Source organism: Eumetopias jubatus, unplaced genomic scaffold (assembly GCF_037043125.1).
Source record: "Eumetopias jubatus isolate StellerSeaLion01/CBP00866 unplaced genomic scaffold, mEumJub1_p1.0 scaffold_6, whole genome shotgun sequence".
Taxonomy (NCBI): Eukaryota; Metazoa; Chordata; class Mammalia; order Carnivora; family Otariidae; genus Eumetopias; species Eumetopias jubatus.
The window spans coordinates 121458004-121598451 of record NW_028274812.1 but is presented as its reverse complement, the minus strand read 5'-3'; the positions used below and the strand labels follow the sequence as shown (position 1 = coordinate 121598451).

Genomic DNA, 140448 nt, shown 5'->3' with positions numbered 1-140448 from the left:
TAATACCCATCACCAGGCTAACCCATTCTCCCACCCCTCTCCCCTCTAGAACCCTCAGTTTGTTTTTCAGTGTCCATAGTCTCTCATGGTTCGTCTCCCCCTCCGATTCCCCCCCTTCATTCTTCCCTTCCTGCTATCTTCTTCTTCTTCCTTTTTTTTTTTAACATATAATGTATAATTTGCTTCAGAGGTACAGGTCTGTGATTCAACAGTCTTGCACAATTCACAGTGCTCACCATAGCACATACCCTCCCCAATGTCTATCACCCAGCCACCCCATCCCTCCCAACCCCCACCACTCCAGCAACCTTCAGTTTGTTTCCTGAGATTAAGAATTCCTCATATCAGTGAGGTCATATGATACATGTCTTTCTCTGATTGACTTATTTCACTCAGCATAACACCTTCCAGTTCCATCCATGTCATTGCAAATGGCAAGATTTCATTCTTTTTGATGGCTGCATAATATTCCATTATATATATATATATATATATATATATATATACACACCACATCTTCTTTATCCATTCATCAGAACAGACACATTCTTAAGGGGACTAGGAAGCACAACACACAACAACTGCTCCTCTCTGAAAGTCTGAAAGCTATCTCCACTAATCGGCTCTGGAGGGAGATGAACGTAAATAATTCTGAGAACACTTCCCTTCTCTCATTATTGGAAATCAAATACTTATCTCTGGAATAGTTTTTTTAAAGTCAGATTGGGGGAGGAGGCCTTCACTTACATTTCCTTCTTGCATTACCTATCCTTGAGACAGACAGAAAGAGAGAGAGAAAGGGAGAGAGAGAAGGTAAATGGAAAGCCACAATCTAGTGTTCTGCTCTATTGTGTCAAGTACAATTTGATCTGGTATTTCTGAAGAGTATTTAAATATGCAGATCCATTGACCCCAGATAGCACTTCTGAAAAATAATCTTAAGGAGAAAGTCACTAGACTTGTAAAACTATTGTGTGAGGGTGTACAGGGGAATGCTGTACATACCAGCCCCCTAAACTCCCTAATTTCCTTTTGTGGAAACTGACTTTCTTTATTTTTCTTCTCCTTCTTTTTTGAAGATTTATTTTATTTGAGAGAGTGAGAGTGAGCTTGAGTGGGGGGGAGGGGCAGAGAGAGAGAGAGAATCTCAAGCAGACTCTGCACTGGGCATGGAGCCCGACTCGGGGCTTGATCTCATGACCCTGAGATCAGACCTGAGCTGAAACCAAGAGTTGGATTCTTAACCAACTGTACCACCCAGGCACCCTGGAAATTGACTTTCTTTCACCTCTCACTAGCAATCATGTTTGTCTTGTTTGCTGAGGTATCCCTGGACCTGGAAGACTGCATGGTATATGGTAGGTGTTCAGTTAATACTTGTTGAATCAAATGAATAACACTGAAAAAATTGGCTGCAATCTCAATGTCCAAAAAGAGAGAATCTGTTTTCCCAGCATTTAGCACAGAGCAGGAACACTGATGTAAGCCAGAAGGTCAAGCATAAGATCTTGGAATCCTTTCTAGAATGAAGGAGAGCAGCTCAGAGAAATGACTGAGCCTCCACTTGAGGCAAGAGCCCGTCTGAGCTTCTCTGTAGAATGGAAAGCATGCTCATGGGATAGCATGGGCTCTTAAGGTCATAGGTATCCACTGTATTAGTTTTGGTGTCAAACTTTTGCATTAGTGCAAATCCAGTCATTAGCGGGCTTACCTGGGCTTAAAGAGTTTAGGCTGAAGAATTTTAAGTAATAAGAAATCAAGAGGTTTTGACTCGCTAAAGGTTTGTTTCATACAGATGGTGCTGTCTTGATTCCTTTCTCAAAAGCATCCTTTGCCCCATTGTTGGGCTTGTGAGATCTTTTTGTCTTGTTCCAACCTCACATTAGGGCTTAAAAAAAGAGAGAATATAAATCAAGTAGGTTATAGTTATGAATCAGTGTGGTCCTTGTAATGATGATACAAAATTAGATATATTAACAAGAATTGTCAACCTATACTGTTGGGTAAAAAAGTCTGTTGTAAGACAGTATCTATACTATATCATTTTTATAAAACCCTACCATCTATTTATCTTTCTATGCACGTACATATCTGTGTGCCTATCTCTCTAACTACTTAGAGCGAGGGCAAGAGAAAAGTTCAAGAGATGTTAAGATTGCTTATCTTTAGGTGAAGAAATGGAGATAATTCTTACTTTTTTCTTTACATTTCATATACATATATACTATTTCAGTAATTAGCATATGTCATTTTTATCTTTAGAAAAAAAACTCCACTTGTTTCATTTTTTCCTCTCTTCCCCTATGATCCTCTGCCTTGTTTCTCAAATTCCACATATCCGTGAGATCATATGATTGTCTTTCTCTGATTTACTTATTTCGCTTAGCAAAACTCTAGTTTTATTTTAAGAAACACACATTCATGTGCGCACACACACAGACTAAGGTTTATCATATTCTTGAAATTCAAATTCAGGTAGGCCATTTGATCACTCAGTTGAATCATCTGTCTTGGAATGACTGAGCTGGAACATTTCCATGTGAAGTTGTATTTTTTTAGGGTAAATCCACAACAAAATTAGGAAGGTACAGACATTTCCCACATACCTCTTCCCTACCCCACCATCAACATTCCCCACCAGATTGGTCCATATGTTACAATCAACTGACACGTCATGATCATCCAAAGTCTGTAGTTCACAGTAGAGTTCTTTTTTGGTGTTGTACATTCTATGGGTTTGGACAAATGTATAATGGCATGTACCCTTCATTACAATATCATAGAGTATCTTCACTGCTTTCTGTGCTCTGCCTATTCATTTCCCCCCCACCCCTGCAACTACTGATCTTTTTATTGTTGGAGTTACATCTTTTTAAAGTCAAAATTTTTCTTTAGTATTGCTTCTCTCTCTCTGGAATTTGGATTTACAGAAAACTTGGTTTCAATCCTGGCTCTACTACTGGCTGTGTGGCTTGGAGCAAATTACTAAACCTCTCAGAGCGTATGTGTCCTTTTCTATAACACAGACACATAAAATCTCTCCGGCAGTGATGAATCAATGTGTACAGAGTGCTTATGGTAATTCTGGGGAATGTGTGTATGTGTGTGTGTGTGTGTGTGCACACGTATGTGTATGCATGTGTTGTATGTTTTGTATGTTAATGTATATGTGCATACATTTGTGCATGTCTCTACAGGCAATTTGTGTGTGCAGCTGTGTGTATACGTGTGTGTGCATGTATTATGTGTGCATGTTGTGTGTATGTACACATGTTTGTGTATGCATGTATATTGTCCTCGGTTTACTTCCACCATATATTTCCGATGTGATTTACTATTAGTGTAAACAGGAGGTGTTGATAAGATTCGGATGTTAAAGGATATGGAAATGTAGAAGAGCTGCCAGAAGACCCCATTCTGCTTCCCCTCTCCTCTCAGCCAGCACACCTACCCTCAGTTGTCCACCTCTTCGCCCTTCTCTCTCCCTGCCTGCATCTGGCAGGGCTGAGGCAGAGCTGCTCACTGGAACAAAAGAGGGGTCAGAGTGAGGAGAAGTTGCCCAGGGCAGCTGAGACTCCACTGTTGATTTGTCAAATTCCCAAAGGTACTTTCTGCCAAGTATGGTTTACTGACTCATCACATCAGTCTCCTTTTATGTTATTAAGCTCCAAACAGAGTACTTTGTTTCTAATTCATCATCACACAAAACTCAAAAAACCTAAGAGATAGAATTCCACCCCTTGGCATCTCAACTACCCTAGAGGAAAAAAAAAATCAAACAGCCAGTGAGTCCCTGGTCTCAGATAAAACAAAATATTTTAATTCTGGCTAATTTCTTCTTATTCCCAAGAGGGGTTTTATGCACCAAATGCTGGGTGGGAAGAGCTCTTTATTTTTGTTTTTTTTTTCATATTTGTTTTCTTTTAGTCTCTGCCTCTATGAGAACTTTATTCACCAATGTTAAGAATAACATAGTAGATTCAAAATTCTGGAGCTGAACTGGCAAAATATAACTAGAGTGCATAACATTGGGGGTCACGCCACAAAAATGATGGTGCAATTTGTTGTTAAGTAGACAATGTACTTTATTAAATGCCTTTATTATGAACCTTCCAACAGTTCCTGCAGCTTCCTAGGAATTTATGCTGTATAAGTTATCACCATTTGCTTCTTTTCTGTTGCTAAAATTTCACAACCAGATTGAATTGAGATCTCAACCAGGAAACAAGAATTCTGTACTCTTCTTTTCTTGTCCAGTGCAACCTACTGAATAATATTTTAGGAGATTCTAGAGTTTTCCCAAATGGTAAAAAAAAAAATGATGTTTCACAAATGAGTTCATATTTTAAACATACATAAAATTTAGACAAACAGAACCCTAATACAAAGACACGTAGTACAAATCAAAGGGAGGGTTTCCATCATGCAACATTTGGTTTTAAACATGTACCCTGATGATAAGTGAAAATTCAGTGAAGTTTAACCCCAGGATTCTCAACCTCAGCACCACTGACATTGTAGTAATTCTGTGTGATGGGGGCTGTCCTGTGAATTGCAGGTTGTTTAGCAGCATCACTGGCCTCTTTCTATCAGATGCCAGTATCAGCCCCCATCTCAGCCGTGACCATCAAAAATGCCTCCAGAGTGGTGTAGAACCACTGGTCCAATCCACCAGTGATCAGCCCTTAACTCCAATAAAAAGCAAACCAGGCTATTCAATAAAAATGAAAGAACCACCAATACATGTTATACCATGGAGGAATCTCAAAAACTATATGCTAGGTGAAGGAAGCCAGACACAAAAGACTGCACACTCTAGGATCCCATTTATGTGAAATATCTTGCGAATGCAAATCTACAGAGACAGAATGTAGTTTAGTAGCTGTCAGTGTTGTGGGTGAGAATGAGTTAACTGCAAATGGTCATGAGGGATCTTACTGGGATAACAAAAGTGTTCTGAATCTGGATTATGGTGATGGCTGCACAACTTGGTAGGTGTACTAAAAATAATTGAATTGCTTCTCTGAAGAAACAAACTGAGGGTTCCAGAGGGGAGAGGGGTGGGGGGATGGGTTAGCCTGGTGATGGGTATTAAAGAGGGCCCATACTGAATGGAGCACTGGGTGTTATATGCAAACAATGAATCATGGAACACTACATCAAAAACTAATGATGTAATGTATGGTGATTAACATAACATAATAAAATAAATAAATAAAATCATTGAATTGCATACTTTAGATGGGTGAATTTATGGTATGTAAATTTGACCTCAATAAAGCTGGTTTAAAAAAAACATGAAAAAATAGGATAAAATGTATTGCAGAAGAGAAAACATGAGGAAAACCCAATTCCATAGATTTTCTTTAACTATGGGAAGTAGTCTCCTAAAAACAGAGAGATCAGATTCCCCACATTCTATCAACCCAAATGACCGTTAGAGCAAGCCACAATATTTTTGCCGGCCAGACAGCTGCAACGTCTGTTAGCACCTGATGCAACTCAACGGGCTGTTTAATTAGTTCTGGTGTGTATCTTTCTATGGAAAATAATGTGTATGCATGGTCACCCATGTTCAACATGGCAAGGAAGAAGACAGGGTGATTATTAGGGTTTTGTCTTATAAGACATTCTATGTTTTCTGTTAGCATATAAAATAATTCACATTCATGATGAAACATGCCTAGTGTGACATGATATGTGAAGTGGAAAAGGTCTGAAACCACCCAGAATCTCCCTGTTGCCCACTCAAACCTCTGCCACAATAAAAAAAAAAAAAATCTCTTCTTTGGTGTGCATTAAATGACAGCTGTTGTTGCTATTCAAAGAAATTCTGGGGACTCTCTTATTGTAAAAGGGACAGCACATGTCTTCTTGGAGAAGGTCCAGCTGCTGTTTAAATTATCTACTGTACAAAATATGCACTCTTTGCTTAGAGGCCTAGTCATTTTCAGGGGGTTCATGACCTGTCTGGGGTTGTTAGCAAAGGGAGTGGGGGAACCTTCCCTGTCAAGTTAAAAATATTAACTTGGCCAAATATACAACCCTAAGTGAGGCAGCACTTGAAATTTCTAGAATCTTCAGCTCTGGTGGAGCTAAGAAAAGAGCAAAATGGGTTAGAAATTGGGCCTTCTGGGTAAGTTATCCCAAGACTTAAATCTGGCAAAGTTTTTGCATAAAGGAATGTATTGATAATAAATTCATCCTCCCCACCCATCCCCCCCATTCAGCTAGAAACTGTGGGATCGTGAAAGGGAAGAGATAATTTCAATAATTTAAATTTCCCCCAAAGGCCACACACACAAAAGATACTTTTTTCTTTTAACAACTCGACATGTGCTATGTTACAGAACATTACAATTCAGAGAAATTCTGCCCCTATATTCAGGGCTAGTAAATTAAGGACCAGAGAAATCATACACAACCTGAGCAAGAAGGCAGCCAGGAAGGCCATACGTCCAACCATGATGCCTGCCAACATTTCAAGAAAAGTATTTGAAACAGTAAATAATTCTGATTAGGCCCAATTTGCAAACTGGAGGCTGAGAGCAGGAAGGATGCTGATTTACCTGATTAAATCCCACCAATTTCCTAGAAAATGTCATGTAGAATATTCTCTTTGATTTTTTTCTGATCAACTATGATAACAGGCACTGAAAGATTATCAAGACAAGAGTATTTGTCCCATGCATAGTCTGTGAAATGTACACACCATTTTGCTGAGCAAGATTCAGGTAACAAACACATTTTAAAAATAAGCATCTCCTAAAATATGGAACTAAGGAAAAGGTGACATTGCTAGAGAAGATCCAAAAATTTATTTTTCACCTTAATTGTTACTTTTTTCTTTGTTAATAAATAAATATAAGCATCAGAAGTAATTTTGAAAAGTTTTCTTTCCATGTATTGACAGTTGTCATGCTCCATAATCAGGTCAAAAAGCATGTTGTTTGGACAAAATAAAATCCTTGTTACCTAAGTGGTGTAAGTTAGGCTATTTTCTGAAATACTAAGTTTTCTTTTACTTCTAAAGAAAATAATAGTATTCTGTTTTTTAACCTTAGAGTTTTAAACTTATAAAAACCAAAGTGCGGGGGTATTATTTCAACATCTTGACTATGTTTACTGTAGCTAAGAAAGTCAGAGATATATTCACCATTATACTTAATCGTTGTTTTAAATATTTAATCATTGTCTCTCAAAATGGTTGTCATAACTACTTTTCAGTTACCCCATTGCTTCTTTTCCTACTCAAACTTTTCTTTGGGAAAAGTTGATTCTTTTCTACGGACATCAGAGAGTTTTGGGGGGTTTTGGGTTTTATTTTGTTTTTCTTTTTGTTTTTGTTTTTGTTTTAGAAAAGCTTTAGGGCAAAACAATTTTTACCTCTGGGCAAGAGGATATTGACTTTCTGGTCTTTTTCTTTTTTAAGTTTTATTTATTTATTTGAGAGAGAGAGAGAATGCATGAGTTTGGGGAGGGGCAGAGGGAGAAGGAGAGAATCCTCAAGCAGACTCCCTGCCGAGCATGGATCCCAATGTGGGCCTGGATCCCTGGACCCAGAGATCATGACCTGAGCTGAAACCAAGAGTCAGATACTTAACCAACTGAGCCACCCAGGTGCCCCAACTCTATGGTCTTAATGGTATATTAACTTACAGTTGATGATTTGGTATTAAACTGAATAGCTGTCCACGGTCCAGAATTGTATTTCTTAAGAAGTGTAACTACACATTTGACCTAACTATAGAGGGTGAGCATCCCTTCACTCCCCCTCATAGAGTCCGAGGAGCACATGGGTATGGATACTCCTTCTGTGTGAGCACCTGCTCCTGCACAACCCTTCCTGACTTAGATCAAATTCCGTTTGTTCAGTTCTTGGGCCACCTCCCCTCACTCCCTCTCCTGTACAGCTTCTGCCTTGTTCCTTGCTTCTTTCCTGCACTTTTGTCTTTCTTAGTTCTTCTAGCTTGGTTTTTCTTCACTTTTCCAGCAGTGTTCCCAGACAGACCCCATCTCTATCTGCTGCCCCTCCTAATCTAGATGCCACCCACTGGTTTCTCCAGACTTCTTCAGTGGATCCCACAAAACCAATTCAGATCTATAAGCCTCAAGGACAAGATCAGATTACAGTCCTTGAGGAAAGGAATTCTCCTGCGTAAATATATCATGTAAAGACAACATTCCCTCATAGTCTAGTTAACTGTGGCCTCTTTTGCTATTCATTTCTGCTTCATTAATTCATAAATCAATCCATTGAGAACCAACTATGTCATATGATAAAGTTGCCTCAATCTTTGTTTCTAAATTATTTTGGCAGGTTATCTTTGTGTTTTGCTCAGATGAAGAGTTCATTGTCCATTGGTTCCAACGTGGTGTAGTGCAAAGAGCACTGGACTAAGAGTCAGAACTGAGTTCCATCTAGATCTGGATCTGCTAGTTAGCCCCTAAATATGGATGCTAGTAATCCCATAGGTTTGTTGGGAAAATGAATTAATATATGCGAAAGTGCTTTATAGATGGAAAACATAAAGCATCATAAAATTGACCAAATAAAAGTAATTTTCAGAATTTTAGACTTCTTTTATTTGGGTGGGGGGCAAATTTTCATAATCTCAGAAAGAAGCTGTTGGACAGAAAATTGAGAGTCTAAACTTTTCCTCAAGAAACCTGAAGAAAAGATGTTGTAAACTAAAACATATATACCTGGATACTGTTTGTGTACAGCAGTGTACTAATGGCACTTCAGATCTGAATCAGGAGCCTTCCTGGGGACCCTGGCCGTCAGTGTGTTGGCTTAGGGCTCATCACTCACGTTATTTGATGTTAGCTCACGTCTTTTCTAGAGAGGTGGGATTCCAGTAACAGATGCTGTGTATCTCTAAAAGTTGCTTTAAATAGCTGTTTTAACTGGTACCGTGAACTTTGTTCAGAGCTAGTTTCAGAGCAAACAATCAGCATCAAACTCTTCTGAGAAATGAGTGTAAATTGTGAAAAAGGCAGTGAATGAAGAAATCCAGGAAACAGAACAAGGCTATCAGATAGTAACTGCATGGATTTGAGTGAAAGGTGACAAGGTCAATGATATTCTAAGAAATATGTAATAATTTAAAAATCAAAGCCACAAGAAGATATGTGAAGCCAGCAAAGTATGGATGGGCTCTGGTTGGGGCTGCAGAAGCAATTCACAGAAGGAGACCCTGGATAGGCCTTTCCTCTGCACCCAAAGGCAGTCTTCAACCCTCTTGAGTGGATATGTGGGCTCAGCTGGGCAGGGGTCTAACCCACTGCTGCATGCATGGTGGGGCTGCCAAGAATTTGGATTGTTTGACTTAAAACACAGAAAAAGAAAATGAATATGTTAGCCTCTTATTTGCTTAAAAAGCAAAATAAAACAAGATTAGGATGCTAGTGGAAAGGCCTTCATAATAAATTTTAAGAGGCTAAGATTGAATTCTCAAACATTTGATTTTATTATTATTTCTTTAAAGAAAGGCTCAGAAACAAATGATGTCAGCATGTAGGGAAGATCATGAAGCTCCAGGTGCTAAACCAGGTCCTATCTACTCCACAGAGCGCTATTTCCTGCAATTCCCGAAGTGCTAACTGTATGGAGACAAAGAAGGTCCCAAGTATATTTCTAAAAATTGGGTTGGTGGGCAGGAAGGACTCAGTGAACAGAGGGGCTTTTTACTTACTGGTTGATTGCTTGGCCAGCACATAAGAGATGGCAAACATGTGGTTCCAAGGAGGCACACTGGTAAGGAAACAGGAGAAAAGTTGCAGGAGTAATAGCACAGAGTTTGGTGTCCTGGAGTTCTGGGGCTGGAGGGCAGAGAGGGGAGCCAGGGGACTCTTGGTGGGGGGGTGTCCTGTAGCCATGCTTGCTGGCCCAAGCGGTGCAGCAACCACCTAAATAGAGCAAGGCCAGAAGAGGTCCTGACAACAGGCAAGGCTGGGAGGAACAGAGAAAACCACAGGACCGGTGATTTGACAAGAGTTCATGGTAGAACGGAATGTGAGCACCTACTGTACACCAGGCCCTGCCCTCAAGAAGCTAAAGGTCCGTTGTCAGAGGCTTATACTTCTACATTAGAGAAATGGACTTAGTGATTTTCAGCACCGAGGAAGGACATGATTTATGACTGGGAGTCATCAAAACTTCAAATATATTTAAATATTTCATTAGTTCCCATCATCAAACAGAGGTATACTGTGGGAGCGCCTGGATGGCTCCGTCAGCTGCCTCCAGCTCAGGTCATGATCTCAGGGTCCTAGGATCAAGCCTGTGTCAGGTTCTCTGCTTGGCAGGGAGTCTCCTTCTCTCTCTGCCTCTGTCCCTCCCCGCCGGCTTGTGCTCTCTCTCTCTCTCTCTTTCAAATCAATAAATAAAATCTTAAAAAAAAAAGGTGTACTGTGATTTTGCAGAAGTAGTCTTAATAAATTATATGTACACGGAATTATTTTATATCTGACTCTATGAAATGTATTAGGGGAGATGGTAATTTAAAGACACACTAACGGGAATTCTTCGACAAAGAGAAAAGGGGAAACTTCAGCCTCCACTGACCTCTTGTGAAATGCAGAATTTCTTACAATGAGCCTCTTAATGGAAGGAATACCCATAGGAGAACAGAACACAGGGAAAATAAAGCAGCTTTCTTACCCAGTGTTCTCAAAAATAACCAAAGTAACCTTTAATTATCTTTGAAGAAAGAACCAGAAAAAATGAAAGAAACATGTGAAAAGCTGGAGAATTTTCATCATCTTTTCACTGCTGTCTCTACAGAGAAAATAAAATGGAAACAGCCAAATCTTAGGTGTTAGGGAATGTGATAAAACCAAATTAGAATAGGGGGAGAGGACACCCACTGACACAGGCTGTAGTGAAATCATACAGGTTTTCAGGGCCTCCAATATTGCTTAGGGAGAGAGGACTGATACAGAATGAAGAAAGTGAAGCACATAAAAATGTGTTTTGCTTTTCATGAAGGACCTTGTGAACATAGAAGCATACTTACGCATTTAACACCTGATCCTCTCTGTTACAATCCGTAAGGACATGGAATGAAACAAGAATAATAAGGGACACTTTACACATGATGTAAAAATGTTCTTTTATTGAATTTTATATTGGTTATCATGTCAATAAACAAAAACAAAAATATCACAGTAAAAAGGAAAAAGCCATGTATGAATACTTTTTAATTACAATAATGTGTATGTTGAAAAATGGGGGAAACATATACCTAGATGTTGGTCTGTCACATTAATGAATAATTACAATTTGTTTTTTGAGCCTTCTGCAAATTTGTCAACGATTTTGTCAAAACAGAACTTCTCTTTATGTCAGATTTGTCAATTGACCTTCACTCTTCATTGATCATAGAACACTTGCTTTATTTTAATTTTGAAAAATTTCTTTCATGTGGAGCAACAGATATACAAGTAGTTAGGAAAGGTGTTAAACAAAAGGATAAGATTGGAAGAGATGCGAAAAAAAAAATCCCATTTCACATCAAATTCCATAAATAGCATGTCTGTGTTTCTTTGGAACCAATTCTGGTGGTTTTCTAATATGTCTACAATCAAAAAATTGTAAAGCCAAGTAAACATTCAAGTGGTCACTCAGAATGCCAGACTGAAGGGACTGCATATAAGATCCTTGGGTATTTCAAATCTACTCTGCAAGTGTAGAAATGTCATTATCACAGAGTTTGGATTCTAGATCATTCTGAATTTACTGGAAAAGAAAAAAACAAACAAACAAACAAAACCCTCAAACAATAGGCCAGCTGATTCCCTATGTCCCAGTCCTGCCCATAAACTGGGAGTTCTCCACATTCACTTCCTTATAGAACATGTTGTTAATAAAGGATATAATAAAAACATGGACATTTTAAGCTTATGCATACATTATTAAAACTCTACAATGGACACAGCCATTGTTTAGACTTAGAACTTAGATCAACAGGGGTCCTGGGTGACTCAGTCAGTTAAGCCTCAGACTCTTGGTTTCAGCTCAGGTCATGATCTCGGGGTTATGGGATTGAGCCCCGAGTCAGGCTCTGTGCTCAGTGGGTAGTCTGCTTGTCCCTTTCCCTCTACCCCTTTCCCTGTTCTCTCTCTCTCAAATAAATGAATAAGATCTTTAAAAAAAAAAGAACGTAGACCAACAAAATGATTTTTTGGGGGGGGGAGATATATTTTATCACTGGAATAGTTTAAGACTGTTGGCTCTGGCTGGTAATAAAAGAGATTATCTTTTAGTTACTTGTTATTAAAATTTGTTTTTATTTATTTTAAATTTTTTAATTTTATTTTATTATGTTATGTCACCATACGATACATCATTAGGTTTTTTTTTAAAGATTTTATTTATTTATTTGAGAGAGAGAGAATGAGAGATAGAGAGCACGAGAGGGAAAAGGGTCAGAGGGAGAAGCAGACTCCCTGCCAAGCAGGGAGCCCGATGCGGGACTCGATCCCGGGACTCCAGGATCATGACCTGAGCCGAAGGCAGTCGCTTAACCAACTGTGCCACCAAGGCACCCACATCATTAGTTTTTGATGTGGTGATCCACGCTTCATTGTTCTCATAGAACACCCAGTGCTCCCTGCAGAACGTGCATGGATTGATACCCATCACCAGGCTAACCCATCCCCCCACGCTCCTCCGGTCTAGAACCCTCAGTTTGTTTCTCCGAGTCCAGAGTCTCTCATGGTTCGTCTCCCCCTCCGATTCCCCCCCTTCATTTTTCCCTTCCTTCTCCTAATGAATACACAACATTTGCATCAACACGGATGGGACTGGAGGAGATTATGCTGAGTGAAATAAGTGAAGCAGAGAAAGTCAACTATCATATGGTTTCACTTATTTGTGGAACATAAGGAACAGCATGGAGGACATCAAAATTTGTTTTAATAGATGCTCTATAGTCAATGTGTCTCTACAACTCCTGTACCAGTAATGGAAAGGTCCTGCTGCATCTCTGGTGGCTGCGGAGGCTGCAATCATTGTGAGGAGGGACAGTTGGAATCCCCTAACTCCTCGTCTTGCTTTCATGCTTCGTTGACACCCAACTCTAATCTGAGAACTGGGAGACAGGAGTGAGAGGCGGACAGGAGGACAGAGAGGAGGACGAGGGGGGGAGAGAGGAGAGGAGGGAAGAAAAGGAGGGGAGAGGGCTTCTAGTTGCCAGAGACACCCAAATGACCAAGCCACATTGGAGGCTCCAACACTGGAGTTTGGGTGAAGTACTCTGGGCAGCCCTGCTGTGTGAAACACTGGGAAGAAGTACCTCTGCAAGGTTGCACTTTAGCACCAGGTGTCCCTGGAGAGTGTCAGGCTGTCCTTCCCTGCAAGCATGGTAAGCGTCCCTGAGCTCTGGCCTCGGAGGGCTGCCTTGCCTGGCAGCTCAGGCCATTCTTCTGGGGCAACAAGTCATGCCTGCCCCCAGGCTCCTCTGGTGGAGAGGAGGTGGGACTGTCTTGTAGCCTGATAGCCCCACTGCCCCATCAGCCTCCTACCCTCCTGTCACCAATAATCTTTTGTACCCCTAACTCTGTTTCTGCTTCTGGAGAAAGCAAACCAGCACTGCTTGTCACTACTTCAAGATGGTCATTATCTATGTTGCCTCACTTGGTAGATTCATCTTTGGAGAGGTCCCATGGGCCATCCAGTCCAGGCTCTGATCCTATTCCCCTCCTAATTGCTCTACCTTCCTGCCTTCAGCCCATCCTGAGGGACCCAAATCAATCCAAGGCCCTCCCATGGCTGCCCACAGTTTACAGGGCAGGACAAGATTAGCCATTCAACTTTCCAACCCTCGCCTCCCTAACAGTCACCTTCTCCCAGACAGGTCCTGGACTTCCAAGTACACCGTGTTCACTCTTGTCTGTGCCTTTACTGGCATGTCACCCTCTTCCCAGGATGCCCTTGACTCTTCTTCCAAGTTTTCCATCCCCAGCAGGGCACTCTCCATGGCGCATCTGTGGTCCTCTTGGCCTGCATTCATGCTTCTGTGCTCAGCATTTGTCCGCAGAATATTTGGGAGTGACTATCTTCTCTCTCCAACTCAAAATCTGAAGACAAGGCTGCCCTGCCTAATTTCTCCTCTCCCTCATGGCAGTCTGCACAGTGCTAGCTCTATAAGCATCTCATGACATAGCTTTCCCAGTGGGCTGCGGGCACTGTAGCATGATTGAGGCACTGCAAACTATCCTCCCCCGCTCTTCATGGGCTTTGGTACAGGGTGTGGGGGCCTCTCACATGGGCACAGTCTGTAGCAGAGGTTCAGATGCCACGGCTGATGGCCTTAATGTCAGAGGGTGTCATTTCTCCAGAGAGGCCAGAGGAAAGCACAGATCAGCAGGGGCACACTGGCAGGCATGGATGCTTCTGAACGCTTTCTAAAGATGAAAGCAGTGAGTCACAGGCCAAGCTCCAGATAGCACACTTCAGGACAAAGTGTGTAGGAGAACCCATGCTCCCCACTCAGACCTACTTTTAGTATCAGCTTGTTGACACTCAGATACTTCTTGGAAGCTTGTGGCACTTCCTTCATCCTATCACTGTGTCTCCGCCCTACCCAAGGCTGAGCTCCAGGGCTGCCTGTTGTATGGCAATCACCCTGTTCTGTCCCCCCATGGCCATGGCATGCAGAATCCTCTGTTGGCCAGCTTCCCATTAGGTTCAGGGAGATAAAACAGGAGGTCACCAGATGGGAAACTTCTACTCTGCTTCCTCCCAGCCTCCCATACTTCTTAAAGACCTGCCCTGCTCAGGTCCTACTGGGCACCCCTGCATGGCTCACTTCTTACTTGGCTCTATTAACTCCATCTCCCAGCCCTGGCCCTCAGCCCCAGGGGTTGGAAGGAGGTCCTGTCAGTCTCTGGTTCCTTTGACATCCACTGTTGCTGACATCCACTGTTGATGAGTGTCTCCATTTGAGTTATTTGACTTGAGTGACAGCAAATCCCTGAGCTTCTTGCAAAAACCTCACTGAGGTTCCTCTATTTGCATAATGATGGCACATCAAAGACAGAATACCATCTGCTTAAAGAACCAGGCACTAGCCCTCTTCCCCCTTCCTGTACACACATGGGCCATTCTGTATTCTTGCAAAGGGCCTCCTGGGGCCCCAGGACATCTCAGTACTCTGTCTGCTACTCTGGGCGAAATCAGAAATGCCTAGTCAGAGGTTTGTGTGGCAGCCATAGTGTACACACAATGGGTAGACTTTGATGGAAAGAAAAAAGAAATGCCTTTCTCGTGTGCCTATTTAACTATATACTTACCTATCTTCCACCTTAATCTCCCCACTAGGCCTCTAATCTAACATAAACCCACCTTCAGAAAAAATCTTGAACAGAAATGCACATGACTGTTAGCATTTTATTAGCTTAGCCCTCCCAGGGGTAGTGCACCTGAGTCAGACTGCTTGGATTCCAATCCTCACTTGGCCACTTTCTGGCCCTGAGACTGGGCAATGCTCACGTTCTCTAGAACTTGGTTTCTCCCATAGTGAAATCTATCCCATGAGATTGTTGTCAGAAGAGATTTCAAGAAAAAGTCTCAATGCCAGCTTCTCTCCCACATTAAGTGCTGAATAACTGTTGACCATCACGAGGTTGATTGTCTTGTTATCTAGATGGGAGGTCTTCATGATTAGAAAGGCCTTTCTAGACACATAAAATGGCTACCCAGGAAGGCTGGGAGGCTACCTCTGCCGACATCACCGTGCCATGACACAGGGTGCCCTCTAGCACTGCTCATCCCTTCTAGGGAGCTTCTTTACCCCAGTCTTAGAAGAAGTTCCCCACATGAGTGGGTTGCCTCCTCTGGGACTTCCCCAAGGTATTCCAGAGAACCAGGATGAAAATGGACCTCAGTCAGGCCTGTCTGGCATGTGACTATCTTGTCTGCCTGGTCACCAGTCCAGGATCTTGGCCTCTCATCTCCCCCAACCTGCTCTATCAGGACCTGTGCCTTCCTGCTTGTGGAAGGTGGAAGATGACAGGTAGAGGCTCTGGCAAAGCAGAGAATAGGCCTCTCTGCTGTGGGACAGTGAATATCAAGGCATGAAATGGGTTTTAGCTCACATCTGCAATATACCTCTGGGATGCACCGATTTGGGGAGATTCATGAAGGCTTCTGCAAACAGTCTAGAAATGGTCCTCTCCTTTCACACCTTCTTGCCTTTCTCTGTCACCACGTCAGTGAGAAAATCCAAAGGAGAATCCAAACATCTAACCCCTGGCACATGACAAGCTTCTCTAGGGATTCCCATTCTGAGGAAGCTCAGCGCCACTTGGGTCTCTTGCCTTGAAGGGCACACCCTTTGCAAAGCAGAAGGTGACATTTCTTTAGTGCACATGTAGAAGGCTTTTGATTTTTATTTTCCAAAAAGGCTCCATATCAGTGCCTTGGGGAAACCCACAGCCAACCAACAAAAGGCAAACCTGCTCACCAGAAAGTATGGTTCCTGTTTGTGCTGGTTTGGCCACTTCTGGTGAAGGGCACAAGAGGCTGAGGGCAAAGCACTTGATAATGAACAGACGTGAAGGGGGAGAGAGGGACCAACACCATGTCAATGGCAATGTTCCATTCATATATTTGCTTGCCACTGATGTGTGTCCTAGAGGACTGAGAAGCTAAGTAGAAAGGCCACTGTAATTCGGCCTTCTTGGGTCAAGTTGGACAAATAGGCAAATGGTGTGATCAGCACTATTTCCAAAAACTACATTATTCCTAGAAGGGGTTGTTAACCCCACAAAAATCAAAGTTTTATTTTTTTACCCCTGGCTCCTATCTAGTTTTCTTTTCTTTCTCCTTTCTTTTTCTTTCTTTCTTTCTCTTTCTTTTTCTTTCAAGATTTTATTTATTTATTTGACAGAGAGAGAGAGACAGCGACAGAGGGAACACAGGGGGAGTGGGAGAGGGGGAAGCAGGCTTCCCGCTGAGGGGCTCAATCCCAGGGTCCTGGGATCATGACCTGAGCAGAAGGCAGATGCTTAACCATCTGAGCCACCCAGGCACCCCCTATCTAGTTTTCTTAAGTAGGCCTTTGAATAAAAGATGTGCTCAGGTACAATCCCATCCAATACATCTCCTAACCCCACCTCTAAACAGTCAACATCACACTCAGAATGTTGAACTGCCTAGTAATTTCAGTCACCTGCTAAAATAGCTCTTTTGACACCAGACTCTAATAACTGAACTAGAAACTTCAGGAAAATTAACTGCAAATTACTAACTCTTGATCAACAGTTTGCATAGATATCCAGAGCCAAAATAAACCTAAACTCGCAGATGTTCAAATACATACTGGCAATTCTTTCCCCCGATGGAAAGAGACACAGGCACAGCACTTGCAACCTTTAGTCAGATGCTTATTAGGTGGTTAAGCCTCAGCTACAAAATAGATACTAATTTTGATTACTAATTTTGGTACTGGCTGAACTAATTACGTCCTGTTACTGCAGTGACAGGTCTCAAGATCTATAGCGCGGATAGAAAAACAAGAGTAAAGTGTCAAGATCTCTCTGCATGATGAAATGTGGCCACTGCATTACATGCATCCAAGTGCATGAGCCTAAGGCCTAAGGAGACCCTACTAAATCCAAGAAGGGAAAAACTGACATGCTCAAGCCTCCGGTGACAAGTCAAAGGCACCATTTTTTTTTTTTCTTCTTCTCCTTCTTCTCAGTTTCTCCCCTTCTCTGGGCAATAAAAAGGGAAGGGAAGAAGAACTTCCCTCTGAAGTCTTGGTGATTTCTTGTTAAGTACATATATAAATATAAGCATGTTGAAAGCACATTCTTAATAAAATTATTAATAACTTAGGGTCAGGATGGGAGGAGTCATCTAGTGTGGGATCACAGGGTTTTGATTTTTAGTATGTTCCCTATTTTTATGACTAGATACTGGTATGCAGAGCAGCCCTTTGTGACTGGCTCTGGTCGTGTAACATGGGCTTTGACATTTCCCTGGTTGCCCCAGGTACCTGCCATCTAAGGTACCCAAGCTCGAGGTACCCTTAATGTTGCACACGTGACTCCCTTGAAAGCTAAGAATTTCTCTAAAACAAAACTAAAAAATATAAGACCCAGGTGTATGTGCACACACACACACAAACACACACACACATACGCACACAAATCACCAGATTTTCTAAGTTGTCTCTATGCATGAGTAACACAAAACAGCGCCAGAAGTTGGAAGTGGGGTTCCCTACTGTGACAGAAACTAGAAAGAACAAGCACCCAATAAATAAGAAAAAAAGCCACTAGTGGGAACCCATCCTCACAGAAAAGCATAAATGCTATTGAAGACACATGAGGATACCCAAGGTTAATGAAGGTGCTCTAAAAAAGGTGATTTAAGTCAAAGATCACCTTTGTACATAAACAGGATGGTCTGCTAGACCCTGGAAAGGTGACTTCAGGGAGCAAAGCAGGATCCTGGTAGAAATACCACTTATGTATGTTATGGGAATAGCAATCTGATTATGGGGCATATCAGATCAGTATTATCCCCTGCCCCTGCCAAGGCTCTTAGCTCCATGTCCATCTCACAGGACAATGCCTAATGACTAATTTGGCTTCCTCCAAAATCCTGATAATGAAAGAGAGATAGCCTAGGGAATAAAATTGGTTTTCATAAAGATACTTTTTTATCTTTCACAATAAATTATAAAATTGGACATCTGAATTCCACATTGTCATGAGTCTAGTTCCTGGGAGTCTGTCCTGGGTGCACAGATAAACTTGAGGACCTAATCTGCAGAGCTGGGATGATTGCCCTTGGGGGCCCTAGGTCTGGCAGTACCCTTAAATCTAACTTTGACATTTCAGAGCCCATACACTACCATCAAAGGAAAGGAGGATGTTGATACAAAGAACCATTGTGTTGGAAGCAAGATTCCAGAGTGTCAAGGCCACAAAACCCATAGTCCCCCACATTCAATGCAGTACCAAGAGCATTTGCTTCTCCCTTCCCAACCTCCCTCAAGCCCAAATCTATTTGCCTCCTTGGCCCCTCTTCTTCTCCACCACCATGACCCTGTTCAGGGCATCATCTTCAATCACCTGGATGATCGTAACAGCTGCCCCCGACCGGCCTCCAATGTGGACCCTCCATTATCCACCTACACACCAACCAACCATGGTACCTGCTTACCCTAGCAAGTTCAGCGAGCCCCCACCCCTACTCATTACATCCGCATAATGGCATGCATGCTTCCTATGAGGCTCTAAGCTCAGGAATCAGCCCTGTGGGAAGCTGGCAGGGCACGACCTCTGAGCTTGATTAGCTCCAAGGGCTAGTATAAGAAGTAAACCAGTTACTGTATACTAAGATATGGTACTATACAGATACTAAGCAATGGTATCAACCTGGCTGACTGGGCCCTTGCTTGTGTGTGCAGCTTTGTCTGTATCACTTACCATCATGCCCACCCCTTGGTTCTTGCTCTAGTCACACAGAGTGACCTGGGGTCACCCCAGTGCACTGTGCTTCCTCATGCCACCAAGTTAACACACATGCTGAGTCTCTGCCTGGACCCCCCTTCCTCCAGCTATCCCCAACTAATTCTAGCACTTAAGCTTGAAGTTTCAAATTAGGTATCACTTTTTCCAAGATGCCTTCCCTGAACACTGCCTTCCTCACCCCACTGGAATGGTGTTTCTCTTCCCCTTCCCCACACATAGCACCAGGAGCACCTATACTAGTCCCTATGACCCACTCTGTAATTGCCAATTTTCCTAACTGCCAACTCCACTGATGGGGCCCCAAACTCCCCAGGGAGACAGGGGTGTGGAAGCAACCAAATAGAGGTTCTGGCTTCTGCAGCCATACACCTTTGCTGCAGGGGTGTTGGTTCTCCCTTGGCCCTTATTAGAGCCTCACAAACTTCTAAGTTCAAAGCACAGGGGCAGCTCAGCTCCTCCCTCTCTTAACCCACTGATTCGGGATCAAAAGTTCAAAATTCAGGCAAATCAGAGCTAACATTTTCTGTTTTTGGTTTATTGTTTGGCCTCTTTGAGCCTCGAATGAATAAAATAATACCCTCTGTGGATTTATAAAGCTTTGCAGTGATAGTTTGTAACCCACAGAACACCAGACAATTAGAGGATTATTGTTGGTGCCAGATCTGGTCCTATAGCAAGAAGAGGGGACAGGAAAGGATGTTAGCCTGAGGGATGGGTGACTCCTGGATTGGGTCCATCACCAGAAAACCTTTTTTCCTAATTCTGCTGCCTCGTGTCCTACACACAGCATGGAGGTCTTCCTGAGGCTCTATGCTATGTCTTGGCCACTGTTCCCGAGTTTTCCACAGAGACAAGGCTCTGGCACATCCTCACAAGTGGGAAGTGGAGACATCTCAGGGCTTTTAGGGCTGGCACATGAGAATACTCAGAGGTTCCTCAAAACTGGATTACCTGTGCTACATCCAGGCAGGCTTGCTGAGTCAGAATAAGCATTTTAATGACTGAAACTGATCAGTGCATATCATCCCACACCCGGCAGGGGCTGCCACCAGTACAAAGCGTCCTCTTCATTCCAGCCCCTTCCCTGAGCCCTTGTCAGGAGCTTCCAGGCATTAGAAGCAGAAACTCAGAACATAGGTGAAGCCTGCCACCTACAGTTAAAGGGTCCACGTATATTAGCTCCTGTATCCACCTGCCCTTACTTCAGGCCCAAATTACCCTTGGAGGGAAACGTTAAATCTCCTTCTTCCTCCCCTGGATTTAGACAAGGAAAATTGAGGAAACTGACTTAAATTGCTCTGTGGTTCTTCAAATTAAAAGCTGAATATGGAATCAGAGTAAACTGCATTCAACAATGTGCAGCAAATGTTCATGGAACACCTGGGCTGCACACCCTTGTGATAAATGCAGTAATTCCAGAGGTGCCATGTGCAAGAGAACTATGACTCCAATTTCTGGGTTTCTTTCTGTTCACGCTGAGGATCAATTTTTCTCTCATGGTGAAATTAATTCACTTCTCCTAAGTGCCCTCTGTACTACCTTCTGGAGGACAGAGTGGCCTCTGCAATTAAACCAGCAATTACTACTATAGGAGCAGGCTCCGATCCTGCTTCACAACCCTCCTAGGCAGGAACATGTATGACATCCACACCTCAGCTAAGGAAGAGTGCACTGCACGTGGAGTTCAATGCTCAGTGGCCCTTTCTTAACAAAAATGTGTAGCTTTTGGTAAAGTCCACCATGGAGAACACAAACCATGGGTAGAGCACACAGCAAGTATTTCCCAAGCTGGGGAATTTAAGAACACATGAGTAGAGTTTACACAGCACAATTCTCATGAAAAGCAATCATGATTACTAAACAGTTACCAAAACAGTGCAGCAGGGCTCTTGAGATTGCTTTATAAACCCAAAGTTAAGGTTAAAGAAATTGCTGTAGCAGTGGCATTAAGGTAAAAATATTTTCTCTTGCTGAAGAATATCTTTAGTTCTCAACATAGAAAATCATTACACATGTATTCAGTTTAAAATGAAAACCAAATTTACAAATCATTTCTGGATACTTAAAAATAAACTCTAGGTTGCTTTTCTTTTTGGCAGCACCAGCCTAAACTCTGTGACTTTGTGGTATTTCAGAAACTTCGGGTACCTTACAGTCTTCTGAGAAAGGCCCAGTACTTCAGAATTCCTGCAGTGGCTGTGGAGAAAGAACATTACTGGAAACAAAAATTAAAACAACATTTCAAGACCTACAGGAATACAGATGTTCATAAATGTACACACATTTCAGCATTTCAGCTGATATCCTACATACTTTTTCTGTGAGTATATTCACATTTCTTTTTGGTTCAAGGAAAAAAATGTACTTTATAGACAAATTGTTTCAGCTGTAGGTAGAAAATTCCATGGCCATGCTTCTCTTTCCTGGTGTATATCTGGGGCCTGTGTGGGTGTGTAGAGTTTTCGCTGGTCCCCAAAGCAGCTCACCTGTGACATTACCCTTTATATGCACAGGAAAGTTGCTCTTCTTAGTCAGGGGCTCTGTTGGTGGTGGAATTTGGAGAAACTGGGCTGCAATATCTTTATAGGAAGAGGCCAAGTATACTTTTTCATTCTTGTGGCTTTGTGTGCTTAAACAATTTGAGCTGGTATAAAAGACTGGACCACGAAATTGCTCACAGAATTCCAGGATCCTGCTGCCCCACACTGCAAACTGCAGACGCTCTCCAGGCCTGCTGGGCTTGGCCTGAATGTGGAATTTTACCCACCAGAAGCATTACTGGAGCTCAAGTCAGAAATTTTAAATAGCTCAATGATACTGATGCCTTTGCCCTCTGGCTTCAAAAGCAATCACGACCAAACATTTTCAACTATGACCTGATTACAATAACAAAAATACCTTTTCAAAAAACATTTAATGAGGTAGCTGAGATCACATTATCAAATCCACAGCATACACGAAGGGTGCTTAATAAGTGCACAGGCATTTTAAAATGTATTTTTAAATGCAAACTTGCTACAGTGCCTAATAAATGCTCTTTCTTCCCAATTCCTGAAGATGCATGCAGATGTTGCAAAGAGGCCCTTGCAGAGTTGTAACAGCAAGAGAACAAGAGGTTGAGAGTAAATGAAGCTGGACAGGAGGAGAAAGGAAGGGGCTCTGGGCATATAGCTTGGGCTGAGGGGGTTGTGCTCCCCATGGAACTGAAATAGAGTCAGTGCCACTGAGAACACACACCAAGAACTCAGGGGCATGATAGGCTGAGAAGAGGGTCTTGACTTGAGGTGGTAGGAACCACAGCCTGGGGCACTTTCATTAAGATCGAGGCAATGCTCAGAGCACACCCCCACACACCTTTGAGGGCCCCGGCGAACCACCCTCAGGAGGGAGTCTGGCCTCCTGCTGCCCTCACCATGACCACTCTGGGTTCCGTCTGCTCCCAGCCATAGGCTGCTTTATGCTGAGCAGCTTTTAAGATGTTAACTTCAAATGATTTCCATGTGGAGTCTTGGACAAAAGGAAAGGTGGTGATACCAAGCCTGGAAGCATGGATTTTGTGACTGTTCCAGCAATATGAACATTTAGAGTTCACACATCCACACACATGGGCACACACGCACACTCGCCTGCACACAGGTGCACGCATGAGTCGGTGTGGGGCAGCCAAGCAGACTCCCCAAGCTCAGGCAGGGCAGGAGTAGGCAGGATGAAGGGGCCTGGGGCAGGGCTGGTGGATTCATGGAGAAGGAGCCTGGATCCACCTTTGCCACCCTCCCTTTCCTGTCCTCCACGGGGGCAGCCAGCACACCAGGGCACCTGGCAGAAATACACTGAAGACAAGGGATGGACAGGCAGGCACCAGATCACTCAGTTATTAGGTCTCCGTCGTATAGTTGCTGTAGGCCAAAGGAGGCAGGGTCTGAAAGTTGCTCCACCGCCTTGTACCAGGCTGGGACTCCACACGCCCTTGCTCTTTATATTTACCCAGAATGTTTTTGGCTTCTTCCGCATCCCGCAAAGGGCTCTCTCCATATTCTTCCTTCAGCCACTGCCGGTACTGGAGAAGTTGAAAAAAAACCAAAATGTCACACACACACCTGCATCTACATAGATTTCACCTGTTACTTAATGTTACAGATTTTGCCACATATAACCAAGGAATAAATGGGCATTGGGCAATCATAGATCTGTGGTTGGCCAGCCAGTGTCCAGCAAGAGAAATAACTGTTTCTTCCAGGTTTTAGCCTGAGGACATGAAAGCAAGCCAAACCAAGAAAATGGCACTTGGCCCAAAGGGAAATAAACAGACGTTAATATGGGGTCTGAAGATGGTAAAAGATAATGTCCTACAGCTGCAGCTGGTGAACAAGGGACCAGTGATGACTTTGATTGGGATGCAAGTGGGGCATTCTTGTCCTCTGTGGGCCTTTCAAACTCCAACCTCCCTGATTCTAGGTGTGCACAGGAAGACTGAGGCATCTTCCCAGAGGCTGCTGCTCACATCACCAAAGTCCCCTGAGCACGGTTACCTGGTGGACTTCATGCTTCTCAAACTCCTGGAGCTGTCTCTGGAAGCCCAGGTTGGGGTTGGCACAGGACCTCCCTGCACGTACAGTGTGCAGGGCATCCTCCCAGCCAAAGTCGGTGACGGTCATGATGTATGCGATCACCAGAGTCACACTCCTGGAGACGCCGGCCAGGCTGCAAGGGCCAAAAGAACCCACAGGGGCAAGGGTTTTCAGTCCATGAGTCTATCTCCTGATTCATCAAGAGCAGGGGATTCTGTGGATCTCATTTTAGAGTCTCCTGCCTTGGATTATGAGTGGACAGCAAGCCAGTATGAAATTACTCAGAAACATAGGCGCTTCTACTTTATTACACTAGAATCTCAGGTATCAGTATATGTGTGAGCCTCATTTTTTTTTTTTTTTTACAGATTTTCTACTGGCTATGGCTTTGGACGCCAGTTTTATGATTCTCTATGCTCCTGAGCCCTTCTTCAGATAGTCCCCATTTCCTCGGACAGAAAAAATAACTAACTAAAGCACATAAAGGGAACTTGAAGGGTCTGGGATCCATGCAATAAATCTATTTACAACCCACAGCAGTTTAGAAGGCTTCATGGTTTTTTGTTTTGTTTTTTTAAGTCTGGTTTTCTTAGATAAATGAAGGCTAGATCTATAACTGAAAGCCCATTAAATACAGAAGCTCTTATGAAACAGTTTGTGTTCTTGAAATAACTGAGCAGAGCACAATAGAGGGCACATTCCATGTGCTCTGGGATGTGGGGGTCAATAACGGTTAATTATATGTAGCAGGCTGAGTAAGGGGACCAATTTTAAATGCATATGCAAATTAAGGTGTCACAGAAGGCTGTGCTGCGTCAGATTTAGAGTGTTCTAGCAACGGTTTAAGATGGGGAAGTTTAGCAAATTTCTCATTTTTAGAAAGGCCTATATTCAGATTTATATAACCGTATAGAAATACAAATTTGTATAGAAATACAAATTCCTAGAGTATCAGGGCTACACATATTCAAATGATGATGATAATAATAATAATAATAATAATAAAAGACAACCATTCTCAAGTAGTGGCTCTTCCTTAGGCTTTTATATCAGAAATACTGAGAGAGCTTTTAAAAAATACATCCTCTTTGGCAGCAAACCTGGAGATTCTAATTCACCAGAAGCCATAGAGGCCCAGGCACAGGATTACAGAACTCCCCGTATATGGCTCCAACTGCACCCCCCAAGATTCTTTAAAGCAAATGTAGACGAACATTATAAAATCTACAATTTGGTACATGTCTTACTCTTTTTAAAAGTAAAAAAAACCATAAATCACATAATTTCAAGAACTGCATAAAACAACCAAACATCATTTTTTTCTAAAGCAATCAAACTACTGTCCCTGCTTTCCTGATATCGGTTACAGGCCCTTAGAACAGATTAGTTTTCATGAATGGCTCTTCTGGGTATCCTGCACTGGATCTCCTCTGTCACCAACATCAGCAGCAACACAGCTCAGGAGACATCACTTTACATTTCCAAAGAGCTTTCACTGAAATAGCAACTTCTTTGGGGAAACTCAAAAGACTGTTAAGTTTTGGTTTTTTTTTTTTTTAATGTATTTCACAACATAATATTGTCTTTTTAAAAAAATCTGAGTAGAGTTGACATATAATGTTAATTTCAGGTGTACAACATAGTGATACTACAAGTTTTACATTAGGCTGTGCTCACCATAAGTGTAACTGCCGTCTGTCACCGTACAACACAATTATACCATTGACTGTATTCCCTGTGCTGTGCCTTTTATTCCCATGACTTTTTCATTCCATAACTGGAAGCCTACCTCTCCCACTACCCTTCATCCATTCTGCCCATTCTCTCACTCCCTCCCCTCTGGCATCCATCAGTTTGTCCTCTGTACTTATAGGTCTGGTTCTGCCTTTTGGTTTTTTGGTTTTTTTTCATGTGTTTTGTTTTTCAGGTTCCATATAGAAGTGAAATCATATGGTATTTGCTTTCTCTGATGTATTTCACTTAGCATAATACCTTTTGATCTCTCCATGTTGCTGTAAATGGCAAGATCTTAACTTTTTTTTTTTTTTTTTGCGGCTGAGTAATACTCAATATGGAGTCTTATTCAATATAGAGAGGGAACATGCTCGGCTTGCACTTTAATGAACAGCAGAGTTCTGGCTCCAGAATGTTGGCTGCTGGTTCCTTTAACATATTAGTTATGTGATGAGTATGACTACTGATGGTAATGAGTATTTCACAATGTATATAATTGTCAAATCACTATATTGTACACCTGAAACTAATGCCAACTATATTTCACTTAAAAATAAAATAAAAATTTAAAAAAATAAAATATGAGAGCTAACATTCCCCGAGAGCTTACCATGTGCCAGGTACAGTGCTAAGAACTTTATGTGCATTGTCCTTGGGTTATGTGTATTATAACAGCTTTTTTTTTTTTGCAGGGTGTACTTATGTATATGTATTCGTATCCATATGAAGTATAGCTGAACACAGGTGGAGAGCTGTATATAAACTGTTTAATTCTAAGATCCTACTCAGATCTTTTCAAAGCAAAGTACTAAGCTAAACACACACAAAAGCCCCCATCTGCAAATGGAGAAGAAATGGTCATTCTGGTGTTACACTAATGCAAAGCTAAACACCACATATGTGATCAAAACTCTCCAGAAAGAAACAGTGTTTTGAAAGGGCACTGAGGTTTCAGGGATGAGCCCACAAAATCTGTACCCTCCACAGGAGGCTATTCCAAGGCAATAATAGACATGGGCTAGAAAAGAGGCTCCTGTGGTTCCGTAGCCTTGACAGTCCCTACAGAAATCCTAACTGTGAAAATGAAAATCCTAAGTGAAAATGAAAAAAAAAAAAAAATCATAGGGTTCTCTTTCATCAAAAACAAACGATGACTAACAAATGGCAGGGGTCAGATGGGGTGTGTATTCAAGATTCAGAGGGCAGACAGAACTATTAGGAGTTGAAATAATCACACACAGAAAAACCCTTGAGAGAAATCAGGCTGAGTAGAAATACTAAGCTATGATTCGGCAGAGGCATACATACCAGTGTACAAGACAGCCCTCACCCCTGAGTCGGCACTCGTGAATGAATTTAATACTTTCTTTGAAATGTCTTGTCCTGTGGGGGGAGAAAAAAGAGAGAAGTGACATCTCTCTACTTTACTCAACACATGATGAAAAGAAAAATCCGCTTGAGGTTTCTTGAAAAGGTCTCAGAGTCCCACAGCTTCAAAACCCTGGTCACACTGTCTGAGGCTGGAGCTGGCTCAGCTTTAGAATCTGTCACACACAATGCTGAGGCCTGGGGAGGGCTGCCCATCTTCTGGGATTTTCAGAATTTCTCTGCAAGGAATCCCTGAAACACAGCATTGCCATTGACTGGTATGTGTGTGGGGGGTGGTTTCTGCCTAGCCCAGGGGTCGTTTGGGGTCCCTGAATATTCAGGAGCATACTAGTGACCCCACACTGACAATCCACACACCATCTGTGCACATTCAGAGCCATTCAGGTGAAGAAGGTGCCCATATCATGCAGGCTCCCTAGTGCTAAGAGGTAGTTTACTTTTGATGATCTGAAAAACCTAATAATATTGTCCCATATTGGTCTCCCTTGACTTTGGTACATCCTGTCGGCATGTCATCAAGAGGGCTGTGGGGAAAGGAAAAATATAGCTTCAATCCCTGCTCAGCCACTTACTGGCTGTGTGACTTTGGGAGAGCCACTTAGTTTCCCTTAACTTCATTTATAAAGTGGAAATAATGTCTTATGGGGTGGAATGAGGTGATATATGCCAATATGCTTTGCAAACTCTAAAATCCTTTGTGACAATGAAACCATGATCCTTACTTCTTCTGACCATTAGCCTTTTTAACACCCTTTCTCCTGCACGTATGTACCAGCATCATTTAGAGCATGTTCTGGACTGGCTGGTGGGTTAACTATAAATACTCCAAGACGACCTACAGAGTACATGCTTTTTGAGGTCTTTTACCTTTGATTGACTTACAGAGCAGCAAAACATCTAAAGTTGCCCATGGAATCAATTCATCCTCTTTAAAACACCAACTGAGTACTATTTACTGGAACTCTGCAAAGCTGCAGGAGATTCAGGGAAGAATGAGATGTAGTTTCCAACCACACAAGCTAGGTCTATCATTTCATGAAGGATGACAGGATAAATGAACGTAATAATGAGAAATTCAGGTATGGCATAACAAACTCAGCCAGGTATTAAATACAGAAGAAACTCAGTAACCTAAGTACAGGTGCCCAGCTAGATTAAGATGGAGAGACAATACAGAAACTACATGTGCATGCATACACGTACATATTCCATGACCAACCATAAGGCGTGATGAAAAGTCCTAGGGATCGAACCCAAGGACTCCAGACTCTTACCTAAAATCTGTAACTACCAGAACATTGCAAGACATGCTTTTGCTAACTTTCCCAGACACAAATGCTCCCAGACATAAACTTATAAAATGACTCTGGGCATTGAAACTATACTCACAAACACTGGCTTGGTATAAAGCAAGCAAGATAAGATTCCTGCTATAATTCCTGAAATCTGAAGTATCAGTACTGGAAAGAGATGCCCAGAAAGGATTGTAAGGCAGAAGCCCATGGAAGCCAGGCAGTGAAGCCGAGTGCACAGAGGGGTGAAGAGATGGGGGGTGGGGGGGCACTGTGATGTGACTGGCAGAAGCCTGGCCCACCGTAGGTGGGAGAGAAGGCTCGGTGCTATTGGAGCTTCCTGTCTCTCAAGCAAAAACAGTCTGCAGTGAAGTCTTCTGATTTTGAAGTATTGAAACTGTGGCAGGCATCTTGAGTTGCGCTGATTTTGTTGGGGCAGCAAAGTTTGTCAGAATTGCCCCCCTTCCCTCTGATTCCAGCCATGGAGAAGTAAAGAAAAGGTTGTGAGGTGGGGACTTCTGGAAAAGTTTTCCCTTCCTAATGAAAGGAAAGTCATCTACCTCTGTGCCAGGTTTCCTGCTAGCGTCACACTTATAGCTGCATCAGGGACCCTGTAACCACAGGTGATAAAGCCCCTCGGGTGAAGAGGCAGCAGGATGGAAAGGGAGACCTCAAGGGACTGATGCCCAGGCCTGGGAGCACCCACCACCAGGTTTCTTAGTCAAGGCTTTAAGTAAATTTCTCTGTAACTTAAAACATTATCAATCAGATACTCTGCTACTTTAGTCAAATATGATCCACCTGATAACAGCAACCACTTCAACAATTTTAAAAACACTGAGCTAAGTGGCACCTGAGTGGCCCAGTTGGTTAAGCCTCCGACTCTTGATCTCAGCTCAGGTCTTGATCTCAGGGTCGTGAGCTTAATCCCCACATTGGGCTCTACACCCCAGTGTGGAGCCTACTAAAAAAAATAATAATAATAAAATAAAAAACAAAAGAAAGCAAAAACATTGGGCCAACTCATCTGGCCTAGGAGTGGTTACAGGCTGCCTGTCTGCCATCTGCTTCGTGGGGCAGCCTGACCTCCTGTGTTGGCCACTGCACATGGCAGACATGCCAGAGGGTAGGGTGGGTCTGACTATAGATCCCAGGACCAGGCTGCCCAGAACTCAGACCTCATCCCTGACTGCAGTCTAGCAGTGGCTAGAGGGTACACGTTTGTCCACTAGGTCAGCCGCGCCGGGGCATCCAAAGGTTCGGAGAGTCCTCTCCACGCCTGCAGCCCATGCTCGTGCCTGTCCTTTATAGGTCTCTTTCTAGTCAAGCAGAGCTGCATCTGTGACAAGACGGGCAGGGAAGAGCACAGCAACCAGAAAAGGAAAAACAAATCTAAAAATGAATGACAATTGCCTGAGTAGTGAACAAACCACAGACTGCTCCAGAACACACTGCAAAGGCCCAAGTGACATGAGAGTTAACAGTGCCCCTCTGAGTGGGCAGGACTTAATGTTTTAGGGGAACACGGTCAGTGCTGTGGAGCTCACCAGGATTTTGCAAAATGACAACAAATGAATGCCTTTGCTGAAACCTGCGAGTGGGAACGTCTCCTTCGATCTGGCTTTTATACCTGCATGCACCAAACCACATGCACAATGAAACCTGGGGCTCAAACACTGTCCGGTGTGTCTGGGTTCAAAAGTCAGTCCTGCCTGTCCTCAGAATAAGAGAGTGGGGTGGGAGTGGGGTCGGCAGGGCAACATTGCGGACCTGCCAGAGCCCAGAGGGAGTGTATGAAAGAGCTAAGGGGCCAAGGAAGTCATGAGGAGGTGCCCCCACTTTGCTCCCGGCCAGCCCTTTCCTCTTTCAGCTCTAACTGTGCCAACCTTAAGTCTAGGACAAACCCACAGATGGCTCCTGTCCACCACCATGCTGGGGCAAGGGCTGTGGAACCCCAGGGCAGGCATCTGTGTGGGGACAGCTCACAGCCCAGCCCAGGAGTGTAAATGATGCCACTGAAGGGATGGCTCAAAGCCCCACCACAAAACCTGACTCATAAACACAGTTGGGCACGAGGCCACACCAAGTAGACATTCCTAGAAATGCTTTTTCCAAGTAAAGCCAGGAGGCAGGCACATTTACTAGTGCTTTGGTGTGTTGCAGGGACTGTGGGTTATTTCCAGGGAAGCTGATGACATAAACCCTAGCGCTGGCCATTAAACTCCCTCCTCCACAGCAGGAAATACCCAAGACTCTGGCTCCTGTTGCCCAATTCTCTGATGTGAAGCAGAAGCGAGCATCTAAGCACCATCCCACCACAGGCTGTTTCAATGAACACAGGTTCCCTATTCTTGCTCTTCGTTTTGTACCTTCACTTCCATACAAAGACATGTGAGTAAGTTCTGTTGGAGGAAAGCCAGAGGGGCTCATCCACCTACGGGCATCACAAACTTACCTCATAGTGCTTGCTGCTGCCAGCAATCTGAAGAAAACACCTTGGGGAGGGCAGAGGGGTGCTTCAGAGGAGACCCATCAAATAGCCCTGCAGCTGCCACTGTCCCCCTTCCTCAGTCTGAGCTGGCCGTCCTCCTTGAAGAGCCTCCTCCCCTCCCTGGCCGGAAGCCAAGAGACAGGACCAGCAAAGTTTCCCTGACCTTCGGAGAGTGCACAGAAAGGATGGTGGATGGGAGCTAGCAAAACTACACCACATGATGCTCATTTTTTGAGGCCGAACAACTAGTTCTTATTCCAAGACTGCAAGATTTGGAGGCTGTGATCCCCACTGCGGGATCAGAGGCAGCCCTCTCCTGCTGAGGACTCTGCTTATCTGAGCAGTAGCCTAAGGGATCTGGCCACTTACCTTAAGTGGTAGCTGGGCATACTCCAAAGTCAGCAGTATCAGACCAGGCTGTACTGACAGGAGACCCAGGATGCTTCTCCTTCCCATATACATATACATGTCTGTACATATGTGTATATGTGTGCACACGTGTGCATGTATGTTGTATATGAAAGCAAAGGAGGAAAAAAACAGGAAAGGCAAGCACTCTTAGATATTCCTCCTAAAAAAGGAATGCTTAAAGAAAAAAAAAAAAAAGCAAAAAGGCAAAAAGCAAGTGGGTGGAATGTTCTATCTGGGCTCTGGAAGGTGGGCTCAGATCAGAAAGCTGTTTCTCCTGGGGCAGAATCGGCAGAGGCTCCCAGGCTGTGTGTGGGCCCCCTCAGCTGGAACACCGGGAAGCTCTCGCCTCAGCCAGAAGCAAGCAGGAAGGAACATTCTCCAGCAGGACAGACACTGGCAGAGCTGGTCTATCAGCACCGGGCACTGAACACACACAACTACTCATACTTATATCAAGGATTTCCCACATTTTGTATTTCCTGCACTTAAACATTTTTTTTTAATGGGGGGGAATTAAAACACACATGTGGTGTGTATTGTGCTTTTCATTTTGCCACATAAGGTCATTTTAAAAACAAAACCCTTTTTACCACCTACTATAACATCATTTCACAAAGAATAGTTGAGAGGAGGACACAGTTTAAGACTAAAAGATAGTTAAGTTCAATAAGTGAAGTCTTATGAAAAATTCAATATTCCTTTTCTGAGTATTTCTCATTCCTATGGCCTGCAAAGTCCTCAGGAGTCATGTGTGAGCATGTGTGCATGTGCACATGAGTGCTCAAGTAAGTATGCATCTGTCTGGAAATAGGACCACAGCACTCCAAGGGCCCACATCATTTTGATCTTGCAAAACTGCTTTTTAATAATTAAAGAAAATTGTTAAGTGAGAGAAAGAAAGAGCTGGATGTACAGAAGACATCAAACTAAAGAAAACATACACAAACAGATAAGGAGGTAGAATAAGGCAAGGAAATTTTACTGATACTTTAAATATAAGCTCACAGTATTGCTAATACCTCTTCTCCCCACAAAAACCTCAAGAAATTGAGAGACCGGCTCGATACTCAAACCACTGAATGTCACAAAGGCTCTATTGTAATGATGCAATGCTACCAACTCCACAGCACAGATCAAACTCTCCTGGACTTGACAGAAGAAGATTAAAAAAAAAAAAAAAAAAAAGTAATTATTCCCTTAACAATGTCTAAATACAAAATACCAATTTAATAAATAGTAAAATAAGAATGAATAAATGAGCTACTATACATCCAGTAATTCACTCTCAAAATACATTAATACTCCTTACTTGGATAGACAGCAAATATAATCTTATTTTTTGGAAATGCTTAGAGTTCATAAAAAACACTTTCACTTATCTAACCCAATACTATAAAAATTGTGTGAGATAGGTATTTTACAGATGAGAGAAATGAGGTTAAAATGACTTGCGTATGAAAGTACAGAAAGAAAGCAAAAGCAAGTATTTCCAAACGCCTGAATTCACTAGCTCGCTCCATATCGGCCAAAGAACATGGAGCATGTGCATTTGATATAAACTCTAGGATGCCTCTAATTGTGACAATTCATGCAAAACACAACAGCCTGGGTCTGTAGGGTAATTATGACTACGAGAACTTGAACTTTCACATTTCCTAACTTTGAAAGGCAAGGTGGTTGGAGGAACTGAGCTAAAATTTTAATGTGTTAATGTTATCTCAACCAGGTTTCTGCATTTTAAGTTCCTGGAAGATCAGAGGGGGAGTTTGTGAGGATTAAAGCCAAGACAGAAAATTGACCTTTCTGGGCAGTTTATGGCCCCTGAATGCCAAGTGAAAGCAGTTAGTTTCAAAAGGTCACAAACCTCTTACTAAGCATAATTGGCAAGAATTCCTGTTGGTATAAAGATTTGTGGGGAGAGATTTAGGATATAAAACTTAAATTATATCCAAAGTTGGAAATAATTTTAAAAAGTCTGTAAGTTTACAACGGGGATACAGTTTTCTAGAATTTATTTTGTCATTAAATATAAGATTTCTCAGGCATCAGTAATTAAAAGTGGCTAGACTAAAGAACTACTAGTTCTACTCGTCTGAGGTACCCAGGGCATATTTTCCAGTGACAGACATGACTTCTCTTGCTTTTGTTAACCAGAGCATTAAGAGTATTTGTCTCCTGACCACCTACATTGGTTGATGGTATAGAAAGTGAAGGTTCACTGCCAACCTATATGTTCCTAATATTTGCTGAGTAATAACCACAGGCTACCTGAAGTGAGATGGATCATATAAACAGAATCAAGTGTTCCACTTGCCAGTGGTTAATAGTCTAATTATATCATGAAAGCATGCTCACTGTTAAAAGGCATGTTATGCTTCCAATAAAACATTCGTAACAGGTAAAGAGAAACTCAAGCTATTTCAGAGGCTGTCTCTTAACATACAAAGTATACTCATATTCCAAACTTAACTCCACAATTTCCATGTAACTTCAGTAGAGCAAGAAATATTTACAAAATCATGGACATTGATGTGCCCAAATCCTTACTTATGCGTAAGACTTGCTATTACTAATGGATTAAAACTAAAAGTTTCCCCAAAGAATCACATGAGTGCCTATGAACTTAACTCCCAACGGGAGTTACGGTTTTGACTTTATTTTCCAACTGAAACAGAGGTTGTATTGCTGTAGGACTTCACTCAAAATAGCAGCAGTGGTGCATCCTCCTCAGGTTCTCTCTGTCATTAGCCTCACACTTGGGTGCTGTAATAACCACCTATTGGAATCCTATCCTACACTTTTACCAAGATGTGAGGAAAGGTCTAAAAAGGCAAATCACACATCTTAACAAGACCTCTGCACATATTTGGATGGGAGAGAACAAATTCAAATCTTACGGGCTAGTCCTCTGGACCCAAGGTGCCTGTGTTTGGGCTGGTTTTGCCAGAAGATCTGAACTGACCCATGAAACACTGCAACTCAGAGAAACATTTTCTGTCACTCTGGCCTTTCCATGTAAGGAAATCTTCCAAATCTTCCACTGAAGTGGCCTCCTGAGCACCGAAACTTGTTATTTCAACTACCTTCTTTTGTAACTCTCAAGATAAATTAACACACCTTGAAGAGAGTAAAAGTATACTCTTATTTTCAAAAGTGCTTAGAGTTCATAGAGAACACTTTCATATATATGCATTTTTCAAATGAGGGAACTGAAGCCCAGATGGGTTTAAATGACTTGTTCAAGGTAGATGCAACTAGTTTTAAAGTTAAGATACCTAACATCAAGGTCTACTGCTTATTTGTTTATGTAGTACAGGGCTGCTCAATGCTCAATCTTCATTTGGTAAGCCAGTCATGGTCCTGGACATCAAACACAGTGCTTGGCTCCTAGCAAAGCTGAAAAGTCCTGGGGGCAATCAAGTGCCTTCTCTGACAACAAATGCCCAGAATGTGTGACAATCGGATTCCTCTGAAGAGTCACTGCCAATCAGGTATTGACAAGTTCAACAGTATGTTAGAATCTCAGTTTGAGATAAGAGCAAAGCAACCGTTCTAAAATAGCCACCAAAACATGGGCAGAAGATTGCTGTGGTCTCCAGAGAAAGGCAGTGGCTCACTTCCTTCCGTATACACCATGCCCTTCCAACCACTTCTGTTTCTTTACACGACTAGTAACCAAGGAAGTTCTCTGCTGCTTCTTCTCCTCCTGGACCCAGGCTACTACTGTTTTCCTAGTGATCCTAGTAAAATCTTTCCTCCACCATCCTCAATCTTAAAGATTGACTTTTTCTGTGAAATACAGAGAGTCAGTGTGAAAACAGGCCTTGCATAGAACATGTCTGTCCCTGCTTCCAATCACCCTTCCTGGTGTAACTCTCTACCACCTGTCCCCTATCCTACACTCCACCACACAATCTTCCCCACATCAGTCCATCTGACTCTAGCCCCATTTTTTTTTCAAACAGGTAGATCTCTCAAAACTATTGCATAATCTGTGATTTCACTGCTCTCCAGCAATGAAACATCAAGATAGGCTGATGTTCCAGTATTCCATGGGACGAAGATAGTAAACTTAAAATTACGTGGTGTGTCATTCCAATATGTAGGATTTGTAGGCAGTAGAGCTTAAGAATCATGAAGGATGAATCCTAATAGGTCTATAGACTCCGAAATTTACAAACACCACCATAGCTTACAACTTTCCTAATAAAATGCAGTAATGTATAATTCTAGCAGGGTTGTTATGTCTGACATGCAATGTAAGCACTAGGCCAGCCTGAGAAGCAGAGGCTGGTGTCTACTGGATGCACTGAATGGCTCAGTACTTTCTGCTCCAGCCTCTCAGCCCGCAAGGTTCAAATCCACGCTTCAGTAAAACTTTACTCCATTTCGTGGTCTTTCTCGGTCACTGCTGGACACCAAACAGTGTGAATGTTAAAGCTGCGACTGCTGTGGGTCTCCAAAGCCCCGTCCCCCATTCTGCCGAAGCCTAACCCCTAACCTAACTCCATACAATTGCTGTGTTCTGGAAATGGTAACAATTATGAATTTCTCTTTATAAGGATATCAATGATGTATTCAGCTGTGAGGAAATAGAGGCCTGAACTTTCCTAAGCCAGAAAGACCTATTCATTCAACTCAAAACAGGTTTTAGAAGTATGCTGTCCTGTTTTGTGGCCACTAGCCACGTGCAGCTGCTGAGCACTTAAAAGGAACCTGGTCCAAACTGAGATGTGCTGTAAGTACAAAAAAAACTACAGATTTTGTAGGATGAAAAACTACAGATTTTGTAGTATGAAAAAAAAAAAAGGATGTAAAAAAATCTCAATTTTGTTTTATATTGGGCACATGTTGAAATGACAGTATTTTGGATATACTGGGTTAAATAAAGCATTATTAAATTATTGTCACCGATTCCTTTTTTACTCTTTTTAATTTGGCTCCTAGAAAATTTAAAATTACCCTCATGGCTTACATTTGTGGTCCATATTCTATTTCTACTGGACAGTGCTATCTTAGACAAAACCCATTAGCTTCTTTAAATCTTTGGGAAGCAAAACCCATTTGCTTCCAGAGAGAGGATAAACATGCTAAAAGTTTAGTTTGAGGCATCCTTTTTAAAAATGAGGCTCTTCTTGTAGACATCCCATCAGTCAGTGTTGTATAGTTGAAGGACTGGCAAACAAACAGCATGCCTCCAGCTACAGTTCTGCCTAACTTGGCCGCACAGACCTCTGTGCTTGGCATCCCATGGCTCTGATGATTTCACGGCCCTTTAGTTATTTGACTTTACTGCCCTTTGTACATTTTTAATATCTCCAAAAAATATAGGAAAAAAAAACAACTTACAGGTTCTGAGACGGTGAATCCGCTGCTGGAATGCACAGGTATTTAACCCCCTGTAGAATAAAAATAGTAAAATAAAATAAAATTAAAATTAAGTAAAAAGATGATACTTAGTGGAGAAAACCAGTTAAAGGAACTATTTACTCAGGTCAAAAAATAAAAAGTAAAAAGGAGAAGTTTTTCACTCATCTTTTGTTGCCAAGGAACCAGGGAAAAACTCTTTAATTAAGGTTCCTGGTTATTTCCGTGACCACACATACAAATATTCATGCTCTGGCTTGCAAACAGCTTGTAGGTTTAGATAGGGTTTATCAAAAAAGTGAAATAATTGAGTGCTTCCCAGTAAGGGTCAACAAGTTTCCAAAACTATCATTTCCAATGCTTGTTTACACATTCAACATTTTTAAAAATCTATTTCACTTAAGATCCTGAGTGGCCAAAAAGGAAGCACTGTTAGTAAAAACCTTAACATGATGACTAAAAATTACAACATTATATTACAGAGTTTTCTATATCAAATTTTAGTAATTGAAAAATCATAATTTCCCTGCTGTATTAAGAGGAACTTTACACATTCAAAATATTTTGATTTATTTTGCTTGCTTTTCAAAAGAGTAAAAGTTTGTGGACCAAACTGTTACATTTTTTAAAAAGAATGGCCCAATTTGAAAAAAAAAAAAGTTCATATAGGTCTCCATAAAAATCTATAAAAAAATGTCTGTGTAAATTCATGCTGTAAAAACTCAGGCTAAATTTAAGTTTTATTATAAACCTGGTTGTTTTGGGACACCTGGGTGGCTCAGTCAGTTAAGTGTCTGATTTCTCAGGTCATGGTCTCAGGGTCCTCAGATTGAGCCCTGCCTTGGGCTCCCTGCTCAGCAGGGAGTCTACTTGTCTCTCTGCCCCTCCCCCTGCTTGTGCTCTATCTCTCGCAAATAAATACATTAATTAATTAGTTAATTAAATCTTTAAAAAAAAACTGGTTGTTTCTTCTTCAGAGGGATTTAATGTACAGTTCCAAAGGTCTTCAATGTCATGTAAAAATAGAAAATCTAGAAATCTCAGCAACCTTTGCAAAAGAATATGGTTCTGTGAGGACTTAGATGAACCATTTTTAAACCCCTCCTCCTTTGATAGCCTAATCTCATAGGATCTTGCCACCATGTCATGGATAATAAAGTAGGGGAAGAAACACATCAACACTGAAAAAATAACCACCTAAGAGGGTAAATGAAGGAGAAATATATAGACTACCACAAGTCCCTCAGCAAATAGTCATAAAATGTCTGCTAGAATTATTTGAATTTTTTGCAGTTGATCATTAAAATTTTATTGTTAATTCATATCATGAGGCTTTTCTATGTTGTATTTACTAATGTACTCTTGTAAGTAACATCTAAATTTGTGGCTGCCCCAAACCCTTCTAGACCTCCACATTTTGATACTTCCCGACATTGTGAATCCTACTTTTCCAATACAGAATCCATGTAACCTATATTTTTCAACCTCCTTTGCTATTAGGGTGTAGACTCAGGACCTGGTTTCATCATATGACACACCTACTTGAGGTGGATTTGGAAACTGGACACGGGACGAGTCAGATGGGTAGAGAGCACCTGCTTGGCAGGTGCAGGTGGCAGTAGAAGCAGGTGGTTCTGGGGGCAGACGTGGCAGCAGATCTCACCAGTTGTGTGATGTGGTCTAAGTATTGTTCCTTTAACTTCAGCTGAAAGCCTGTTTCTCCAGCTCTTCTGAGGAGACCATAAGCTCTCAGCTATCTCTTAACAAGCACCTTCCTGCTTAAACCAGTTTAGAGTGCAATCAGCTGTCTGTCACTAAGACCCAAGAGATGAAATTCCCCTCCCTGCCTCCTAGTATTATGAGAGGTCAGAAAAAAAAAATTCCTGCTAAATTCATATACACATATATTTTTTTTCCAGCTCTGAGTCAATCATTACATCTTCCAACAAAGGCTCTTGAAGATGAGTTTTACCACTGCTTCTCCATGTGAGAATACTTCACATGAGACCAAACAGGCTTGAACATGTTGAGGGTAAAGTTTAGGGATGGGCCAGAAGATGTTTCTCCCTCATTTAACCTTCACTTTGTCATCCCTGATTGCCTCCTGTCTCTGTCCTCATTTCTTCCTGGACAGTGGGCACTGTGCTCTGCTGGAAATATCAAGGCACTTGTCTGAAATTCTAAAGCACCTCCAAACCCAGAGAGGTATTAAAGCAGTGATTTAAAAGGAAGGAAAATGGAAAAGGAAATGATACTGTGAAAATAAGTAATTTCACTACTTCCCTCCATCAAGGCCAAGCAAGCTTATTGGCATAGATACACATACTGATCATTTCATAAATTCGTCATTGGAATGATTCATTTACTTTTTTCTTTTACTCTTAAGTGAGAGTTGGCCATGGATCAGGCCCAGAAGTTTATGAAATTCTTTCCTCCCACACACTTCCTCTAACCTCTTTCAGACCAATCCTTCCAGAAGGATGGGGAGGATTCTAAGGTTTCCACCTTCCCTTCCACTGTGACCATCAGCCTGGGCAACTTCAATCAGTCAAGGATGCTGAGGTGGATCCCCTCTAACATAGGATAAAAATGCTTGCCTGTCACACATGCTGACTGACAGCCATTTAATCCTCACAGGATCTAAAATCAGCCCAGCCCATATGATGGGAGGAAAGAAAAAAAAAATGAAGGAAAGGAAGAAAATGGACAGAAGGGCAGGCCAAATAGCTCCTAGCTTATTAAGAGCATTCGCCATAAATGCCAACGGCAGTGTGACTGGAAAGCACTTCATTTCCTTCAGATGTTCCCTGAGTGGGGTCCCATTCCCCTTTTTGGTGCCTGATGGGAAAAAGAAAAGGCTGCTGGCCCCATAAGGCAGGAGCAAGATGCAGGAAGACAGCAACAGGTAACCCTCCCTCCATGCCCACAGATGATGAGGAGGCCACCACTTTCAGCCATGCTGGGCCCCTCACCCTCACTAGCTGGGATGGGCATGTGGCAGCTATAGCTTCCCATCTGTGAAGCTTCTAAGGAGGAACAAAGTAGCTCTCAGCCACAAGTTTGGGGATCCCCTACTGTTAAGGAAGGACAGAGAAAACATAAAACATAAGATCATGTTCTCTCAAAAGTAGAACAATAACCATAACCTTCCTTGGCACATAGTAACTAAATATCTGTTGAACAAGGTGAAAACCAATTTAACATGAAGATCATGACGATCACACTACAGGAATAGTATGAGGGAAGAAAAATACCATAAAGTGCCCATACCTGGGGACCATAAGAATAAGAGAGCTGAACTTTTAGCCGTGACATAGGAAGGGCACACTGCATGCACATGCTCCAGACACCAGTCTCCTGACTGCCCACACCAATGGGACTGGGTTAAGAATCAGCTCACCGTGATCTACAATAAGAAGGGAACAAACTATGCAAATACAGTAAAGAAAGGAGTCAAAACTGTCAAAAAGGTTCAGCTGCTCACCGCCCAAGAATATCTATTTATCTTGGCTTAGTCATTAACAAAGCATGAAAAGTATCTCTCTTGGAGGCCACAGACAGCAGAACATAAAGTACCTGAAAAAAGTCTTCAGATGCCTGCACATGTGTACAATTCATGGCAGTTAATTACTAATTCAGAAAGCAGCAAGAGTGAGGACAGCATTAAGGACCTCAATGCTACAAGCTGGAGAGACTTAAAATTATCCTAGTATTAATGGATTCCCCCCCAAAAAACCATTCTTTAATATTGAGGTTTGTAGAGACAGAGGTACAGGGCAGGATGTGTTAAGCTAAATTATGGAAAAAATGGCAAATGAAGTAAAAAAGTAACAAATATCTTACTCTAGAACAAAATTCTAGAACAATCTGAAAAATTCATAAGTAATAGGAAATAACAGAGGGGAGGTGGGTATGGGGATGGGTGAAATAGGTGAAGGGGATTAAAAGTGCATTTATCATGATGAGCACTGAGTAATGTACAGAATCCCTGAATCACTATATTGTACACCAAAACTAATATAACACTATATGTTAACAATATTGGAATTAAAAAAAAAATAACAGCAATGTTTCTATTCCTATAGCATTTGCTATGTGATATTTACTCCTACATATTACCTCTAAAACTAAAAAAAAAATAAATAAAATGAAAATTATCTTCTTTGAAATAAAATTATTACATAGGTAAAAATTTAATACTTTCCATGATGTTCCAAAACAGTGATTGGTGGAAAGCCAATTAATATTAAACTTCTGTGGGGCTAGTAAGTGTCAAGTTGCAGATTTTCAATTTAGGCAGCTGGCCCAAGAATACAAAAACCAGTTAAGGGAAAGGGGCTCAGTCTATGCTTTAAGACTGTCTTGATTTCTAGGAGGGACAAAGAAAGAGCAGGAAATTTCTTTTGACTACATGGCATTTTGAATGGCCTAATACATCCTGAGAATGCTATTAATGCTGATACAGTGGGGACCAGACAGAGGAAAAAGGCAAAGAATTAAGAAAAAGCCTCATATTTACACTGACCACATATACACTGAATATTCATAATAACAAGCAACACATCAATTAGTATCACACTGTGGAAAAACATTAGGAAAATACAGGAAAGAAGTTAGACTTCAATGGGATCATCCCAAGAAAGTTTTTGGGATGAAGTTTTTGTGTTAGGTTTTGGAAGAGACAACAGACATCAAATTGAGAAGAAAGTTTAGAAAGTATTCCAGAGATTCTTCTTGAACAAAGTTTAAGGCTTTCTAAGTCCATATTCTCAAAAGTTCTAATATTTTTCTGTTTTCTGTTTCAACAAGCACAGTAACCACCAAAAGTAAGGTTTTTGCCTTTCTTTGGGGCTGAAACTAAAGATTACACTTAAAACGATACATAGGCAAGTACTTGAAAAGCAGGGGCAAGATTCTGATTTCAGGACTAGTAAAGAGATCAAACTCTCGCTTGTTTCAAGTACAATTTCTAAAATTCACTGTTCTTTTCTTTCTGAAACATAAGAGGCTTCCGAAGAACCTAGGTGACATTCTACTTTTCTAAAGAAAAGAAAGATCAAGCCCTTCAGAATCTGTTTTCTCTCTCTCAGGAAAGCTAATAAAACCAGTTACAGAATGTATTTTCTACAAGGGGTTATTCACAACCTAAGAGGTGACATTAAGTAGGAGATGGAGTTCACTAAGAGGCCAGAATCAGGAAATCCATGCGATGGAAAAATCATTTTAGCTGCTAATAAAAACGACCTGATCTTGGATCTTGGTTTCTCATCTTATCCCATCCAAATACCAATACCAATATGGGTGTACAAAGGAGGAGCCCTCTGAAAGAGATGACATTTTTTGACAATCACATTTACAAGGTATCAGGGTGGTACACTGAATTGGACTCTGCAATTCCTACACACGGAACTCTATTAACACTGATCATCTAATGCCCATTAATGAATTGAGCAAAGTAAGTTGGGGACCCCATTTAGACCTAATTCACCAAATTATCAAAAAATCTGACTCCAAGAAAGAAACAAAATTTAAAAAGAATTAAGTTTAGACTGTCCCACACTTGATCAGAAGCGAGACCACAGTTTATACACCACTACAAAAAACAGAAGGCTCTCCCACTTGAGACAAATCACTTTGTACTTTGTGATTGTAGTAAAATATACATAACATAAAATTTGCCACTTTAACCATTTTTAAGTATGCAGTTCAGTGGCATCATGTATGTTCACATTCTTATCACCACCATTCATCTCTAGAACTTTTTCTAGTTTCCAAATGTAAACTCTGTACCCATTAAACACTAACTCCCATTAACCCTGGTAAGCCCCAATTCTACTTTCTGTCTCTATGAATTTGACTACTTCTGCACTTTCATATAAACCTAAAGGCAGGTAACCTGAAAAAATTAGTCTCACCACACTCCTGAAGGTCATAGACCCAAGAGATGGCAACTGCTGACTTGAAATTGCTTTCAGATGTACATGCAAGGTTTGACAGCCTTACTCTGCTTTTAAAGTCACCTCTTCATGGAGTTGTCTTACTCCAGAGAATGCATAGGAAGATCTCCACCTAGGTTGTGTACATGGATGCCAAACCTAAGACCTGGCCCATGGATTTTGATCATTATTTCTCCTCAATTTAAGAATTTTCACATAGCCAATAACACTTTTTAAAGGGAAAAAGTAGAATACGAAGGTATATCTGCAGAAGGATTACATCTGGAAAAACTTATGTACGTCTGTGAACTAAGAACTAGAAGTAAACATAAAAAAAAACAAAAACAGGGCACCTGGGGGGCTCAATCAGTTAAGCGTGTGCCTTTCAGCTCAGGTCATGATCCTGGGGTCCTGGGGTTGAGTCCTGCACCAGGCTCCCTCTCCAGGGGGAGTCTGCTTCTCCTTCTGCCCCTCCTCCCACACGTTCTCTTAATCACTCTCTCTCTCTCTCTCTCTCTCTCTCTCTCTCTCAAATAAATAAAATCTAAAAAACAAAAACAAAAAAACAGGTAAGGTTTAGGGGGTGAGATTCTTGACCATCTCCCTTTTTGTTTGTACCATAACAGAAATCTCACAGGAATACTGTAGAAAATCACCACAGAAGATAAATACAGTCCTTTAGCTGTGCTACATGATATATGTTTTGAGTCTAGGCTATAAACCGAAGATGCATTTTCTTCAGGCACCCATTTGCCACTGATTCTTCCTGCACCAGCTAAATTTAGGAAACACTACTACAAATAACAATTTCCAAGAACTCTGTGGTACTTGATGGGGTGGGGAGGGGTGGGAAGGTCGGAGTGGAGAGACAAGATTTAGCCTTTGGTTTGATTTTGTGAGAAAAAATGCAAATGAGAAACCTCCAACACCTGTTGGCTTCTTTCAGGTTAGTCAAAAAACGACATACATTTGACTTGTCAGATCAACAGATGAGGACCCAAATGCTTATTTTTGCTCAAGCTATTTCAATGAAAGGCTAAAGTGGGCATAGTCAGCACATTGAATTTCCTTGAGCCAACATGGGTGGGTTATGGGAAGGTGGTGAGGGAGATACACACCAGCTCCAATTCACCACTGAAAGCCTCTTCTGTGATTTCAGTTGTGTCTAAGGACCTCTGATATATTCAGTGTGACTCATGAAAACAGGGCCCGTTCCAGCAATCTCTCCAAACCAAGTAATTCTACACTATTACTTAATGAATGTTAATGATAGATGACCATACCAAAAAATTACCATGATTGAAAACTGATGCTTGGAAATCAGGAGAAATCAGCAACAGATACTTCAGGACCATTCTACAGCTACCATGTGTAAAAGATACAAAGGTAAATTTGCCTCAGCTGCTAAAACATATTCAGTGGCTCCCACCTGTCTTCAAAGTAGAGCTCCTCTTCCACTCTTCCAAATCCTTCAGTACTGTCTACAACTTACCTCCTAAGCTCACCTCCCCCAACTCACCATACTCCAGGTACCTGGGCAGCCTGAGAATCTCTCCAAATGTTCTGTACTTTCCTGCCCACTCCTCCCCAGAGTTCCTTCTTCTCCCCAGTGTTTGTTTGTTTCCCCTCTGGAATACCCTTCTGTTTCAGGACTCCTCCCAGGGGCACTTCCTTAGTGGAACCACCCCTGATGTAACCCACCAGCCCTATGCACAGAGCCTTCCCTGACATCATCTCCCTCCGCCTCAGGCTGGCTCCGGCTCCATTCTAAATGCCCTGATACCACACCACATGGCTGGCACACAGACTCCTGGAAGATGCCAACAGAGTTGGCAAAAAGGCCCCTGTTTATTGGGACACAGTCACACCTGTTCATCTATGTATTGTCTACAGCTCCTTTCGTACTACAGGAGAGAGTAGTGTATGTTACAGGAAACTTAGGGCCCACAAAGCTCAAAATATTTACTATCTGTCCCTTGATAAAAAAAAAAAAGAAAAAGAAAAAAGTGTGCTGAGCCCAGTCTAGACAGTGACATTTCAGAGTCATTTTGATGGCTTCAGGTCTGTTTTGCATATCACACGTTTCTTCTACATTTAAATGATATCTGATAGAGCACACCACCTTCTTAGAATCGCAGTATTCTAAATCATTAGTTGTGCTCAGTTCTCTTCCTTACTGCAAAAGAAAGGGACAGAGCAATTTTCCTCGAATATAGGACATTTTTAACAAAGAAATTAGATGGAATATGTGAAACACACTAAGTGCAGCTGGAAGGTGCTCAATAATGGAAAAGGCAAGTTTGCCAGTCATCTCCCCCTTGATGGCATCCTTGGGTTAGGAGCAATACGGCATCGCACAGACAAGGCTGCAGAATGCAGACAGCAGATGACTCACGAGAAGGAGTGGAGAGAGCCACACTCACGCTTATTTGTCTTCCAGACCTGGATGAGCACACCTGCCTGAGTCATCCTCACCTTTTCAGCAAGAAGGTGACTATTTCCCTTCTTAAATGCATCTCCCTACTCAGGAACACAGTATTGTTTCGAACGTCATTTGTCTCCTCTTTTGCAGATTACTAAGCAAATGAGTTCTCAGACTCTCTCACTTACGATAGAATGATAAATTCACCGAAAGGTGAGTTATCAACTTTGTAGATTGCCCCCTGTCTTCAGTCTTGGATGTAATCTGCAGCTTTGAAAAGGCTAAGAAGTTTTTTCTAAAGAGCATTCATAATCCCTCGGGCCTAATATCACCTCCTCTACGTGGGATCAGACCTAGAAATGGTTTCAAGAATGAAACAAACACTGACCCAGAGCAGGGTTCTGCCCTGGAGAACTGGCTAGCTGTACATGGGTAGGGCTAATGCTTATGACATGCAAAGGCTACACATGGTAAGATCAGCACATGAGCCACAGAAGAAGGGCCATGTTGCTCAGAGCAGTGAGAATGAGCCATGGGCTGCGAGGGTAGAGAAGAGTGGAGCAGAGAACAGTAACTCTCCCATTTCTCCTGAACATAAGCACCTATAATGCAGGTAAACGTGGATTATTAGAGATGGCATTAAATTTCTATGTTTCATGGTACATTCATGTACAAAAGGGGTGTCCTAGTTCCCAAACATAATGGGGGGGTGCATTTCCTTGCATATTAAGGATTGGCTGGTCAACATTCCATGGCCTGCCTCTGAAAGGGCAGCACTTCACCAAATCTTCCCTCCCCCACTGCTGCCATTGAAAGCAATTTGATGGTCTATTTTTATTTTGACAGCTGCATCCTCTTGCACTGGGCACAGAAGGAAGTCCCAGGCCACCTTCGTTAGAGCCCGTGTAGGACTCACAAGGAGTGAGTGAGCATTGGCTACCAAGGAGGCCAGAGGTCCCTCCCTCACTGGGGTCAGCAGGACCTCAAGATGACTGGTTGAGACTATTCAACCACAATGCCACCACGCATACAGGAGCAACCTCGGCAAGAGAGGTTTCCATGAGAAAAGGTGGCTAGCCTCAGTTTAAAGGAACATTAAAAAAAAAAATACTAGGAAATGTTATTCTGACTTTGTTAGCTACGAGATCATTTTTGTTCTTTAGGGCATAGTATTGGAGCATTCTATAATGCAGTTTAAATTAATCATTTACAGTAGATTTGGAATTGCCTTCTGCTTGGGTGCTATGGGGCTGGTCTCCTTGACAAGGTATTTCATTAAATAGGGAAAGTCATTTTGGACTAGTTCCACCATTGCTAAGCCCCAACTGGCTTTAAAAACCAGTACACTCTGAAATGATCTCTATACTACTGTGCCTAGGAATAGTTCCCATGACCAGAAGGCTCAATTCAAGGTCTGGGCTCAGCTCTGTTTGTCTGAGATACCTTCTCCATGATCACAGAATATCAGAAAAACTATCTCTTTGAAACCATTTAAAGGATAAAAGGACAACCCAAAGGCAGCTTTCCCACATGTTCTTTCCCTTCTTTGGCAGCTGGCTGTGCTTCTCACCAAGGGAATCTTACAGATTGTCTCCCTTTCATTGGGGAAAAATCTGAGAAGCAAACAAGCATGTGTGTATTGGCCCTCCAGAGAAGGAAGCTCTAATTCAGGTTGTAGGTGCATCTACTTCTTTTCCCTCACCAGTGCCGTACACAGGTATGGCTTGACCAGCTCAAACTTTCACCATGCATTTCATTTGTCTTCCCATTAGAAAAGCGGGTAAGAGCTAGTTGAAGATGTCGCTGCTCAGTACTGAATGTTGAAACTCAACATCTGTACTAACTGCGGTGATAACTGAAAGAAGAAATAATTTCTCAATTCAAACCCAGGGTCTGACAGCATCCTCTGCCCCAGCACACACACAGAGGCCTGCAAAACATCTCAGGAGTCAGACCACAGAGAGGGGGGCCCTTCCAAGAGCAGGATAGGCCTGACTCAGCCAGCCCTGAAATGATGATACTAGCGAGGTGCTGCTGCTTTACTCTCGGCCTTTTAAAGTCAGTTTGGATCACTTCCCTTGCAGCTGTGGCGGGCACAAGGTCCACCTGCAGTGCCTACCAGCGAAGAATTATTAGGAGCACCTGAAAATGGCAAATTTGCTTAGACCAGTCTTCAGTAAACCAAGCTACATTTAAATCATTCTTTTTCTTATGGCTAAAAACAACAGCACCTATAGAACCATTATACCCTGCTTTGGGTCTTAACCAACCAACCAACCACTTTTAACTTCTCATTCCAACTCTGACTGCAGACCCAAAGGCCCTTCACCCAAGAAGTCTGAAACCTGTTCAGTCTCCTTGGGCTAGATGTCCTCTGCCATGACCGCCATGATGCTTAGGTTCCTCGACGGTCTGCCAGCCACACGCTGTGTTGTCCTAACCTGGAACCAGAAACATATTTCCCTCAGGATGCTCACTTTGGTTGTTTCTTCCAAACTAAGCTGCTCTTCCCTTTTAAACTCCTTAGCAAAACTGGGTCCCTATTAAAGCTTTCCAGATTTTGCTCCTATGTCACTTACTCTCCTCCTTCTAGTGCTCATAGCACCCAGCACAGTCATGCCTAAGAGCTTCTTGTTAAGGGCCAATGGCCAAAGAACTGCAGAAGTGCATTATATCTGCACCAGAGCTTCTTCTCTCCAACCCCTCTGTGCCCTGGGGTGCCCCTAAAGGGATTTCTGTGCCTGTCTCTTCTAAACACTGGGGCCCATCTTACTTCTCTTTGTATTTTATCCCCAATCCTTGCTACAAGGTAAGTAAACATCTGCTGAATCTGAAGGAATAACTCCTAATTTAGCCAAAAGGAGAACTGAATATGGCCCCACCCTTACCCCCACCATGTTGACCACCTTCTCCACTCTAAAATCAGCCGACTTCCACACATCTTCTATGGCTCCAGGGCTTATTTCCCCCTTCCTGACCAGCCCGGAAGGACTGCTCCTAGCCAAGACATATCTCCCCACTGAACCAAACCATACTAGTCCTGCAAAGCTGCCTAAACACCCCTCTTTACAAATTCTTCCCCAAATTTCCCAGTCCATGAGCGTGAAAATCTTGTATAAATAGAGCTTCTACCCTGTGCTTCAGCATTTATGGGCATTTTACGTAGTTGTATCAATGCATACTATCACTCCAGCTGAAGGACAGATGGGAGACCATGTGCTACATGCTTTTCCTGAGATATTGGTTTGGAGATACCGGGAGATCTTGCCACTGGTATATTTCCCATTGAGGAAAAGGAGGGATGCAAACAAGGCAAGCCCACTTCAGAAACACAGCACTCAGCACACAATGTGCTCAGTACTTGATCACACAGGGGAGTCAGGGCAAGATGGACAAGACGGGGCACTCACCAGGAAATGTTAAAAAAAAAAAAAAAAACCTGGGACTTGACTGAGAGAAAAGTTTAGCAGGAGTGTTTTGTAAAAGTCTTCAGTTATGTGGCGAGGCTGGTTAGTAAGCTTGAATACTAAAGAGAAGGTCCACACCTGAAAAGCAGGGTGTTCTAGAATGCCAGAGAAAAGAAAGGTTAACATAGGTCTCATTCATTTAGAAACAAAAAGCACTGTTTCCTCCCTAGAATCAATGAAGTACTAGAATATTTCAAGTCCATTTTAGTCCATTCATGCTGGAATTCTGGTTTTAGAACTCCATTTGCAAATGAGCTTGTCACAGAAGGGTCAGCAGCCAGATGGAGCTGTCTAATGCACTTGACTGCCCACACACACGGAACTCAAGATACAGCTTGATTCAAGAAAGAACAATTACTAGACAGTTTTCGATACCTACCATAATCATTTCTATTTGAGTCATTTCTATTTAAGTCTGGGGTTGGCTTCAAACAAATTTACCTCAATACATGAAAGCTGCTGCAAGCCTTTGGTATGGTAGGTACCATTGACACTTGGGTGGCATCAAAGAAACTTTCTTAGAGAGGTGAAAACAACTGGGGTTCATTGAAAACAACTGTCAATCTGAAAACAATGGTCAAACAATGATTTGTTTTTAAAGGCCCTGGACCTCAAGAGTGTGATGTTTTTTACAATGTCAATATAATAACTAAAATCATCCACAATGGATACAATGGCCAATCCAAAGAGGAAATCTTGCCCAATGCTTCAAGCTGCATCACTAGGGAATCTATGAATCTTGAGGAAGCACATAAACTCATTTAAGTGAAACAATCAAGTAGAAGATAACTGATACTGAAAATAAAATCTATACAGTTGAAAGGTTTGTCTTGGGCTATCTTCTCCCTTTTAAGATTAAGATGATTGAAATGAATGGTTTATACCACTGATCATGGACGACAAGGATGCAGCATGTCTAATGTCAAACATGCACATATGAATACACAGGGAACACTGTTACCACAGAACCCATTCTGGCCAATCCTGAACATCCAAATGGAATCTACTAATCATTACTACAGACACCAAGAGTACGATCACCCACCTGCCTACCTTCCTTCCCTACCTCTCTTCATTCAAAGAGAAATTATGAAGATACTCCCATTGTGAAAAATAAATAAAAATAAAGACAAAAGTGAAACTCATCCTTCCTACCCACTTCTCCCAACCTATTCCACTTTACCATTCTGAGGAATCTAGTATGGTCCTTCTAGACCCTTATCTGTGCATTTACATGCATATATATGTACCCACAGAAATATATAACTAATATTTAGCTTTACATAAATGGGGTCATATTGTGGATATTATTCTACAACTTGCTTCTTTTGCAGATTGGTTAGCCCGGTGATGGGTATTAAGGCAGGCACGTACTGCATGGAGCACTGGGTGTTATATGAAAACAATGGATCGTGGATCACCACATCAAAAACTAATGATATATTGTATCGTGACTAACATAACATAATAAAATTTTTAAAAAAAGAATTAATGTTTCCCTGTGCATACATACATACCTTCCTCTTCTTTTTGAATTGCTGCAGAGTATTTCTTAATATGGATGTATCCTAATTGAGCACTACCCTTCTGCTGAATGTGTGGGTTGGCTCCAATTTTTTGCCATTACAAACAGAGTTGTAGTGAACATCGTTGCCCATACCTCTGTGGGTGCAAGATGAAATGTGTGGCTTTCATCAATTATCTATCCTCCTAGGGGAAATATGCTATGGGAAATGTGGCCTATAGCTCCTGTGACTTGAAGGTCATGAGCAGGGTGGGCACTTGGGTCCCGAGAGCTGAGGACTGACACGGGCACCAGAGCTGGGGGTGACAGCATGCAAGTCTGCCTGTGTGGCTGCCAAAGGAGGACCACAGGCAATAAGCATCTTCCTCCTGAGCCAGAACACAAGCCCCTGTACCTTGAATGTTCTCTCGGCTTTTCATGATCTGGCTACGAGCTCCTTGAAATCTGAAACAATGCCTCAACCATTTCTGCCTGCACTTCAAGCATGCTGCCTTGGCTGTGGCAAACCTTTCAACTAATCATTCACTGTGTTTTAGATGTACTTTCCTCCTTGTAGGACCAAGCTTCTAATGTAAACCAAAGGTAGCTGAAGGATCCTTAAGAAATCAATCAGAAAGTCACAGAAGTGTCACAGGGGATTCTTGGTTATAACTCAGCAAGAGATAATTCTGAACTAGAGTCCGCAAGAGCTCCATATGACAGTACATCCATATTTGCTAACACTTACTGACAAGTGAGGAACAGAACAAACAACCCACATAAATGAGGCTGCATTTCATTAACCAGATCCTCCGGCTTCACTTACTACTCATGGCTAATAAATCATTCTTGGTGCAGCTCTTCTCTCAATGAGCCACAAATGACCAAAGACATGATTTCTCACTTTGGAATGGAGTTGAAAATGCATGTGGCTCTCAGTTCATCAGTAAGCATCTGCAGAGGGGCCCCTGTGTGCAGACCCAGGCTGAAATCCCGAAGTGGCACCTGCCTGCAGTGGGCCTGACGCCAGCTGAGGAGCTTGGACACAGGCAGTGAAGAGCTGGTTCATCAAAGAGTGGTTAACTAGCCATTCAATAGACTATAGAAGCTGTCAGAGTGCATACAATTCACAACCCAGTTAAGATTACAAACTACACATATTATAGAGAAAAGGGAAGAAGTCCTGAGGTTGGAGGGCACTGGGAGTGTCCTTCTCAGAAGGAGAGCAAGGGCCGAGCTGTGAGGAAGGGTAGGGCTTGGGCAGGCAAGAGGGTGGAAGAAAAAAAACACATAGAAGCATAGTTTGTTAAACTTTAAATGCCACTTAAGACCTTGGTTCTAGTTTGCTTTACACTTGGAAAACCAGCTAAACTTCTGAAGTAGTGAAATGGGGTGGGTCACCAGACAGACATAATAGCAGATGACCAAGGTCTGTCAGGGGACCTCTCAGTCTCCCAGCACCACTGCCCAAGTAGACTGAACATCCCACCTTGGTGAGAGTTTTCTAATAAGTGGGTAATGAAGACAGCAGTACCAACATGTAGATAACAATAAGTATTAGAACCAGAAGACATGCCCAACTATAAACAAAACTAACAAAATTAAATTGGGAGCCTGGGCACCTCAAAAAAACGTCTTTAGCGTTAAAGGAAATATAAAACAGAACCACCAGGAATAAGTGCCTTCTATGACTTTTCTTTGGGAAAAAAAAAAAAAAAAAACTTCGGCGGTTCAAAGTATAAAAGTCCCAACTTAAAATGGAAAGAATACATATCCAAGCTGAACTCAAGCTCAAAAACCTACCTGGTATACACACAATACCCTGGTTTGAATATATGCATATAAACTACTGTTTTTCTATTTAATCCTAAAATACACATCATTTAAAAATTAAAACTATTTGGAGAATTAGTCCAGTGAAGGAATAAGAATACTTTTTAAAGCATTTTTGTTGATAGCAAAAAATAGTTTTGTTTCCTGCAGGTGCTCTGGTTAAATACACAGAATGAAAAATGAAACAAACTCTGAAAATTTTACATTAGAAAGATAGAGTTCTGTTTCTTTTTTCAGGGGAAGGGAGAAATCTTTCATTGCTCAATATTACTTCCTCAGCACCTATAAACAATATGGGGTTCCTGATATGAAAAGGCCCGTCTTTGTGACAGGAGTTTTCACCACCCTACATATCTGGAGCAATCAGTAGGCACTGAAGACACAAGTCACAAATAAGGAAACACCCTAGCAAAAGCAACCAACCCCCCAACCAAGTCCTAAACATAGAAACAGACAAAGGCTTTTCTCCCCTTTAATATTTTAATTATGGGTCTGGACTTAATTCCTATTTGAAATTAATAAATGTGGCAATTAATTTTTTTCCCCTGGCCCTGCCACGTGTCGGAGGTGATGTGAGCACGTCACCAGGTCTGATTCCGCTATGAAGGAACCAGGACAATGCCATCTGCCTTGCTGGGCTCTGAGTTTTTGGAGGATTGAAAGTGATTGGTGTGGCTGTCATGGGGGCAGAGCTCTACCAGAAGTCAGGTCTTGGCACTACCAGCTTCCTCCTGGCTGGACTGCCACTGACCAGATTTTTCAAATTCCCAGTCACTTCCAAAAACCCCATCAAATGCCTCCAGATTCATGTGGCAGAGGGACCTTGTTCTCTGAGCTTCCACAGCCTCTGTTCCTACTTGACTCCTAGCACTGAGGGCCTATCCTGAGTCAGAACTCTTCCTTCACTGGACTTAATTATTAGTAGTATTTATAAAATATCCATAACATATATCTTGTTTATACTCTAAGGGCTTCATTGGGGCAAATACTGGGATTGCTTCACTTCTGTTATCTCCACCACCTGTCCCAGGGCCTGGCATGTAAAAGGAGCTCAACCAATCAGTCAATCAACCAGTCACTCCCTGTCTTCAAAGGGATAAACTGTCTGGACAAGAGACTCAACAGTGTGAGGATGGCATTCACAGCAAACAAAACAAAACAAAAATTTTGCTAATTAATAGTGATGAAGAATAAAATTCTGTGCAGGTGATAGTACGGGAAAACAGGAACTTTCATACACTGCCAATAAGGGCACAAATGGTATAACCCTTTCCAAAGCCGATGTTGCAATACCTACTTGCAGACTCACAAGCATCAGTCATGCAAGGAGAGGACCAAGACAGTAAGGCACTCTGGGGAAATCTCTGGCCTGGGAAAGAAGACCCAGGTTCCTTCCAAGCTACCCGGACCAACTATGGAATTGTGGGCAAGTCCATTTATGTCTCGGAACTTCAGCTTCTTTGTCTACACAGTGATAGAATCAAGGTAAGTGATCCCTGGGACTCTGTTTGGCTGGGATGTCTATGTCAAACACAGAGCAGTAGGAAAGGCCATCAGAGCTCTTCAGAATCTTAGATATTAGTTTAGGGCTGACTCAAGTGAATATAAAGGCCCCCAAGTTTCTACTGTTTCTAAGAATCTTCACTTTGGAAGATCTACTCCTCAGATACTCTTCTGGAGAAACAGGAATTGGGGCTTTGGACCTCCTTCTCTTGGCTTACCACCTTGCCCCATGATTCAAAGGATAAACAAATCTTGTCTCATCCACCAAGGAAGCACCAAATATCACCTGGCTTCACTAGATGACCAGAGGCGAGATGAGGCCCCGCCACTGCAAAGGCCTGAGAACAGTACCTTTAATTCTTGCATTTCTTTCTGCCTATAGGGTTGCTAGAAAGGGTACAAAACCCTGCTAGCACTATGTTGGGAGACCTGTCTAAAAAGTATCCAAATAGTAGAGAATCACATCTAATCTAACTGAAGTCAACCAAGTCACAAGTTCCTTAAAAGTCCCTCCCAAAGTAAAATCAATAAATGCATAATAACTAAAGATGTATTCAGCATATCCATGAGGCTTTTCATGGCAAGTGCACTTTATAGCATTGTCATTGATCAGGTGTTACAGTAGGTTACAAGTCATTATGACCACAGAGGATGCAACAGGTACAAAAACTGCGCAATCTTCCATTCTACAAATACTAGGTTCTCACAACAATCTATACTAAGGCAGCCTCATTTGGTAATAAGATCAGGTTTGGCACCCTTTCCTTGACCACAGTTGCCTTAGCTTACCAGTTATATAAGTATCCCTCTGAACAAGTGCTCACCCCAGAGGCTCACCCTGGACTTTGAGGGATAGCAGACCCCTTTCCTGAGTCCTTAATCTGAATGTCCATGACTGTATTCAGCAGAATATAGTCCCATGGGATGTTAATAGGTAATGTGTTACATAAGGAGGCACACACACAAACTGGTTCCCTGTTTAGAACGATTGATAAATGTGTGTCTTCAATGCAGAACTTGAAAGCTTTTATTCTGTCAATAAATCTGTGAATCTTCTGGAGGAGCTTATGGTGTGCTAAATTCCCTGAACTTCTTTATTTTTTTGAAAAGCATCACATCCCAGGCATACTGTTCAACAGTCTATCCTTTTAGAATCTTCATGAAGCCCTTGACCTATGACCTCTGTTCTAGAAACCACATTGCATAATATGACCCCTCTCTCATTTAGCCTCCATCACAATAAGAGCATACCTAATGATTATGAAAGTGTTGGATACTTGATGCTAAACACCCAGTGCTTTTAAACCCATTCAGATATTTGTTGGAAATGAACCAAAGAAGTACCTACAGTGTAGTGACCAATATATAGTTACATGGCAGCAAGGCTTGAAGAACTCCTGCATGGAATCAGTAGCACTGAAACCCTTCAATTTTAAACAATAACAACCTTGCCGCTCCCAGCCCAGCCCCAGACTAGTGCTGCCCAGAGTAAGTTAGGGGCCATTCAATAAACATGTGTGGAGCTTTGAAGATCTCGGAACATGAAGGAGGTCCCAGCGTCCCTTAGCCTTCCACCTTTTATTAGGGCCCCTTATCAGGGTGGGGTTCAGCTAATGCAGTTGCTTGGCTCTGCACACATTCTGCCCTCTCACCTTCATCCCTGATCTACCTCCCCCTAATGATCAAGGCCAGCATAACACAGAGCTGCTGAAGAATAAAATCCATCCTTCAATTCCCTCCAACTCCAAACATTTTCCCTGACCCATCTCAGGCTGGGAGAGATCGTGACTTCTGGAACTGAATTTAAAATTTAAGACAGAGGGCGCCTGGGTGGCTCAGTCCATTAAGCGTCTGCCTTCAATTCAGGTCATGGTCCCAGAGTCCTGGGATCGATCCCCACGTAGTCCTGGGATCAAGCCCCACATCAGGCTCCCTGCTCAGCAGGGAGCCTCCTTCTCCCTCTCCCTCCACTGCTTCCCCTGCTGTGCTCTCTCCCTCTCTCTATCTCAAATAAATAAATAAAATCCTAAAAAAAGAAATTAAGACAGAAGAGTGCCTTTATGCATAGGCAGAGGGTTAAACAAAGTTCTGAAACTTCTGGGACCCTGGCAAACCTCCTCTATCCCAGTAACTTAATGTGAGCGCATGAGTTCAAATAACTTTTTGTCCCCACTTGTGCAATCAGAGAGGTACTGTTTTAATTTTTTTATAAGAATGTATCCATGAATTATTTGTGAACTCAAAAATGAACAAAATAAGAGGGGTGACATTAAGCTAAATTATGCTATAAAATGATGGTCTAACTCTTAATGAATATGAAATCAAAGAAAAGTACTTATTATCAAGCTGAGGTAATAACAGCATTCAAAGACTATAACAGGATGCCACTAAGTAAAAGCTGTCTCTGAAGAAAAGGCACAGAATTTCACCTTTTTTTTTTTTCAAGGCAGAATTTGTCCTTATAGACTGAAATATGAGGGGATAAAAAAGAATACTGATGAGGGAAACGCAGTTTTCCTACAGAGCTAAGGTTTTTACACCAACAGTGTCTCTTTTTACAGGGTTACAGTCCCACCTACTTTACTTTCTAGCCCTTTGTTTCCCACATGTAACCTGGACACAAATAAAGACTAGAGCTCTTTTAATTTTCTAACACATGAAGGTCTTGCATCTAAACAGAAGTTACAATGTGAACAGATTTAAGGGCCATGTTCATACATGGCAATGTATTCCATTAAATGAAACATAAAGTAGTGAGGCAGGCCTGGAGGGTGAGGGTGGGAAGGACATCTATGTAATTTATTAAAATAAAGGAAACCTCAAGCCTCATCTTGTGATTTAAAGAGGAAGTCAATCATGACCAGTTTGCATTTAACTTATTATCTTGGCCATAGCGTGGCTATATTTTAAATATACTATTGTTGATGGATGAAGAAACGGAGTAACCATTTTCAAAGGAACTGTTAATCTCCAAAAAAATGATGTGCTGTTGTTATTGTTTCCAACAAAATCATGTTGTAACACAAATTATAACACCTTAAAAAAAAAAAAAAAAACAGCCAAAACAACAGAAGGAAGTATGAGTTCACAGATCTGGAGAAGTGAACTGAGGTTTCTTCACCACCTATGGTTCTCTGGTACTATAACATTTAATAGAATCACTTATTATTCCATGTCCTCATTTCTTTTACACTAACTGAAAGCCAGCAGCTCTAATGGCTAAGGAAAATAGATACATTTAAAATAAAAAGTATATTACCTGCTCTTGCATAATATGAATTTAAATGAAAACAGCTTGAACTAGGATTATTTCTTCCAGAACGAGTTACCCCTCCCCTTCCAATACCCCACCCTAAGACAGAAGAACACATATGCATCACAACCACACATGTATTTTTTTTTTCTTAAAAAAGGTAACTTGGGCTCTGTTGAGGCTAATAAACAGAAATAGATTTTACTCCTGGCCAACAGCTCAAACCGTCCATTAGCGTAAAATTTAAGATGCGAAGATGTTTTTGGAATTAGTGTACAGGCAGACACACCCTGTTTACTCAAAAACCTAAACCTTAGCAATAGCTTCTACACAGATAAGTCTCTGTATCAGAAGCCCTGGAAATCTCCAGTGACAATTTATCTTCCATGGTCTTTTGTCTTTAAATGTATATGGTAGATAACCGAGCTTAAATGGAAAAAAAAAAAATCAAGAAATGAGCATCCTGAATTCTTTTGGATTCTAAAACCAAGGATAATATTGAAGGGAATGCAAATGAGTTTTAAATGTCCTTAAAATCTAGAAGTAAATGTAGCAACAGCTTATTCTTTGGCACTGAGTCAAGAAAGCCAAGGAAGCCGAGCTAGCAATGTAGCAGGAAAATAATCAGAGAAAGAATACACTCTTCTGCCATGCCACAGACTGGGCATAGACACAAATATGGCCTCGAAACAAAATTAATACGGCTACAGGTGCACAACATTAAGAGGGGCACACTGGGGTCAGAGAGAATGTGGTTGCCTTCATTAATGTCCTATGCACTCATACATACAAATATATACATATATACATATATACACCTACATACATATATGCAGATAAAGACCCATGCACATAGCTTTCCCTTACCTCCAACAGAGGCCTGGCACTATCATGGACAGACAGAATGTGTGTCACCTTGTTCTTGCTCAATTGCTCTGCATCTCTGGCATCTGTCATAGAAGAAAGAAGATGACCATTTTATTCTTCTCTGCAAGTGAATTATTTGTAAAGTTTAGCCAGGAAAAAATACAAAATGCCTTGCATATTTCCTTCTTGAAACTTCATAATTCACCATACCCAGAATAAATCTAGACCTAGGGAATTTAGGACTATTGCTTTAATGTATTTTGCAGATAACTAAATTTATTTCTGATTGCCAGATTTTTTTGATACAAAGTGGTCACCTAAAACTTGAAATGTATTTAGATTAATAAACACTGTAATCACGATTGTTGCTGTTTAAAGAAAGTGAACCTATGAGCTCATTTTGTAGTTGCCATTTGTTTTTTTTTTTTTTTTTAATTTTTTATTGTTATGTTAATCACCATATATTACATCATTAGTTTTTGGTGCAGTGTTCCATGATTCATTGATTGTTCATAACACCCAGTGCTCCATGCAGAACGTGCCCTCCTCAATACCCATCACCAGGCTAACCCATCCCCCTCCCCCCTCCCCTCTAGAACCCTCAGTTTGTTTTTCAGAGTCCATCATCTCTCATGGTTCGTCTCCCCCTCTGACATACTCCCCTTTTCTTCCTCTCCTGTTATCTTCTTCTTTTTCTTTTTTCTTAAAATATGTTGCGTTATTTGTTTCCGAAGTACAGATCTGTGATTCAACAGTCTTGCACAATTCACAGCGCTCACCATAGCACATACCCTCCCCAATATCTATCACCCAGCCACCCCATCCCTCCCACCCCCAACCACTCCAGTAACACTCAGTTTCTTTCCTGAGATTAAGAATTCCTCATATCAGTGAGGTCATGTGATACATGTCTTTCTCTGATTGACTTATTTCACTCAGCATAACACCCTCCAGTTCCATCCACGTCGTTGCAAATGGCAAGATCTCATTCCTTTTGATGGCTGCATAATATTCCATTGTGTATATATACCACATCTTCTTTATCCATTCATCTGTCGATGGGCATCTTGGCTCTTTCCACAGTTTGGCTATGGTGGACATTGCTGCTATAAACATTGGGGTACACGTACCCCTTCGGGTCCCTACATTTGTATCTTTGTGGTAAATACCCAGTAGTGCAATTGCTGGATCGAACGGTAGCTCTAATTTCAACTGTTTGAGGAATCTCCATACTGTTTTCCAGAGGGGTTGCACCAGCTTGCATTCCCACCAACAGTGTAGGAGGGTTCCCCTTTCTCCACATCCCCGCCAACATCTGTCGTTCCCTGACTTGTTAATTTTAGCCATTCTGACGGGTGTGAGGTGGTATCTCATTGAGGTTTTGATTTGGATTTCCCTGATGCCAAGCGATGTTGAGCACTTTTTCATGTGCCTGTTGGCCATTTGGATGTCTTCTTTGGAGAAATGTCTGTTCATGTCTTCTGCCCATTTCTTGATTGGATTATTTGTTCTTTGGGTGTTGAGTTTGATAAGTTCTTTATAGATTTTGGATACTAGCCCTTTATCTGATATGTCATTTGCGAATATTTTCTCCCATTCTGTCGGTTGTCTTTTGGTTTTGTGGACTGTTTCTTTTGCTGTGCAGAAGCTTTTTATCTTGATGAAATCCCAATAGTTCATTTTTGCCCTGGCTTCCCGTGCCTTTGGCGATGTTTCTAGGAAGAAGTTGCTGCGGCTAAGGTCAAAAAGGTTGCTACCTGTGTTCTCCTTTAGGATTTGGATGGACTCCTGTCTCACGTTTAGGTCTTTCAACCATTTGGAGTCTATTTTTGTGTGTGGTGTAAGGAAATGGTCCAGTTTCATTCTTCTGCATGTGGCTGTCCAATTTTCCCAACACCATTTGTTGAAGAGACTGTCTTTTTGCCATTGGACATTCTTTCCTGCTTTGTCAAAAATAAGTTGACCATAGAGTTGAGGGTCCATTTCTGGGCTCTCAATTCTGTTCCATTGATCTATGTGTCTGTTTTTGTGCCAGTACCATACTGTCTTGATGATGACAGCTTTGTAATAGAGCTGGAAGTCCGGAATTGTGATGCCGCCAGCTTTGCTTTTCTTTTTCAGTATTCCTCTGGCTATTCTGGGTCTCTTCTGGTTCCATACAAATTTTAGGATTATTTGTTCCATTTCTTTGAAAAAAGTGGATGGTATTTTGATGGGGATTGCATTGAATGTGTAGATTGCTCTAGGTAGCATTGACATCTTCACAATGTTGATTCTCCCAATCCATGAGCATGGAACGTTTTTCCATTTCTTTGTGTCTTCTTCAATTTCTTTCCTGAGTATTTTATAGTTTTCTGAGTACAGATCCTTTGCCTCTTTGGTTAGATTTATTCCTAGGTATCTAATGGTTTTGGGTGCAATTGTAAATGGGGTAGATTCCTTGATTTGTCTCTCTTCTGTCTTGTTGTTGGTGTATAGGAATGCCACTGATTTCTGTGCATTGATTTTATATCCCGCTACTTGACTGAATTCCTGTATGAGTTCTAGCAGTTTTGGGGTGGAGTCTTTTGGGTTTTCCACATACAGTATCATATCATCTGCAAAGAGTGAGAGTTTGACTTCCTCTTTGCCGATTTGGATGCCTTTGATTTCTTTTTGTTGTCTGATTGCTGTGGCTAGGACTTCTAATACTATGTTGAATAGCAGTGGTGAGAGTGGACATCCCTGCCGCGTTCCTGACCTTAGGGGAAAAGCTCTCAGCCTTTCCCCATTGAGAATGATATTCGCTGTAGGTTTTTCATAGATGGTTTTTATGATATTGAGGTATGTACCCTCTATCCCTATACTCTGAAGAGTTTTGATCAAGAAAGGATGTTGTACTTTGTCAAATGCTTTTTCTGCATCTATTGAGAGGATCATATGATTCTTGTTCTTTCTTTTGTTAATGTATTGTATCACGTTGATTGATTTGCGGATGTTGAACCAGCCTTGCAGCCCAGGAATAAATCCCACTTGGTCGTGGTGAATAATCCTTTTAATGTACTGTTGGATCCTATTGGCTAGTATTTTGGTGAGAATTTTTGCATCCATGTTCATCAAGGATATTGGTCTGTAATTCTCTTTTTTGATGGGGTCTTTGTCTGGTTTTGGGATCAAGGTAATGCTGGCCTCATAAAATGAGTTTGGAAGTTTCCCTTCCATTTCTATTTTTTGGAACAGTTTCAGGAGAATAGGTATTAATTCTTCTTGAAATGTCTGATAGAATTCCCCTGGGAAGCCATCTGGCCCTGGGCTTTTGTTTCTTGGGAGATTTTTGATGACTGTTTCAATTTCCTTAGTGGTTATAGGTCTGTTCAGGTTTTCTATTTCTTCCTGGTTCAATTTTGGTAGTTGATACATCTCTAGGAATGCACCCATTTCTTCCAGGTTATCTAATTTGTTGGCATAGAGTTGCTCATAATATGTTCTTATAATTGTTTGTATTTCTTTGGTGTTGCTTGTGATCTCTCCTCTTTCATTCATGATTTTGTTGATTTGGGTCATTTCTCTTTTCTTTTTGATCAGTCTGGCCAGGGGTTTATCAATCTTGTTAATTCTTTCAAAGAACCAGCTCCTAGTTTCATTGATCTGTTCTACTGTTCTTTTGGTTTCTAGTTCATTGATTTCTGCTCTGATCTTTATGATTTCTCTTCTCCTGCTGGGTTTAGGCTTTCTTTGCTGTTCTTTCTCCAGCTCCTTTAGGTGTAGGGTTAGGTTGTGTATTTGAGACCTTTCTTGTTTCTTGAGAAAGGCTTGTATTGCTATATACTTTCCTCTCAGGACTGCCTTTGCTGTATCCCAAAGATTTTGAACACTTGTGTTTTCATTTTCATTGGTTTCCATGAATTTTTTTAATTCTTCTTTAATTTCTTGGTTGACCCATTCATTCTTTAGTAGGATGCTCTTTAGCCTCCATGTATTTGAGTTCTTTCCGACTTTCCTCTTGTGGTTGAGTTCTAGTTTCAAAGCATTGTGGTCTGAAAATATGCAGGGAATGATCCCAATCTTTTGGTACCGATTGAGACCTGATTTGTGACCTAGGATGTGATCAATTCTGGAGAATGTTCCATGGGCACTAGAGAAGAATGTGTATTCCGTTGCTTTGGGATGGAATGTTCTGAATATGTCTGTGAAGTCCATTTGGTCCAGTGTGTCATTTAAAGTCTTTATTTCCTTGTTGATCTTTTGCTTAGATGATCTGTCCATTTCAGTCAGGGGGGTGTTAAAGTCCCCCACTATTATTGTATTGTTGTCAATGTGTTTCTTTGCTTTTGTTATTAATTGCCTTATATAATTGGCTGCTCCCATGTTCGGGGCATAGATATTTACAATTGTTAGATCTTCTTGTTGGATAGACCCTTTAAGTAGGATATAGTGTCCTTCCTCATCTCTTATTACAGTCTTTGTTTTAAAATCTAGTTTGTCTGATATAAGGATTGCCACCCCAGCTTTCTTTTGGTGTCCATTAGCATGGTAAATGGTTTTCCACCCCCTCACTTTCAATCTGGGGGTGTCTTTGGGTCTAAAATGAGTCTCTTGCAGACAGCATATTGATGGGTCTTGTTTTTTAATCCAATCTGATAGCCTGTGTCTTTTGATTGGGGCATTTAGCCCATTTACACTCAGGGTAACTATTGAAAGGTATGAATTTAGTGCCATTGTATTACCTGTAAGGTGACTGTTAACTGTCTGTTGTCTGTGTTCGTTTCTGCTCTTTGCTGTTTTTAGGTTCTCTCTTTGCTTAGAGGACCCCTCTCAATATTTCTTGGAGGGCTGGTTTCGTGTTTGCAAATTCCTTTAGTTTTTGTTTGTTCTGGAAGCTTTTTATCTCTCCTTCTATTTTCAATGATAGCCTAGCTGGATATAGTATTCTTGGCTGCATATTTTTCTCGTTTAGTGCTCTGAAGATATCTTGCCAGTCCTTTCTGGCCTGCCAGGTCTCTGTGGATAGGTCTGTTGCCAATCTAATGTTTCTACCATTGTAGGTTACATATCTCTTCTCCCGAGCTGCTTTCAGGATTTTCTCTTTGTCTCTGAGACTCGTAAGTTTTACTATTAGATGTCGGGGTGTTGACCTATTTTTATTGATTTTGAGAGGGGTTCTCTGTGCCTCCTGGATTTTAATGCCTGTTTCCTTCCTCACATTAGGGAAGTTCTCTGCTATAATTTGCTCCAATATAGCTTCTGCCCCTCTCTCTCTCTCTTCTTCTTCTGGGATCCCAATTATTCTAATGTTGTTTCGTCTTATCGTATCACTTATCTCTCGAATTCTGCCCTCGTGATCCTGTAGTTGTTTCTCTCTCTTTTTCTCAGCCTCTTTATTTTCCATCATTTTGTCTTCTATATCGCTGATTCTCTCTTCTGCCTCATTTATCCTAGCATTTAGTGCCCCCATTTTTGATTGCACCTCATCAATAGCCTTTTTGATTTCGATTTGGTTAGATTTTAGTTCTTTTATTTCTCCAGAAAGGGTTTCTCTAATAACTTCCACGCTTTTTTCAAGCCCAGCTAGTATCTTTAAAGTCATGATTCTGAACTCTAGGTCCGACATCGTACTAATGTCCGTATTGAGTAGGTCCCTGGCTGACGGTACTACCTCTTGTTCTTTTTGCTGAGGTGATTTCTTTCGTCTTGTCATTTTGTCCAGAGGAGAATAGATGAATGAGAGAACAAAAGGCTAACAGGTTTACAACGTCCCCAGCAAATATACTGTATACAAATCAGAAAAGACCTGAAACCAGGGGAAAAGAAAGGGAAAGAAAGAAAAAAGAAAGAGAAAAAGAAAAAAAAAAAGAAAAAAAAGATAAAAACAAAAACAAAACAATTCAGAAAAGGCAGAATATGATCAAATATGATCAGGCTAGTGCATAGATCAGTGCCACACACTAGATTTTGGGCGTATTTTGGTCTGTTAGAAAAAAGTGCCTCCTAAAATTTTAAAGGAAGAAAGACATATGTACAAAATAAGGGTTGATACAATGAAGGGGTGGAAGATGACTGTAAAGATGAAAATTATAAAAGATTTTATAAAAGGACTTGGTAAGATAAGTTGTTTGAAAAAAGAAAGAAGATTTAAGGAAAAAAAAAAAAGGAAAAAGGGAGAGAATGTGATCAGGCAGGAGACTAGAACAAAGCCATACACTAGTGGTTTAGGGTATATTTTGATCTGTTAGAAGAAACTGTACCTCAAAATTTTAAAGAGAGAACAACTTATATATATATGCCAAAAACAAGGATAACTACTATGAAGGGATAAAATATGACTCTAAAAATGAAAAAAAAAAAATAAAAAATGTTTTTTTTTTTAAAAAAAGGGATTTATAAGATGTTGGTTGAAAAAGGGAAAAAGAAAAATAAAAAAAGTCAACAAAAATTAACTTTGATGAAATAATGAATCATGGTAAAAAAAAAAAAAAAAAAAAGAAGCCATGAATCTATGTGCAGTATTCCCCTAGCGCTGGAGTTCTCCTATTCTCCTTGATCGATCAACTTGGTCTTGGCTTGCTGGCTGTTTGTGCTGATCTTCTGGGGGAGGGGCCTGTTGCTGTGGTTTCCAAATGTCTTTGCCGGAGGCGGAATTGCCCCGCCCTTGTCGGTCCGGGCTAAGGAAGCTGCTCCAGTTTGCTCTCAGGAGCTTTTGTTCCCTGCAAGCTCTCGGTACAGCTTTGGAGGCCCAGGGCGAAAATGGCGGCCTCCCAGTCTCCGCCCGGAGGAGCCGAGAACTCGGGGCCCCACTCCTCAGTGCGCCCCCAGAGAAAAGCAGTCACTCCCGTGTCCCCGGTCTCCGGCCGCACTCCGTGCTCACCCGGCCTGTGATCGAGCGTTGCTATCTCTGGCACCCGACCCCGCTCGGAGTCTCCAAACCCAGCAGATCCCTGCAGTGCGTTCCCGCACCGCTCCTCCCCGGGAAGGAAGGGGAGTCTCCCCGGATCTGCTGCTTGTTGGGTCCCTGCTGGGGGAGCCGTGCCCCGACTGGGCCGCAGATCACAGTTTGTGGCAACCCAGAGCTGAGAGCCCGCGACTCTGCTCCGTCTCTGCAGCCGGCTTCCCTGCTCTGATACCTGGGAGCTCTGCTGCACTCAGGCACCCCCGGTCTCTCTGTGACCCCAAGGGTCCTGAGACCACACTGTCCTGGGAGGATTCCACCCCCCGCTTAGCCACTGCAGCGACGTCCCTCCACCGAGCCAACTTTTAAAAGGTCCGATTTTGTGCTCCGCGGCTCTAGCACTTGCCAGAAGCGGCCGGCGGAGGCCCCTCCCCCGCCGTCTATCCTCCCGAATATCGCCTCGGATTCACTTCTCCGCACGCCCTACCTTCCAGTAAGTGGTCGCTTCTCTGTTCAGAGAGTTGTTGCTACTCTCCTGTTCGATCTCCTGTTGAGTTCGTAGGTGTTCAGAATGGTTTGATCCCTATTCAGCTGAATTCCTGAGACCAGACAAAATCTAGGTCTCCTACTCCTCCGCCATCTTGCTCCGCCCCCCGCCATTTGTTATTAACGATTAATAATCTAAGTTAAAATCACATACAAAAGACCCACTTACTATGTACCCTGGTGTCAAAGGCAAGGATGGGTTTAAACACAGATTAGACAGTGGTTTATAACATCTACAATTCACTTCAGGGCAAAAGTAAAAATGGAACATTTTCTGGAAATCCCAAACAGAATAAGTTATCAGTGAGCTAATTATCTGCATATGAAACTAAGGAGACACAAAAATTTACATTCCCTTCTAATGCTCCTACCTAATGCTGCATAAGAAAGACTGAATAAATATCAAGTTGAAACCCTTCTGCTAATCTATAAAACAGGGGTCCAGCAAGAAAAGGCTTCCCACATGCCCATGTCCTGAGCTGGGACAAGCTTTTTTAAATGATACAGGGTAAAATGGACTGAGTCAAATATTTACTTAACATGTTTCTAGAGAATATTAATGACATGGGAAAATGCTTAGGATATAATGTTAAGCAGGGTGTAAAAGCAGGTATCAAACTATAAATACAATGTGAACTCAATTTATAAAAACGTAATAAAGACAAACACACATACAGAGGGAAAACTACTATAGGGAATTAGCTCCAACAGTGACAATCTTGAAAAGATGGAATTACAAGTGTTTCAAAATGTTTTAAATAGTTTTTTTGGTATAGTCAACACAAGAGGCTCTGAAAGTTTAACATGCCTATGAACTAAGTTGGGGCTTCAACTTAGTTCAAGGTCTATGGCAAGGCTGAGGAATCTGCAGGATTTTTTTTAAGATTTGTTTGTTTGTTTGTTTGTTTATTGGGGGGGCAAAGGAAGAGAAGCAGACTCTCTGCTTAGCACAGAGCCTAATGATGCTGGGCTAGATCTCATGACCCTAAGAGGAATCTGCAATTTTAAGAAGCCTTGATGATCATGCAGAGACTGAAAAATTTTCCTAAATGGTCTGCAATAAACATGTACCACTTTAAAGTCAGAAAAAAAGTCTTTAAAAGTAACATTAAAATGTTGGTTTTAAGACCTTCTTCGTTGCTCCAACCATCTCAAGCTTCAAATTCAGATGTGCATAGCAGCCATCTATGTCACACATACAGGACTCAATTCCAAACACCCCCCTCTGCTCCACAACTATCACAAGTTTTGGCATCAGTAAGTTTGAATTGAATAGGAACTAGAATCATTTAGGATCCCACTGGCAGCCAGCTTCCACATTCTCACCCAAAGGCAATTTTCCCAATCGCCACCAGCATGTATGTTTTAGCCCAAGTGGAGAAGCAAGATCAAGCTGGAGCTTTCAGCGCTCACAGAAGAGCATGGACGAGGCGGGGCAGCAAATGGTGGAAGGAGGAGGAGCAGCTGGTGGAGTGCTCCAAAGCAGCCTCCTGACACTCTAGGGCAGAATCTTCTGGATTCTGGTCCTGCCCAAGATTTGAATTTTAAAGATTTGTTTAAATAGGGACGCCTTGGTGGCTCAGCCGGTTAAGCGTCTGCCTTCAGTTTAGGTCATGATCCCAGAGTCCTGGGATTGAGCCCCAGGTCAGGCTCTCTGCTGGGCGGGGAGCCCACTTCTCCCTCTGTCTGCCCCTCCCCCTGCTTGTGTGTGCACTCTCTCTCTAACAAATAAATAAATAAGATCTTTTAAAAAAAAAAAGATTTGTTTAAATATACTTTTTCTCTTTTACAAACAGCTTTCTTGAGATAATTTGCATACCATAAATTCACCCTTTTAAAGTGTATGATTCAACGGTTTTTAGTGTATTCAGAGTTGTTTAGTCATCACTGCAATCTAACTTTGAAACATTTTCATCACCTCATAAATACACTTTTATAACACAGATGAAAAATAAACAAAAAAAGTGGTTTGGTAATAAAAGTATACATTTTTGAATACAGAAGACCACTTAACATCACAAATGAGACAACAGACTGTAGGGCTCCAAAGAAAACAGAAGCAACTCTTGGACAATGTTCCTTTTGCTCCGTGCTCCTTTCTATTTTATCATAGTGCTGCCTGTACTGAACGCCACTCTGGGATTACCCTGTCCCATAAGCACAGGCTCTAACTATTTGAGAGTACATAAAGTGCTTAATCGACATTTTTGGATGATAACATTGGACCTCTTATTCTTTAGGACTACCGGTTACTGATGGTTCTGGATGACTGCCTACAACCACGGGCACTGTGGTCATAAGCTGTGAATGCAGTTGTAAGACATGGGATTATCAGCTCATTCACATGCATGTGAACAAGCTGGAAGTTTCATACTAGCTCTCCTTGGGCACAAAATCAAAGGGGCAAAACTTAGCCCTTTGCTGCTCAAACCAGGGTCTGCCAAGCAGCAGCATGGCATTACTTGGGAGCCTAGTGGAAATGCAGACTCCCAGGCCCACTACATATCTACATGATCAGAACCCACATCTGAAAAAGAACCCCAGAAGATTGTGTGCACTGTACACATGGAGCTCTGCAGGGCCTTCAGGGAATGAGCTATGACTGGGTACCAACGGTGCCCGTTCCCCACCATGGCATTTTGATGCCATTTCTAAGCCAGAAAACAACGCACAGCCACTTGCAATCACAAATGCAACACTATCAATGCAACGCTATTAATAAACCAACAGGAAGATTACAAATTAGAATTCACATGGAAAGAAATCAAGAAGAATATACACTGGCCATGGTTATCTTGGGATGTACAGTATGGGGAAGTTTTCACTCTATTTAACATATTTTTATCACATTTGGATTTTTAAAATTTTTATTTTAACTGAAGAGCCTACATTACTTTTATAACCAGGAAAAGAAAAATTAAAAAAAAAACACTATTCATAAAATTCAACTAAATTACATTAATAAGTAAAACAGTCAAACTTTCATTGGTAAAACAGCTAACTATGTTCTTTTTCTCTTTCTGCCAACATCTCCCCTGGCCCCTGGACTCCTGCCCAGTCTTGCTGCCTGCCTCTGCCTACTCTCCTAAGGCCTCAGGTGGCCTTCAGAAGAAGCAAATGTCATTTTTACACAGTGGGAGCAATGAAATGGAAACACCTACCTGATCTTTCTTCTTTGCTGTTGCATGTTCCCTCAGTGGAAGACCCCATCCATCACTGGTAAGACCTTGCTAAGGGAGCAAGTGGATTCCTGGAAGATACTGTCTTCAAAAGGCAAAGTGGCAGCCACATGCTTCCTTAGGAAGAGGAATTAGTGCTCTAGATCTTATATTGATACAGAAGATGTACAGGGGTAACCAGTGCTAAGATGTGGGAAATGCTAGAGTGGCCATGGGAAATAAACTAGTCCAGCAAAGTCAAGCATAATTGCCTCCAAATAAAATTAACAAAAGTATATTGGAAGAAGCACTAGAAAATAATGCCATCAATATAAGCACTCTAGAAAAACATATTTGGAAGGAAAGAACTTCTTTGGTAATGCCTTTCCAGTATCAGAGCACCTGTTATACTGATTTGTGGACTCAAAAGCATGGCCATGCAAGATGAGAGAGAGAGGAAAGAGAAGAAGCAAGGTCTCTAATTCAAAAGGACTTAATTCTCTCTGTTCTGACCTTGAACCCCAAGCCATGTTCTGAGTCACTTCTCAAACAACTTTTGCCTCCCAAGCTGAGAATCTGCTCAGTGGTAGGTAAGTGATTCTGATCTGTTTTGCTGTTATACTTAATCCCACTGTGAAAGTAATTTAATGAATCCTAGAGTTATAAATTATTGTACATAACAATAACTTCTAGAGTTATAAATTAGCTGTTAGTGTGTTCAACCTTTAAGTGAGTACATTTCCAACCTGAGATGGGGGCCAAAATGGGCAGTCCCTACGTGTTCCCTTTTTTTTTTTTTAGATTTTATTTATTTATTTGACAGAGAGAGACACAGCGAGAGAGGGAACACAAGCAGGGGGAGTGGGAGAGGGAGAAGCAGGCTTCCCGCAGAGCAAGGAGCCCGATGCGGGGCTCGATCCCAGGACCCTGGGATCATGACCTGGGCTGAAGGCAGATGCTTAACGACTGAGCCACCCAGATGCCCCTACCTGTTCCCTTTTTTACCAAACATGGGCTCTGACATTTATTGGTGTCAACCTTGGACAAGTTTTTCTGTGCCTCACTTTTCTCACCTTTAATGTGGGAAAATGATAAGAGTACTACCTCAAAGGCTGCTGGAAATACTAAATGAAATAAAATGCTTACAAGAGTGCTCAACTCACATGTAGCAAATGTTATCACTGCCATCACCATTATTATAATCATTGGGACAAGACTGATTAAGTCTCAAGGCTACAGTATGGGCTCCACTCTCCATCACCTCTGAATGTTTCCAAATACGTGCTTACATCAAAGACACCTGAATTCCAGCTCTATTCCACCTCCTAATGCTCACCATTCACCATGCAGCTCTCACAGCAGACCACCAAAGATCACTGTTCAGTAGTTCACCAGGTCAGCCTTATCTAAACAACTGGGGAACCACCACTGGGAACCATGACCATTGTCATCAGCAGACAGAACAAAAGCTCTGAGACCTCAAACATGTCTCTATGTACATCACCAGTACACACATGGGGTGGGAGCTTGTTTCCCACGTTTCTAGAATTTCGTGGACATCTTCAAACAATGAAGGCTTCTTCTGTGAGCTAACATCCATTTTGGGATCTGTCAAGTTATGAGGCAGCAGATAACCCCACTCTCTTGGTCCGGGGTGGAGCTGCTCTTCAAGCTCCCACTCCCACCTTCCCTTCTGGCTTCTGGGCAGAGCCAGCTACAAGTTAAGGCACCTCAACTGAGAGGCTCTCATTAAAAGACCAGGCTCCAGAGTCTGAGTCGGTTTGTGAGTTTTTCTCTAGGTGGAAGAATCACCAGGACCAGGTGTTGGAAAATAGTTTGTGATTCACTGCAAGTTAAAAAAAAAAAAAAAATAAGGGAAGTTGCAGAGTGACATGTAAAGGATCCCCACTGGAAAGAAGGGAGGCAGGGAGGCATGGAGGGAGGGAGGGAAGAGAGACAAAAGAAGAGAAGGGGAGGTGGGAAGGTGGGGGAGGGGAGGAAGGAGACAGGATAAGAGACTATCCAATGATAGGACTGAGACCATGGCCACTAGAACCAAGGCCTGGGTAGCAGTGCCAATCCACACTGTACAAAAATGAAGATCTCTCAGAAAATAATAAATAATAAATTTCCATTAATTTTTCTTTATACATTTTTGTACTGGTTGTTGTGTTGCAGTAGGCACATATTATTTGTAATTGGAAAAGGAAAGAAAATGACTAAATGAGACACCGTGCTAAAGTACATATGACAGCTGGATTCACTTTCCAGGAGCAGTCACAAACCTTTCAGCTTGGTCTTCCACACTTGCTAGCTGATGATGATCAGCACCTCCTGCACAGCATGGCGTGGGTGCTGTCTGAGCATCTAGCTCCCTTCCACAACAGCCTGAAGTAGGTGTGTGGTTCCTATTTCACAGATAGAGAGGGTGAAGAGGGCCTGACAGCGGCTGAGCTGTCACGTGCCAGACACTGAATCGTGTGCATCGGCTACACTGTCTGGTTCATCCTCACCACAACCCCTCTCATGTCCAGGCTGTGGAAAGTCTGAGGGTCACATATGGCACATGGACAGTTGGCGGGGGGGGGGGGGGAAGGGGTGACCAGATTCCAAGGCAGACTGCCTCACAGCTTCTCTTCATGGTAAGACCTGCTCCCCTGTTCCGTTCCTACTCCTCCTGACTCTGAACCACTAAGAACCAAAATGTGCATCCATATCAGACCCCCAGCACATTGCAACAAGTTTCTGGAATGAATGAGTTAATTCACAGGCAACTAGATGGACAGCAACGCTTCCTTCCAGCTTCTTGTCAATTCACTGCACTATTATTCCTTTGCTTTAAATAAGCCTTACACCTAGTAAGTGGTTAATAAATGCTGAATTGATGAGTGAATAAAACATGACCACATACTAATGCCAGAATAACTGAAGACAATAAAAAAAACATTAAGCATCTGAACAAGGAAAGGTAATGGATAGTGTAGAACTCTCTAACAGGCAAAACCCATAGCAAGAATCCAGAAACTGTGAAGGATTCCCATGTCACTGAATACTTTGAAAATAGGTACAGATTTTAGTACAAAGAGTTTTAAAAATGTGCCTTAAAATTGTGCACATGTGAGGGGGGCGGAGCAAGATGGCAGAGGAGTAGGAGACCTGGGTTTCGTCTGGTCTCAGGAATTCAGCTGGCTAGGGATCAAACCATTCTGAACACCCACGAACTCAACGGGAGATAGAATAAAAGAATAGCAACAACTCTCTGAACAGAAAAGCGACGACTTTCTGGAAAGTAGGACATGCGGAGAAGTGAATCCGAGGCAATATTAAGGAGGATAGACGGTGGGGGAGGGGGCCTCCGTAGGCCGCTTCTGGCAAGTGATAGAGCCGCAGAGCACAAAATCGAAACTTTTAGAAGTCGGCTCCGCTGAGGGATGTCACTCCAGTGGCTAAGCGGGGGGTGCAACCCTCACGGGACAGTGCGGTCCCAGGACCCTCGGGGTCACAGAAAGACCCGGGTGCCTGAGTGCAGCAGAGCTCCCAGGTATCGAAGCCGGGAAGCCGGCTGCAGAGATGGAGCCGAGGCGCGGGCTCTCAGCTCGGGGTTGCCATAAACCATGATCCACGGCACAGTGGGGCCACTGCTCCTCCAGCAGGGACCCAACAACCGGCAGATCCGGGGAGACTCCCCTTCCTCCGGGGGGGGGGGGAGGGGCGGGGGCGAGGGACGGCACAGGAGCGCACCGCAGGAATCTGCTGGGTTTGGAGACTCCACACCTGGTCGTGTGCCAGAGATAGAAACACTCGGTCACAGGCTGGGTGAGCACGGACTGCGGCCAGAGACCAGGAGACGGGAGTGATTGACTACTTTTCTCTGGGGGCGCACTGAGGAGCGGGGCCCCGAGTTCTCGGCTCCTCCGGGGCAGAGATTGGGAGGCCGCCGTTTTCACTTTCGTCCTCCATACCTGTACGGAAAGCTTGCAGGGAACAAAAGCTCCGGAGAGCAAAACCGAGCAGATTACTTAGCCCTGACCGGCAAGGGCGGGGCAATTCCGCCTCCGGCAAAGACATTTGGGAACCACGGCAACAGGCCCCTCCCCCAGAAGATCAGCAAGAACAGCCAGCCAAGACCAAGTTTACCGATCAATGAGAACGGGAGAACTCCAGCGCTAAAATACTGCACATAGAATTCATGGCTTTTTTACCATGATTCATTAGGCTTTCAAAGTTAATTTTATTTTAACTTTTTTTTTTAATTTTTCTTTTTCCCTTTTCAACCAACATCTTATCAATCGCTCTTTTTAAAAAAATATTTTTATTTTTCATTTTTAGAGTCATATTCTATCCCTTCATAGTAGTTACCATTATTTTTGGCATATATATATGAGTCGTTTTCTCTTTAAAATTTTGAGATACAGTTTCTTCGAACATATCAAAATATACCCTAAATCTCTAGTGTATGGCTTTTTTCCAGTCTCCTGCCTGACCACATTCTCTCCCCTTTTTTTTCTTTCTTTCTATCCTTTTTTTTAATCCTCTTCTTTATTTTTTCAAACACCTCCCGATCACTTCCTTTTTTAAAATTGTTTTATACTTTTCATCTTTACAATCATATTCCATCCCTTCATCGTATCAATCCTTATTTTGTACATATATGTCTTTCTTTCCTTAAAATTTTAGGAGACACTTTCTTCTCACAGACGAAAATACACCCAAAATCTAGTGTGTGGCACTGATTATGCACCAGCCTGATCATATCTGATCATATTCTGGTTTTTTTGTTTTGTTCTGTTTTTGTTTCTTTTTATCTTTTTCTTTTTTCTCTCTCTTTCTTTTTTCTTTCTTTCCCTTTCTTTTCCCCTGGTTTCAGGTCTTTCTCATTTGTTTACAGCATATTTTCTGGGGATGTTGTTAACCTGTTAGCATTTTGTTCTCTCATTCATCTATTCTCCTCTGGACAAAATGACAAGACGAAAAAAAATCACCTCAACAAAAAGAACGAGGGGTAGAACCATCTGCCAGGGACCTATGCAATATGGACATTACTGCGATGTCGAACCTAGAGTTCAGAATCATGATTTTAAAGATACTAGCTGGGATTGAAAAAAGCATGGAAGTTATTAGAGAAACCCTTTCTGGAGAAATACAAGAACTAAAATCTAACCAAGTCAAAATCAAAAAGGCTATTAATGAGGTGCAATCAAAAAGGGGGCCACTAATGGCTAGAATAAAAGGGAGGCAGAAGAGAAAATCAGCGACATAGAAGACCAAATGATGGAAAATAAAGAAGCTGAAAAAAAGAGAGATAAACAACTACTGGATCACAAGGGCAGAATTCGAGAGATAAGCAATACCATAAGATGAAACAATATTAGAATAATTGGGATCCTAGAAGAAGAAGAAAGAGAGAGAAGGGCAGAAGGTATATTGGAGCAAATTATAACAGAGAACTTCCCTAATGTGGAGAAGGAAACAGGCATCAAAATCCAGGAGGCACAGAGAACCCCTCTCAAAATCAATAAAAATAGGTCAAAACCCCAACATCTAATAGTAAAACTTACGAGTCTCAATGACAAAGAGAAAATCTTGAAAGCAGCTCGGGAGAAGACATATGTAACCTATAATGGTAGAAACATTAGATTTGCAACAGACCTATCCAGAGAGACCTGGCAGGCCAGAAAGGACTGGCATGATATATTCAGAGCACTAAACGAAAAAATATGCACCCAAGAATACTATATCCAGCTACGCTGTCATTGAAAATAGGAGGACAGATAAAAAGCTTCCAGGACAAACAAAAACTAAAGGAATTTACATACATGAAACCAGCCCTACAAGAAATATTGAAAGAGGTCCTCTAAGCAAAGAGAGAGCCTAAGAGCAGCATAGACCAGAAAGGAACACAGACAATATACAGTAACACTCACATTACAGGCAATACAATGGCACTAAATTCATATCTTTCAATAGTTACCCTGAATGTAAATGAGCTAAATGCCCCAATCAAAAGACACAGGCTATCAGATTGGATTAAAAAACAAGACCCATCAATATGCTGTCTACAAGAGACTATTTTTAGACCCAAAGACACCCCACATTGAAAGTGAGGGGGTGGAAAACCATTTACCATGCTAATGGACACCAAAAGAAAGCTGGGGTGGCAATCCTTATATCAGACAAATTAGATTTTAAAACAAAGACTGTAATAAGAGATGAGGAAGGACACTATATCCTACTTACGGGGTCTATCCAACAAGAAGATCTAACAATGGTAAATATCTATGCCCCTAACATGGGAGCAGTCACTTATATAAGGCAATTAATAACAAAAGCAAAGAAACACATTGACAGCAATACAATCATAGTGGGGGACTTTAACACCCCACTGACTGAAATGGACAGATCATCTAAGCAAAAGATCAACAAGGAAATAAAGACTTTAAATGACACACTGGACCAAATGGACTTCACAGACATATTCTGAACATTCCATCCCAAAGCAACGGAATACACATTCTTCTCTAGCGCCCATGGAACATTCTCCAGAATTGATCACATCCTAGGTCACAAATCAGGTCTCAACCGGTACCAAAAGATTGGGATTATTCCCTGCATATTTTCAGACCACAATGCTTTGAAACTAGAACTCAATCACAAAAGGAAAGTCGGAAACAACTCAAATACATGGAGGCTAAAGAGCATCCTACTAAAGAATGAATGGGTCAACCAGGAAATTAAAGAAGAATAAAAAAAAGTCATGCAAACCAATGAAAATGAAACCACAACTGTTCAAAATCTTTGGGATGCAGCAAAGGTAGTCCGGAGAGGAAAGTATATAGCAATACAAGCCTTTCTCAAGAAACAAGAGAGGACTCAAACACACAACCTAACTCTACAACTAAAGGAGCTGGAGAAAAAACAGCAAATGAAGCCTAAACCCACCAGGAGAAGAGAAATAATAAAGATCAGAGCAGAAATCAAAGAAATAGAAACCAAAAGAACAGTAGAACAGATCAACGAAACTAAGAGCTGGTTCTTTGAAAGAATTAACAAGATTGATAAACCCCTGGCCAGACTGATCAAAAAGAAAAGAGAAATGACCCAAATCAACAAAATCATGAATGAAAGAGGAGAGATCACAACCAATGCCAAAGAAATACAAACAATTCTAAGAACATATTATGAGCAACTCTATGCCAGCAAATTAGATAACCTGGAAGAAATAGATGCATTCCGAGAGATGTGTCAACTACCAAAATGGAATCAGGAAGAAACAGAAAACCTGAACAGACCTATAACCATTAAGAAATTGAAGCAGTCACCAAAATCTCCCAACAAACAAAAGCCCAGGGCCAGATGGCTTCCCAGGGGAATTCTACCAAACATTTAAAGAAGAATTAATACCTATTCTGAAACTGTTCCAAAAAATAGAAAAGGAAGGAAAAACTTCCAAACTCATTTTATGAGGCCACCATTACCTTGATCCCCAAACCAAAGACTCCATCAAAAAGGAGAATGACAGACCTTGATGAACATGGATACAAAAATTCTCACCAAAATACTAGCCAATAGGATCCAACAATATATTAAAAGAATTATTCACCAGGACCAAGTGGGATTTATTCCTGGGCTGCAAGGTTGGTTCAACATCCACAAATCAATGAACGTGATACAATATATTAACAAAAGAAAGAACAAGAATCATATGATCCTCTCAATAGATGCAGAAAAAGCATTTGACAAAGTACAGCATCCTTTCTTGATCAAAACTCTTCAGAGTATAGGGATAGAGGGTACATACCTCAATATCATAAAAGCCATCTATGAAAAACCCACCACGAATATCATTGTCAATGGGGAAAAACTGAGAGCTTTCCCCCTAAGGTCAGGAACGCAGCAGGGATGTCCACTATCACCACAGCTATTCAACATAGTATTAGAAGTCCTAGCCTCAGCAATCAGACAACAAAAAGAAATGAAAGGCATCCGAATTAGCAAAGAGGAAGTCAAACTCTCACTCTTTGCTGATGATATGATACTTTATGTGGAAAACCCAAAAGACTCCTCCCCAAAACTGCCAGAACTCATAGAGGAATTCAGTAAAGTGGCAGGCTATAAAATCAATGCACAGAAATCTGGCATTCCTATACACCAACAACAAGACAGAAGAGAGAGAAATCAAGGAGTTGATCCCATTTACAATTGTACCCAAAACCATAAGATTCCTAGGAATAAATCTAACCAAAGAGGCAAAGGATCTGTACTCAGAAAACGATAAAATACTCATGAAGGAAATTGAGGAAGACACAAAGAAATGGAAAAAAGTTCCATGCTCATGGATTGGAAGAACAAACATTGTGAAATTGTCAATAATACCTAGAGCAATCTACACATTCAATGCAATCCCCAACAAAATACCATCCATTTTTTTCAAAGAAATGGAACAAATCATCCTAAAATTTGTATGGAACCAGAAAAGACCCCGAATAGCCAGAGGAATGTTGAAAAAGAAAAGCAAAGCTGGCGGCATCACAATTCCGGACTTCAAGCTCTATTACAAGCTGTCATCATCAAGACAGTATGGTACTGGCCCAAAAACAGACACATAGATCAATGGAACAGAATAGAGAGCCCAGAAATGGATCCTCAACTCTATGGTCAACTAATCTTTGACAAAGCAGGAACGAATGTCCAATGGAAAAAGACCGTCTATTCAACAAATGGTGTTGGGAAAATTGGACAGCCACAGGCAGAAGAATGAAACTGGACCATTTCCTTACACCACACACAAAAATAGACTCTAAATGGTTGAAAGACCTAAATGTGAGATGGGAGTCCATCAAAATCCTAGAGGAGAACACAAGCAGGAACCTCTTCGACCTCCCCCACAGCAACTTCTTCCTAGAAACGTCGCCAAAGGCAAGGGAAGCAAGGGCAAAAATGAACTATTGGGATTTCATCAAGATAAAAAGCTTTTGCACAGCAAAAGAAACAGTCAACAAAACCAAAAGACAACCGACAGAATGGGAGAAAATATTTGCAAATGACATATCAGATAAAGGGCTAGTATCCAAAATCTATAAAGAACTTATCAAACTCAACACCCAAAGAACAAATAATCCAATCAAGAAATGGGCAGAAGACATGAACAGACATTTTCCCAAAGAAGACATCCAAATGGCCAACAGACACATGAAAAAGCGCTCAACATTGCTCGGCATCAGGGATATCCAAATCAAAACCACAATGAGATACCACCTCATACCAGTCAGAATGGCTAAAATTAACAAGTCAGGAAATGACAGATGTTGGCGGGGATGTGGAGAAAGGGGAACCCTCCTACACTGTTGGTGGGAATGCAAGCTGGTGCAACCACTCTGGAAAACAGTATGGAGGTTCCTCAAAAAGTTGAAAATAGAGCTACCATCTGATCCAGCAATTGCACTACTGGGTATTTACCCCAAAGATACAAATGTAGAAACCCGAAGGGGTACGTGTACCCGATGTTTATAGCAGCAATGTCCACAGTAGCCAAACTATGGAAAGAGCCAAGATGTCCATAGACAGATGCATGGATAAAGAAGAGGTGGTATATATACAAATGGAATATTATGCAGCCATCAAAAGGAATGAGATCTTGCCCTTTGCAATGACGTGGATGGAACTGGAGGGTGTTATGCTGAGTGAAATAAATCAATCAGAGAAAGACATGTATCATATGACCTCACTGATATGAGGAATTCTTAATCTCAGGAAACAAACTGAGGGTTGCTGGAGTGGGGGTGGGGTCGGGGGGATGGGGTGGCTGGGTGATAGACATTGGGGAGGGTATGTGCTATGGTGAGCACTGTGAATTGTGCAAGCCTCTTGAATCACAGATGTGTACCTCTGAAACAAATAATGCAATATATGTTAAGAAAAAAAAAAGAAGATAACAGGAGGAGAAGAATGAAGGGGGTAAATCGGAGGGGGAGACGAACCATGAGAGAGGATGGACCCTGAAAAACAAACTGAGGGTTCTAGAGGGGAGTGGGGTGGGGGGATGGGTTAGCCTGGTGATGGGTATTAAAGAGGGCACGTTCTGCGTGGAGCACTGGGTGTTATGCACAAACAATGAATCATGGAACACTACATCAAAACTAATGATGCAATGTATGGTGATTAACATAAGAATAAAAAAATTTTAAGGAAAAAAAATCGTGCACATGTGACCTTCTACAAGAAAGTAACCTACTATGAATAAGGATAAAACTCTCATAAACTGTTGGCAGAAGTACTGAATTTGGTTGGTATGCATTACTTTTAATTTGTAAACACTTTCACGTAGCAATTCTGCTTCTAGGAATTTATCCTAAACTCTGTTCTCAAACATAAAGACCTTCTCCTATCTTAATGAAAGCAGTTAATAACTCCCTAGGTAACCCCAAAACATAGTTGTTCCTTAATGTAGTCCAGTACTACCGCCTACCTACCACAAAGCACTTGCTTTTTCAGAACTACAAAGCTTACTAATTTAAGAACTCTAGTACTATTTTTAAAATGTTCTAGTAGTAATTAGCAGCTGTCAGCTCCCTATGCTCAATTCTCTCTGAGGCCAATTAACAGCACTAGGAGCCAAAGGCGGTTGGGGGAAGAGAAAAGGAGGAAATAAACATTATGCAGAGAAATCAAAAAGATCAGCATCATGCATTTTCTCATTCAATGTGGTTTCTCCTGGTGCATTTTTGTTAATCAGTGGGTATTAGAACCTAAAATTTTCTGGGCTGTTCCTACGTATGTCTTACTAGTTTCTCATATACTATTTTAGCACACTTTACAAATGTATCCCTTTTTTGAGGGTTCTGAGGAGTAAACATAGCATGCTATAGTATTTGTGTTTTTTGTTTTTTGTTTTGTTTTGTTTTTTTGTTTTTTTTTTACCAGTTCAGATTCTTTGGAGGAAGAAAACCTGATACAGATTCACAGCAATATAGACATATAGTGGTGGGATCTGAATGATCTATAAATGATTTGTAGATATAGTCATCATCTGCTTATGAAAAATAGATGCTCCCTTATGTGTATTTTTAGCAATTATCTTAATGGTTAATTTCCTATGACATTAAAGTAATTTAAAATATATTGGGAGGGAGGAGCAAGATGGCAGAGGAGTAGGCCTAATTTTCATCTGGTCCCAGGAATTCAGCTAGATAGGGATCAAAACATTCTGAACACCTACGAACTCAACAGGAGATCAAAGAAAAGAATAGCAGCAACTCTCTGAACAGAAAAGAGACCACATTCTGGAAGGTAGGACATGCGGAGAAGTGAATCCGAGGCAATATTCAGGAAGATGGATGGCAGGGGAGGGGGCCTCTGTCACCCGCTTCTGGCAAGTGATACAGCAGCAGAGCACAAAATCAGAACTTAGAAGTCGGCTCTAGGGTGCCTGGGTGGCTCAGTTGTTAAGCGTCTGCCTTCAGCTCAGGTCATAATCCCAGCATCCTGGGATCAAGCCCCGCATCAGGCTCCTGCTCAGCAGGAAGGCTGCTTCTTCCTCTCCCACTCCCCCTGCTTGTGTTCCCTCTCTCGCTGTCTCTCTGTCAAATAAATAACTAAAATCTTTAAAAAAAAGAAAAGAAGTCGGCTCCACAGAGGGATGTCATTCCAGTGGCTAAGCAGGGGGTAGAACCCTCATTGGGACAGTGTGGTCTCAGGACCCTCAGGGTCACAGAAAGACTGAGGGATGCCTGAGTGCGGCAGAGCTCCCACATATCAAAGGAGGGAAGCCAGCTGCAAAGATGGAGCTGAGTAGCAGGCTCTCAGCTTGGGGTTGCCATAAACTGATCCACAGCACAGTCAGGCCACTGCTCTTTGAGCAGGGACCCAACAAATGGCAGACCCAGGGAGACTCCCCTTCCTCCCCCAGGAGGAGTGGTGCGGGAGGGCACCACAGGGATCTGTTGGGTTTGGATACTCCACATGGGGTCATGAGCCAGAGCTAAAAACGCTCGGTCACAGGCCAGGTGAGCACGGAGTGCAGCCGGAGACCGGGGAGATGGGAGTGACTGACTGCTTTTCTCTGGGGCTCACTGAGGAGTGGGGCCCCGAGTTCTCGGGTCCACCAGGGCAGAGGTTGGGAGGCCACCATTTTCACTCCCATCCTCCAAAGCTGTACCAAAAGCTGTCTTTTTCTCTTTCTTTTTCTTTCGTTTTCTTCTTTTTTTTTTTCTTTCCCTTCTCTTCCCCCAGTTTCAGGTCTTTTCTGATTTGTTTAGCATATATCCTTGTGGGGTCGTTGTTACCCTGTTAGCATTTTGCCCTCTCATTCATCTATTCTCCTCTGGACAAAATGACAAGATGGAAAAAAATCACCTCAAAAAAAAGAACAAGAGGCAGTACCGACTGCCAGGGACCTATAAATATGGACATTAGTAAGATGTTGGAACTAGAGTTCAGAATGATGATTTTAAAGATGCTAGCTGGGCTTGGAAAAAGCATGGAAGATATTAGAGAAACCCTCTCTGTAGAAATAAAATAACTAAAATATAACCAAGTAGAAATCAAAAGGCTATTAATGAGGTGCAATCAAAACTGGAGGCTCTAGGGCGCCTGGGTGGCTCAGTTGGTTGGACAACTGCCTTCGGCTCAGGTCATGATCCTAGAGTCCCAGGACCAAGTCCCACATCGGGCTCCCTGTTCACCAGAGAGTCTGCTTCTCCCTCTGACCCTCCCCCCTCTCATGCTCTCTCTATCTCATTCTCTCGTTCAAATAAATAAATAAATAAATAAATAAATAAAATTCATTAAAAAATGGAAGCTCTAACTGCTAGGATAAATGAGTCAGAAGAGACAATTAGTGATATAGAAAACCAAACGGTGGAAAATAAAGAAGCTGAGAAAAAGAGAGATAAACAACTACTGGTTCCCAAGGGCAGAATTCGAGAGATAAGCGATACCATAAGACGAAACAACATTAGAATAATCGGGATCCCAGAAGAAGAAGAGAGAGAGGGACAGAAGGTATATTGGAGCAAATTACAGCAGAGAACTTCCCTAATTTGGGGAAGGAAACAGGCATCAAAATCCAGGAGGCACAGAGAACCCCCCCTCAAAATCGATAAAAATAGGTCAACACCCCGACATCTTATAGTAAAACTTACGAGTCTCAGAGACAAAGAGAAGATCCTGAAAGCAGCTCGGGACAAGAGATCTGTAAACTACAATGGTAGAAACATTAAATTGGCAACAGACCTATCCACAGAGACCTGGCAGGCCAGAAAGGATTGGCATGATATGTTCAGAGCACTAAATGAGAAAAATATGCAGCCAAGAATACTATATCCACCTAGGCTGTCATTGAAAATAGGAGAGATAAAAACCTTCCAGGACAAACAAAAACTAAAGGAATGTGCAAACACAAAACCAGCCCTACAAGAAATATTGAAGGGAGTCCTCTAAGCCAAGAGAGAGCCCAAAAGTAACATAGACCAGAATGGAACACAGACAATTTACAGTAACAGTCACCTTACAGGCAATACAGTGGCACTAAATTCATATCTTTCAATAGTTACCCTGAATGTAAATGGGCTCAATATCCCAATCAAAAGACACGGAGTATCATATTGGATAAAAAAACAAGACCCATCAATATGCTGTCTGCAAGAGACTCATTTTAGACCCAAAGACACCTCCACATTGAAAGTGAGGGGGTGGAAAACCATTTACCATGCTAATGGATACCAAAAGAAAGCTGGGTGGCAATCCTTATATCAGACAAATTAGATTTCAAACCAAAGACTGTAATAAGAGATGAGGAAGGACACTATATCCTACTTAAAGGGTCTACCCAACAAGATCTAAGAATTGTAAATATCTATGCCCCTAACATGGCAGCAGCCAATTATATAAGGCAATTAATAATAAAAGCAAAGAAACACATCAACAACAATACAATAATAGTAGGGGACTTTAACACCCCCCTGACTGAAATGGACAGATCATCTAAGCAAAAGATCAACAAGGAAATAAAGACTTTAAATGACACACTGGACCAAATGGACTTCACAGATATATTCAGAACATTCCATCCCAAAGCAACGGAATACACATTCTTCTCTAGTGCCCATGGAACATTCTCCAGAACTGATCACATCCTACGTCACAAATCAGGTCTCAGCTAGTACCAAAAGACTGGGATCATTCCCTGTGTATTTTCGGACCACAATGCTTTGAAACTAGAACTCCATCACAAGAGGAAAGTCGGAAAGAACTCAAATGCATGGAGGCTAAAGAGTATCCTACTAAAGAATGAATGGGTCAACCAGGAAATTAGAGAAGAATTTAAAAAATTCATGCAAACCAATGAAAATGAAACCACAACTGTTCAAAATCTTTGGGATGCAGCAAAGGTAGTCCGGAGAGGAAAGTATATAGCAATACAAGCCTTTCTCAAGAAACAAGAGAGGGCTCAAATACACAACATAACCCTACAACTAAAGGAGCTGGAGAAAGAACAGCAAATGAAGCCTAAACCCACCAGGAGAAGAGAAATAATAAAGATCAGAGTAGAAATCAATGAAATAGAAACCAAAAGAATGGTAGAACAGATCAACGAAACTAGGAGCTGGTTCTTTGAAAGAATTAACAAGATTGATAAATCCCTGGCCAGACTGATCAAAAAGAAAAGAGAAATGACCCAAATCAACAAAATCATGAATGAAAGAGGAGAGATCACAACCAATGCCAAAGAAATACAAACAATTCTAAGAACATATTATGAGCAACTATATGCCAGCAAATTAGATTATCTGGAAGAAATGGATGCATTCCTAGAGATGTATGAACTACCAAAATCGAACCAGGAAGAAAGAGAAAACCTGAACAGACCTATAACCACTAAGGAAATTGAAGCAGTCATCAAAAATCTCCCAACAAACAAAAGCCCAGGGCCAGATGGCTTCCCAGGGGAATTCTACCAAACATTTAAAGAAGAATTAATACCTATCCTTCTGAAACTGTTCCAAAAAATAGAAATGGAAGGAAAACTTCCAAACTTGTTTTATGGGGTCACCATTACCTTGATCCCCAAACCAGACAAAGACCCCATCAAAAAGGAGAATTACAGACCAACATCCTTGATGAACATGGATGCAAAAATTCTCACCAAAATACTAGCCAATAGGATCCAACAACATTAAAAAGATTATTCACCATGACCAAGTAGGATTGATCCCTGGGCTGCAAGACTGATTCAACATCTACAAATCAATCAATGTGATACAATATATTAGTAAAAGAAAGACCAAGAACCACAGGATCCTCTCAATAGATGCAGAAAAAGCATTTGACAAAGTACAGCATCCTTTCTTGAGCAAAACTCTTCAGATTACAGGGACAGAGGGTACATACCTCAATATCATAAAAGCCATCTATGAAAAACCCACAGTGAATATCATTCTCAATGGGGAAAAACTGAGAGCTTTCCCCCTAAGGTCAGGAACGCGGCAGGGACGTCCACTATCACCACAGCTATTCAACATAGTATTAGAAGTCCTAGCCACAGCAATCAGACAACAAAAAGAAATAAAAGGCATCCGAATCGGCAAAGGTGAAGTCAAACTCTCACTCCTTGCAGATAATATGATACTTTATGTGGAAAACCCGATACTTTATGTGGAAAACCCAAGAGACTCCACCCCAAAACTGCTAGAACTCATACAGGAATTCAATAATGTGGCAGGATATAAAATCAATGCACAGAAATCAGTGGCATTCCTATACACCAACACCAAGACAGAAGAAAGAGAAATTAAAGAGTTGATCCCATTTACAATTGCATCCAAAACCATAAGATTCCTAGGAATAAATCTAACCAAAGAGGCAAAGAATCTGTACTCAGAAAACTATAAAATACTCATGAAAGAAATTGAGCAAGACACAAAGAAATGGAAAAACATTCCGCGCTCATGGACTGGAAGAACAAATATTGTGAAGATGTCAGTGCTACCTAGAGCAATCTACACATTTAATGCAATCCCTATCAAAATACCATCCACTTTTTTCAAAGAAATGGGCCAAATAAATCCTAAAATTTGTATGGAACCAGAAAAGACCCCGAATACCCAGAGGAATGTTGAAAAAGAAAAGCAAAGCTGGCGGCATCACAATTCCGGACTTCAAGCTCTATTACAAAGCTGTCATCATCAAGACAGTATGGTACTGGCACAAAAACAGACACATAGATCAATGGAACCGAATAGAGAGCCCAGAAATGGACCCTCAACTCTATGGTCAACTAATCTTCGACAAAGCAGGAACGAATGTCCAATGGAAAAAAGACAGTCTCTTCAACAAATGGTGTTGGGAAAATTGGACAGCCACATGCAGAAGAATGAAACTGGACCATTTCCTTACACCACACGCAAAAATAGATTCAAAATGGTTGAAAGACCTAAATGTGAGATAGGAGTCCATCAAAATCCTAGAGGAGAACACAGGCAGCAACGTCTTCGACCTCAGGTGCAGCAACTTATTCCTAGAAACGTCACCAAAGGCCCTTGGAAGCCAGGGCAAAAATGAACTACTGGGATTTCATCAAGATAAAAAGCTTTTGCACAGCAAAAGAAACAGTCCACAAAACCAAAAGACAACCGACAGAATGGGAGAAGATATTTGCAAATGACATTATCAGATAAAGGGCTAGTATCCAAAATCTATAAAGAACTTATCAAACTCAACACCCAAAGAACAAATGATCCAATCAAGAAATGGGCAGAAGACATAAACAGACATTTTCCCAAAGAAGACATCCAAATGGCCAACAGACACATTAAAAAGCACTCAACATCGCTCGGCATCAGGGAAATCCAAATCAACCTCAATGAGATACCACCTCATACCAGTCAGAATGGGTAAAATTAACAAGTCAGGAAACAACAGATGTTGGCAGGGATGCGGAGAAAGGGGAACCATCCTACACTGTTGGTGGGAATGCAAGCTGGTGCAGCCACTCTGAAAAACAATATGGAGGTTCCTCAAAAAGTTGAAAATAGAGCTCTCCTATGATCCAGCAATTACAGTACTGGGTATTTACCCCATAGATACAAATGTAGTGATCCGAAGGGGTACGTGTACCCCGATGTTTATAGCAGCAATGTCCACAGTAGCCAAACTATGGAAAGAGCCACGACGTCCATCGACAGATGAATGGAAAAGAAGATGTGGTGTATATATATACAATGGACTATTATGCAGCCTTCAAAAGGAATGAACTCTTGCCATTTGCAATGATGTGGATGGAACTGGAGGGTATTATGCTGAGCGAAATAAGTCAATCAGAGAAAGACATGTGTCATATGATCTTACTGATATGAGGAATTCTTAATCTCAGGAAACAAACTGAGGGTTGCTGGAGTGGAGGGGGGTGGTAGGGATGGGGTGGCTGGGTGATGGACATTGGGGAGGGTATGTGCTATGGTGAGTGCTGTGAATTGTGTAAGACTGTTGAATCACAGACCTGTACCTCTGAAACAAATAATACATTATATGTTAAAAAAAGAAGAAGATAGTAGCAAGGGAAGCATGAAGGGGGGGAAATTGGACGGGGAGACAAACCATGAGAGACTATGGACTCTGAGAAACAAACTGAGGGTTCTAGAGGGGAGGAGGGTGGGGGGATGGGTTAGCCTGGTGATGGGTATTAAAAATGAATCATGGAACACTACATCAAAAACTAATGATGTAATGTATGGTGATTAACATAACATAATAAAATAAAATAAAATAACAAAAAAAAATAAAGTAAAATATATTGGGGAAAAAAAAGAGATTTTTTTTACAGTCAATTTGAACCTGAACTCAAATTTAAGGAGCAACCGACAAACAGATAGGAATGTGTTCTTGCTTTTCTAGGAGGGAGGAAGTTCAGATGCCTATGAGTCTAGGAGGGAGGAACTTCAGATGCCTATGAGGAGGGTTGGCTCTCTCCAGTCTTGCAAGTTTCCTAAGTCTACTGCATCCTATTAAGTATGCACATATCCACTGGTTGAGCGGTTGGGCACAAGTATGAGGGCCCAGCAAGGGGCCTGGACAAAAGTGGTGGCCATGTCCAGATCAGACTGGGTGTAAACTGAGTCGATACCTTGACTCAATCATGCTTGATTCCACCTTTGGTGGAAGCAGCCCAAAATGTCCATCAGCAGATGAAAGGAAAAATAAAAATAAAAATAATATGTATACATATAGCCTTAAAGAGGAAATAAATTCTGACACATACTACCACATGAATCCATATTATGATCAGTCAAATAAGCCAGACACCAAAGGACAAACACTGCATGAAAGACTCCACTCATGTGAAGTACCTAAAGCAGTCAAATCCACAGAAACAGAAAGTGGAATGGTGTTTTCTAGGCACTGGGGGAGAGGGACTAGTTAGTGTTTAATGGGCACAGAGTTTCAGTTTGGATGACGAAAGAGTTCCAGAGATGGATTTGCACAGCAATGTACTTAATGCGACCTCAAGTGTTCGCTTAAAAATGGCATAAGTGGCACATTTTATATTATGCATATTTCACCACATTAATAAGAAAAGGTAACTCACCTTTGAAGTTGCCGATGTATAGGCCAGGCAGGATCTAGGGGAGAGACACAGATCAGATGTCAGTGTTACAGACCTGACGCTGACAGTGTTTTGCACACAAAGGCTGGGCCCTCACCAGAGCACTGGGAGCACATCCCAGGCCTGTTGCCTGCCACACCCACTTCCCAGCACCTTCCCAGATAGCTAGCACAGATGACCCGACATCCTTGTCTCCAGGGCTCTGGCCTGCCTATGGCCACTAGAAAGCCTGATCAAATAGCCTGTGAATGGCTGCACGATGGTGTCCCCATCAGCTCATGGGCCTTTAAAGACCAGAATTCCCCCAACAGATCTACATGCAAGCCCTTCGGTGGTCCTTGGCATTCTGAGAGTCTAGTCCCAAACCCAAGGGCCTCCAGCCTTCCACATCTCCTGCCTACCCTTCCCCCTTGACTCCTCCTTTTCTCACAACAATGTGAACATCCCCCACTTATCTCAGAACTCCAGTAAACCTCCCTTTGCTGAGGCCTTTGTGCATACTGTTCCCATGTCCAGCAGCTATTTTCCTACTCTCCTCATCCTTCAGATTCTAGCTCTGACTCATACCCTGGAGGGGCCTGTCCTGAGCCCAGAATCTGGGGTAGATGCTAGCTTCAGCATCCACAGTCCTCAGTACTCCCCGTGTAGTGATATATCACAGGGGTATTGCTAGGTGAAGGTCTGTCTCCTCTGCCAGAATGGAAAGCTCTTTGGACAGCAAACACATCCTGTCACTCACTGCTGCATACCCAGCTCCTGGCCCAGGGCTTCACTCATGATTACTACTCAATAAAGAGTTACTAAATGAATGAATGAACTGTCCAAACGTGCAAGTTAGTAAGAACATATAGTTGCTCCAAAATGTCTACTTTACTAAGGCAGTGATTCTCAAACAAGACAATCCATCAGAATCACCAGAATCTGTTAAAAATTCAGATTTCTGAACAAGCCCCAGCCCCAGCCCCTATATAGAATGATTCAGTAGAAAGATCTGAGATAAGAACCAGGGACTGGGTTTTTCACAAGCAACCCCCCACTTTGCAAAATACAAAGCTAATTCTTGTCCTGCCACTACTTTGTATGAAGAGTCTTAAATCTTTGCTTTGGGAGTTACATCACCTGACATGATTTCCAAGTGCATAGAGCATACTGGCCACTGCAGACCCCTGGTGCCCTGGCGACACCCTCCTGTCAGTACTACCATCTCACATCCCACTCAGCTTCATCTGCTTCACACTCCCTATTTTTTATCCATTCCCACCAAGAAAGCTGAAAGTGGCATGTAGTAACATTCTTCATGTGTGCAGATTTCTTTGAGCATCTTCCTGACAACCAGCTGCCTTGCTAAAAATTGATGGCATCTGTTCAAGTCACTGCAGGGGGAATGCGTTGTGGCACTGTGAAGGCAGTCTGCTGGAGCTCAGTAATACTAGGTCTAGGGCTAGCTTCTGTGCTGGGGTGGGGAGGTTGCCAAGCTGAGGGACAACAGAACATAGAGACCAAACGGGGACACTTGTGAGAAGGAAAAGAGACTCCCTTAATAATTACAGTTGACCCTTGAACAATGAGGGGGTGGGGCATCAACTCCCCACACAGCTGAGAATCCATGAATAACTTCTGACTTCCCAAAAACTTAACTACTAATCGCCTACTGTTGACCGGGAGCCTTACCAATAAATAGTCTATTAACGCATATTTTGCATGCTATACATATTATATACTATATTCTTACAATTAAGTAAGCTAAAGGAAAGAAACTTTTATTAAGAAAATAATAAGGAAAAGGAAATACATTTAGAGTACTGTAACAAAGTCCTTGCATAAGTGGACCCGCGTAGTTCAAACCTGTGTTGTTCAAAGGTCATCTGTCCTTCAGGACAGCAGGCAAGGCCCAAAAGTGAGCAGGGTATGGAAATGTGTGATCACCCTGGCTCACTGAATACTCAGGGAGGCAAAATTAGTTTGGAGTGCCCCATGGGATTGAGAAGTCAGTTATATCCATGGCTGAAGTCATAGCACTGAGGTAAGCCGGGTTAGCTCTGTAACTAGGAACATGTGAAACAGTATCTCAGAGGAAAACACCAGCATCCACTGCCCAGGAGCAAAAACATTTGACAGGTCTTTCTTGAAACAGAATCAGTCTTTGGGATTCTCCTGGGAGGAAGGGTGGAGTAAATACTATATCGTTCCTGTTTTAAAATATAAGAACAATACAAGTTCATCGCGTAGATGGATCAAACTGATATCCTCTGGCAGCTCTTGGCTGCATTGAGCTTTTTCATGTGCAATCTCCCATTCTCCAGGGTCTCTCCTATCTTTATCAGGAGGCAACATTAGATACTAAAGGGCATAGTCATCACGTGGCTCTCTTGGCTGACAGTTACAGCGACTTCCTCCTTAATCAAACTTGATTCAGGCTCCTTTGAGCCTTCTTCTTGACTAGGCCTCATCTGTGGCCTGCCAGTTTTAGCAAAGAATCCTGCTAAGCCCGTTTATCAAGAATCCTCCCATTCTTGATATCCAATCAAGCTCATCTTCCTCTACCCTTGATATCTAATCAAGTTCTTTTCAGTAATTTTCCCTCTTTCCCTCACCTTGCCTATTGGCTATAAATCCCCACTTGCTCCTGTTGTATTGGGAGTTGAGTTTCTCACTTGCACTAGTATCTCCTCCTATTGCAATAGTGTCAAATAAAGGCTTCCTCGCTATTTTTAGTAAGAATAATTTTTCTTTTATAACATTGACCACAAATGGCTCCAGATTCGTATAACTGACAGTTATAATGAACCCCAAAATCACAGAACGTGTAACAGTAGATGAATGGTTTACTGATTCCTGTCACAGGTGGACTTCATGCTGGGCACTCAGGATACAGGTGTGATGGAGAGAGAGGGCCCTGCCAAAGGCCTACTACTTCCCTTGTGGAGCTTCTTGCCTAGGGAAGGAGGAGGTGACTTAACCACTCTGGGATCCCCAAGGATTTGCAGAAGGCAGCCACACTTAAGGGACCTACAATTCAAGAGCAGTGGGTCAGGAAAGAGGGAAGGACAGGCAGAGGAGCAATGGAAACCACGAGGGCAGAGAAAGAAGGCCAATCTCTACCAGGAGAGAGCATGAGGGAGGCAGAGACACAGCAGGGAAGAACAGGAGGAGGCTGTGGTCCAGGCTGTGGACGAGGCTGAATGCAGCAGACACAGGCAGCCATGGAAGGCTTTCAGGGCTCTATCTAAATTAAGTAACACTAAGATGATTAAGATGTGTGGGGCCATTAGAAAGATATTTTCATATGTTTTTATTTAATATATCTTGGAAGTGTCATGATAAAAATAGAGGAAAGGTAAATTTGTGTATGCAGCCAATGTCTTCATTATCATATTACCTACATAAGGGGAACACTGGGGACTGGTGGGAAGGGTCCAAGGAGGGCCACTTCTCTATTTCTCTTTGCACTTTTCTATATGGTTTGGATGTTCCAATTGTGTGCATGCATTACTTCAATTTACTTTTTTTCAAGTTAAGAGGGGTTATTTAGGGAAAAGATTATGGCCCAGTTTTTCTTTTCCTTTTTGCACTTCTACTATTTTCTCTACCAAAATAAAATAATAGATTTCATATTATTTTTTAAATAAAATAAAGCAAGGACATGAGATTAGATCACCTCTGTGCCCTCCTGCTCTACAACCATGGTTTTATGATTCCTAAATCCATCCTTTAGAAGCCAACTCCAGTCAGGGCTATCTAAAACAGAACATTATCTTCCCACCCCCATTATCAATTCCTCAAGTTTCCTGATGATGTCACCTTCTCCCAGTCCCCCAGAATGAAAACCTGGACCCCACTCCCACCATGGCACTTCCCCACCCCCGCACCCTCCCTAGTGCTTCTCTCTGCCCAGTGAGTTACAAAGTCCTAGCACAGTCCTGACTCCTTGGCCCATAGACAGAGCCTCAGTTCATGCATGGGCTAGAGCAGTCTCCACTGAACTAACTTCACTGCCCCAACCAATTAGTTTTCTAATGTCATATTCTCACTGGGTCATTTTCTAGATGATGTTGAGTGGCAAACACTTTCCCAAGAAAAATGAAAGCCAAAACTGAAATTCAACTGAAAATTTCAACGTGGCTTCCACAGGATGGCTCCAACTTACCCCTGAAGGACTTCCCCCATTTCTCTCCAATCTGCAGCCAAGCCAAGTAACCCCCAGTTTCCCAATACCCCTTACTGGTCCTACCTTGCAGTATCACATTTCTTTGCTCTCGTCGCCCTTGGCTATACTAAAAAATTATAAACCCTGCCAGGCTGGGGGAGCAAGATGGTGGAGGAGTAGGAGACCTGGATTTCGTCTGGTCCCAGGAATTCAGCTGGATGGGGATCAAACCATTCTGAATACCTACGAACTCAATGGGAGATAGAATAGCAACAACTCTCTGAACAGAAAAGCGACTGCTTTCTGTAAAGTAGGATGTGCGGAAAAGTGAATCCGAGGTGATATTTGGGAGGATAGATGGCGGGGAGGGGGCCTCTGTCAGCCATTACCGGCAAGTGATACAGCAGCGGAGCACAAAATCGGAACTTTTAGAAGTCGGCTCTACTGAAGGACATCGCCCAAGTGACTAAGGGGGGGGCGGAACCCTCACTGGGACAGTGTGGTCTCAAGAACCTCAGGGTCACAAGAAGACCGGGGGTGCCTGAGTGCGGCAGAGCTCCCAGGAATCAGAGTGGGGAAGCCGGCTGCAGAGACAGAGCCGAGGTGCGGGCTCTCAGCTCGGGGTTGCCATAAAACATGATCCGCGGCACAGTCAGGCCACTGCTCTTCCAGCAGGGACTCAACAAGCGGCAGATCCGGGGAGAATCCCTTCCTCCCCTTGGGGGGAACGGCGCGGGAGCACACCGCAGGGATCTGCTGGGTTTGGAGACTCCACACTGAGTCATGTGCCAGAGATAGAAACGCTCGGTCACAGGCCAGGTGAGCACCGAGTGCGGCCGGAGACGGGGGAGATGGGAGTGATTGACTGCTTTTCTCTGGGGGTGCACTGAGGAGCGGGGCCCTGAGTTCTCGGCTCCTCTGGGGCAGAGATTGGGAGGCCGCCGTTTTCACTCTCATCCTCCAAAGCTGTACGGAAAGCTTGCAGGGAACAAAAGCTCCCGAAGGCAAACCCGAGCAGATTACTTAGCCAGGACCTGGCAAGGGCAGGGCAATTCCACCTCCCGCAAAGACATTTGGGAACCACAGCAACAGACCCCTCCCAAGAAGATCTGCAAGAACAACAAGCCAAGACCAAATTTATGGATCAATGAGAAGGGCAGAACTCCAGCGCTAGGGTAACACTGCACATAGAATTCATGGCTTTTTCCCATGATTCTTTAGTCTTTCAAAGTTAATTTTTTTAACTTTTTTTTAACTTTTTTCCCTTTTTCAACCAAAATTATCAATCCCTTTTTTTAAAAAATCCTTTTTTTATTTTTCATTTTTAGAGTCATATTCTAGCCCTTCATAGTAGTTACCCTTATTTTTGGTATATAGATATATATAGATATAACTATATATATATAGATATATAGAAATATATCTATATATAGATATATAAGTTGTTCTCTCTTTTAAAATTTTGGGATACAGTTTCTTCTAACAGATCAAAATATACTCTAAATCTCTAGAGTATGGCTTTGTTCTAGTCTCCTGCCTGATTACATTCTCTCCCTTTTTTTTATTCCTCTTCTTTTTTATTTCAACCAACTTCTTATCTTATCAATTCCTTTTACAAAATCTTTTATAATTTTCATATTTACAGTCATATTCCATCCCTTCATCGTATGAACCCTTATTTTTGTACATATATAAGTTTTTTGTTCTTTAAAATTTTAGGAGGCACTTTGTTCTAACACACCAAAATACGCCCAAAATCTAATGTGTGGCACTGATCTATGCACCAGCCTGACCATATTTGATCCTATTCTGTTTTCTTTGTTTTGTTTTGTTTTTGTTTGTTTGTTATCTTTTTCTTTTTCTTTTTCTTTTTCTTTCTTTCCCTTTCTTTTCCCCCAGTTTCAGGTCTTTTTTGATTTGTTTAGTGTATATTTTCTGGGGATATTGTTACCCTGTTAGCATTCTGTTCTCTCATTCATCTATTCTCCTCTGGACAAAATGACAAGATGGAAAAAATCACATCAACAAAAAGAACAAGAGACAGTACCGACTGCCAGGGACCTAATCAATAGACATTAATAAGATGTCGGAACTAGAGTTCAGAATGATGATTTTAAAGATACTAGCTGGGCTTGGAAAAAGCATGGAAGTTATCAGAGAAACCCTTTCTGGAGAAATAAAAGAACTAAAATCTAATCAAGTTGAAATCAAAAAGGCAATGCACCTCAAGAATGAGGTGCAATCAAAAATGGAGGCTTTAACTACTAGGATAAACGAGGCAGAAGAGAGAATTAGTGATATAGGAGACCAAATGATGGAAAATAAAGAAGCTGAGAAAAAGATTAACAACTACTGGATCATGAGGGCAGAATTCAAGAGATAAGCGATACCATAAGACGAAACAATATTAGAATAACTGGGATCCCAGAAGAAGAAGAAAGAGAGAGAGAGGCAGAAGGTATACTGGAGCAAAATATAGCAGAGACCTTCCCTAATTTGGGGAAGGAAACAGGCATCAAAATCCAGGAGGCACACAGAACCCCTCTCAAAATCAATAAAAATAGGTCAACACCCCGACAACTAATAGTAAAACTTATGAGCCTCAGAGGCAAAGAGAAGATCCTGAAAGCAGCTCGGGACAAGAGATCTGTAACCTACAGTGGTAGAAACATTAGATTGGCAACAGACCTATCCACAGAGACCTGGCAGGCCAGAAAGGACTGGCATGATATATTCAGAGCACTAAATGAGAAAAATATGCAGCCAAGAATACTATATCCAGCTACGCTGTCATTGAAAATAGAAGGAGAGATAAAAAGCTTCCAGGACAAACAAAAACTGAAGGAATTAGCAAACATGAAACCAGCTCTACAAGAAATATTGAAAGGGGTCCTCTAAGCAAAGAGAGAGCCTAAAAGGAACATAGACAGAAAGGAACACAGACAATTTACGGTAACAGTCACCTTACAGGCAATACAATGACACTAAATTCGTATCTTTCAATACTTACCCTGAATGTAAATGGGCTAAGTGCCCCAAACAAAAGACACAGGCTAACAGATTGGATAAAAAAACAAGACCCATCGATATACTGTCTGCAAGAGACTGATTTTAGACCCAAAGACACCCCCAGATAGAAAGTGAGAGGGTGGAAATCCATTTACCATACTAACGGACACCAAAAGAAAGCTGGGGTGGCAATCCTTATATCAGACAAATTAGATTTCAAACCAAAGACTGTAATAAGAGATGAGGAAGGACACTATATCCTACTTAAAGAGCCTATCAACAAGAAAATCTAATGATTGTAAATATCTATGCCCCTAACATGGGAACAGCCAATTATATTAGGCAATTAATAACAAAAGCAAAGAAACACATCAACAACAATAATAGTAGGGGACATTAACACCCCCCTGACTGAAATGGACAGATCATCTAAGCAAAAGATCAACAAGGAAATAAAGACTTTAAATGACACACTGGACCAAATGGACTTCACGGATATATTCAGAACATTCCATCCCAAAGCAATAGAATACACATTCTTCTCTAGTGCCTACGGAACATTCTCCAGAATAGATCACATCCTAGGTCACACATCCTAGATCACATCCTAGGTCACAAATCTCAGCTGGTACCCAAAGACTGGGATCATTTCCTGTGTATTTTCAGACCACAATGCTTTGAAACTAGAACTAAATCACAAGAGGAAAGTCGGAAAGAACCCAAATACATGGAGGCTAAAGAGCATCCTACTGAAGAATGAATGGGTCAACCAGGAAATTAAAGAAGAATTAAAAAAATTCATGGAAACCAATGAAAATGAAAACACAACTGTTCAAAATCTTTGGGATGCAGCAAAGGCAGTCCAGAGAGGAAAGTATATAGCAATACAACCCTTTCTCAAGAAACAAGAGAGGGCTCAAATACACAACATAACCCTACAACTAAAGGAGCTGGAGAAAGAACCACAAATAAAGCCTAAACCCAGCAGGAGAAGAGAAATAATAAAGATCAGAGCAGAAATCAATGAAATAGAAACCAAAAGAACAGTAGAACAGATCAACGAAACTAGGAGCTTGTTCTTTGAAGAATTAACAAGATTGATAAACCCCTGGCCAGACTGATCAAAAAGAAAAGAGAAATGACCCAAATCAACAAAATCATGAATGAAAGAGGAGAGATCACAACCAACACTGAAGAAATACAATTATAAGAACATATTATGAGCAACTCTATGCCAGCAAATTAGATAACCTGGAAGAAATGGATGCATTCCTAGAGATGTATCAACTACCAAAACTGAACCAGGAAGAAAGAGAAAACCTGAACAGACCTATAACCACTAAGGAAATTGAAGCAGTCATCAAAAATCTCCCAACAAACAAAAGCCCAGGGCCAGATGGCTTCCCAGGGGAATTCTACCAAACATTTAAAGAAGAATTAATACCTATCCTTCTGAAACTGTTCCAAAAAATAGAAATAGAAGGAAAACTTCCAAACTCATTTTATGAGGCCACCATTACCTTGATCCCAAAACCAAAGACCCTATCAAAAAGGAGAACCACAGACCAATATCCTTGATGAACATGGATGCAAAAATTCTCACCAAAATACTAGCCAATAGGGTCCAACAGTACATTAAAAGGATTATTCACAATGACCAAGTGGGATTGATCCCTGGTCTGCAAGACTGGTTCAACATCCGCAAATCAATCAATGTGATACAATACATTAATAAAAGAAAGACCAAGAACCACAGGATCCTCTCAATAGATGCAGAAAAAGCATCTGACAAAGTACAGCATCCTTTCCTGAGCAAAACTCTTCAGAGTATAGGCATAGAGGGTATATACCTCAATATCATAAAAGCCATCTATGAAAAACCCACCACGAATATCATTCTCAATGGGAAAAAACTGAGAGCTTTCCCCCTAAGGTCAGGAACGCAGCAGGGATGTCCACTATCACCACTGCTATTCAACATAGTACTAGAAGTCCTAGCTACAGCAATCAAACAACAAAAAGAAATAAAAGGCATCCGAATCAGCAAAGAAGTCAAACTCTCAACTCTTTGCAGATGATACTTTATGTGGAAAACCCAAAAGACTCCACCCCAAAACTGCTAGAACTCATACAGGAATTCAATAATGTGGCAGGATATAAAATCAATGCACAGAAATCAGTGGCAGTCCTATAGAACAACAAGACAGAAGAAAGAGAAATTAAGGAGTCAATCCCATTTACAATTGTACCCAAAACCATAAGATTCCTAGGAATAAATCTAACCAAAGAGGCAAAGGATCTGTACTCAGAAAACTATAAAATACTCATGAAAGAAATTGAGCAAGACACAAAGAAATGGAAAAACGTTCCGTGCTCATAGATTGGAAGAACAAATATTGTGAAGATGTCAGTGCTACCTAGAGCAATCTACACATTTAATGCAATCCCTATCAAAATACCATCCACTTTTTTCAAAGAAATGGAACAAATAATCCTAAAATTTGTATGGAAACAGACAAGACCCCAAATAGCCAGAGGAATGTTGAAAAAGAAAAGCAAAGCTGGCGGCATCACAATTCCGGACTTCCAGCTCTATTACAAAGCTGTCATCATCAAGGCAGTATGGTACTGGCACAAAAACAGACACATAGATCAATGGAACCGAATAGAGAGCCCAGAAATGGACCCTCAACTCTATGGTCAACTCATCTTCGACAAAGCAGGAACAAATGTCCAATGGAAAAAAGACAGTCTCTTCAACAAATGGTGTTGGGAAAATTGGACAGCCACATGCAGAAGAATGAAACTGGACCATTTCCTTACACCACACGCAAAAATAGATTCAAAATGGTTGAAAGACCTAAATGTGAGATAGGAGTCCATCAAAATCCTAGAGGAGAACACAGGCAGCAACGTCTTCGACCTCAGGCGCAGCAACTTATTCCTAGAAACGTCGCCAAAGGCCCTTGCAAGCAAGGGCAAAAATGAACTACTGGGACTTCATCAAGATAAAAAGCTTTTGCACAGCAAAAGAAACAGTCCACAAAACCAAAAGACAACCGACAGAATGGGAGAAGATATTTGCAAATGACATTATCAGATAAAGGGCTAGTATCCAAAATCTATAAAGAACTTATCAAACTCAACACCCAAAGAACAAATGATCCAATCAAGAAATGGGCAGAAGACATGAACAGACATTTCTTCAAAGAAGACATCCAAATGGCCAACAGACAATGAAAAAGTGCTCAACATCGCTCAGCATCAGGGAAATCCAAATCAAAACCTCAATGAGATACCACCTCACACCAGTCAGAATGGCTAAAATTAACAAGTCAGGAAACAACAGATTTGGCGGGGATGGGGAGAAAGGGGAACCCTCCTACACTGTTGGTGGGAATGCAAGCTGGTGCAGCCACTCTGGAAAACAGTATGGAGGTTCCTCAAAAAGTTGAAAATAGAGCCACCCTACGACCCAGCAATTGCAGTACTGGGTGTTTACCCCAGAGATACAAATGTAGTGATCTGAAGGGGTACGTGCACCCCGATGTTTATAGCAGCGATGTCCACAGTAGCCAAACTATGGAAAGAGCCAAGATGTCCATCAACAGATGAATGGATAAAGAAGATGTGGTATATATACACAATGGAATATTATGTAGCCATCAAAAGGAATGAACTCTTGCCATTTGCAATGACGTGGATGGAACTGGAGGGTATTATGCTGAGCAAAATAAGTCAATCAGAGAAAGACATGCGTCATATGATCTCACTGATATGAGGAATTCTTAACCTCAGGAAACAAACAGGGTTGCTGGTGTGGTGGGGGGGTGGGAGGGATGGGTTTCTGGGTGATGAACATTGGCGAGGGTATTTGCTATGGTGAGCGCTGTGAATTGTGAAGACTGCTGAATCACAGACCTGTACCTCTGAAACAATACATTATATGTTAAAAAAAAAAGAAGAAGAAGATAGTAGGAAGGGAGAAATGAAGGGGGGGAAATCGGTGGGGGAGACGAACCATGAGAGACGATGGACTCTGAAAAACAAACTGAGGGTTCTAGAGGGGAGGGGGGTGGGGGGATGGGTTAGCCTGGTGATGGGTATTAAAGAGGGCACGTACTGAATGGAGCACTGGGTGTTATATGCAAACAATGAATCATGGAACACTACATCAAAAACTAATGATGGTGTTGTATGGTGATTAACATAACATAATAAAATTTTTTAAAAATCAAACTTGTTCTCCTCAATAGCTCCCCAATTTGTTTGCTCCTCTTGAAACTTCTGTGCAGTACCTTTGCTCAGCTTCTTAGTGCCTCTCCTCTGACTTGAAACAGCCTCCTAAAGATCTCCCGACCTTTGGATCTATCCCTCCAAAGGAATGCTCAGCCTGCCTCCAAGTGCAAAACTGACTATGTAACTCTTCAGATTAAAACCTTATTAGGGTTCTAAGTAGCTATCACCATAGAACCTAAATGTGGCACCTCAGCAAGTGAGACCTTCAAGTACTAAGTTTGCTATGTCTGCAGCCTCAGCCCCATGCCTAGCTTTTCCCCCAAAGTTCCCCATAGCTGACGTGACCATACAAAGATGCAGGGTAAGACCCCCAATTCCAGCATCCAGGTTTTAAGGGAAACAGCCCAATTTTCAACTGCTATCAACTACAAAAAAAAAAAAACACAAAACCTTAAATATTGTGATAGACAAATAAAACACATCTGCAAGCCAACTATAGCCCATGGACTATAGTTTATGACCTCTATCTGCTGCCTGCATCATATCTGTATGTTCTCTCTAAACTTGGATGGTTCTCCCTTGATTGGTAGATACTCAAGTAAATGTTTTTTCAATGAATAAATGAACAAAAAGAGAATGTGAATAAGGTGGGAGGAGGTAAAGCAAGGAAAGGAGAGATAAGAAAAACAATGGTGAGTAAAGCCTGAGAAATCAAAACTTGCCCCTTTGTGCCCTGGGCAGGTTCCCAGAGGGGTCAGTGATGGCCACACCAGTATACAGGGGGCCAGTGCTGGATGAGAGCAGCATCCCAAAGGGATGCCAGAGCACAGTGCTGGCAACGACAGCGGCTTAAACTTACTAAAATCAAAGAGCCAACTTACTAAAAATCATTTGATACACATTTTTATATGCATTTAAAATTTATTTTTTTTAAGATTTATTTATTCATTGGTCAGAGAGAGGGAGAGAGAGAGCACAAGCAGAGGGAGTGGCAGGCAGAGCAGGCAGAGAGAAAAGCAGGCTCCCTGCTGAGCAAGCCATCCCAGGACCCTGGGATCATCACCTGAGCCGAAGGCAGACGCTTAACCAACTGAGCCATCCAGGTGTCCCTAAAATTTTTTTCTTTTTTTTTTTTCTTTTTCAAGTCTTTATTTAAATTCCAGTTAGTTAACATATAGTGTAATATTAGTCTCAGGTATAGAACTTAGTGATTTATCACTTATATCCAACACCTGGTGCTCATCCTTAATCTCCATCACCCAGCTAACCCATCCCCCACCCACCCCCCCTCCAGCAACCTTCAGTTTGTCTCTGGTTTGTCTCTTCCCCTCCCCCCACGCCCATATTCATCTGTTTTGTTTCTTAAATTCCACATATGCAAAAAGAAGACAGAGCTAATGTCAGTAAACTTTAAACTTCATTTTCAAGACCACAAGAGTAAGCTAGTGTTTCAAGGGCCGGAAATAGAAAGCGAATGGCTCAATCCCAGTTTTTGTAGTTTCTTCCATATAGAATTACAAAATAAGACAAAGGAAGGCTGGCCATTGGCAGAGAGAGAAATTAGATTTTTGTTTTCAAGAAGAGCAGAAACCCCATGAATATTTAAACTTCTACTCTAGTCAGCTTCATAATTCAAACTTGAAACAAAAATTTTGACCCAGGGCGCCTGGGTGGCTCAGATGGTTAAGCGTCTGCCTTCGGCTCAGGTCATGGTCCCAGGGTCCTGGGATCGAGTCCCGCGTCGGGCTCCCTGCTCAGTGGGGAAGCCTGCTTCTCCCTCTGCTTCCTGTCTCTGTCTCTCATGAATAAATAAATAAAAAATTAAAAAAAAAAAATTTGACCCATCTACTTCCCTGATATGATTGTTTCTGGTAATCCTTAAGTACAGAGAAAGAGAAAATGAAATGAAATAATTTTCCCACAGAAAGATAGCTTATAGAGGAGACCATGGAAGAGCAGAGTGTTCATCTGGACAACGTGGCTGGCCAGTCAATTCATGAAGTCTGAACTCAAGCCAGAAGCAAGAACACAAGGAGAGTGAAATCATTACCACATGGGAGGGAAGAAAAGCATAGATCAAGGAAAGAAGTTTGTATATACAGTTTGGTATGTTTGGGAATGTTCTATGACTCTAAGATAACAACAACCAGATTGGTCCTAATCATCTTTTAGCCTTGGAAATAATTTCTTTTTTCCCTCTGCAGAGGATGTTCTTCCCCCATTGTTCACCCATGAGATGACAGCTCTTAAGGAAGTCTCTCCTGACTGCTTAATTCCCTGACACCCTCCATCACATCCCCTTGTTATTTTCTTCATCATATTTATCAGTACTTAAAATTATTATTTGCTTACTTTTTTGATTGACCTTGAAGCAGGGGTATGTCTATTGTGTTCCCTGCTCTGTTTCAAAAGCCTGCCACAGAGTCTGGCACATGAAGAGTTAATAAAAGGCAATGGAAGATGCTCTCTAGCACTATGCTAGTCAAAAAAGATTCTGTTTTCTGACAAAAGCCTGTCTAGAAATAGAAAAAGCCAAGGAAGACTCTTGCAGAAATACTTTGAGACCATGCTAAAGATTCTCCATGGTAAATGCCTCCTCTTGATCAGTATCCTTCACACCCACACTGTTCTAACATTGTTCATAGAGAAAAGCATAAAATCAAATCCTTCACCACAAAAAAACACTTATGAACAAAACAATACTGCTTCTAAGGGCAGTAAATATTTTGAGTTTATTTTTTAAACATTTCTCTTAGTGCTTCAGGATGCCATGGAATCTAAGAACACCACCCAAACAGATTTAAGAGATAAAATTCCTGATCAGGCAGCAGCACAAGGTTGTGGGGGTGGGATAATCTTAATTCTTCCTAAATCAGAAAGAACTTTCTGGGTTTCAAAGCCAGGAATGAGGGGGAGAACTTTGGTGGATTCTCTGAAGGGTCAAATGTCACAGACTTTCTTAATGCCATTTGGCCATGGACTTAACCAGTTTGCATTTGCAAAAGGACAAATCTGAGAATATTCTTGGGGCACCTGGGTGGCTCAGTGAGTTGAGGGTCCAACTCTTTATTTCACCTGAGGTCATAATCTAAGGGTCATTGAGACAGAGCCCCATGTTGGACTCTGTGCAGAGTCTGCTTAAGATTCTGTCCCTCTCCCTCTACCCCCTACCTTCCACTTGCGCTCTCTCTAAAAAATAAAAAAAAATTTCAAAAATCTGAGAATAATCTTGTATGCACTTAGAATAAAGCCGTAAGCATTTGTTCCTTCAATATGAAATAAAACTATGATGTTGAAAAGAGAAAATATCCAGAAGGTAGTATAGAGGACAGAAGACAGATTACCAGCATAGAGCAGTCTGTCTATACAGCTGCCTACATGGTGTGCTCACTTCCCACAGAGGGACTCCTCTGTAAGCCGCCTGGGGCCAGGGTGACAGGGCTTCCTGTCTTTCACATTCATCTCCCAGTACAGGCTCTAGCACAGTGCCTTGACAATAGCAGGTGCTCAATAGTATAATCTGATGAATGGGTGGATGGACAGATGAATAAATTATGAAGGTGGCCAAGTCAGGTGCTGTCACATGGAAACAGCAGCATTAATAGCACAAGGATGTCTAACCTTCTAGCCCCTCACCATATGAAAACAGAGATTCTCAACCTTTAAGGCCCTATTCACCTTTTGATAATGATCCAGTTCTAGATCAGCCAGACCCTCTCCTCTGAGGGGGGACACCTAGGCCAGTGGCTCTCAATGGGGGACAATTCCGCCCTCCAGCATATATCTGGAAATACCTGGAGATATTTTCGGTAGTCACTATGGGGGAGGAGTGCAACTGGCACCTAGTGGGTAGAGGCCTGGAATGTTGCTAAACCTCCTACAATTGCACAGGACAACGCCCACAACAAAGACTGACCCAGCCCAAAATGTTAATAGTGCAGAGGTTGAGGAACTCTGGCATATGCCTAGGGAGGCATATTCATGTCTTTGATCTTTCCCCTTGAACTAAACTTTCTCAACTCTACTCCCTTATCTTCCTATGGAGAACAGAGCCATCCTAAACCAGTGTCATCACTGTAATCATTAATGGGACAAATCGACTCACACTGATAGCAAGGCATATTTGCACTTTACAGGTTGCAAGAATATCTTCTAATAAATTCTCATTTGCTTCTCTCAAGAATTTGGGAAGTATCACCATATTCATTTTTGAGCAAATGAGACTGGATAAGCTAACAACCATCTCTATGAGTCAAAAGAGGTAAAGAAACTGAAGCTCAGAAACATTAAGTGACTTGTTCAAGACCACACTCATGAAGCAGCAGAGTGGTAGAGACACCCCAAATCAGGCTTTGTGCTAGCCCTGCCCCTCTGTCTTTCACCACATGAGCTTCTCATGGAACAGTGGTGGCCCAATGGAAATGGAATGTGAGCCATAGGGGCGCCTGGGTGGCTTAGTCATTAAGCAGCTGCCTTCCGCTCAGGTCATGATCCCAGGGTCCTGGGATAGAACCCCGCATCGGGCTCTCCTGGCTCAGTGGGAAGCCTGCTTCTCCCTCTCTCACTCCCCCTGCCTGTATTCCCTCTCTCGCTGTCTCTCTCTCTGTCAAATAAATAAACAAAATCTTTAAAAAAAAAAAAAAAGAATGTGAGCCATATATGTAATTTAAAATTTTCTAGTAGCCACATTAAAAAGTAAAAAGAAACAGATGAAATCAATTTTAATATATTTTGTTTAACTGAAATATATTCGGAATATTTATAATACACAACCAATATATAAATATATTTCTGTAACCAATATATACAACTATACATAGAATGGTTTAAAATTTTTTGTACTAACTCTTCAAAGTCTGATGTGTATTTTATACTTAAATCACACCTCATTTGCAATTAGCCACATTTTAGTACTCAATAGCCCTGTGACTAATGGCTACTGTTGTGTGTGTGTGTGTGTGTGTGTGTGTGTGTGTGTGTGTGTGTGTGTGTGTGTGTGTGTGAGGGAGGGTGGGGGGGAAAAGAGAAAAGGAAGAGAGAGGTGGGGAGGTGTGGAGGTTCCAGAGGGTAAGACATAACTTCAGGAGAGTGGGGTAAGTTGACTGCTTCAAGTTTAGCAGTTTTTATGTCCATGTCATGTCCTCATGGAGGATGTTCTCATCAATACATTCCAGTCTCCTGTGTGTCAGAACATCATGTCCATCTCAGTTAGGAGGACACAGCATGTTACACAGGCAATGTAAGGGAATGAGGCTTCTGTGTTCTGGCCTATTAAAGATGATGAGGAAGTAGAAAAAGAGAACACAGCAGTTGTGATCTATTATTTTTTAAGCCTTATATCATTTGCCTACAGCTTATAAAATCTAAGCCTCACTATAACCGTGGGAAGTCAGTGTGTCTTATCCTCTTTGTGCAGATTGGGAAATGGACCCTCAGAGAGATTAAATAACATTACTAAGGTCCTAATGCTAGGTTTGAAACCTAGTTCCTGTTGATTTTGAAACTAGTGGAAATCTTTCCTTTGTGCTAGGATGGCAGTTCAGCCCAAGTGAATTCTAAAGACTCTGAAAAGTAACCTGAAAAAACTCCCCAGAGCTCCAAATTAATTGCAAAATAGGAAAAGCCACCTTCTCTCTTCCTTCATGTTTGACATTCATCCAGAGGAGAGGAAGGCAGGCAACTAAAATAATCTTTGATTACTTTTTGTGCAATTCTCAAATAGATCCTCTGAATTGGCCAAAAATGTCATCACTAATGAGTTTATAGTGTGTCAGGCCCTATTTTGAGACTTCACTGCACAGAGTAACTCATTTGATCTTCACCATAACCCCATGAAGTCGGTGTTGTTATTTTCATCCCCGTTTTACAGATGAGGAGCACAGAGGTTAAGTGACCTGCCCAAAGCCACCCAGCTGGTAAGTGGCAGAGCCTGGACGCAAAGCCAGGTGGTCTGGCTCATAGCCACAATGCAGAGTGCCTCACTATGCTGCTAAAGATCAACCCAGTAAATGTCTCTAGTGGGATTAGGGTTAAACTAAACAGCCTGTTGCATGCAAATGTCATGTTTCTGTGGAGTCTTTGAAAACTCCCAACTGACTCAAAGTTCTCTCAAGGGTCTGAACCTGCTACTCTTCTGGGTGAGGACCTATCATGGAAACTCCTATACTCACTGTCATCTTATTAGTCTTAAGTACTATAATACCCCATGAAAAACAAAAATCTAGTCTATCTAGCCAAGCATTTTATCAGAGAAATCTGCCCCAAATCCTTCTCCATGTGCATTTTTTTAAAAGATTTTATTTATTTATTTGATAGAGAAAGAGAGAGAGAGAGAAGCAGACTCCCTGCTGAGCTGGGAGCCCCATGCAAGACTCCATCCCAGGATCCTGAGATCAGGACCTGAGCCGAAGGCAGACGCTTAATCAACTGAGCCACCCAGGCACCCTCTCCATGTGCATATTTTTATCTTGATCAACCTGAATTAATGATCTAATTGTGGGCTGAAGGAGGCATTACCATTCTAGGCAGGATGTGAGGACCCTCCCGATCCAACATCTTAACCCCCCATTTACTGCCAGGGTTGGTTCACTTCATCTGGAACCCAGCTGCCCAGGCTGATGGCTTCTTCTTCCCTAGCTGCTCTGTGTCCTCCAAAAAGCATTCTACCTGGTAAAAATCGAGCTGTCCCTGGATTTCATAGGAAACCTAGCTTGTGACAATGGGAGGCAAACACTTAAGTTGGTTCAACCTCTGGTCTATACCAAAGGTTCTATGAAGGACTGTGTCATTTACCATTGTACTCTCCCTCTGCCCTCTCAACTAGCATAGTAGCTGGCTAATAGTAGGTACACAATAAATATTTGTTAAATTAATGACCTCTCTAAATCTATTATGTTTCTGCATGTCTACATTAGGTATAGTGGCTCTATTTACAATACAAAATGATTATGATAATAACAGCAAGAAATTTATTACTTTCCTTGAAAGGTAAAAGTCATGATAAGAATGACTGTTTTTGCTGAAAAGCCTTAATTTTGAACTTTAGGCAATCATACATATTCATATTCCTAAGTATGTTCTTTGAATCATAATATAAAATACTACCAATCAAATGCAAAAGCAATGGAGAGTGAACTCAAGTGAAAAAAACTGTAGAAAGAACCAAAGGAAAACCGAGGTATGACTACAATCCCACAAACTTGTGGAAGCATCTTTATTGTTATGTTTTCATTTAACAAGCAGAAGGTTTATGGTGCTGATGGATTTCTTTTTTTTTTAAGATTTTATTTATTTATTTATTTGACAGAGAGAGAGAGAGACAGCAAGAGAGGGAACACAAGCAGGGGCAGTGGGAGAGGGAGAAACAGGCTTCCCGCGGAGGAGAAACAGGGCTGATCCCAGGGTCCTGGGATCAGGACCTGAGCCGAAGGCAGACACTTGACAACTGAGCCACCCAGGTGCCCCTGGATTTCAGTTTTAATGGGGACATAATGCAAGTGTTTATCCAAGAGAAATAGTCCGTTTCTAATCTTGGTCACTGCTTCCCGCCCCCCCCCCAAAAAAACCCACACAAGGAATACAATTCTGGTTACCAAAAAGCCTCAGATATGCAGGGCCAAATCACACAGTTCTTCTATAAACTGGGTCTGCAGAACACAATAAACATGATGTGCGCAGGAGAAAAAAGTTAACCGGGTACCCAGGATTACCGGTGACTGCACTTTCTTCCCAACCTTAACTTCTAACACTCCCCATCGCACTTCACACTCTAGCTGCAAGAACCAAACCACAGCTGACCCTAGTGCAGAGACCAAAGAAAGAAGGAAAGCCAGCCAGCCACATGGTTTTATCCACCAAATATGAAAGCTGAATCTATGTGGAGATGTATGTGAGTGGAATAGAATGGGGGCACACAAGCCTTAGGCCAGAAACTAACATCTGATCCAGGACCATTTAAAGACCTGTGAAGAGGTACGTGCTTTTGCTGAGGGCTTTTTAAAAGTTTTTTCTCTCCTTTAAACCAGGGGTACCAGATCACAAAATCCTCAGCCTTGTGGTTGATATGAATATACACCCCAGGCAGCTCTCAACAGCAAGAGCTAATTTCTGGTATCTTCCACTGTCAGGAAAGACAAAGACTATCTCACAACCTAGGAAGGGGGTTCTAGGGAAACTGAAAAGCACACGGTGGGGGCCAGAACAGAGACAAAAAGAAGAGAGCAACACGAATTTTGTATAAGGCAAAATCAGCACAAGCAGCCAGCCAACAGGTTGCCCTTGTTGCAGAATCCATATAATCCAGGATAAATCAGCTCTGAATCTGTTTTCTCAAAACCCCCACCCCTGCCAGGTAACACCTCAGGACTTAAGTCTCTGTCAACTTCTCTGTCCACACGAAAAAAAAGAATGTGGGAGAGAGAGAATTAAATAATAGAAGATACTTATCTACTCCAGTTTACTAATAATGTGGGTGGTGACGCTTCAAGAGCCGAGTTTGGGAGTGAAGAAGGGGAAGGGAGAAAAAGAAACCACAACCTCTCTGAGCTCAGCTGAGGTCTCGGCAGAACAAGTGTCAACGCTTTTAAAGGGCACGGCTTGCTCTCAGTTGCAAAGCACACCGGCTGGCAGGGTAGGCGCGGGGCACTGCTTACCCGGAAGCCCGCAGGAGGCCGGGGGGGGGAGGGGGGGCACCTCAAAAACAGAGACATCACCAGCACCGCGCCAGGCGCGCCGCCCCTCCCTCCCGTTCCCACTAGAGGAAAGCGCATCCAGTGTCAAAGTCGCGGTGGAACACGACCTGGTCAGACAGGTCGGAGCGCGAAGAGGGGGCACCCTTCGAGGGCTCTCCTTGCCCAGCAAACACCAGCCAGGGGGAAGCCTGGAAAGTGGAAACAAAACCAGCAAAAATGAAAGAAAGACACGTTACCTTGTTCATCCCATTCCCCATGGTGGCTGAATGCGAACTCTAGCACCCTTGGAAATGAGGTCGCAGTCTCACTAATGGCATGTTACAACAGGAGGGAGGAGCAGGTGGAGCGGGCGGGGGAGGAGGCCCTGGGGAGGAATTTCGTGCTCGCAGTATAAACAACAACAATAATAATCAGGGACATCCAGGCCACTCGGTTTGCTCCAGGGAACTGGCCTGGACGGTAGGGCTTTCCGCTAGTCCGCCCCGGACTTCCCGGCCGAGCAGCAGAGGAACTGGCGCCCTTGCCGGGAAATGGTCTCGCTTTGCCAGTGCACGCCCCGTGAGCGCCCAAGAACCCCTCCCCGGCCGCTCCCGGGGACTTGTGGCGCTCCGAGCGCGGCGACCGCTCGCCCCTCCCTGCGCAGCCCACAGCTTCCCGGCTGCCGGAGCCGGGGCTCAAAGCGCACGCGCAGCGCAGCGGCGGGAGCCCCAGCAGCGAGCGTTCCGGGAGAGAGACTTACGGGCGGGGGCGGGGCCTGGTGGTCGCGCAGGCGCTTCCCCAACCCGGCCGCCGCGCGTCACTCGGCCACCTCCCCCGGGATCAGGGTCACCGAAACTCCCGCAGACCTTTCCCCTGGGACAGCTCGGGGGACCTGTTACCAGTAGTCACCACCCTGCCTTGACTGCCTCGGTGAATCAGGTGCTAATCAGAGCTTTGGTCTTCGCGGCTCCCCTCCTTGGGTTTTCTGAGGGCGACAGATTTAGGCCCCGGTTGGGGGATTCCTATGGCCCTGCCCCACCCACGAAGACCGAGAAGGCTCACCCGGTGGGGAAAGGGGGAAAGGTGGGCTCAGTGACTCATCTCTGGGATGACCTAACCTCCCTAACGTGGGGGAGCAGATGGCCGGATCTCAGACCTCATACCGTGTCATTGGATTTCTAGTATGTGCCCATCTTCAGATTATAAACTGGCTGTATTAGGTGCATGGTTGTATTGACACAGTTGCTTCTGGAAAGCCCCTGTCCTTGCTAAACAGCATAGTAATGTCTGCATTATGATTGTGTCTGGAGTAGAATGCTTTCTAGCAGAATTGTTTTTAGAATTCTGTCACCCCTACTAAGCTCTTAACTTTTTCCCTGGGGACAGAATCCTTGAGGTAGGAGTTTCTCAGTGTTATTTTTATATTTTTAGCAATGCTCTGCACAAAAGTGCTTCATAATTGTTAAATGAACATACACATCAATCTAATATGGCTGGGCTCACCCCTGATGACCTCATTTCATCTGCTCTTCTTGCTCAACAAGTTACAGCCACACTGGCTTACTGTGTGCCTCTTGAACCTGCCAGGCTGGATCCTGCACTCTGTATGGGCTGTGCTCTCCACCCAGACCTAGCCCTTTGCAAAGCTGGCTCTTGTCTTTGAGGTCCCAGCCCAAATGTCACCTCCTCCAAGAGGCTTTTTCTGACCACCCAGTCTAAAGTTGATTCTTCAGTCACTGTTGTATTTCCCTGTATTATTTCCTTCATAGCATTTAACATAATTGGACATTATCATATTTGTTTGCTTACGTTTTATCTGTCTTACTAGAAAGCAGCCTCCTGATGTAAAGGACCTTATCTGTCTCATTCATTACTATAGCCTGGGACAGTACCTGGCATAAAATAGGGGTTCAGTATATATTTGTTGAATAAATTAATGAATTCTAGAGGACTGAGACCATCAGTTAGATTCTGAAGGTTGCTGACATTTTGTAAAGAACTTCCAGATTCCATCTGAGCCATTTCTCTCCTTGTACACCACATATCTTCTGGGCAATAGCAGGGACCAGAACCCCACATGTAGGAAGCCCCCACTCAGTGTACACCCAAATTGTCTTCCATAGGTTGGATAGAATACAGACCTGACCCCTTGCTTCTGGAGTGTTCCTTCTCTACCACCTTCACTTCCTCGTCTCTCCCTCACCTTCCAGACACCTGGACAGCACATCTATCCCTCTGCTCCTCACCATCACTATTTTTACTCACTTCCTGCTTATGATAACACAACATGGTTAGTAGACTGCCTGGGGAATCCCAAGACCAACCTTTGTTCCTAAATCTCATAGTGATCTTTGGCAAGATGATCAGCTTTTCTGAACCAGTTTTTTCCTCCTCATTTTAGAGAGCATTGGACTGCAAATTTTTGAAGATCCTATCCAGAAATCAATGAACTACTTTTTCCCTCCACTTCAGTTGTGCTGTTGTTGTTTCTAGTAATCAGATGAACTTTCAAGAACATAACCAGTTCATAAGTTGGTACTTTCCCATAAATGGCAGATCCATACACAATTTTTCTTCTGTAATCCATTTGGAACATTTCTGTTCTCTTATTCATTTCTTATAACCTCTCCTAAGCTCACAATCTGTGATGGTTATCTCCTAACAGTCAAAATGGATACTCTGGCCTTCGTTCAGTATGATCCTACAAGATCCACATGCCCAGAACTCATTTCAAATTCTCAAATTTTTATTTTTGGTTAAATGAGAAAAGAGAAGACCATTAACATCAGAAGTCAGAAGAGTCATTTTAAAAATATGTTCTGTGGGAGGTTTCTCCATAAGAGACTGTCTCCCTGCACTCCCCCATCCTATCCTAGAGCTTAATCCTGCCTCTCTATCATCACACAATAATTAACAGTTTCTCATATCTTGCAAGTCTATGACTAAAGAAAAGGAAAAGGGAAAGTCTGATCCAATTTGGGCAACATGTCCTGGTTTCCTTTCTTTTCATTTTCATAGCGACACCTCAGAGATTTTCAGGTTCAGTTCTCATACCAAACAGGTGAACTGCCCATTTCCAAGTGCCTTTCTGTCTTCCTTCTTTTATTCTTGATAGCTCCTGATTATAGAAAGAAGGGAAGGAAAGAGACTCCTAGATGAAGCTGGCAAGTTTCACATCTAAAGTAGAAATTATTTATTTGCATTCTCTCTCACTCATAAAGTTTTTAAGTCATCCTAAGCCTAGTGGAATTTCATCCCATGTAAGATTTTTACTTTCACTTTCTTTCCTGCTGTTTTTGTCTCTCTCAACACAACCAACACCATAAATTTTGGTAATGACTCCAAATAAGTAAAACCTTCACATATTCCTAGTGAGGAGGAATCTGTTAACAAGCTGAGTCCATACACATGTGATGAAGGATAACCAGTTAATGGTGTATTTAGTGAGCAATAACTGAACTTTAAGGTAGTAGTGTGCAAAAGCCCACAAGCAGAAGCTCAACCATTAAAGGCAGCCAGATCATTAGGGGTATTGCTGATAATTTCAGAGAATTGAGATAAACCTCTGCCCAAGTGAAAAGGAGTTATGTAATCTTCCTTGGCTTTTTGAACAAACTGTAACCCAGAGTTTCTCAACCTCAGCATTGCTGATATTGGGGCTAAACTTTTTTTATTTTTTTTTTTTTTTTTGCTTGTGGGGCTGTCCTGTGCATTGTAGCATATTTACAAGCATATCTCTGGTCTCTATTACTATATGTCAGCATCCCCACAGTGTCATGACAATCAGAAATATCTCCAGTCCTTGGAGAGCAAAATACATTTCCTGCCATTATCATCCGAATGTTAGGGCCGGGCACCTGGGTGGCTCAGTCGGTTGGGCATCTGCCTTCAGCCCCTGCTCAGCCAGGAGTCTGCTTCTCTCTCTCCCTCTGCCCCTCCCCCCTGCTTGCGCTCTCCCCCTGCCTGCCACTCTCTCTGCTTGTGCTCTCTCCTGCTCTCTCTATGACAAATGAATAAATAAAATCATTAAAAAAAAAAATGAATGTTAGGGCCACATGGATGACATCTTTTAGAGATGAAATCTCTAAAATCTGTCACTCTTTCCCTCTCTCTTTCTCTTGCTTTATAACAAGTTAAATTTATACCAATAGTTAATGTTAGTCCTCCACAGAATTCTTAGGCCATGCTGTCAAATAAGAACAAACTAAGAACAAGAAGTTAAAATGAAGGGCTAATATAACTAAGGCATGACTAAAAGTAAAAGAAAGCTAATGAATTGTGGAAAGAAGAAAGATGGAGTCTAGAACTACCTAAGTAAAAGCACAAAACATTTTCTTTGTTTCTCCAGAACTGTCTGGAAAGAGGTTACCCAGTTGACTGTTTGAGGCCATGCAGAGAAGCCTGACCATAACGGTAGCCTCTTCAATGACCTCAGCCTTTCAAGGGCTACCAGTTTCCAGCCCTCCAACTAGTCTTTTCTGATTATGAGCTTGGTGTCCCCCTTCCCCTTAAGAGGTTTGGAGAGCTCAGATCTCAGAGCACAGGCATCTGGTGAGATCAGAGAAGAACAGTAAGAGGAATGGGTATGTAGGTAGGTAAGCAGGGCAGGGAGAGGGGGTCAGAGAATCTAGGAGGAGGTAAATGGAGAGATGCGAGCAGACATAGTTGGGAGTCAATAAAATCTGCTATGTGTAGGGTTTCTGGGAGGGTTGGCAGAGGTAAGGCCAGTGTGGAGGAATGGGGTTATCAAGCAGTTTAATAGAGCGGACTACCAGGGAAAGGGGGGAATAAGAGCCCTGGTTCCTAAAAATCAGGTAGAAAGTGACTATTGTTCAGCCTACAGCCTACAGGTTATAACATGGATGCATGTATATTGTGAGTATACCTAGCTTCGAAAATTGTAGGCTTCATGAGGGCAGGGACCAGTTGTCATCACTCTTTATATCCAGCACCTACAATAGTCCCTAGCATATGGGGAAACTTTCTGATGTTTGTTGGTTAAAGAGAGAAAACACAACTGGGAGGTTGTTGCATTTGTCTAGATGTGAGGTTCACTAATAATTCATTCTTTTTTATGCTAGATACTCTATCATCACCTCATCTACCTGTTTTTCCTTTTGTAGAGCAATTTCTAGATGGGATGGCTCTTTGATCTAGGGATGACCAAAGTCCTATTGTCCTTTGTTTTTGAAAGTGATGCAGTGCACATTGGTGTGATGGGGGGGGAGTCCTTGCACACAATGCTTTCATGCTTTGCTGTACTCTTGTACTCTGCCACTTGAGTTGCAGCCCTAGCTGTAGTTGGCAGAGCCCAGTACTGTCTGCAATTGTGCCCTTGATATCATGTTGTTCTTTGAGCTTTGGTTAAGAAACCATTCCTGGTTTATGAACATCCATTTTGCTGGTTGGCTATGGTTATTTTCCTTGTCTGGAACAGTTTGCCTTGACCTATATACTTCCCTATCTCTGTCCAGAAAGGTCTACCTGAGACAACAAACAGGTTCTTTAAAACTTTCCGTGGTTTAAAAAAACAAACAACAACAACAACAAAACCCCACAACTTGACAGGGTTGATGATCCCAGCCCAAAGCTACTAAAATTTGAACCACTAATGTCTTTTTGGATTCAGTAGAATAATTGTCTTTTTAATCTGCCTGACAGTACTGGTATAAGATACAGCTTGGGCCTTGCTTTCTTACCCTAACTCACCTGGGCATGAAGAGATACACCCAGGAGCCCTGACCAGTTACCTTCTATGTAGTACTATGTTGATGGCCTCTAAATTTTCATAAAACCCTATTCAAAGTGACCACATGGCCTTATATCTAGTGGGAAGGGGGATGGTCCCTAAGTGTCGCTGGTCAGAGGATCACACCTGTCTGCATTTATGACACCTACATGGCCAGCCACCCTCTTAAAGGCACACTTCTACTTCTGCATATGCCTGCAGGGGACTGGGGCCACCCAGAAGTGAAGATATAAAGGAAGATGTCAAGGGAAGCCCCAGCTCTGAGGAATGATTGGTCAAGAACAGCCCTCCTCAGCAAATATAACACCTATCTGCTAAATGTTACTTTAAGGTTTTTCTCTAGTAAAGAGCTTTGTGTTTGGTTAGTTTTGTGTGTTTGTTTTCACCCTTTTGTGTGAAACAGAAATTGAACTAAATCTGAAGATACTTCAAAAAATCTGGGTAGGGGGCTGGAGAGAGGAGGGGGTTTCCTCAGAGAATGGAATGTCCCAAGAGAAATTTCACTTATCGTGAGAGGGGAAGTCCATTTCATATGACATAATGGTGTCATTATTTAACACTCTGTTGGATTTTACATCTACTAATGTTTATCATTATTTTGATTAGTCATTCATCATTAAAACCCTGTGAATTATGAGAAAACCATCATACATAAAGAGCTGTTTGGAGTAAACTACAGACCAGCATCATCTTCTTTCTTATCCACACCAAGGTGCTTGTATTTTCTCAATCAAAACTTGTTCTGCAGGAGACTACCTTCTCCTTTGCCCCCTAAACTCTACCCACTACCCCCAGCCAAGATCTCAGCTACAGCCACATAGTGTTATTCAAAGACCAGCACCCTTCAAGCACTGGTTGACTTGTACTTTTTACCATCTCTTTCACACCTGTGTGCCTCATCAATGCAGGACTTCAACTTCAGGTCTGTGTAAATGACTAATGCAAGAACAACAGCTGCAGAGAAATTCAAGCTGTTCCAGTATGGGGGATATTCAGTTAAAAAGAAGTTAATGTATATTTCTCTTTGACCTCTCATACATCCAGTAACCCCTAAGAAAGTCCAAGGCAAAGCTTCCCCTGCTTCACTGATACACAACTTGCATACCGAACAGACTAGAACAGTGTCTCAATCTAAAAACATTTAATATTTACCTTTATAATGACATCAGTTTCTCCTCTATTCTGCTCCAGAATACAAGGGAGTGCTGTTTTTACCTCTTTTGTGAATCAAAGGGTCCATGAAGGTGCTTTTTCCCTATCAATGGCATAGTTTGTCTTGAAAGTGATATGAAATCTTATCTCTACAGATCGAAAACCTTGTGATTTTTAAATGGCAGTTCCTCCTCCTGCTTGTCAAGGTTTTTGTGGGCAGCAATAGGTGGCAAGCACAGTAGATGGGTAGAAAGATAGTTAGATAAGTGATACATAAGACAGTGTGATATGTGGGTATTTTCAGTGCATCCTCACTGCAATGCTTTTTAAGATATGCACAATTTAAAATGAACCTTTGCTTTTAAAATCTCACTATTCTTGTTGCAGTCACAACAACCAAGCAAGTGGAGCAGGAAGCTCTCTGCATTGTGATTATTTTATTCAAACCATGGTATGAAGCTTCTTTTTGGTATAAAAGTATGTTTGTGGGTTTTTCTTTTCTCGAGTAATAGCACATCTAGAACTTTAGAATCAGTGTAAGTGTTGATTCTGATTGTCAGAATTACATAGCTGTCTGTTTTAGGACTGCAGAGGTGAAATGTCTAGTCAAGTGGTTGCAGAACTACTTTGAAACAGACCATGCTCACTTCCAGTTATTAAGTGTAATAGTTTCACAGAGTTAAGATAATAATCCCTTAGCCCTCTTTACCTATTTCCTAAAGAGATATATGGTTTTTGCATCAGTCACTTTCTGTTCTTAACTTTGTAGAATTTCTTTTTTTTTTTTAAGATTTTATTTATTTGACAGAGAGAGAGACAGCGAGAGAGGGAACACAAGCAGAGGGAGTGGGAGAGGGAGAAGCAGGCTTCCCGCTGAGCAGAAAGCCCAATGCGGGGCTCGATCCCAGGACCCTGGGATCATGACCCCAGCCGAAGGCAGACGCTTAACAACTGAGCCACCCAGGTGCCCCGACTTTGTAGAATTTCTTATTTCTAAGATATTTAGTTATCACATAAAAGAGGGAACAGTTTGGTTCTCTAAGGAGGTATAAAGCGTCTATCACGTGGGGTGACCAACTTGTCCCAGTTTTCCCAGGATTTTCCTGGTTTTACAACTGAAAGTCTTGTGTCCCAGGAAGCCCTTTAGTCCTGGGCAACCCAGGACAGTTACCCTACAGCTATGTTGTATTTTGGGGAAATATGAATTCATTTTAAATGAAAACAAATACTTAATTATCATTTAAGCATCTTCTTCATTTAAAAATAGATCTATGTGTTTAATGTTGAAAAGGAGCAGCTCCCTTCCATTACTAGGCAGGGCCGGGCAGTTTTCAGCTCTGAAAGCTTCACATTAAGCAAGAACTGGGTTCTCCTAAAGGGTTGTAATGGGCAGCTGATACTTTCTAGACGGAAATATTGGCTGAAGAAAAGTCAATGTCAGTATTTCTCCCTGGAGAAAAATACATTTTGATCTTTCCCAAAACAAGTCAAAAGTTGTGTTAGGTTCCATTTGAATATTTTCCTAGAAACTATCTCAGCAATGAATCATCTTCTTCCACTTCTTAAATCCCTCACTGCCTACTCTCCCTCAGTCCAGTTACTGCTCTCCAGGTGACATGGTCTTGGATATCCTTGTACACATTCTCCATCTCCAAGCATCCAGGCAGCTTATTTATTTATTCAACCAACATTTATTGAAAACCTATATTCTAGGCATTGTGCCAGAAGCTGAGGATACAGAGATATAAACAAAGCTGCCCCATACTTAACTCACATTTATTTATTAAGTCTTTGGGAAAGGTCTCATACATAATTTCCATGTAATGTTATATACTTTGAATTTGTAAAATTTGCTTTGAGAACTTAGAGAAAGGCACTCATGGAACTGCCTTAATTGGCTCTTATTTCCTTATTTCTGGCATGCAAGTTCTTTATAAACATATACACTCATGTGTGTTTCAAGCACAGGGATTTTGGTTATTTAGATCCAGGAATATAAGATTGGCCTGTCTTAATGCCACATTCTGAAACTCTTGGTTCATAAAGTATCATTTCCAAAACTGTGGTAATAGAGGGAGTGATGCATGTGACTTATGTCTAGATATAATAAGGACAGTACCAGATTGTGCTCTTGCTTAGAAGTCAAAACTGATTTTAGTGGCAGAAATTATTTGCTGTTCCAGGTTCCCCCTCTCATTACCCAGACCCATCCTCTGGGATTCCCCCACCTTCCCACCACGTAGAAACTAGGTTAACCCATCGCACAACTTCAAGCCTTCAGGACTTTAAACCCTGCTCCTACTCCAAGCTGCCTTTATAATTTTTACAATACCCATGATTTAGTGATATTGTGAACATCCATACCTCAAAGGCTTGATAAGATTCCAGCTGAAAACAAGGAGGGTAACAGCTGCTTCATGTGGAGGGAAGCATGTGAGCAGTAGCATAAAAGCTGGCAGCTGGAAAGTGAGTGGTGGTTATGGGCATAGTAGGAGAATGAGAAATTGAAGGTAGGTTAAGGTTGAGTGTGGATATCTTGAATGTTACATCTCTCTGAGAATCATTTATTAGGAAGATTAACCTGTCATTAATACTGAAGGTGGAACAGTAAGATCCACTAGAAAACTGTTTCCATAGCCTAGAGATGATATATTTGGGTTCTATAAATGTAATACTGGAAAGAGAGTGATGGCGGGGTTGGGGGGAAGTGAGTCATTAGTCAATGACTAATTGTACAACAAATTTTTAGCACGTACTATACATCAGATACCAGGTTAGGCCCTAAATATACAAAAATGAAAAGGCCTGGATTTTACCCCCAAGGAATTTGCAGTTCCATAGGGCACAAGGACAAGGAGTCAGACAGTTGCCATACAATGTGCAGGTACATTGGAAGCAGGAGAGGGAAGTTGATAAGGGGATCCACAGAGAAGGTGCTAGAACACTATCTCAGCAGGAAATAGAATCCAATCAGATTGAACAATCAGATTGTTCAAGTAACTGCAATGAAGAATTTCTTAGTGAAAGGTGTGTCAAGGTAAACAGAACCCAAGATAACTGCTGAGGCAGCAGGAGACTAGTACAGTGGAAAGCTGTTGTCATCCCTAGGCCTGAATCGGGGAGGGGAAGACTATACTGATTGGAGCCTACTAGAAGTTGGAACCAGGGCAGTGGGCCACCTGACTGGAGCTGTAGTTGAGCATTATGAGCTGAATTGTGCTCTCCGAAATTCATATGTCAATGCCCTAACCCTCAGTACCTCAGAATGTGACTATATTTAGAAATCGGGTCTTTAATAGTAGGAAGGGAAAAATGAAGGGGGGGAAATCGGAAGGGGAGATGAACCATGAGAGACTATGGACTCTGAGAGACAAACTGAGGGTTTTAGAGGGGAGGGCGGTGAGGGAATGGGTTAGCCCAGTGATGGGTATTAAGGAGGGCACGTATTGCATGGAGCACTGGGTGTTATACGCAAACAACGAATCATGGAACACTACATCAAAAACTAATGATGTAATGTATGGTGATTAACATAACAATAAAAACTAATGATGTAATATATGGTGACTAACATAACATAATGAAATAAAATTAATAAAAAAAATAAAAAATAAAATGCCTTTTGCAATTAAAAAAAAAAGAAATCCGGTCATTTACAAAGCTAATTAAGGTAAAATAAGGTCACGGTCACAGGAGACCGTGGCCATCTACAAGCCAAGTAGAGAGACCTCACAAAGGACCAACCCTGCTGACACTGTGGTCTTGGACATTTAGCCTCCAGTAGTATAAAAGAGAGACAACCTCATTGAAAGATGACTCTTAATCCTCCTAAAAGTCCCTTCTGAAAACTGTGTGGTTACACTGTTCGTCAAATAATGTCCCTAATATATATTACAATAATAAAGATAAGGTAGTATGCATTTCCTTTATTACAATAGAAAAACCTATGTACTTGTAAGGCCAATTAGAAAAGATTTCAATGCACACATTTAAAATTCTATTTCATTATATATTAATTGAGACTTCAATTACGATATAAGAAAGTATAAAGGTGAAGAGTTCTAAGTATATAGAAAATAAGGAGTATTGTTCCCACTCAAATAGGCAAAAGCTAGATAAACTATATATTTATAATTTTCTTGAACCCATTAGAGACCTGAGGTCTTAGGTTAACTAAATAGCCCCAAATTCAAAGAAAGGCAGGCCGTCTCAAGGATAAACAGGATACAAGCACTTGCCCAACCAATGGTAGAACATAGCAGGAAAAGATGTCAGATACCATAGAAGTAAGAGGTAAATATTTTTTGACAGATGCTAGAAACCAGGTATAAGCTAGTGTGAGAGGCACCTAAATCATATGAGAATTTGTACCCACCCACAGGCTCTTTCCCACAGACTTTCACCAGATTCTCACTGGTGAGATTAGAAGCTAGGACGGACAGGAGATTGGAGAGAGCCTCCAAGGGTGGTGCAGACAGAGAGGAGGGGAGTGATGCCACTTGGAAAAAATCATGAGTCCCACCCAAACCCTTCTCCCCTATAGAACTAAAGCTTTGACTTGAAAACCCAGAAAATAAAACTGTTATCCTTGAAGAATTTAAATTCTAGTCAAGGGAGTAACACATAGCAACCTAAAATAGTTTTAAAATATTTATATTATTTTTATCCACATTCGCATTCTGTGAAGCCAGTACTGCCTTGGCATCACAATCAAAAGACAATACAAGAAAAGAAAACCACAGGCCAATTTTATCAGAAATATAGTTGTGAAAATCCTGAAGAAAATGTTAGCAAATAAAATCTACTGATATATAAAAATATAATAGATTATGACCAAGTGAGATTTATTCCATGAATGCAATGTTGGTTCAATATTGGAAAATCAAATTCACCATATCAATATACTAAAGAAAAAAATGACCATTTGGATAGATCCAGGAAAAAAAAAAAAAACATTTGACACAACCCAACATCCATTCCTGATAAAATGCTCAGCAAACTAGGAATACAAGGGAATATATATATATATGTGTATATATATATATACACACATATATATGTATATATATAATAATCCTGTATATAATATATATAATAATATCTATATAGATATTATTTATATATCTATATATTATATAGATATTATATAGATATATACTATATTATATATAGATAATATATCTATATATTATCTATATATATCTATACTATCTATATATTATATATAGATAATATATATACTATATAATATATACATTATATCTCTATTATATATCTTTAATAATAATAATCCTATATATATATAATAATCCTGCTGCTAACATCATACTTAATGGTGAAAAACTAAATGCTATGCCTCTAAGATCAGGAACAAGGCCCATATGTACACTCTCACCACTCCTATTCAGCATGATACTAGAGATCTTAGTCAATGCACCAAGGAAGGGCAGGAGGAGAAAGAATAGACAGTGAAAAAGAAGAAATACAACTGTCTCTGTTTGTAGATGACATGATTACCTACATAGAGAATCTTAATATACAAAAAAATCGCTAGAACTAATAAGTGAATTTAACAAATCCACAGTTTACAAGATCAATATGAAAATATCCTTTTTTATAAAATAGCAATGAAATAATGGATATTTAAATTTTTTTTTTACAGTTCATAAAATACTTTAATGTAAGGCACTGTTGTCCAAAGTTAAGTGAGGGTTAACAGCCCACACGATGCCACCTTGTTCTCCTATGTCACAAACAGGCCATCTGCCCCACCACAGGCAGAAGGTATAGTTCCCACTCAGGAAGAGGTTTTACATGACAGTTCCTCAGTGGTGATATTATCTCCCAAAGCATGGACTAATACTTTTCCTTAAAAAAATAACTATCTTAGACTAATAACTGAAGAACTAACAAACATCTCAAGAGGAAAAAAAACAAAACTATACCAGCTATTGTCTCAAAAAAAGGTTTCTAAGAGTTCCCATGTTTATAAGAGGTCCAAGAAATGCATGTGTTTTGTTGTCTATTCCCCATGACAAGAAAGGATCAAGGTAGAAGCATGTCCTTGGTTCAGACTGTGCTTAATGAGAAATTTGGGGCTAAACGCACAAATGGGTTCAAGGACCAAACTTCTATTTGCCACTTGATTCAAAAACATGATATTTAAATTTTAAAGGATATTGCCATTTTTTCCTGTTTCTTAACATATTTTATTTTTATATTTTAAGTTTAAATTACAGTTAGTTAACATACAGTGTAATATTAGCCTCAAGGGTACAATTTAGTGATTCAACACTTAAATATAACAGCCAATACTCATCACACTAAGTGCACTCCTTAATCCCCATCACCTTATTTAATCCATCCCCACCCACCTGCCATTTATAAAAGCACCAATAAACATGAAATATTTAGATGTAAATCTAGTATGTATAAGGTTTATGTGTTTAAAATTAATAAAACACTGGTGAGAGAAATTAAAGACTAACTGGGAAGGTATCTCATGTTCATGAATTTAAAAACTCAATATTGTTGAAATGTAAAATTTCCCCCAAGTTGTTCTATAGATTCAATATAAATCCCATTTATATTCCCTGAAAGATTTTTCATAGAAATCAATAACTGGTTCTAAAATTTATATGAAAAGTCAAAGGAACTAGAATTGTTGAATAAACAATAAATTTCCTTATGGTTAAAGCACATGTAATTGAGTTTTATGTTGTTGCAGCTAAAAGCATCATAGCCAATTAAAAAGCAACTGTTTTGGCAACAATATTTCTTAATGATGTCCAGATGTAAAATGAAATAGTCTTGCCAGTTCAGGATGATAAACTCATTAAAGATATTTGAAATATTCATTTAAAATATATTCTTTATAAGGTGTTCAATGAATAGTAATAAATAATAATGTTTGTTAAGTATTTGCTGTAGGCCAGAACTCTTCTAAGTGCCTTAAATATATTAACTTGTTTAATACTTACGGTTCTATGATTCAGGTACTATGATTCATTTTAAACGGGAATTAAGAGTTAAGAGAAGTTAAGAGAAGGTATGTTCTCATCATCATGTGCTAAGTGGAAGGAGTGTTATTTGTACCTAGGCAGTGTGGCTTCACAGCAACAGCATTTAACCATTACTCTAATGTGAATTCTTTCTGTATTATGCATATTTACTTGCTATTTTGTATTTCATTGTAGATAATCATACAATCCCACATGGAATACTAACAACTATTTTTAATAATAAAATTATTTAAAATTTTAATAACATTAACAAAGTTCCTATATGTTGAACTGATTAACAGAATCAGATTTAGAACTTTTTTTTTAATTTCATGTACTTACATTTCTAGACATCTACTGTGATTTTAATTCTGCTAAAAGGACAACATCTGCTAAATATTCGCCTTTGCTTGGCTGAGTTCAAGTTGGTGGAGGAAGCAACAAAGAGGAAACATAACTCCAGATCTAATTCTGAAGAACAACACATAGCAATGTAGAAGTATCCCTGTCTCTTTAGAGTAGGAACTAACAAAGGAAAGATAATACTGGGCACATCCAGGCACATATCTGAGAATTGGGGAAAAATATATTTTATTTTTAATTCAGAGAATATATGGGTTTAATTTTACAAGGCTATATTATTGAATTACCAAAGATTCTTTTAGTTCTAGAGGAGATGAACTGAATTTACTAAGATGTTACTATATATGTATCAGTTTTCTATTCATGCTTTAACAAATTACCACAAACTTGGTGGCTTAAAGCAACACACATTTATTAGCTTACAATTCTGTAAGTTAGACGTCTGACACAGGTTTCACTGGGCTAAAATCAAGGTGTTGGCAGGCTGAATTCCTTTCTGGAGATTGTAAGGGAAAATCTGTTAACCTCTCATTGGTTTGCTGGCAAAATTCAATTTCTGCAGGTGGAGGACCTATCCATGTTTTCTTGCTGGCCATAGGCTGAGGGCCATTTATAGCTTCTAGAAGTCACTGAATTCTTCCCTCCATCTTCAAAGCATTGGCGGCTTGAATCCTTTTCACATTTCATCTTTTCTGACTCACTCTTCTTTAATTGTCTTCCACTTTCAAGGACTCACATTTTAGATTGGGCAAGGGTAATTTTTTTTCCCCAAGGTCCTTAACTTTAATTACATTTGCAAAGTCATTTTTTTTTTTTTTTTTTGCCATGTAAAGCAGCATGTTTACAAGTACCTGGGATTAGAATGTGGGCATCTTTGAGGGACTACTATTCTGGCTATCATAAAGCATTAGTGAAGAATGTTTGCAGAAGCAAATTAAATATCTGACTATAAGTGACTTATAAAGAAATGGGGATTTATCTTTTTCTGTGATAAGATGAGGTCTGGAGGCAGTGAGATCAGACCTGGGTGGTCCATCACGATCTTGTCTCTTTCATCTTTCTACTCTGCCATCTTTAATGTGTTGGCTTGCTGCTACTGCAGTTCCAGGCACTATGTCTGTATTGAAGGCCAGAAGGAAGAGGGAGACCTATTCCAGAATCCCTCCTCCAAACTTCTCTTACATATCCATGGTTATAACTGGGTTGTATGGCCACTTTTTTTTTCTTTTGCAAGAAAGGGTGAAAAATAGAGTATCTGACACAGATAAGTCTGGAAAGTCATCTCAGGAAATCATCATGGGAAATATCTGGGGTTTTTAAGCAAAGAATAACAAGGGAGGTTTTTGGGTAGGCAGTGAACAATGGGCTATCTACAGAATCAAAAGAAAAATAAAGCAACTAAGAATCAGAAGAGAAATACCCAGTATGTCTCCAAGTATTTGATCATCAGGAACTTGTCAAGCTTCTCCCCCTGGATACTATAGTAATGAGATTCTCCTCTAAAATTCCTCATCTCTGGATTCTTACTTCCAGATTATAAATCCCCGGAAGAAACAGTTTGGCTCAGGTTAGGTCAGATGCCTGCCCCTCGGTTGATTAACTATGGCTCTGAGGTCAGGGACATTTATGCAGAAAAGTCCTAACCCTGGAGGCCTATCTGTGTTTGGGGACTATTCTTCGAGAAATGGTAATTATGAGATGGACCTTTAACCAAGAGATACCTGTTACATTTACAAAGTAAATATGGATGAAGAACATGTAAAAACTAAAATTCTGACTAGATGGCTGTGTAATGATTTTATTATGTGATAATAATGGCCAACACAATGTAGTAGCATAAGTTTTTCAAAACGACATTGGAATATAGTCACTAAATTAAATTGATATTACCATCTTATATAACTCATTATAGAGGACTAAAGTTAATGTGCTAATTCAAAGAACACTCTTGATGATGAGTTCTTCTAAAATTCAGTATAGGGAGACATCAGGAAAGATGATGGAGTAGGAAGCTCCAGGAATTCACCTCTCCACCTAGACAGCAATTTTGTTGGCAGATTCTGTCTGATGAAAATATTTTGGAACTCTGGAGTCTATTTGAAGGTTTGCAGCTTTCAGAGAAAGGCTTGTCTGACATTTAAGGATTAGGACATTCAAAAGCAACTGCTTATATGGGAGAATTTAGAAAGTTACCCCATATGCCCAGAGAAAGATGCAGATTCATGCCCTGAGAAGACCTTAAGTTTACACTATAAGCTGATCCCCAGCACAAGGCACCCTTCAACAATTACAAAGCATAGCACCTCAACATAATAAAGGCTGTAAACAAGGCCACGGCTAACATCATACTCAATGGAGAAAAGCTAAAAGCTTTTCCTCTAAGAGCAGGAACAAGACAAGGATGCCTGTTTCTGTACTTTTATTCAACATAGTACTAGATGTTCTAGCCAGAGCAATTAGGGAAGGAAAGAAAGGAAGAAGGAAGGAAAGAAACAAAGAAAGGAAGGAAGAAAGAAAAAGAAAAAGAAAGAAAGAAAGAAAATACATCCAAATTAGAAAGGAAGGAGTAAAACGATATCTATTTGCAGATGACATGATAGTATATATAGAAAATCCTAAAGATTTCACCAAAAACCTGTTAGAATAAATTAAGTAAAGTTGCAGGATACAAAATCAATATACAAAAATCAGCTGCATTTCTATATACTAACAGTGAGCTATCAGAAATAGAAATTAACAAAACAGTCCCATTTATAGTTGCATCAAAAAGAATAAAACACCCATGAATAAATTTCACTAAGGATGTGAAAGTCCTGTATACTGAAAACTATAAGACATTAGTAAAAGAAATTGAAGAAGACACAAATAAATGGAAAGATTTTCTGTGCTCTTGAACTGGAAGAATTAATATTGTTAAAATGTCTGTATTACCCAAATCAATCTATAGATATAATGTAATTTCTATCAAAATTTCAATGGCATTTTTCACAGAAATAGAACAGACAATCTTAAATTTATATGGAACCATAAAAGATCTTGAATAGCTAAGGGAATCTTGAAAAAGAACAAAGCTGGAGGCATCACCCTTCCCAATTTCAAACTATAATTCAAAGCTATAGTAATCAATACAATATGGCATTGACATAAAAACAGGCATATAAATCAAAGGAACAGAATAGAAACCACGGAAATAAACCCATGCAGGTGTGGTCAGTTAATTTATGACAAAGGAGCCAAGAATATATTGTGGAAAAAGACAGTGTATTCGATAAGTTGTGTTGGGAAAACTGGACAGCTGTATGCAAAAAATGAAACCGGATTCCTATTTTACTCCATCCACAAAAATAAACTCAAAATGTATTAAAGAATGAACATAAGACCTAAAATCATAAAATTTCTAGAAGAAAACATTGGGGATAAGATCCTTAACATCAGTTTTGACAATAATTTTTAAATTTGACACAAAAAACAAAGGCAACAGAAGCAAAAATAAACAAGTAAGAGTACATCAAACTAAAAAAGCATCTGCACAGCAAAGGAAACCATCAACAAAATGAAAAGGCAACTACAGAATGGGAGAAAACATTTGTAAATCATTTTTCTGAGAAGTTAATATCTAAAATATATATAATGAACTCATATAACTAAATAGCATAAAAATCTGAATAAAAGATGGGAATGGGAGCTAGACATTTTTCCAAAGAAGACATACATATGGCCAACAGCTACATGAGAAGATGCTCAATATCATTAGTCATCGGGGAAATGCAAATCAAAATCACAATGAGATATCATCTCACACATGATAGCATGGGTTTGTCAAAAAGACAAGACATAACAAATGCTGGCGAGAGTGTGAAGAAAAGGAACCCTTGTTCACTATTGGTGGGAATATAAATTGCTACAGACATAGTGGAAAACAGTATGGAGGTTCATCAAAAAATTAAAAAAAGAACTATATGATTCAGCAATTCCATTTCTGGGTATATATCTGAAGGAAATGAAATCACTTTCTCAAAAAGATAGTTCCGCCCCATGTTCATTGTAGTATTAAAATAGCGAAGACATAGAAACAACCTAAGTGTTCATTGGTGCATGAATGATAAGGAAATATTATATGTATACACAGATACATGATGAAATATTATTTAGCCATAAAAAATTCCTGCCACTTGTGATTACATGGATAGACCTTGAGGGCAGAGTGCTAAGTGAAATAAGTTAGACAGAAAAATATATACTGTATGATTTCATTTATATGTGGAATCTAAAAAAAAAAAAAAACCCATAAAATAGAACTTATAGAATCAGAAAACAAATTGATGGATACCAGAGGCAGTTGGAGTGGGTGGTGGAAATGAATAAGGTTGGTCAAATGTACAAACTTCCAGTTATGAGATAAATAAGTTCTAAGATATAATATACAGCATGTTGACTATATTTAACAATGCTGTATTGTATGTTTGAAAGTTGCTCAGAGAGTAAATCTTAAAAATTCTCATCACAAAAAAAGTATTTGTAACTATGTGAGGTGATAGATGTTAACTAAACTTTTTATGGTGATCATTTTGCAACATATGCATATATCAGATAATTATCTGGTACACCTAAAATTAATACAATCTTATATGTTAATTATATCTCAATAAAACAAAAAAATGTATTAGAGAAATGGAAGTGAAGCTGGTAAATATAGGAAACAAAAAATAAGGGTTTACAAAGTGAAATTTTTTTCTAAAAATTTAACTTAATTTTAATTCCAGTATAGTTAGCATACAGTGTTATATTAGTTTCAGGTGTACAATATAGTGATTCAACAATTCCAAACATCACCCAGTGCTCATCACAACAAGTACACTCCTTAATCCCCATCACCTATTTCACCAATCCCCCCGCCCACCTCCCCTCTGGTAACCATCAGTGTGTTCTCTATAATTAAGAGTCTACTTCATGGTTTGCTGTCCCTTTCTTTTTTTTTCTTTGCTCATTTGTTTTGTTTCTAAAATTCCACACATGAGTGAAATCATATGGTATTTGTCTTTTTCTGACTGACTTATTTCACTTAGCATTATACTCTCTAGTTCCACCCATGTCATTGCAAATGGCAAGATTTCATTCTATTTATGGCTGAATAAAACTACAATAAGACATCACCTCACACCTGTCAGAATGGCTAAAATCAAAACCACAAGAAACAACAAGTGTTGGCGAGGATGTGGAGGAAAAGGAATCCTCTTGCACTGTTGGTGGGAATGCAAACTGGTGCAGCCATTCTGGAGAACAGTGTAGAGTTTCCTCAAAAAGTTAAAAATAGAACTACCCTATGATCCACTAATCACACTACTGGGTATTTACCTAAAAAAAAGATTAAAAAAAAAACTAATCAAAAAAATATAAAAACAGCATTATTTACAATAGCCAAATGATGGAAGCAGCCCAAGTGTCCATCAATAGATGAATGGATAAAGAAGAGGTCACACACACACACACACCAGAATATTATCCAGCCGCAAAAATGAATTTCTTGATATATTTTTCCATTTAAACAAAACACCACAGTGCAGCCAAAGATACCAGGAAGAAATCTTGGGAAAGAGAAAAAAAAAACCTACAAGAATTAAATTTCTGTGGCATTTGGAATAGAAAAACTGCTAATTTATTGCATAGTGGAAATGAAATAGGCTATGGCATCAAATTGATTTGAGTTTAAATAATGGTAACTCCACTCAGCAGTCACATATCCCTTGGAAAGTTACTAAGGTAAGTCAGTCTCCTCAAGTATAGCACAGAGCAAGCTATGGCTTAGTGTTCTGAGAATAAGGTGATAGTATAAAAGTGGCTTTTGAGGTAGCAATGAGCACAGGACCCCACTGGTGACCAGCCCTTGATTCAGCAGGTCTGAGCCTGGACCTGGGTATCTGTGTTTTGAAAAGCACCCTGGATGATTATACTGCATGGGCAGGATAGGCATGTAAATATCTCAGTGTCTAGGATATGGTAGGTACTTGATGGTTTTTATGTACAGCATATAGGACTTCTATCATTTTTCCATTAAGGCTGTCATGTCTTTTTTTCATTAAACACAATGACAAAATCTGTCCTAAGTGAGAGAAGTTTAGATATTTTGCTATGGGGGGGAGGTGGGAAGGGAAGAAGGGAGAGATGAAGGGAAGGAGAGAGAAGTAGAAAGAACTAAAATAAACAATACAAATGCCATTTATGGTCTAAAGCAGTACCATGACATTTAAAGATTCAACATGAGAGACACTAAAGGTCTTTGACAAATGGTCATGTGTAATTTTGCTAAGACAAATTTGAATCATTTCTATCTCATAATGTATAGAATGAACTCACTTAGTTGATCTGTGTATTTACCCAATGATCAGTATCCAAATTTCATTTGGATTTGGTTGTATTCTATTCATCACCATATATAGTTAGAAGTTTTGTTCTTTGAGAAATTGCCTCAAAAGAAATTCAACTGCTATGATACAAATATATTTGCAAAGTTGGAGAAATGAAAAAGGTTAGAAAATATTCTCACAAACTTCAAAAATCTATTATACAACTACATATTTTAAAAATAAGTTGTCTTATCCCATTTCATAAATAATTTCCAGCAATAAAAAGTCACATGAAAATGTCAGAGTGTGTGGCATGTGCCCCAATGCACTCAATATTTCAAAAGTTAGTCTGCCTTTCTTTCTTCTGCTTCTGATTTCGAGTTACCAAATTATAAGATTCAAATGTCCAGTTTTCAACAAACGAAAAGTTGTAAGGCATACACACACACAAAAAAAGAAAAAAACAAGAAAGTCTGACTCATTCAGAGGTACAAATGAATTGACAAAAATGATTATTGAGAAAGACCAAATGAGAGACTTACTTAAGTTTTGGTTTAAATTCTCCATTAATTAACATACAGTGTAATACTAGTTTCAGGTGTAGAATTTAGTGATTCACCACTTACATACAACACCCAGTGCTCATCACAAGTGCCCTCCCTAATAACCATCACCCATTTAACCCATCTCCCCACCCACCTCCCCTTCAGCAACCTCCAGTTTGTTCTCTATAATTAAGAGTCTTTATTATGATTTGCCTCTCTCTCTTTTTTTTCTATTTTATGTTCATCTGTTTGTTTCTTAAATCCCACATATGAGTGAAATCATATGGTATTTATCTTTCTCTGACTTATTTCACTTAGGATAATACTCTCTAGCTCCATCCACTTGGTTGCAAATCTGAAGATTTAATTCTGTTTCATGGCACACTGTATATATATACACACACACACTATATATGTATATACACCACATATATATATTATCTACATACATATACATATATGCATATATATGTGAGTGGTAACTAAGTGGAGTTACCATTATTTAGTTACCATTATTTAATATATATGTATATATATATAATAAATGGTACATAGATATGTATATGTGTATAACATATACAAAGATGTATATGTGTATAACATATTTCTATACATATATGAATATAACTCCACTGTTACCATTCATATATATATGCATACAGTATACATATAATATATATATATATATACACACACTATATATACCACATCTTCTTTATCCATTCATCACTTGAAGGGCATCTGGGCTCTTTCCATAATTTAGCTATTATTGATAATTCTGTGAACATCAGGCTACATGTATCACTTCAAATCAATATTTTTGTATCCTTTGGTAAATGCTTAGTAATGCAATTGCTGGATCATAGGGTAGTTATACTTTTCACTTTTTGAGGATCCTCCATACTGTTTTCCAGAGTAGCTGTACCAGGTTGCATTAGCACCAACAGTGTAAGAAGGCTCCCCTTTCTCCACATCCTTACCAAAGTTGTTTCCTGTGTTAATTTTAGCCATTTTGACAGGTGTGAGGTAATAGTTCATTTTAGTTTTGATTTGTATTTCCCTGATGATGAGTGATGTTGGGCATCTTTTCATGTGTTTGTTAGCCATCTGTATATCTTCTTTGGAAGAATGTCTGTTCATGTCTTCTGCCCATTTTAAATTGGATTTTTGTTTTTTGGGTATTGAGTTTGTTAAGTTCTTTATATATTTTGGATACTAACCCTTTACCAGACATGCTACTTGCAAATATCTTCTCCCATTCAGTTGGTTGCCTTTTTGTTTTGTTGATTGCTTCCTTCACTGTGTAGAAGCTTTCGTCTTTATGATAGTTCATTTTTTATTTTGTTTCCCTTGCTTCAGGAGACTTATCTAGGAAGAAGTTGCTATAATCAATGTCAAAGAGATTACTATCCGTGTTCTCCTCTAGGATTTTAATGGTTTCCTGTCTCACATGAATTTATTTGAATTTATTTCCTGTCTCACATGTAGGTCTTTCATCCATTTTGAATTTATTTTTATGGTGTAAGAAAGTGGTCCAGTTTCATTCTTCTGCATGTTGTTGTCCAGTTTTCCCAACACCATTTATTGAACAGACTGTATTTTTTCCTGCTTTTCCAAAGATTAATTGACCATATAAATGTGGGTTGATTTCTGGGTTTTTTCTTCTGTTCCATCGATCTATGTGTCTGTTTTTATGCCAGTACCATACTGTCTTGATCACTACAACTTTTTAATATAACTTGGAAACTGGAATTGTGATGGCTCCAACTTTTCTTTTCTTTTCCAAGATTGCTTGGCTATTCATGGTCTTTTGTGGTTCCATAACAAATTTTAGGATGTTTGTTCTAGCTCTGTGAAAAATGCTGGTGGTATTTTGATAGGGATTGCATTAAATGTGTAGATTGCCTTGGATAATATAAACATTTTAACAATATTTGTTCTTCCACTCCATGAGCATGGAATCTTTTTCCATTTCTTTGTGTCATGTTCAATTTCTTTCATCAGTGTCTTAGTTTCCAGAGTATAGATCTTTTACCTCTTTGGTTAAGTTTATTCCTAGGTCTCTTATGGTTTTTGGTGTAATTGTAAATGGGATCTATTCCTGATTTCTCTTTCTGCTGCTTCATTATTGGTTGCTGTATAGTAATGCAACATATTTCTGTATGTCGATTTTGTATCCTGTGACTTTACTGAATTCCTGTATAAGTTCCAGCAATTTCTTGGTGGAGTGTTTTGGGTTTTCTCTAGAGTATCATGTCATCTGTACATAGCAGAAGTTTGACTTCTTCCTTGCAGATTTGGATGCCTTTTATTTCTTTGTGTTGTTTGATTGCTGTGGCTAGGACTTCCAGAACTGTGTTAAATAAGAGTGGTGAGAGTGGACATCTCTGTCTGTTCCTGACCATATAGGAAACTCTTAGTTTTCCCCCACTGAGGATTATATTAGCTGTGGGTTTTTCAAATACGGGCTTTCTTATGTTGAGGTGTGTTCCCTCTATCCCTACTTTGTTGAGGGCTTTTATTATGAATGGAAGCTATACTTTGTCAAATGCTTTTTCTGCATCTATTGAAATGATCATATGGTTACTACCCTTTTTTTATTAATGTAATGTATCACATCAATTGATTTGTGAATTTTGAACCACCTTGCAGCCCATGAATAAATCCCACTTGATCTTGGTGAATGATTCTTTTAATACACTGTTAGTATTTTGTCGAGAATCTTTGCATCCATATTTATCAAGGATATTGGCCTGTAGTTCTTTTTAGTTGAGTCTTTGTCTGGTTTTGGTATCAGAGTAACATTGGCCCCATAAAATGATTTTGGAAGTTTTACTTCCATTTCTAATTTTTGGGGATAGTTTGAGAAAAACAGGTATTAACTCTTCTTAAATGTTTGGTAGAATTTCCCTGTGAAGCCATCTGGCCATGGGCTTTTGTTTCTTGGGAGATTTTTGATTACTGATTCAATTTCTTTGCTGGTTGTTGGTCTATCCAAGTTTTCTGTTTCTTCCTATTTCAATTTTGGTAGTTTATATGTTTCTGGGGATTTATCCATTTCTTACAGGTTTTCCAATTTGTTGGCATATACTTTTTCATAATATTCTCTTATAATTGTTTTTATTTCTGAAGTGTTGGTTGTTATTTCCCCTCTCTTGTTTGTCATTTTATTTATTTGAGTCCTTTCTCTTCTCTTTTTGATCAGTCTGGCTAGAAGCTTATTGATTCTATTCATCTCTTTCAAAGAACCAGCTCCTGGTTTGACTGATCTCTTTTACTGTTTGTTTGTAGCTCATTTATTTCTTCTCTAATCTTTATTAATTCCCATCTTCTGCTGGCTTTAGGCTTTATTTGTTGTTCTTTTTCTAGTTCCTTTAGGTGTAAGGTTAGGTTGTTTATTTGAGATTTTTCTTGCTTCTTGAGGTAGGTCTGTATTGCTATATACTTCCATCTTAGGACCACTTTTGCTGCATCCCAAAGGTTTTGGGCTGTCATATTTTTATTTTCATTTGTTTCCATGTATTTTTTAAATTTCTTCTTTAATTTCCTTGCTGACCCATTTATTCTTTAGTAGGATGTTGTTTAACCTCCCTGTATTTGTGGTTTTTCCAACTTTTTTCTTATGGTTGACTTCAAGTTTCATAGCATTGTGGTCTGAAAAATATGCATGGTATTATTTCAAACTTTTTCTACTTGTCGGGGCCTGATTTGTGAGCTAGTATGTGATCTATTCTGGAGAAAGTCCCATGTGCACTTGAAAAGAGCGTGTATTCTGCTGCTTTAGGATGAAATGTTGTGAACATATCTGTTAAGACCATCTGGTCCAGTGTGTAGTTCAAAGCCATTGTTTCCTTGTTGATTTTCTGCTTAGATGATCTGTCCATTGATGGAAGTGGGGTGCTAAAGTCCCCTACTATTATTGTGTTATTTTCAATGAGTTCTTTAATATTTGTTATTAGTTGTTTTATATATTTGGGTGCTCCCATGGTGGGGCATAAATATTTACAATTCTTAGATCTTCTTGTTGGATTGCCCCCTTTATTATGATATAGTGCCTGTGTTCGTCTCTTGTTACAGTCTTTGTCTTAAAAGTCTAGTTTGTCTGATATAAGTATTGCTACTCTGGCTTTCTTTTGATGTCCATTTCTATGAAAAATCTTTCTTGATCCCCTCACTTTCAATCTGCAGATGTCTTTAGGTCTAAAATGAGTCTCTTCTAGGCAGCATATATATGGGTCTTGGGTTTTTTTTGGGTTTTTTTGTTGTTGTTTTTTTTAATCCATCCTGGCATCCTGTATCTTTTGGTTGGGGCATTTAGTCCATTTACATTCAGAGTAGTTATTGATAGATATTTGGTTATTTCCATTTTATTACTTGTTTTGTCATTGTTTCTGGAGATTTTTTCTGTTCTTTTCTACTCTTTGTCACTTTTGGTCTTTCCTTTCCCCTCAAGGTGTCCCCTTTAATATTTCTTGCGGGGCTGGTTTAGTGGTCACAAACTCCTTTATTTTTTGTTTGTCTGGGAAATTCTTTATCTCTCCTTCAATTCTGAATGATAGCCTTGCTGGAGAAAGTATTCTTAGCTGCAGATTTTTTCCATTCAGCATATTGGATATATCATGTGCATATCTGGCTTGCCAAGTTTCTGTGGAGAGATCTGCAGCTAGCTTTATGGGTCTTCCCTCATGATTTCGGGACCTTTTTCCTTGCTGGTTTTGCTTTTTTTTTTCTTTATCAGTAGATTTTTACAATTTAAACACAATATGTTTTGCTGTTGGCCTGCTTTTCTTGATTTTTATGGATGTTCTCCATGTCTCAAGACTTGGATGTCTGTTTCCTTCTGCAGATTAGGGAAGTTTTCAACTATCATTTGCTGAAATAAACCTTTTGCTCCTCTTCTCTCTCTTTTTCCTGGACTCCTATGATCTGAATGTTATTACATTTGATGGAGTTACTGAGTTCCATAAGTCTATTCTCATGATCCATAGTTTTTTCTCTCTTTTGTTCGGTTTCATTATTTTCCATAATTCTATCCTCTATATCACTTGTTTGTTCCTCTTATTCTTCCATACTTGTGGTCATTACACCCAGTCAGTTTTCAATCTTAGTTATTTCATTTTTCTCTTCTGATGATTGTTTTTTAACTATTTTATCTCTGCAGAAAGGGTCTCCCTGAAGTCTTCCATGCATTTCTCAAGCCCAGTCAGTGTCCTTATGGTTGTTGTTTTAATTCTCTATCATGCATATTACTTATATCTATTTCAATTAAATCTCTAGCCATGACTTTGTCTTGTTCTTTCTTTTGGAATGAATTCCCTGTCTTGGCATTTTGTCTAGGTCTCTCTTCCTTTGTGTGTTAGGAAAGCCTGTTATGTTTCCTGCTCCTGAGAGTAATGGCTTTATGAAGAAGAGGTCATTTAATATCCAGGGCCTGGTGCTTTAGGGAGTGTCACTGGTGTGTGCTGCATTCACTCTGCTGCTATGTTTTGACTGCTCTATCCCTTAGGTCAGTCATCTGCAGAAGCTTTCCTTGCCTGCAGTGGGCAGTTTGGATGTTGACCGAAATGTGGCGAGTTTTAACTAGGTGTGCTCTCGTCTGCTTGTTAAATGAGACCTGATGCTACTTCCACTATAAATGAAGCCTTACAGACCTATATGGTCAGTAGATGTGGTGCATGTGGGGATTTGTGGTGGTTTTCTTGGGAAGGGGCCCATTGTACTGGTCCTTAGGCATACTTGCCCAAGAAAATCAGTACCAACAGAATGCAGGGGGGTGGGACTTAGTGTAAGTGACAGCCAGTGTTGGCACCATGCTGTTACTGATGTTAGTTTCTGCTGAGGGCAGGGGGAGGGAAATGGCACCAGCCATGTCCTTTGTCCATGGAGAGGGATCTCTGTGCTTGCTGCTCTCAGGGAAGCACTCCCAGAAGAGGGAATAATTTCCCCTCATGTGTCTCAGGCATTTTTCAGATAACTGTTTCACACTATCTCCAGGTTGCTTCCCTGCCTGGAGCAGCACAGTGCACTTTGGCCTTTATACCAGCCATGCCTACTGGCTTTTAAAACTCCAAACTTTAAGAATTTGCTGTGGCAGGAGCCTGTGGTGGTCTTCTGTAGGAGGGTCTCACCACACTGGTATGGATGCAAGTTCAACTCAGAAGGGTAATCATGCTAGAGTACAAGGGCATGGGATTTGGAGCAAAGCTGGTTAAACAGCCAGTGTCTTGGTTAGCTGCCCACGGCACATGTCTCTGTACCTATGCTGAAGTGCGGGGGAGAGATGGTGCCCTCCAGCTCTTTTGTCTGGGAGAGGTGTCTCGTGAACACCACCTTTCACAGATGTGCTCCAAGAAGAGTGAACAGTTTTTCCCCTTGCTACTTAGGTGATCCTAATATTGCGCTGTCTGCCTGAGGTTGCTTGCTTCCTTCTCTCCAGGAGTAGGGCAGTGCCTTCAGGTCTCTATTCCAGCCAAGCCTGCTGACCTCTAAATCTCCAGTCTTTGAGCCCCAGTGATTGCAAAAACTCACCAAAATAAGCCCCTTTTGTTTTCCCAGCCAATGACTTTGGGGAAATGTCCTTTTTGTGTGTATCCTTGTATTCTTCACTCTCTCTTGTGTTGCTCCAAGATCAGGGCTCCCTCCCTTCTCCTGCACCCATGATCTATTTCTCCCCTAAACCATGTCTCTTCACTTCCTGCTTTCCTTGATGTGGCCACTTCTCTCCCTCTAGTTGTGCAGTTAGTTATGTCAATCTTCAGGTCAATTTCTTGGGTATTCAGAATGATTTGATGTCTAGCTGTGTTCGAAGGACAAGGCAAGCCTAGGGTCCCCTTACTATGCCTCCATCTTAGCTCTAGACAAAGACTTTACTACAGTCTCCTTAAAGGTACTGAAAGAGGTAAAAGAAGACATGGACAAAGGCAGGAAAATGATGTATGAGCAAAATAGAAATATCAATAAAGATATGGAAACATAAAAGGAACAAAATTTAATTCTGGAGTTGAAAAGTACAACTGAAATAAAGAAAATACAATAAAGCAATTTAAAAACAGATTTGAGCAGGGAGATGAAATAATTGGTGGACTTGAAGAAAGAACAATTGAAATTATCAAGTCTGAGGAACAGAAATTTAAAAAAAGATTGAAGAAAAAATAAATGCAGCTTTGAGGACTACAGGACATCATCAAGAAGATCCACATAAGCATTGTGGAGTCCCAAAAGGAGAAGAGAGAGATAAATAGAGATTTGAAAAAATAATGGCTACAAACTCTGAAATTTGAAGCATGATATAGATCTATAAATCCAAGAAGCTCAATGAACCCCAAGCAGGGTAAGTCAAAAAGACCCTCTCCGGGGAGGGGGGTGGGGGGATGGGTTAGCCTGGTGTTGGGTATTAAAGAGGGCACGTTCTGCGTGGAGCACTGGGGATTATGCACAAACAATGAATCCTGGAACACTATATTAAAAACTAATGATGTAATGTATGGTGATTAACATAAAAATAAAAATTTAAAAAAAAAAGACCCTCTCTTAAACATGTTACAATCAAACTGTTGAAAGACAAAGATAAAAAGAGAATCTTCAAAGCAGTAAAAGAGGATTTATTCATAACATACATGAGACCCACAACAAAATTTCAACGTGTTTCTCACCATAAACCTGGAGGCCAGAAGGCCTGAGTTGAGATTTTCAAAGTGCTGAAAGAAGAAAACTGTCAACTGAGAATTCTATATAGCAAAACTCTTCATCAAAAAAAGAGGGAGAAATTAAGACATTCCCAGATAAACGAAAGTTGAGGGAGTTTCTTAGCACTAGGTCTCTCTGCAAGAAATACTAAAGGAAATCTTTCAGGTTGGAATGAAAGGGTGCTAGACAGGAAATCAAAGCCTTATGAATAAGTTGAAATCTTCAGTAAAAGTAAATACATGGGTAATTATAAAAACTAGTATTATTGTAATTTTGGTTTGTAACTCCACTTTTTATTTTCCATGAGTTTTGAAAGACATACATAGAAAAATAATTGCTAGTCATGTTTTTGGGCACACACTATATAAATACATAATTTTTGACATCAATAACTAAAGAGGGTGAGGATGGAGCTGTATACAAGCAGAGTTTGTATGCTATTGAACTCAAACTAATATAATCAAATTAGAGTGTTATAGCTTTAGGATATTAAATGTAACGCCCATGATAACCACAAAGAAAATAGTTATGGAGCATCTACCTGGCTCAGTTGGAAGAGCAAGTGACTCTTGATCTCTGAGTCAGAAGTTTGAGCACCATGTTGGGTGTAGAGATTACTTAAACAAATAAATAGATAAATTTTATAAAAAAGAAAATAGGAAATTAGCTTGAATCACAGGATTTCAGAGTTGGAAGGGACGATGTGGCTTCCTCATCTCAGCGAATAATTAGCTTTGATGTTATTATAATTTTGGTGCTTCCAGTGAAAAGCTAGCTTAAGGAATCAATCTGCTGATACAGACTATGTTCTAATGTGTTAACAGACACTATCATGTAAATATGATCAGTAAAAGTTTTTATTAGTACAAAATAACTTTGAATTTTATCCTTTTTAAACCTCGGTGAAGAACATTTTCTCCAGGAAGGGGCGGAGCAAGATGGCGGAGGAGTAGGAGACCTGGATTTCGTCTGGTCTCAGGAATTCAGCTGAATGGGGATCAAACCATTCTGAACACCTACAAACTCAACAGGAGACCGAAGAAGAGAGTAGCAACAACTCTCTGAACAGAGAAGCGACCACTTACTGGAAGGAAGGACGTGCGGAGAAGTGAATCCGAGGCGATATTCGGGAGGATAGACGGCAGGGGAGGGGGCCTCCGTCGGCCACTTCTGGCAAGTGATAGAGCCACAGAGCACAAAATCGGAACTTTTAGAAGTCGGCTCCGCGGAGGGACGTCGCTCCAGTGGCTAAGCGGGAGGTGGAACCCTCGCGGGACAGTGTGGTCTCAGGACCCTTGGGGTCACAGAAAGACCGGGGGTGCCTGAGTGCGGCAGAGCTCCCATGTATCAGAGCAGGGAAGCCGGCTACAGAGACAGAGCCGAGGCATGGGCTCTCAGCTCGGGGTTGCTATACACTGTGATCTGCGGCCCAGTGGGGCCACTGCCCCTCCAGCAGGGACCCAACAACTGGCAGATCCGGGGAGACTCCCCTTCCTCCCCCGGGAGGAGCGGCGCGGGAGCGCACCGCAGGGATCTGCTGGGTTTGGAGACTCCACATGGGGTCAGGTGCCAGAGATAGAAACGCTCGGTCACAGGCCGGGTGAGCACGGAGTGCGGCCGGAGACCGGGGACACGGGAGTGACTGGCTGCTTTTCTCTGGGGGCGCACTGAGGAGCAGAGCCCCGAGTTCTTGCCTCCTCTGGGGAGGAGATTGGGAGGCCGCCATTTTCACTGTCGTCCTCCAAAGCCCTACGGAAAGCTTGCAGGGAACAAAAGCTCCTGAGAGCAAACCCACGCAGCTTGCTTAGCTGGGACCGACAAGGGTGGGGCAATTCCGCCTCCGGCAAAGACATTTGGGAACCACAGCAACAGGCCCCTCCCCCAGAAGATCAGCACGAACAGCCAACAAGCCAAGACCAAGTTTACCGATCAAGGAGAACGGGAGAACTCCAGCGTTAGGGGAATACTGCACATAGAACTCATGGCTTTTTTTTACCATGATTCATTAGTTTTTCAAAGTTAATTTTTTTAAGTGTTTTTTTAATTTCTCTTTTTCCCTTTTTCAACCAACATCTTATCAATCCCTTTTTTTAAAAAAACATTTTTTATTTTTCATTTTTAGAGTCATATTTTGTCCCTTCATAGTAGTTACCCTTACTTTTGGCATATATATATAAGTTGTTCTCTCTTTAAAATTTTGAGATACAGTTTCTTCTAACAGATCAAAATATACCCTAAATCACTAGTGTATGGCATTGTTCTAGTCTCCTGCCTGATCACATTCTCTCCCTTCTTTTTGTTAATCTTCTTTCTTTTTTCAAACAACTTCTTATCGTATCAATTCCTTTTATAAAATCTTTTATAATTTTCATCTTTACATTCATCTTCCATCCCTTCATTGTATCAACCCTTATTTTGTACATATATAAGTCTTTCTTCCTTTAAAATTTTAGGAGGCACTTTTTTCTAAAAGACCAAAATACACCCAAAATCTAGTGTGTGGCACTGATCTATGCACTAGCCTGATCATATTTGATCATATTCGGGGTTTTTTTTGTATTGTTCTGTTTTTCTTTTTAATCTTTTTCTTTTTTTTTCTTTCTTTCTTTTCTCTTTCTTTTTTCTTTCTTTCCCTTTCTTTTCCCCTGGTTTCAGGTCTTTTCTGATTTGTATAGAATATATTTGCTGGCGACGTTGTTAACCTGTTAGCATTTTGTTCTCTCATTCATCTATTCTCCTCTGGACAAAATGACAAGACGAAAAAAATCACCTCAGCAAAAAGAACAAGAGGTAGTACCGTCACCAGGGACCTACTCAATACGGACATTAGTACGATGTCGGACCTAGAGTTCAGAATCATGACTTTAAAGATACTAGCTGGGCTTGAAAAAAGCGTGGAAGTTATTAGAGAGACCCTTTCTGGAGAAATAAAAGAACTAAAATCTAACCAAGTCGAAATCAAAAAGGCTATTAATGAGGTGCAATCAAAAATGGGGGCACTAAATGCTAGGATAAATGAGGCAGAAGAGAGAATCAGCGATATAGAAGACCAAATGATGGAAGATAAAGAGGCTGAGAAAAAGAGAGAGAAACAACTACAGAATCACGAGGGCAGAATTGGAGAGATAAGCGACACGGTAAGATGAAACAACATTAGAATAATTGGGATCCCAGAAGAAGAAGAAAGAGAGAGAGGGGCAGAAGGTATATTGGAGCAAATAATAGCAGAGAACTTCCCTAATGTGGGGAAGGAAACAGGCATCAAAATCCAGGAGGCACACAGAACCCCTCTCAAAATCAATAAAAATAGGTCAACACCCCGACATCTAATAGTAAAACTTACGAGTCTCAGAGACAAAGAGAAAATCCTGAAAGCAGCTCGGGAGAAGAGATCTGTAACCTACAATGGTAGAAACATTAGATTGACAACAGACCTATCCACAGAGACCTGGCAGGCCAGAAAGGACTGGCATGATATCTTCAGAGCACTAAACGAGAAAAATATGCAGCCAAGAATACTATGTCCAGCTAGGGTCTCATTGAAAATTGAAGGAGAGATAAAAAGCTTCCAGGACAAACAAAAACTAAAGGAATTTGAAAACACGAAACCAGCCCTCCAAGAAATATTGAAAGGGGTCCTCTAAGCAAAGGGAGAGCCTAAAAGCAGCATAGATCAGAAAGGAACACAGAAAATATACAGTAACAGTCACCTTACAGGCAATACAATGGCACTAAATTCATACCTTTCAATAGTTACCCTGAATGTAAATGGGCTAAATGCCCCAATCAAAAGACACAGACTATCAGATTGGATTAAAAAACAAGACCCATCAATATGCTGTCTGAAAGAGACTCATTTTAGACCCAAAGACACCCCCAGATTGAAAGTGAGGGGGTGGAAAACCATTTACCATGCTAATGGACACCAAAAGAAAGCTGGGGTGGCAATCCTTATATCAGACAAACTAGATTTTAAAACAAAGACTGTAATAAGAGATGAGGAAGGACACTGTATCCTACTTAAAGGGTCTATCCAACAGGAAGATCTAACAATTGTAAATATCTAAGGCCCGAACATGGGAGCAGCCAATTATATAAGGCAATTAATAACAAAAGTGAAGAAACACATTGACAGCAATACAATAATACTGTGGGACTTTAACACCCCCCTGACTGAAATGGACAGATCCTCTAAGCAAAAGATCAACAAGGAACCAAATGGACTTCACAGACATATTCAGAACATTCCATCCCAAAGCAACAGAATACACATTCATCTTTAGTGCCCATGGAACATTCTCCAGAATTGATCACATCCTCGGTCACAAATCAGGTCTTAACCAGTACCAAAAGATTGGGATTATTCCCTGCATATTTTCAGACCACAATGCTTTGAAACTAGAACTCAATCACAAGAGGAAAGTCGGAAAGAACTCAAATAGAAGGAGACTAAAGAGCATCCTACTAAGGAATGAATGGGTCAACCAGGAAATTAAAGAAGAATTAAAAAAATTCATGGAAACCAGTGAAAATGAAAACACAACTGTTCAAAATCTTTGGGATACAGCAAAGGCAGTCCGGAGAAGAAGGTATATAACAATACAAGCCTTTCTCAAGAAACAAGAAAGGTCTCAAATATACAACAACCCTACACCTAAAGGAGCTAGAGAAAAAACAGCAAATAAAGCCTAAACCCAGCAGGAGAAGAGAAATAATAAAGATCAGAGCAGAAATCAATGAACTAGAAACCAAAAGAACAGTAGAACAGATCAACGAAACTAGGAGCTGGTTCTTTGAAAGAATGAACAAGATTGATAAATCCCTGGCCAGACTGATCAAAAAGAAA

The 140448-nt window shown here is 41.0% G+C and overlaps 1 protein-coding gene across 5 annotated transcripts; it reads right to left on the bottom strand.

Annotated features, from left to right (window-relative positions):
* Nucleotides 1–19630: 19630 nt before the first annotated feature.
* Nucleotides 19631–107412, bottom strand: DUSP22 (dual specificity phosphatase 22). 5 transcript variants are annotated; one of them, XM_088024096.1, is made up of 8 exons: nucleotides 107020–107412; nucleotides 86681–86714; nucleotides 57532–57614; nucleotides 36729–36778; nucleotides 27105–27179; nucleotides 24024–24195; nucleotides 23479–23551; nucleotides 19631–21709 (listed from the first exon to the last, which is right to left on the bottom strand). In XM_088024096.1, the coding sequence occupies exons 1-8, from the start codon at nucleotides 107038–107040 to the stop codon at nucleotides 21570–21572; spliced, it is 648 nt and encodes a 215-aa protein (XP_087880222.1). In that variant the 5' UTR covers nucleotides 107041–107412; the 3' UTR covers nucleotides 19631–21569. The 5 variants fall into 5 exon arrangements, with proteins under 5 accessions (XP_087880222.1, XP_087880225.1, XP_027946912.1 ...); XM_088024099.1 differs by having other exon boundaries at nucleotides 19631–21690; XM_028091111.2 differs by lacking the exons at nucleotides 86681–86714; nucleotides 107020–107412 and adding an exon at nucleotides 68104–68223.
* Nucleotides 107413–140448: the final 33036 nt, after the last annotated feature.

What these genes read in the sequence shown, in the direction of transcription:
- DUSP22 (XM_088024096.1), bottom strand. Translation starts at nt 107,040, where the DNA reads ATGGGGAATGGGATGAACAAG. An exon ending in GTGCCAGGCCTCTGTTGGAG is followed by an intron (nt 36,779 to 57,531) that starts GTAAGGGAAAGC and finishes TTTATTCTACAG; the next exon opens with GGGGTTAAATACCTGTGCAT. An exon ending in AGAAGCCAAAAACATTCTGG is followed by an intron (nt 21,710 to 23,478) that starts GTAAATATAAAG and finishes TTTTGTTTCCAG; the next exon opens with TAATGTTCTTTCTCCACAGC.